We start from the raw sequence: 142,569 nt of genomic DNA, 5'->3' as shown, positions 1-142,569 counted from the left end.
AGTGTAGTATAGTGAATAGTATAGTATAGAATAAGTATAGTGTAGTATAGTGAATAGTATATAGTGTAGTATAAGTATAGTGTAGTATAGTGAATAGTATAAGTATAGTGTAGTATAGTGAATAGTATATAGTATAGAAAAAGTATAGTGTAGTATAGTGAATAGTATATAGTGTAGTATAAGTATAGTGTAGTATAGTGAATAGTATAGTATAGAATAAGTATAGTGTAGTATAGTGAATAGTATATAGTATAGTGAATAGTATAAGTATAGTGAATAGTATAGTATAGAATAAGTATAGTGTAGTATAGTGAATAGTATATAGTATAAGTATAGTGTAGTATAGTGAATAGTATATAGTATAGAATAAGTATAGTGTAGTATAGTGAATAGTATATAGTATAGTATAAGTATAGTGTAGTATAGTGAATAGTATAAGTATAGTGTAGTATAGTGAATAGTATATAGTATAGAATAAGTATAGTGTAGTATAGTGAATAGTATATAGTGTAGTATAAGTATAGTGTAGTATAGTGAATAGTATAGTATAGAATAAGTATAGTGTAGTATAGTGAATAGTATATAGTATAGTATAAGTATAGTGTAGTATAGTGAATAGTATAAGTATAGTGTAGTATAGTGAATAGTATATAGTGTAGTATAAGTATAGTGTAGTATAGTGAATAGTATATAGTATAGAATAAGTATAGTGTAGTATAGTGAATAGTATATAACATAGAATAAGTATAGTGTAGTATAGTGAATAGTATATAGTGTAGTATAAGTATAGTGTAGTATAGTGAATAGTATATAGTATAGAATAAGTATAGTGTAGTATAGTGAATAGTATATAGTGTAGTATAAGTATAGTGTAGTATAGTGAATAGTATATAGTATAGAATAAGTATAGTGTAGTATAGTGAATAGTATATAGTGTAGTATAAGTATAGTGTAGTATAGTGAATAGTATAGTATAGAATAAGTATAGTGTAGTATAGTGAATAGTATATAGTGTAGTATAAGTATAGTGAATGGTATATAGTATAGAATAAGTATAGTGAATAGTATATAGTATAGTATAAGTATAGTGTAGAATAGTGTATAGAATAGTATAAGTATAGTGTAGTATAGTGAATAGTATATAGTATAGAATAAGTATAGTGTAGTATAGTGAATAGTATATAGAATAGTATACGTATAGTGTAGTATAGTGAATAGTATATAGAATAGTATAAGTATAGTGTAGTATAGTGAATAGTATATAGAATAGTATAAGTATAGTGTAGTATAGTGAATAGTATATAGAATAGTATAAGTATAGTGTAGTATAGTGAATAGTATATAGAATAGTATAAGTATAGTGAATAATATATAGTATAAGTATAGTGTAGTATAAGTATAGTGTAGTATAGTGAATAGTATATAGTATAGTATAAGTATAGTGTGGTATATAGTATAGTATATGTATAGTGTAGTATAGTGAATAGTATATAGTATAGTATAAGTATAGTGAATAGTATATAGTATAAGTATAGTGAATAGTATATAGTATATAGTATAGTATAAGTATAGTGTAGTATAGTGAATAGTATATAGTATAGTATAAGTATAGTGTGGTATATAGTATAGTATAAGTATAGTGTAGTATAGTGAATAGTATATAGTATAGTATAAGTATAGTATAGTGTATAGTATATAGTATAGTATAAGTATAGTGAATAGTATATAGTATAAGTATATTGTAGTATAGTGAATAGTATATAGTATAGTATAAGTATAGTGTAGTATAGTGAACAGTATTTAGTATAGTATAAGTATAGTGAATAGTATAGTGTATAGTATAAGTATTGTGTAGTATAGTGAATAATATAGTATATAGTATAGTATAAGTATAGTGAATAGTATGGTATAAGTATAGTGTAGTATAGTGAATAGTATATAGTATAAGTATAGTATATAGTAAAGTATATAATTATAGTATATTATAGTATAAGTATAGTATAGTATATAGTAAAGTGTATAAGAATAGTATAGTATAAGTATAGTATATAATATATATTATAATATAGTTTAAGTATAGTATAGTGTATAGTATAGTATATTAAATTATAGTATAAGTATAGTATATAATATATAGTATAAGAATAGTATTGTAGGGTAGTATAAGTATAGTATATAGTATAGTATATTATAAGTATAGTGTATAGTATATAATAGTACAGTATGTACTACTTATAGAGCAATGCAGTTTTGGGGGTATATACGTCTTACATTATAATGTTGTCTTTATTATTTATTGAATTTGCACAATGTCAGTGTTATTTTCAGAGTATTTCCCCCCTCCTACAGCTGTTTGTTCTGAGCTGAGTTTGTTCGCTCTTTATTTTTGTTGTTGTTTGTGTTATATTACAGGAAGCTGTTGTAGAAGATCACATAGTTTGCTCAAGTGTTGTAACGTACATTAAGGGACCCAACACTGAAGTTGTTTACCCCGTTCAGAATAGCTTAATCTATGAGCTGTTCTGACAGTAAACAATTATTTTTAGGAATGATCTGGAGCATGACATAAATATCTAATTTTTTCAACTGGTTCTTTTAAGTTAACATGTTAAAACTCCAATGCGATATATTGTCTAAACTTAAGCAATATTTTTGTAAGTTTAACTCTATTTTTGTATGTAGTTTAACACTTTCCCTACTTTCCTTGAACGAATGCTAGATTATAGAGATGCAAATATTCCACCTGGTGGCAGCAAAGTCCAAATAAGTGGTGTCTATCTTGATTTCTATATTTCTATTTTAAGGGGTATATTTTGATTGTATGGTTGAATGTTTTATATACTATACTAACTATTATACAAGGTAGTTTTTTATAGTTTTTATTTTGTAGTTTTATATAGGTGTCACTCTGAAGAAATAACAACATCCACAAGGTGGCAGTAACGTTTTAAAATACGTAGATTCTTACAGCCTTCTGCATCAAAACCACATGATTCTCTGTAAGAATGTCATATGAGCCCATTATAGTTATCTAAATTACTTTAATTCAAAAGAAAAATCAATTATTTTCATGACAGGGGCAGAGCCAGGAATGTTTCACAGGGGTGGCCGGGCAGGGGCCAGCATTCAGTCTGTGGTGGCACAGACATTTTCGGGCAGTATTTTCAGATCGTCGTATCATCAGGATGTAGAAAGCAGAGGCATGAGCATAGAAAAATGGAGGGGAGTGGATACAGTGTTGCAGTTGTACAGAGACGGTTCCACCATTGTGCCCAAGACAAAAAATGACCAAAATGGCTATTGTGAGTGAAGTGGCCAATAGGGTGGTCACGCTTCCATCCATGGTAGCCACGGTAACCCCTGGCCACCCCCTAGCTCAGAAACTACATTACAGCAATGGCACACTCTGAAATGGCGAACCCAACAGGAGGCGGGAAGTATAACGGCAGAATATTAGGCAGAATACCTAACGAACGAAAGGCCTATATTAATGCAGCCTTCACATGCTAACGGAATTATCATAAATAGAGATTCCCACTCTGAAGTTGCACATGAATGAAACCAGAATGAAACTGGGGTATCAAATTCATCTCAGAGTTTCTCAGTTGTAATTATGACAGTTTTTCTAAATACAGCTAATTGTTAGCGCTTGCCATTTTGGTTTTTTCATTTATGTATATCATCAACCATTCTATGCATGTTGTACATTTTAACACGGTGAAAAAATAATTAATCAACAGCAAGCTACAATTATCATTATCGTCAGCAAACTAACAGAGTAATATGTATTATAGTGTCAAAATAAAAGCTCCTCGAGAAATATGAACTAATGGACCTGGCGTCGTCCATGTTTCCTGTTCTTTCCGACAACAAAGCACTTGAACGCTACGCACTCGTAACTACCACTTCACAAGTGGAAAGTTGGATAATTCCGATAGCACATGAAGGCAGCATGATGCTAACGAACCACGTTCAGTGTGTTGTATGTTCTGAGGTGTTTGGAAATTACAGTTTAAAACATGTGAAACTAATAAGGCACTTATAAACCAACACCCGACTTTCAAACATAACCAATTGTTGGGGCTAGACGGGCTGGTTTGAGTATTTCTGGGATTTTCACACACAACAGTCTCTAGAATTTACTCTGAATGGTGTCGAAAACAAAAAACATCCAGTGACAGCCGCGCCTCCTCGGACGGAATGGCCCACCGCGTTTTTGGTGGACGGTAGGGGTCTGCGCCGCCCCTGGCAGTGGTAACCGCTCCAGATGGTTGGTTGGGAGCCCCTCCTCCTCTCGCAGTCGGCGGCCGTTCCTCCGCTTCCAGTCGGCCGGGCTCCTCCGTCCTCCGGCGGATGGGCTCCGTTGGGGTGGATGGTAGTGCAGAAGACTCTACTACGGCACATCCCTCCTCCTTCCCAGATTTCGGCACCAGTGTAAAGGGATCAATGGAAAGAAGGATGCGAGAACTGGCTTGACAATATAAATAATAGTTTAATATAAAACTGAAACAAAAAACAAACACACAAAGGTGTCGGACAGCTGTCTGTAAATCTCTCTCTCTGTCCCACTGCAGTCTCCAGTTGGCCTTTATCCCTCTCTGAGGCTTGATTAGCCTGATTAGGGGCAGGGTGTGTGGAATCACGACCCGGCCCCGCCCTCTGACCTGCAACAATATAGTATATGTATATTAGATTTGTATATGAAGTAATACAAATCAACAACTAATCCTTGCTATGTAACAATGGTATCGTTGTGCTATTGACAGCTTGTTGTGTGTCTGTTCTAAGCTTGTGGTTTTATGTACGTCACAGGCTCGTGTAATGTTTACTGTAATTCAATATGTGGCAGCTGGCTCCTTTCCATGAAAACCCCCAGCTTCCCTTCCCTTGTTTAGAACATACACACTGCATGCATGAAAGACTGTGAGGGAGGGGAGTTTCTGATGGTTAAAAACTGATCCTGGTACTTGCAGTTTGATTTTCTTGGAATTTGTATTTTGTCTTGTACAGTATTGTTTCCTGAGTTGCAGTAGTACAGTATGTCTAAATGTGACGTGTAAGTGAATGCACCATTCTTTGAAGAGAGATCTGAAGTAACACAGTCAATATTTGTAGAGGAAAGGGTCTTTGGAAAGAGCACATGAAGACTGTAGACCTCTGACACAGGATGCGGTTTGGAAAGTGAAATAGTGACAGACCAAGATTAAGATGTGAAACTGCTATTGATGTGTCAGTGTAATTACAGAGATGCAGATTCACCTGTACCTCTAACAACTTCTTCATTTTTCATTTCACAACATGAGCTGACATGAATTGGCTGTTATACAATGAGGAACTCATTTGAAAGGAAACAAGGAGGTCTTAAAATGAGGAACTAGCACATCATTCAAAAGCAAAAAAATCCAACACCAAACCCATCTTCCAAATCACTACAAACTATGACGCTTGCTTTTCGTAAACATTGGAAAGGCTGAAAATTATTCAGACATCTACCTCCAAACCACCCAAACCAAACAGAACTCCACATAACGGCAGTTCAAGTCCTTCCTTGAACTGCCGTTATCAACAAACATCAATTGGGTTTAATGGATGTTCTGGATACAGTCTCCCTGGGGAAGTTGAAATGTGTCTGTGTCAGAGGCAGGGTCTGTTGTCCGTGATACGGATGATACTTAAAGGGATAGTTCACCCAAAAAGAAATATCCTATCAATTACTGAATGTCAAGTTTTTCCGAACTCTCTTCGGCAGAACACAGAAGGAGCTGTTAGTTGAACTATCCCTTTAATAAAGGATGCAAAATGATCTGATCATGTGATGCTGTTATCACACAGTATGCAAACACAATACTGTTGGAACAGATGGGAGATAATGTTGTACATCCGGGATCTGTGTTTGGCAAACATGACTCAACAAACCAGAGACGCAAAACTGGAGGGAAAGCCCCATTCTCTCTGCTGTACTTTCAAAAACACAAGCATGTTTAGTCAATTTGAATCTTAATGGTGAGCAGAAAACAAATGATAGAATCAAGGTATATTTGTGAAAGACAAAAGATCAAATCATGAAGTCACATGGAACCAGTGGGATTTAAGGATTGGATGGATGTCCACGCCTATCTGAAAAATAACAAGTCAAATACATAACAGTGACAATGCTCGATATATTGCACACACATTACATTTCTCAGAATAAATGTAATTGCACTTTTGGAAAGAATATTATCTCTCTGATCAACAGGAAATGGTGGCCTACCGCAGCTATAGCAGCTATTTGCTAATTGTATTTTAATAGCAACAAAAAAAAGCAGGGCAGATTGGTGGATCTGTTCAGAGATTTCTTCTCACATAATAGTTTCAACACAAATCAATATTTCATGCCCATTATTTATTTATTTTATTAGCAGCCATATAGGAAGCGGGATAATGTACAGTCAGCTGGTTGTTATCGCAAAATAAATCCCTTCAAGTTGATACAAGACTCGATCACCCTGTCTGGGTTTAATTTGCGAAAACCGTCTGATTGCACATTATCCCTCACTTATAACACACTCTGTTGGGACTGCAACATAGAATAGAATCCTTTATTTTTGTCACACATTATACACAGTTTTTTGCATATATATATACACAGTGAAATGTATTAGTTTTCACATATCTGGGGTCAGAGTGCAGGGTCAGCCATGATACAGCATCCCTGGAGCAGATAGGCTTAAGGGCCTTGCTCAAAGGCCCAACAGTGGCATCTTGGTGGTGCTGGGGCTTGAACCCCTGACCTTCTGGTCAGTAACCCTGAGCCTCAACCACTGAGTCACCACTGCCCCATAATTTTCACATATCCCAACTAAGCTGGCGTCAGAGCGCAGGGTCAGCCATGGTACGGCACCGCTGGAGCAGAGGGGGTAAAGGGCCTAACTCAAGGGCCCAACAGTGGCATCATGGCAGTGTTGGGGCTTGAACCCCTTGACCTTCAGGTCAGCCTTGACCACCAAGCCACCACTGCCCCTTAACCCATATTTGCAGTACACACCTCTGGTGTCATTAAACTGCATTTGAACAGCCTAAACGGCTTCAAATGACATCAGGAGTTAGCAGTGAAACAATGATTGTGTTTACATGCACCCCAATATGCTGAAATCTAGCAAAAATCGAAATATAAAAAAATCAGACCACACAAGAAAACTGCATTGATATGAGACTTGAAATCATCAGATTATTCTCTTATTCTACATTCATGCACACAACACTTGCAAACGTTGGATAAGTCAGTAAGTACTCTGGTAAAGGTGTCAACGTGCAACGTGGAATCGGGGAAATTGGCAAAACTTTTGTGTGTCGATTGGTTTATGCTTAATCCGTTTATGACATTACCCAGATAAAAGAACACCGTTTTAGCCATTTACATGAGCACATGTCATGACGTTTATAACCGCCGTTCTTACCGGCGTATCCAATGTCTGCAAGTGTTGTGCGCATGATAGTTTACTTATTGACGTCAAAAGCACATTATAATCTGATGATATCAAGTCTTCACCATTATCTGATTTTTTGAATAAAGAGATTTTTGCTTGTTTTTGCTGTATTGGTGTGAATGTAAACATGCTCAATCACTCAAAAAATATATATTTTTGCTACTTGTTCAATTTACTTAATTAAAGCATCACAATTCCAAAACATTATGTCAACTTAATTTAGCAATTTCATTGCAATCTATCATTTCAATTTGTAAAATGGAAGTTTACTGAATCCATTTGAGTTTTTGTGTTGTTAATGTAGCATTGATTTAACTGGGAAGGGGATCTCAGTTTCCCATCATGCTTTGCAGGGGTCTCGATAGTGAGATTAAATGCAAAAATGAAGTGTTATTTTATGCGTTTTTGTGCAAGATTAATATAAAGGGGAGTGGAGCTTGAGGTAAGTATGAAAACAGGTTTTTGATTCATAAATATGTTGAACGTTTACTATGTAAAGAAATGACTTAGCATGGCCATTTCATTATGTGATGAAGTGTTTCAACCGACATGTAATTAGCAAGCTAACAATGATTTTCACTAATTGATATGTGAAGATAAGTAATCATCTACTTTGATAGATTTACACACATCAGCTAGGATCTTTCTACACAATGTGTCTGTGTTCAGATTATGCAGTCATTTTAAGAAAACAAATTTCAACGTGTAACCACTGTACATGACTTTAACGCTATAGACGTAGCCATGCTTAATAGAGTTACAGCTAAATCAGATCAGAATGTTCTCTGAAGAACAACTTGTGGACGTTGATGTACATGCTACTTTGAGAGAATGAAGCAATTTGCTAATTATATTGAAGATCTGGTGAATCACTTTGCATTTTTAAAATACCCTCTACAAATTAATTTCAATGTATTGGTGACTATAGATTATACAACAATATCTTAATACAGTAAGTTATGCTACAAGGACAACAGCATGCCATGTGCATTTGGTTTTGTACATTGTTCTGTTTGATCTACCAGTAAGGGTGTAGATTTGGCTTCAACTTTGGGGAGTAGCATTAAGCATTCTCCCCTCTGGAATCTACGCCCCATCTACATGATGCAAAAGGTTTGTATCTCGACAGGAAGTTGAGGTCACTCAAAACCCGATGTGACAGACAGTCTTGTGGCAGGTGCTTCAGCCAAAGTGACCTAATTTAAGCTCATGGCCATGCTGCAGTCCGAATTAGCACAAATGGCAACTTTCTGCCCCGAAACATGTTACACTTGTCAAAACCGTGAGAACTTGTGCGTTTTTCTTCTCTGTTTCCATTACAATGTGATTATCATAGTGATCTCTGATGGCTGAGTCAGATCATTGGCCTCAAACTGCTTCGGTTTTTCTAGCAGAAAGGAAGAGAAGAGGAAGGGGCTTTGGTTTTAGAGAAAAGAAGAAAACCACAGTGATTAGACTGTAAAATGGTTAATCATTTCAAGTCCCATTGTGGTGACTGCACTCACATTAGAACTACAGATGATATCGCATACATTGGAGGAAATGGCAAAATAATACATTAAACAAGCTGTTCACTTTAATAATCATTTAATTGTTATTTAGGTTTGGGCAGGATGACGTTCTGCACCAAAGTGTGGTTAACCAGTAGGTGAATTTATAATGCAGAATGTAGGTGGATGAGGCACTTCTCATATTGCTCACATGAGCCCCACAACCTCACCTTCATACCAGTATTCTACACTTTAAGCTTCAAATGGTCTTTCAAATAAAGTCAAAAATACTTATTTTATAAAAAGCATTGACTATTGTCTCTACACCACATTTATAAAGACCATCCTTCATAACGTTGATATGCAGTTTCTAAAACAGAGGATTTGGCATGATGCAGAAAACAAGATTTAAAATAAACTTCTATCAGGAAGACTCACAAATTTGAGTAAAGTTTTAGATTACACTTATTTGATGAATATAAAACAGGAATGTAATGTCTCTCTTTGGCGTAACGTTTTGGCCCCGTCTGGCGGTGTGAAGAAGTTGTATTCAGAACTGTCAAATCCTGCCGGAGATAAATGGTCTGCACTTATTTAACCGTAACGGTATTCAAAGCGCTTTACACTGTGACCCATTCACCCATTCACACACCCCAATGGCAGCAGAGCTGCATGCAAGGTGCTAGCCTGCCATTGGGAGCAACTTGGGGTTCAGTATCTTGCCCAAGGACACTTCGGCATGTGGAGTCATGTGAGCCAGGAATCGAACCGCCAACCTTGGGATTTGTGGCTGACCCGCTCTACCACCTGAGCCACAGCTGCCCCAATAAGAGGCTGGGGCGAGGAGCCGGACGGGACTCAACCAGTGGTGGTGGGGTGGAGGAGGTTGCCGTGTTAGCACACTGAAACAGCAACGTGATAGATTGTGAGCAGACTTACATGTGATTGGCTAGGAGTTACCTAGCTAATGGTGCGATGATGTACAGCTGCTAGTCTTCCTGCTAGAACTACGCTGCGCTTACATTTCACAATGAAGCATTATAAAACTCAAGTCTAAAAGGGGAAACAAGAATAGGTTTATGTCTGCACAAAGAGTAAATATCAAAAAAGATCGCAAGACGTAGTGAGAACTTTAAGTGTAGAACTGCTTCAATATAAGAAACCTCAAACAAGGATAGGAAGATGTGGCGAGATTTGTTGTTATGCAGATATTAACAAGGAGAAAGATATGTTGATTATCAATACTGACATATTTAGAGGGTCTGGGTATCTCAGCGAGTATTGACGCTGATTACCACCCCTGGAGTCACGAGTTGGAATCCAGGGTGTGCTGAGTGACTCCAGCCAGGTCTCCTTAGCAACCAAATTGGTCTGGTTGCTAGGGAGGGTAGAGTCACATGGGGTAACCTCATCGTGGTCGTGATTAGTGGTTCTCACTCTCAATGGGGCGTGGGGTAAGTTGTGCGTGGATCGTGGAGAGTAGCATGAGCCTCCACATGCTGTGAGTCTCCGTGGTGTCATGCATGTGAGTCACGTGATAAGATGCGCAGATTGACGGTCTCAGAAGTGGAGGCAACCGAGACTTGTCCTCCGCCAACCGGACTGAGGTGAGGAACCGCACCACTACTAAGTAGTGGGAATTTGGGCATTCTGAATTGGGGAGAAAATGGGATAAAAATTATAATTTTGCATTTGGGCAATTCCATGAAAATGTCAATTTTCCAACACCATGGGAAAATGGCGATTTCAATACATCATGCAGCCTTGATGGGTATTAGAGCATAATATAATATATCCCAGAGGCCGAAGTCTGCAGATTTCAAAGCGTTTTGGATTATTTTCCCTCATGATGTCAGTGCTGCTTTAACAACCATACACCTCCGTAACAGCAGTTTTTCCCCATTTATGCAAAAATGACAATTAACATGTCCTTAAGTCTGTGGTTATTATTATTTCTGGATTGTGCATTTCAATTCACAGAGCTTTTACGAAGTGTGCGGTCTCCCAACAACTCAATTTTTATCACATCCGTAATGCAAACTCATTTCCCAATGTCCACATGGAAAAAACAAACACAGACTGAAATTATTCTGATGTCTGGACTCTATCAGTTGGGGTCTTTGATTATACATACAATTTGTTTGATATACTGGTAATGAGTACTTTATATATATGAAGTAAAATGTCACATTTGCACTGAAAATGCCCATTTGTTATCATTAAATGACACTGGTGTATTTTAGAAAGTACCATTATAGGGCGGGTCTCTTTCGTTTAGATCTGCTGTGTACTGCAAACACTGGCAGCCTCATCGGAAATAGTTTTTAAGAAAGAACCATTTAATGAATTAATTTGGACTATTTCTTGGAGTCGATGAATATCGTTTGGATTCGAGATGTATTTGATCCGGATTCAAATGTAGTATTGCACTTTTGTTGGTCGGATACACCCATATAGTCGGACTCTTCCCACCATTATGTGGAGTTTAATTATCTTTGCGTCAAAATGTTGAGGAATACTATCAGCAAAACAACGTTCTTATCTCTCTTTCTGTTGGTCATTAAGGGTAGGTGATGTGTTTTATCGTGTACCTTCTGTTTCCTAAAACATGAAGAGGTTCATTCTTGGGGTTATTCTCGGTTTGGGACACTGCTCGTGCTTCTGAAGCCGACAAATACTATTCAAATATTAATATGTCACGTTTAAAAGTGTGAACAGACTTAAACCATTTAAACACAATATATGACATATTTGAGCAATGTAGAGCATTTGTATGGGGTGTAGATGTAATTGGGAATCTGTTTAGATATTGAGAAGTGTAGCCTATTATCAATTATTAATACTTCTTTAATGTTGAACAACCACATATATTTGTCTCTTGGTTAGTTATAAACAAGATCTCAAGGAGTTCAAAGGAACAGTTTTCTCCATAGTAACATAATTAACACTAAACAGAACTAATTATAATGATACTAAATAACAATTATTAACATTTCCATTAAACCCCATAATGGACTGCAATAATGCGATGGCCATTCACCTTTAGTGTAATGCACATCTGCAGATATTAACATACATTCATGTAGGCTATTGGTTTTATAAAAATGTATATAGAAGTTTTTTCCGCCTGTATTATCAGTAAACACGTAATGAATTACTCTGTCTAAATAACTGTTCTTAAACGTTGTTTTTAGGTGTGTTTGGTGATGATGGATTTAAGTCGGTGTTAGTGATGGAGGGAGATTCTGTCACTCTACACACTGATGTTACTGAAATACAGATAAAGGATCAGATATTGTGGATGTTTGGACCTCAAGAGACTCGTATAGCTGAAATCTATAAGCAGAACATTGATATGTTTGATAGTAATGAGACATTTGGAGACAGACTGCAGCTGGACAGACAGACTGGATCTCTCACCATCAGAAACATCCAAATCACAAACTCTGGACTTTATAAAGTAATGATCATCAGTGGAGAAACTTCATACAAGAGACTCAATCTTACTGTCTATGGTGAGTTTAAAATCACTGTCACACACGGTTTGTTTTTTTGGTTCACTCTCGACAGATTTCCAGAATTCTTCTTGTCAGATTTTTATTTCTCTTTCTTTGGAGCAAGAAAACATTGTTGTAAGATTGCAACACACACCAACACACTCTCGTGGCGAAATCGGTGGGATTCGTACAACTTTTCTAAATTTGGCTAATCCATATAATATCGTGCGACTGCACTCGTTTGAATTCCTACGACCTTCACCACAGCCAATGACGTCGATGGACATCGTTTCCATCTTATACACGACAATGACTTTCTTCCGTCACACTCAACAGCTTCCTGTCACGTTTACACACTCTACTGATTGTTTAAGTTTAGATACGGGGTTTGGGTAAGGGCATAATATTAATAAGCATGTCCTTAACGCCTCATGCGCAGAACTCACACTTCTGAATTAGACATCCGGGCATTTGTATGTCATGAAGTCGTGCAAGACGATACAAAACAGCCATTTTCATGAGATCGATGTGTCAGATACTGTATAAAATGTGTGATCTGTTGTGAAACTACATTTGTTGAAGTCCCATAACTGTATGTTTTTGAATAAATAATAACAAAGCACAAATGTAAATAGAGGAGTGAAGATCAGGACCTTCGACATCAACCTTTGACCCTGTTTGTATCATCACACATACTTGAGCCATCTTTAATCAACTGATATGATCAGATATATGACCAATACGTTTAAAAACTTCTCGTTTATGTGCTATTTTGAACATAGACATGTGTACTCTGATTTCACAAGCAAAAAATATTATGCACCATAAAACTCCTTTATGTATGTGATTTATTATCTTGTGTTTTGCAGCTCGTCTCCCGATTCCCGTCATCATCAGAGACTCTTCTCAATGTTCTTCAAGCTGTAAATGTGTGTTGGTGTGTTCAGTGGTGAATGTGACACACGTGACTCTCTCCTGGTACAAAGGAAACAGTTTATTGTCCTCCATCAGTGTGTCTGATCTCAACAGCAGTCTCTCTCTACCTCTGGAGGTGGAATATCAGGAGAACAACATCTACAGTTGTGTAGTGTCCAATTCATTCACCAACCTGACCAAACCTCTCAACATTACTGAAGTCTTTCCGACGTGTTCAGGTATAGCATCAGCACTTCTCTGTTTTATCAAATATAAAAAGCAATAAACTGTACAATGTTTATTATGAGCACGTTGCCAAATGTAATCTGTATGCACGAAACTCCTCCACATTGTCTTTCAAAACCAAAACACAGTAATTACGTAAAAAAATATATATATATATATTTGTTTTTATTCATTCCAAATGTTGAGTAATTAATAACAGGTGCAATAAAGTCATGGCATGAGCCATTTTTATTTTTGTTGCTTTATGTTTAATTCGCCATTCTGACTTAAATAACCAATGCTATCATAATTGTAGTTACTGCATTTAGCTTTTGCAGGGCACTACTGTAGAGCAGAGTGACAATGTGGGCATACTGTATATTCAGTGTTTAATATGTTGGGTTTTTCCAGGGTGTAAAATATTTAAAAGCATTCAGGGAGACTTTCAAATTCATTATAGTTTATTCTTTACATTGGAAGATAATATAAAGAATCATTTATATTTGTTGTACGTGGCAGTTCAAAAGTCACATGTATTCAATATTATTTCTATTCTTCTTGGTCTATTGTCAGGCCAATGGTAATTGCTGTTGTTATTTATTTATTTATTTATTCAAATTAGATGCTTCCAGTTTGTACAAACTCCTTTCAGCAATTATACCCGCAGTAGTTCTGGCTGTACTCGCAGGTGTGATGTACTTTCTCTACAGGAAGTGCAAAAAATCTGAGCAAAAAGGCAAGTCTCACCTTCAGCTTATATAACAAACATAAATGTACTTGTGTTTTTGCAATTGATATTAATGCCATAGAAGGAAAAGTGTTTACTTTTGTTTTCCCTTTTCCTGAACATGACCCTTTAGTAAATGGTTTTAAACCAGGTGGGCATGCAGTGGAAACAGACCAGACAGAAGAGCAAGAATTGCATTACGCTGACACAAACTTTTGTAGACAATATATACAAAAAAAGGTAAGATTGTCATGAAAAACCTGCTATCAACATGTCCATCCTATCATCCTGCATTCAGAACTAAACCATTAAAATGTGTTCAGCTATTTAAACACATTCCATGCATGTGGAATAAAGATCTACAGCGATCTCCAATGAATAACAACAGGGCGTTACCAGAAGCTGTATCTGTATTTCTTAAAAAATGTTGATCTGTGATGCTATAGATAGAACTTTATATGCTATTAACCTTGCTTTACTGGTGAGTGTTTCCCAAAACCATCGTTTGCCAACTATGATCGCAAGTTCCATCGTTACCAACATAGTGCAACGATTTGGTGTTTGGGCGATTTGGCCGAAAACACAGTTCCAACAACGCATCATTGCAAGGCTGTTTGTGAATGTTTGTTGAAACTACAATTCTCCACCTGTGGTTAGAAGCATAGCTTATTCAGGGGGTTTGTAGAAACAGGCGTTATGAAACGTCACGTTAACGCGAAAGTGGCCGTTTAAGGAATTAAAAGCGCTTTAACACACGTGGTTTTGAAGAGTGCACATGTGCGTATGTGCTCAAGTATGATGTAGAGGAAACCCCACTATTATAGCAAAATGCATCTGTCTGAACAATTTTGTACCTTTGGGGAAAGAAGAGGCCACGGCTAGGCCAGCCGGTCTCTATTTTTGGCCAGTCGACTTGTCCCTGAGGTTCAGGGGACCGTACAACGATCGTAAGCGACACAACGTTGAGTGAGTGACAGATAGGGAACGTCCTGGTTACTTTCATAACCTCCATTCCCTGATGGAGGGAACGAGACGTTGTGTTCCTCCGGCCACAACACTGAACTTCCCGCTGATATGGCTGGGACCTTGTCTCGCCTCCTCTAGTGTCACTACATCGTCTCGTTCCCTCCATCAGGGAACGGAGATTATGAAAGTAACCTGGACGTTTCTGTGCATCGCCCCACAAATTTTTTTTCTTTGAAACCCACCTCCACCCCAGCTCCACTTTTCTAGATCTGATACACAGGGATATGTCTATTTGTGACATTCGTGACTTTCCGAGAGTTTTCATGACTGAAAAGTTTTATCCATCCATCCTTCCATCCATCTTCAACCGCTTATCCGAAGTCAGGTCGCGGGGGCAGCTGCTCCAGCAGGGGGCCCCAAACTTCCCTATCCCGAGCCACATTAACCAGCTCTGACTGGGGGACCCCGAGCCGTTCCCAGGCCAGTGTGGAGATGTAATCTCTCCACCTAATCCTGGGTCTTCCCCGAGGCCTCCTCCCAGCTGGACGTGCCTGAAACACCTCCCTAGGGAGGCGGCCAGGGGGCATCCTTACCAGATGCCCAAACCACCTCAACTGACTCCTTTCGACGCAAAGGAGCAGCGGCTCTACTCCGAGCTCCTCACGGATGACTGAGCTCCTCACTCTATCTCTAAGGGAGAAGCCCGCCACCTTTCTGAGGAAGCACATTTCGGTCGCTTGTACTCGCGACCTAGTTCTTTCGGTCATGACCCAACCTTCATGACCATAGGTGAGGGTAGGAACAAAAATTGACCGGTAGATCGAGAGCTTTGCCTTTCGGCTCAGCTCTCTTTTCGTGACAACGGTGCGATAGAGCGAATGCAATACCGCCCCCGCTGCCCCGATTCTCCGGCCAACCTCCTGCTCCATTGTCCCCTCACTTGTGAACAAGACCCCGAGGTACTTGAACTCCTTCACTTGGGGCAAAACCTCATTCCCTACCTGGAGTACGCACTCCATCAGTTTGCGTAAAGTTTTAATTTCTTAAAAAATAAAAAAACTTACACCTGTAATGTAAAGTAAGTAAGCGGCCCTTCTTTATCAGAATAGGGGGGTTAAGAACATTTCTTTGTTTATTGAGATGTTTAAAGAACCTGCTATTGTAGATCTTGTTTAAAGTTAGTTGAGAATCAGTTTTTTATTTGAGTCAGCATTCAGGGATATTTTGAACACCTGCTCTTATTTGATAGAGAGGTTTGTAATACATTTATAGGGATAGTTCACCAGGAAATGTATATTCTGTCACTGTTTGTGGTTGTCACAGAGATGTTCAGCAACTGAATGTTCAATTAAATCCTTTTAGTTTCTCATCTTCTTTATGTGTTGTCTTACAGAGCGCTAATGAGACAGAGGAAACAATATACTCCAGCGTCATCACACGAGACCCCGAACAAGCAAACGGCAGTGTCTAATTTCAGTAGAGTGCTTTTGTACACCTGCAAATTCTAGATGGGGCAAAATAATTCAATGTAGCTGGATATTTTTTGTTTTTGCTTTTATATTTAGGTTTTATTTTCTGCCACAAGAGTATAGGAGAGGACGTTTTTTATAGCTTTTGCATATTTAAATATCTCTCTGGCAAACAGACACATTTCCATGCAGACTCAACTGAAGTCATAGAATAAATGTTTGTTAAGCAACAAAAGTTGTTATAACAATAAGCTACAAAACCCCTCCCCTACCCATGCTATCTTTCCAGGTAGTCATTACTTGTCTGACCTGTGTATGAAAGCATGACATGCTGCATCTGTGGGAATTTGACACTCCTCTTGTCTGTATACCGTTTGCAGTATTGTTTTAAGCCAATGTGATACCTTTATGTACTTGAACCTTTTCTTTAATAAACCAAAGCTCATTGCAAAAAGTCTGCTTTATCTTCAAAACGTTATTGGTGGAACCCAAGATATTTATGTCATATTATACTGTATTCCTGCTGTATTTGTATAAGTGTGTGGCTTAAGCCATGTCTGTGTCTGATTCTAGTGTTTCTGATGTGCTCTTGAGTTTGATGCTGGATCTTTTTAAATGACAGCATTAATGGTACTTCAGTAAGCACGTATGAAAATGTTCATGTGGCCACCCAAAGTGGGTCTTGATGTGTTTTCAACTTTTACTGATCTCTCTGGAAATCTCTGGGAATGTAAATCTGAACTTTATAGTCTGCACTTGTGGAATATTATGTACAGTGTAACAATTGTTTCAAAATGACACATTTTCGGACACTTTCTGATCGCTTAGAGGGTTTTATTTAAACTGTGAACTGTCCATGAAACCAAAGTGGGAATTATTGAACAATTATGAGTTACTGCCTCCTTGTGTCCACATAAGAGAACAAATATCAGTGATGTTCTGACAGAGGACTGGCTATATATTTCATACAATAGTACACTAAATTGTTTCATGCATTGTTGTCACGTGTCCTCAAATTGGACAGAGTGATGGCCAGTTCTTAACTTGGAAATCAATTCAGAATTAATTCCATTAACAGTGCAAGTACTGTAGCAGTAGTATGAGTGGTATATTAGTGTGCCATTCTGAACGTAGCCGGTGTCTTCACCTCCTGTTGCACTCTTTTGGATCTTATGTAGTACACAAGTACACTGACAGCAGTCATGCCCAGCAGAGCATAAATCAATGAAGGGGTCACACTCTCAGAATGAATGACGACAGAGTCTGCAGAGGGGGGAAATCAGCATATGAGACTACATCCACGGTAATTCTGTGATTCAAACGTTTCCAAAAGCATGCTCAAACCACTAAGCGTTTAAAACGCTTAAATCCCCATAATGTGCATGTGCAGTCTGAAAAGCAATTCAGCCAATCAGCAAATCCAAGGAAACCTCCATCGCCTTTGAAGGAATGCAATATCGTCACCTTCCTAAAATAATTGCCTAAGTCATTTTTTGACAAAAATGATTTTTTTGCATAAGTCATCTCCTCATGATGCTGGCCACCTTTGGTAAAATCGCCCACATCCTCAGTTGAACAGATCACGCAATTCTACCTTTTTGAGTGACATTATCAATAAATATCATATATTCAATTATTGGTTCAGTGTTTTGTGTTTTCTGAGAAAAGTGAAAAAATGACTTAGGCAATTATTTTAGGAAGGTGACGATATGAAGGTTCAGACCATAGACTGTAAAAAAAGATGGACGACGCCCCTTCGCTCTTTTCCATTGGTGAGAACTGAAGCCGCCAGTGTCCCGATATGGCGCGGACATCTTGGGGCTTGAGTCTGCGCAGTTGCGATTTCGGGACCAGACCTGCGCAGTAGTGAGCAGGAAGTAAAGCCGCGAAATCAAGGCCCCGCCCTCACTCTCGCTGAATCAATCGCAAGCACACGCCCCTGCACTTTTGACTTTTGACTTATGACGGTGTGAAATAATTAATTATAGAAATGTATATATTACATTTAAACCTCCAATCTCCACAGTCCTCCGAAGATCCTGAAAAAAAGTCAGTTGGTGCTTCAGTGACTACTTCGCTCAGAGAACCTGTCAATCACAGCTGTCAATCATGATGTCACAGCACCGTTTTTATAGCATCAAATAACTAAAAACAAACTTATTTTGAAAACAAACACTTGAAATGACATCAACGTGAGAGAAACGACAGTAAATGACAGAAACTATCTTTGGAAAAAAGATAAGTGAAGTTTAATTTAATTGTTTAGTTGGTCTCACGTCCTGTTGAATAACATGGGGAGGCGGGGTTTATGACCTATCACCGGGGGGCGATCGAGACGTTTTGGCTTCACTTTTGAGGGCTTGTGCAGCACACTTGGTTGTAACATTTATCTTTAACAGTGCTAGTGAAGGGAATAGCATGCACAACAACACGGCTAGAACTCAGGCGGCCATATTGCAGGTTTTGGGTTGAACGCGGTTGAATATCTCCCAGTCCACAGTACAACTCAAAAACAGCATTTTGAAAGTAATCAACTTGGTAGGGTGTTTTCGAAAGCTCCGTTTCGCTGGACAAAAACGCTATCTAGTATGGACGGAAGGCCAAAATTAAAAAATGTACCCAGAATAATATGGTCTGTTTGTTGGAACAATGGCAGACAGGGGGAGTATTTGGGAAAGCTGATTGAAAACAATCATTATTTTTGCAATCCTGTTTGGTGACCACTAGTGTCACCAAACAGGATTGCAAAAATAATTAACTTGGATGTTCTGATCCTCTGAATAAAAGCTTAGATATTAAATTAGATTGTGATGTTTGATGAAACAGATCCTCAGTAAATAACATTAACATTAATGCTTGTGTACCTGAGCAAAGTTGAGCAATGTTGAGATGTTTGGTCAGGTTGGTGAATGAATTGGACACTACACAACTGTAGATGTTGTTCTCCTGATATTCCACCTCCAGAGGTAGAGAGAGACTGCTGTTGAGATCAGACACACTGATGGAGGACAATAAACTGTTTCCTTTGTACCAGGAGAGAGTCACGTGTGTCACATTCACCACTGAACACACCAACACACATTTACAGCTTGAAGAACATTGAGAAGAGTCTCTGATGATGATGACGGGAATCGGGAGACGAGCTGCAAAACACAAGATAATAAATCACATACACACAGGAGTTTTATGGTGCATAATATTTTAATTTTGCTTGTGAAATCAGAGTACAAATGTCTATGTTCAAAATAGCACATAAACAAGAAGTTTTTAAACGTATTGGTCATATATCTGATCATATCAATTGATTAAAGACGGCTCAAGTATGTGTGATGATACAAACAGGGTCAAAGGTTGATATCGATGGTCCTGATCTTCACTCCTCTATTTACATTTGTGCTTTGCTATTATTTATTCAAAAACATACAGTTATGAGACTTCAACAAACGTAGTTTCACAACACATCACACATTTTATACAGTATCTGACACATCGATCTCATGAAAATGGCTGTTTTGTATCGTCTTGCATGACTTCATGACATACAAATGCCCGGATGTCTAATTCAGAAGTGTGAGTTCTGCACATGAGGCGTTAAGGACATGCTTATTAATATTATGCCCTTACCCAAACCCCGTATCTAAACTTAAACAATCAGTAGAGTGTGTAAACGTGACAGGAAGCTGTTGAGTGTGACAGAAGAAAGTCATTGTCGTGTATAAGATGGAAACGATGTCCATCGACGTCATTGGCTGTGGTGAAGGTCGTAGGAATTCAAACGAGTGCAGTCGCACGATATTATATGGATTAGCCAAATTTAGAAAAGTCGTACGAATCCCACCGATTTCGCCACGAGAGTGTGTTGGTGTGTGTTGCAATCTTACAACAATGTTTTCTTGCTCCGAAGACAGAGAAATACAAATCTGACAAGAAGAATTCTGGAAATCTGTCGAGAGTGAACCAGCAAAAACAAACTGTGTGTGACAGTGATTTTAAACTCACCATAGACAGTAAGATTGAGTCTCTTGTATGAAGTTTCTCCACTGATGATCATTACTTTATAAAGTCCAGAGTTTGTGATTTGGATGTTTCGGATGGTGAGAGATCCAGTCTGTCCGTCCAGCTGCAGTCTGTCTCCAAATATCTCATGACTATCAAACATATCAATGTTCTGCTTATAGATTTCAGCTATACGAGTCTCTTGAGGTCCAAACATCCACAATATCTGATCCTTTATCTGTATTTCAGTAACATCAGTGTGTAGAGTGACAGAATCTCCCTCCATCACTAACACCGACTTAAATCCATCATCACCAAACACACCTAGAAACAACATTAATAATAATATAAGCATCTTAGTTTGAACCTAAACTGTCAACCCATGCAAATCATGGAAACATTAAGATTTATGTTTCGTATAATTTATGCAATTGGCACAAAGTGCTAGGACAGGATGTGGTTTCTTTCAGTGTCTGCTTTTGTTGTTTTTGTCTCATTAACTTTTATAATGTTTAAAGTTGTTTACAGCGATTTAAAGTTAAAGTGTTGTCACAAATCCTTCAAGTAGTCAAACTGATATTAGATCAATTGAGCTAGTGACTATTAACGCTCATTAACAATGAAACCCTCTGAAAAGGTTGGAAAATTTCAACATTTGCCAATAACTCAAATAAAATAAAACATTTATCTAAGAAAAATAAAATGGTGCTAAATATCTTACCTTTCACACAGATAAGAAACCAGATGAAATGGCACTTGTGTGAGAGCATTTTAAAAGAGTGACTTGTGCTATTGCGTCAGTCCACAAACACAACCTGAGGCGAAGACTTGAAGACTTGTCAGTCGTTGCTGTTCTCAGGTTGGTGATGCTGTTTTTAAACATTGTGGGTGGTGATGACAGATGCCTGTTTAAGAGCGTTTCATCTGCTAAACATCTTAAAAATATCAGATTAACAAACAATCGAAATCATAAACATCTCAAAGACATCTGATAAATGTTTTATTGACATCCAAGAGGAAACGTCATATAGATGTAAACACAAACACAAAATCACATTCAAAATAACATCTGCTAAATATCTTAAAAAGATCTTTTTTAAAAGTTTATTTTTATTTTCTGCTCAGCAATACAATGATTGAATGAATGCAAAATTACATCACTCATAATAATATGTTAAAAAAACATTTAAAAGTACACAAAATTTACTCAAAAGTACCATTTAAAAAGAAAACACCACATCTTCTAAATAAAAGCTCTATTACCGCTACCACTTTATGTAAATGAGAAATTGTCAAAGCAAACAAAAGTAAAGTACGGAGTGCCAAAGGGATCAGTTTTAGGGCCTCTGCTTTTCTCTTTGTTTATGCTTCCCCTGGGAGATATTATCAGGAACTGTGGAATAAAGTTCCACTGTTATTCCGACAATACCCACCTTTATATTTCATCAAAATCTTTCGAAATTTCACAATTAGCAGAGTGTATCAAAGAAATCAAAGATTGGATAGCCAGTAATTTCCTTCTACTCAATTCCGACAAAACAGAGGTCCTAATTATTGGCCCAAAAACCTCTAAAATCCCAGAGTGGTGACTAGAACCAAGAAATAGGATCGTATTAGCCCCATTTTGTCATCGTAACTATGAATGGTCTAGCTCCAAAGTACTCAAGTGACATTCTACCACACTATAATCCATCACGTTCATTACGATCGCAAAATTCTGGCCTGATAATAGTTCCTAGAATATCAAAATCCACAAATGGAGGTTGATCCTTTTCATATTTGGCTCCTAAACTATGGAATAGTCTCCCTAACACTGTTCGGGACTCAGACACACTTACTCAGTTTAAGTTCTAGACTAAAGGTTAATCTATTTATACACCTAATTTATCCATTAACTCGCAATTAGGCTGTTTTAGTTGGGTCTGCCGGAACCAGAAACAGTGATCATGATCTAGAACTCTGCAAAAAATGAAATGGCTACGCTTATATTATTCTATTTGTTTCCCTGTCTCAACCTCGGGACTCCTATCCTGAGCTCACCAGAACCGGCTTGATCCAGCACCATTCCTGCTTCGTGTTGGACTCCACTGCTACGTGTCTCTGAGTGATGACTAAATGCAGCCTGTGCCAGCCAAACATCACTTCAATCTATTATAATGGACTTCAGAGGATGAACTGATGCCAACTCCAACCATAAGACAAGGGCACTTTGTATGCCATTGCCTGAACCTTGAACTTAGGATAGACCTCAACACAATTTGCTATCTGGTTCATTAAATGAATCTTAACATTGTCTTTGTGTTTGTTTTTGAGTTGCCACAGTATGCAATAGACTGGCATGTCTTAAGATCAATATTAGGTCAAAAATGGCAAAAAAGAAACAGCTTTCTCTAGAAACTCATCATGCGATGCTTGAAATTGCCCAAAAACTGAAGATTTCATATAAAGGTGTAACTACAGTCTTCAAAGATAAAGCACAACTGACTCTAACAAGGACAGAAAGAGATGTGGAAGACCAGATGTACAACTAAACAAGAGGATAAGTACATCAGAGTCTCTAGTTTGAGAAATAGACACCTCACATGTCCTCCGCTGACAGCTTCATTGAATTCTACCCGCTCAACACCAGTTTCATGTACAACAGTAAAGAGAAGACTCAGGAGGACTTATGGGAAGAACAGCAAAGAAAAAGCCACTTTTGAAACAGAAAAGAAAAAAGAAAAGTTTAGAGTGGACAAAGAAACACAGACATTGGACAACAGATAATTGGAAAAGAGTGTTACGGAAAGTGGAGATTTATAGTAATAAGAGGACTTTATCACCCACATCAATCATATCGCTTCTTAAGCTATGGATGTAACCACTCGAGTCATATGGATTACTTTTATGCTGCGTATATGTGCTATCGGAGCTTTAAAAGTTCTGGTCACCATTCATTTGCATTGTATGGACCTACAGAGCTGAGATATTCTCCTAAAAATCTGAATTTATGTTCTGCAGAAGAAAAAAAGTCAGGGGCTTGATCATATATTTACCATCAGTTTTAGTGGTATGTTCAAAAAGGGGGAGGAGCCAAAACATATAAAAGAGCTTGGTAGCCATTTTAAAAGAGGCAGAGTTGAATAGTAGTTGGTGTGAGGTGAGTTTGGAAAGATATTGGATTGTGTTTGTATTATTTGGGACTGTTTATTGGCATAGCCGAAGTACAACTGTATATATAGTGTACATATTTTTAGACATTTTGGTTGAACTCTTGCCACTGTATATATTTGTGCATACCACTGGAGAGCCACACTTTGCACCTTTGGAAATAAAGGGCAGTCTGAACTGTGCATTTTTGTCCCCTGTCACTTATTTACACCTCTGACCGCCGCCACATCCTAACAGTCATGTTCCACTTTTACATGCTCCTTTGCACAAAATGAGGTTCATTATGCCTTAAGCACATATGTTGGATCTTTAGTGACCCAGGACCTCATTCCACACACTTAACATCATTAATTTTGGGGGGATTTTGGCCCACACCTCTTTATTCCTCAGTCTCTCTCTTATAAATAGTGTAACACACACACACACACACACACACACACACACACACACACACACACACACACACACACACACACCCAAATGCCAAAATAGCAACAACAACAACATTTATGAATTAAGTAGCAAAAGTGCATAGGATTACTAGATACACTAGGTATAAAAAGTGTCACGTTTTTATTTTAGCACTTTAATAAATTATATTAGTATGATTATTTCATATCTATATTAGTTTACTAATACAAGATATCTATTTCCTTGAGCCAGATCGATCCAGATCTACAGAAATGAATAGACTAGCCAAACCCGCTAATTAAAAGAGGGTGTATACATAGACTACTTATGGCCATTTAAATAGGCTACAGTAGACTATGTGATGTTAAACTTCGAAACGTGTACGAAACTACTAATTTAATTACTATCGGAGCTTGATTCCACACGTGATCTGTGACGTCCGAAGCTTCATTGGGATAAAAACCATGTGACTTTTTTAAATGTCAGCCGACTAACAAGGTGCGCTTCATTGCTTGACCAGCAGATGGCGGTAACTTGAAGCGTGCACTGTTGCTACGCATGAACCCATTGTCAACACACGTGTAGTGAAAGCCTCAGTGCTTTCTGGAAGTTTTATTTTCCCATCACAACTGAATACTGCGCACGAACTGAATGTTAGTGGGTCATTCTTCAGTTGCAGGAGCTAATGAGGCTCTTTACTTTGCAACAATGGAAATCAATTTTAAATACCAATGTCAAATACTTATCCTGGGATGTAATTACAACAATTAAAGTTTTTCAACACAAATAAAGTGGTTATATTACGAAAATATATTTAATTTAACATGTGTTTTTTTAATTTGATTGTTTAAAAATGTATGTATTTTGTAATATTTTGAGAAAGTTCATGTCTTTGGTGTTACAATGGAAATCGTCCCTTTAAGAAAATAGGAAATTCTATTTGGACTACTTCCTGTGTATCTTCCTTTTGGTTATTGTTGGGGATAGTTGGTGCATGGTGAGTTCATTCTTTCTTATTACATTTAATATATGTTTACGTTTAATATTTACAACATTTTTAGATTTTAAATTTGTCTGTGGTGTTACTGTCTTTCATGGTAACAACACAGACTCTGTAGTAACTGCACAGACAACATTCTGTGGACAGAAACATGGGTGTAAAATAAGACCCAGTTTACACCTGGTATTATGAAGATGCATTTCAGGTGATCCGAGCACATGTGGTCAGCTCAAAACGTTTTAGAACACATATGGGTGGGGTCAAAAACACATGTGACTACATCACATTTGAGGTGTAAATGCTGTATCCCTAAAGTTGCGTTTACCTACTCGTTTTAGAACAACCCAGAACTTTACTTCTAATACCAGTAACCTCACAGCCATAAACGGTTGTGTTACCAGTATTTTATTTAAATGATTTATAAACCGAAATGTCTTTAAGTGTCAATTTTACTGGATAAAGCATAATAAACTATTTTTAAAGAATAGCAATAATGTGTGTTATTAAATAAATATGAAGCATTTTTACAAATTCTGCCTCTCCTTTGGCACTCCAATTAACGAATGACCCTTGGAAAAACCTGATGTGATAAAAGAGTACACCGACAGCGGTAATGCCCGCCAGAGCATAAATAAGTGAGGGGTCACACTCTCATAAATGTAGTCTGTGGTCATCTCCGCTCGGTAGCTGGGAGACTGCCATGCTTTGAGACTGCCTAATCTCATCCCTGCCCATAAAACATCTGACTCCGTTCCCTTAGTAGAGCTGTCTTCCCGGCCACTGGACCACGTTCGCTTCCTATATCCATCTCTGCCCCCTTCTCGCTCCAGTGCCGACCGACCTCCTGCCCACCCTCTCCACTACAACTCCCATGGAGGTGCCCTCACTTTTCCCATCCTGTCCAGTGCTAACTGCCAGGAGGCACCTGTTCTGTCCAGTACTGACTGTCAAGAGCCACGGACAAGGTCTTCCTGTTGACTCCTGGCAATCAGCAGCTGTTGTTTGTCCTCTCCCTAGAGGCCGCCGCCAACCCTGTCCTTTCCAAAGCTGCCGCCACCATGTCAGTCCCTTCCCATGTGGATGCCATCAACCATGTTCTCATCCCAGTCCTGGGGATGCCTGACCTTTTTCCTGCTCCGAGGCTGCCTGACCTTATCCCTACTCTGAGACTGCCTAATTTCAGAGAGCTGTCTACCCAGCCGTTGGACCCCGTTCCCTTCCTGGATCTGCCTCCCCGGCCCTCCGACCCTGCTTCTACCTTGGAGCCACCTCATTTTTTCCCTCCACCCCTATGGTTGGTACTGCCTGGACTCCTTGGTCTGTTTCCAGTGTTCCCAGTCGCACCCTGGACAAATTTGACACTATTTGTGCATTTTGTAGACCCATTTGTGAGAGAGTGAGTGGCGGGTCTTTCAAGAATATGTAAGAGTGTTTGGTGACATTCCCATGCATTTAAGGGTTAAATGGTTTACTGAATCTGGTGTGGAAGAACCTGACTGGCTGTTAAAAGATAAGACCTGATCCAAATTGAACACCTTTGGGATAAATTGTTACACCAACAGCAAGCCAGGTCTACAGAAATGAATGGAATAGCCTACTCAGCAGTCACAAGTAGGACCTTGTCCTCTCCTCAGCAGCCACCACCAACCCTGTCCTCTCTCCAGCTGCCGCCACGGTCTCAGACCCTTCCCATGTGGCCAGCTGTCCTCATCCCTCTCCTGGTTATGCCTGACCTTATTCCTGTTCTGGGGATGTCTGACCTGCCCATAAAACACCTGACTCCGTTCCCTGACTCCGTTCCCTTAGTAGAGCTCTCTTCCCGGCCACTGGACCACGTTCCCTTCCTATATCCATCTCTGGTCCTGCCGGCTTGACCCTGGTGGCATCCCTTTGAGTTTTGTCTCTTCTTTTGTTTCTGAGCACATGGCTTTTTTTTTTTTTACTTGCCATGTGCTCCTATGTCAGTGCTGCCTTGAGTGATAACCCTGCTATCTTGTTTGCCTTGTTATAAGTTCATCAGTTAAACCTGACTTCCCACATTACCCTTTTTGTTTGCTTCCCTATTTAATCTCCCTGTGTGCGCTGTCTTGTACCAGTTTGTTGTGATTTCCCCCCTGTCTAGGTGTCCTATTTGTTGTGTCTGTCAGTTCCTGTTTATGAGCTTTGCTCTGGAGCACGCAGCCTGTGAGGCTGTTCTACTCCTTGGATTGTGTTTTTACTCTTCAGGGGTCCTTTTCTGTTTTTTGCCTTACACATTTATTTTTGTACATCTCTGCATTTGAGTCCTCACCCCTTTCTCTTACTTGACAACTTGATTTTTTGTGGATGTCCCAATGTGGATACAGATTTGCACTTTTCAGAGAGCACAAAAATATTTAAATGATATTTAATTGCATTTTTAATGTAATAAACGTACTCAATTGTGTAAAATAGGAACGTAATATCGCTCACAGGCCCCCTGAATCAAATCAATAGAAATTGCAAAGAGGAGGACTTTTGAGGTTGTGACAGGGCGGAGGACGGGGCCGGGTTGTGATTCCGCACACCCGGCCTTATCCTGATTGATTCATCGTATTGTGATGAAACTTGTGATATACACCCCTAATGTAAACAAGGTCTCAAGTCTTTTAAAATGAAGTATATCAATGGAATGGAATAGATAGAAGCCTCATGGAAGTCAAATGATGTCTACATAAAAAAAAATGAACAACAAAATATGCTTCTAACCACAGGTAGAGAGCTGTAGTTCCCCCCACACAACTTTGCAATGCTGTTTGCTAATGTTCGTTGCAACTATGGTTGTGGGGAAACATAACATTGTTGAACTATGCTGGTAACAATGGAACTTATTTGGTTAATGATGGTTTGGAAACGCATTCCTCTTTGTTTGAGTCTCCCAACCAGCCAGACACAGCAACATTGACTCCAATGTCGAAAGTTTGTGAGCAGGGCTTTCTGTTTGTTGGACCAATGGAAGATGGGGGGATGGTATTTGGGAAAGCTGTTTGAAAACAATTATTTTTGCTGTTCTTTTCGGTGACGTGAGTGGCACATAAATTACACTCTTAATCTTTACAACTTGAGTGGTCTGAAGTTGAGTACATTTCTAAAATATAAGGTATACACTTAATTTTGGGAGTTTTTATACATTTATTGTTTCTTTGTTTTCTAAAAGACATCATTAGTAAGGTAAAAAACTTGTGTAGAATGTGTTCAGTCTGAGCTCTCCCTTTGTGGCGCTGCATCTAGCAGCCCTGAAATGTTTAGTTGAACAATAAGTAATTATTAAGAAAAATAAGTAATACACTTTCAAATACATTTATGGTCTGAAATATCTTGTATGTCATAACTTACCCTATGATATTTTGAATCACGGTCACAGCAAATGGTGTTAAATAACCATCAGACTTACTTTTGTGGTTAAGCTAAACAACAATGAGGGATGGTTTTAGCATTGTGGGCAGTTAGCATTGTGGGCAGAAGAACATTCATGAGAGGTCGATGTGTGTCTGAGAGGCTGAACAACATTTCCAACACTGTGGTTAGATGTTTCTCATCTGCCTTCTGACCACAAAGTAAGCAATCAGACATTAGACAGACTTAAGTAGTCTTTAAATTGTACTTAAATATGATCTGTCTTGGTCTTAAGATGGTGCTTGCAGATAAAATAATTGCTTTAAAATTGCAAATAATAATTTTATACAAACTTTAGTTGTGTTTGTTCTGGCACAGAGTTACTTTTTCACACCTTTGGTAGCCACGACTTCCGTCTAATCTCTGAGGCATGTGAATGTTTGCTATAGTGTGTTTTATGTGTTATAGTGTAAGCTTCGTTTGCAGTTGCAACCACACTGCAAAGTGCTTTCAATTCCTGTGAGAATTAAAATGTTCACACTGTAGCTCGCCTTGTTGCCTACTGAAGCTAAGCAGGGTTGATCCTGGCGAGTACCTGGATAGAAGACCTCCTTGGGAAAACTACGGTGACTGCTGGAAGAAGTGTTAGGGGATGTTCACCCGGTGGTCTATGTGGGTCCTTACGCCACTGTATAGTGACAGGGATGCTATACTGTAATAAAGCAACATCTTTCGAGGAGATGTTAAGCTGAGGTCCTGACATACTATGTCATTAAATATCCCAAGCCATTTTTTCGAAAAGAGTAGGGGTGTAAACATGGTGTTTATGGCTTCCTAATAATCCCTAATAAAAGTGTTTTAGAGTAATATGAGGTAAACATTCGGTTGAGTGAAACGCGGTTGATTCATACACACTGCATTAAAAAAAACAGGAAATGCTTTTAGGCAGAGGGATTGTAAGAATAGTCTTCCACTGGCCACGACACGATACACGGGGTGAAATACTCAATTCACTGACTTACGCAACTGAACTGCTCCGTGTTACAGCTCCCCTGTAATTGGAAGAATAAGATAAGAAAAGCTGACTCTGGATCAGTGGCTCCGAGCAACGTTCTACATCGATTATGAATGCAGAGAAAATGTCAGAATTTTATCCTGACTTCTAAAGAACATCTCCAGATGACTCCGGTATTGTTGATGGGTGCCATATATGATGATAGATATGATGCAGGTTCAGGTGTTGGACTTTGCTGCTTTAGGTTAGACAGTGTTTAATCTTCATTAATCATATTGGCTGCCATGTTGATGGAAAAACAAATCATGCATTTTCATGTTATTGATTCTTTATTATAAATATGGTTTGAAGACCTACTTTCTAAATATCTCTTGGTTTAGTTTGTTGTTTTGACATGAGTGTTGTACAGTAGCTAGCATGACCTGTCATGTCTCATATGGAATACATGGCTTATTTTTATGGAATGCGTAGCATTGTCAGAGTGCGAGCGAGACAAAGAGACCCAAGAGCAGAGGAACCGTTCAAAGTATTTATTAACAATACATATTCACTTCAACTGTGCTGGCGAAGACTGAGGATCCCGACACCGCCTGCAGTAGTGGGGAGAAGTTTGTGGATGCGTGTGCACCATGGCAAATCCGTGAAAAGTGTGTTTGTAGGTGAGTGTGTGCATCGTGTAAGTCAAGAGAAGATTTGTAGGAATCCTCTGTTGAAGCGTAGTGAGGTGCAGAGAACAGCGTCCAGCTGACTGGAAGGCAATCACATTTCCAACATGCATGCAGAGACGAGGAATCCTCTGTTGAATATTTGTGAGTGCAGAGAACAAGCATAAAGCAAACTGGAAGGCAACCACACTCCCGACATACGGGCAGGGACAGGCAACCAATCAGATACATGAGACAGGACCAACTAGGCACAGAGAGTGAGGTAAGTTACTTCACACCAAACAACAATCTATAATGATAACGCAACAATCACTTCAGACTACATTCAACAATCCATCCCACGAAAATGACACAACAAAGGCTTTAAATGGATGGGGGAATCAGCGGTGAGACAGGTGCTGCTAGTATGTTAATTAGCAGCATGATCGGCATTCCCATGGGAACAATCAGTGTTCCCATGTAAACACCAATCACGCACACCAGCAGCGTGAGAGACACATGAGGGAGAGAAAGAACAAACAAACAGAACATGGAGCATTAGTATCCAAAGCCCCTCACAGACCGAAACCAAACCATACAGGAAGTCAGGATCCAGACACCATGCACCAGACACGACACCATGCACCAGACAGGAACAAGACCGACCGAAGAGCGCACGGCGGTAACTCGCAACGGGACTCATGCGCTCAGACAAAGAATGTACACAAGACAGACAGGGTACAATGATGTCATGGTCCCATCAGACAAAATTCCAACAATGACAGGATCGTGACATCACCAAAGAGCGCACGGCAGTAACTCGTACAATGCGCTCACACAAAGACAGGAATATCAAACAAAAGACAAGACAAACCAAATGACCACTAACATAGAATAGAAAACACAACAGAAAGCGAGGGAAACCAGGGAGGGAGTTTAATGATAAGAGGTGTGGTCTGGAGGCCTGGGAGGAGGCCTCAGTGCAGAGGAGACCGAGTACTGGGTGGTGGCCGCTGGACAGGGGTCAGAGGACTGGGCAGCCTCTCCAGTAACCCGAGCGGTCGCAGCGATAGTGAAACGGCCTCCTTGGCCGTGAGCCCGGACAGAGACTGGGGAATGGCCTCCTTGGCCGTGAACCCGGACAGAGACTGGGGAACGGCCTCCTTGGCCGTGAACCCGGACAGAGACTGGGGAACGGCCTCCTTGGCCGTGAGCCCGGACAGAGACTGGGGAACAGCCTCCTTGGCCGTGAGCCCCGACAGAGACTGGGGCCGTGAGCCTGTAGTATATTTTTATCAAGTTAAGTATACATTAATCAGGTGTAATCAATGTAAACATTGTTGATTTGTACCACAGTTATTTCTGATGGGAAAACATGCAGTTTACTGTTAGGGGTATAACAGTTGTGACCCGGACCAGATATGGAGAAAGAAAACCAGGAGTCGAGAAATTCAATTAAAGAATCAAAATTTACTGAAGAATAGTTTGCAGTGAAATTGGTAGAGCCAGCGGCAAAGTCTCAACGAGGAGATCGAAAGCCAACTCCTCCCTACACAAAATTTTACATCAATTATACCATTTGCAAGGACGTATATTCTATTATTTAACTCCTGATTGGCTAACAGAGCATAAAGTCACAACATATAGATAGCTATAGCACATCAACATTAATCAGCGCAATTGTCGTCCTGGCTCGAGATTTACATCTGAAGTGACCTCGCAGATGGTCTCGGGCGTCTTCGAGTCTGCCTGCTGTGTCTCCCTGGGTTCAAAACCTGGGTAGAAGGTCAATACGCACACACGAAACACTGACGAACGACAGTTTTTCTCTGCGCACAAGGGAACCAGAGCACACATTTATCAGGTCATTTTAACCAAAACAGTGAGATAAGAAATATTCACCCCTCAGGCAAAGGAGAGGAAAGAAATAATAAGAGAAAATTTACACTTCTACTTATTCAAGTGCTATCACATAGGATTTTAAATCATATAATTAGTCATGGACAGGTAAAAATCAACCACAGAATACATCTGGAACATATGTTTAACATTCTCCCTGCCCCTCTCATCACAGCTAAGCTTATCCCCAAAGGACCTTCAGACTACGGGCAGGACAGAGAGAGACTCTCTGGAATGTTCCTTGAAAGACACTAGTTAACATTCCAACACACATATGATTCAAAGTATATTTCAGTTATGCATAAGAAAATAGAATTGATTATGTGATCATGCATATAGTTAATTCATCACTTTATTAAGGAAGTTAAGCAACAGAATATAGATAGATATTGATATAAAAGGATATATATATATATATATATATATATATATATGTATTGATATATCTGAAGAGACAAGGGATTTCGACCCTCACCCTTCATTACTGTGTGTGTGTAATGGCCTGTGGTCATGATGGAATTTGTGCTCAACATATGTGTGACTATTTGAAGGTATGTGCAGGAACAGGAATAGCCTCATATATGTGCTCTCATGACTGCTGAGAAAATATATGTTGAGGCAGGTGTCTCCTGTCCACTTCTCAAAATAAGCTGACCAGGGTTAAAGCATAGGAATAGCCCCACCTTGTTAGAGGACTGTATTTAAGTGAACCAAAAACCCAGAGATGCTTTAGTTGTTATTGTGGTTGTTCTGCAGGCAACTCGGCTTTATGGTATGATAATAAAGTCTATTCTTCTGAAATCAAAATCCCAAAGATGTAAAGTGATTTTTCACAAAATTGGCAGAAACTACTACAAGCCCCGACAGAGACTGGGGAACAGCCTCATTGGCAGTGAGCCCCGACAGAGATTGGGGAATGGCCATGAGCACCGTCAGAGATTGGGGAACGACCTCCGTGGCAATGAGCACCGACAAGGACAGGGAAACTGCCTCCATTGCCGTGAGCACAGGCAGGGAAGGGGAAACAACCTCTGTGGTCGTAAGCAAAGGCAGGAAAGGGGAAATGGACTCCATGGCCGTGAGCACAGACAGTGACAGGGAAACAACCTCCATAGTTGTGGGCTCTGGCAGTGACCGGGGAATGACCTCCATGGTCGTGGGCACAAGCAGGAACAGGTCAACAGCTTCCGTGGCTGTGGGCACAGACAATTACAGGGAATGACCTCCATGGTCGTGAGCACAGGCAGGGATGGGGAAACAGTCTCCATGGCCGTGGGCACAGACAGCAACAGGGGAACAGCTTCTGTAGCTGAAATGGCCTTCGTAAAGTAATGCAAGAGTAAAGTAATGCTTTCCTTTCCATAAAAAATACAACTTTTTAATTAATAGGTTACATTTTTAAGAAGTAATGCAATATTCTAACGAGTTACTTTTAAACATTATTTTACCCAACACTGTCCACCACAGCTGGTGTGTGGTGGGCATTCTGGTGCTCTGTTGCTACTATTGCATCATCTAGGTGGATGCTGCACACTGTTGGTGGTTTAGGAGATTCCCCCAAAACTATGTAAACCACAGTAAGTGCCTATAAAAGTAAAACCCATTGTAAGGAACAACTATGGCATTAAATATCACTTGAGTTCAGTCCAGAAACGGGCCAAACTGTTTTTTCATTTATTTATAGTTCTAGCAAAAAAACACAGCACAGACAAAGCTACCATTTTATTGAACCGAAACTGCCCCTTGATGCCTTCCTCAGCCTCAGAGGACAGAATGTTTCAGGTTTTAGCTACTGTTTTTTAGAGTTACATTTCAGATAAAAATGTTCTGGTGGACTTTGATGTCCATGCAACTTTTGAAGTTATTGATCAGTTTATTTACATAAGATCTGGTGAATCACTTTCTTTAAATATATTTGCATTTTTTAAATCCTACAAATGACTTGCAATGTATTGATCACTATTAAGTTGTGAATCTCTAACATAAAACTATAACGAATTAATGCAAAAAGGACAACAGCATGTAATGTGCATTTGGTTTTTAGCATTTTTCATTTTGCTCTACCAGATGTAAAAGGTTTGCATCTCAACAGGAAGTGGAGGTCACTCAGTACTCAGAATGTGACAAACAGTGTGGTGGCAGATGCTTCAGCCAATGTGACCTAATTAAGTTCACGAGTATGCTGAACATTTTTGTATAAATTGGACCCCACTGATATGAACTTTTAGCCCACATTACACCTTTGCATCTCTCTTCTCAGCTTGCTTCACAAAGTGAACATTATAGTGATCTCTGATGGTTTAATCAGCATCAAACTGCTTCGTTTTTTATAGTAGAGAGGCAAACAAGAGGAAGTACAAAGGGAGTACATAGTGAGATAAAACATATGTAAAGTGGCAATGTTATTAAGCAGATTCTAAAACATCATGGCGAATATACTCTTCAAGCTTATATTCTGTATGCTAAATCTGCATAAAAAATCACAAACAAATAAATAAATAAAATATGAAGTAGTTCAACCAAACACGATTTTTTAAAGAAGGTAAAACGTGAGATCAAAGTGTATCATTGGTGCAATCACAAGGACAGTATAGTTAAAATGATTCTTAATAGCCCACTTATGCAAAAGTTGATTAATTAGGTACAAACATGCGTTTATATATAAGCAACCGCAAACAAGTATAATTATAATAAAGGGCGGGACTGAGGCTTGTTATGAGTATCATTTGATTGCTGCTACTGCAGACACTGTGAGATTGTTTTCATAATGATCGATTTGACTTCGGAGTCGATATCGTTTTGATATAAATTTGTAGTAATTTCTGTATTTTGTCCATCGGAAACAATAGCACGAGTCCGACCTCTCTCGGAAAGACCATTATGTTCAGTTTAATCATCTTTGCGCCAAAATGATGAGGTACAATATCAGCAAAAACACTTTCTCGTGTATCATCCTGTTGGTCATTAAAGGTAAGTAATATGTTTGTTCTTGTTTATTCGCCATTGTTGGTAAACGCTGTTCGTGTTGTTGAGTCCGTCACTATCATACTGCAGTTTAATATGGTATTTATAGGAATATATATTTTCTTCTGATAACTTTACTTGAAAAAACTGAACTTATCATTAAAATAGATAATTATAAATAATTATAACCGACATTTCCAAAAAGCACCTCTTACACAAACCTATCTAATTAACTATTCTGTTACAATTAATGTTACTACCCTAAAGCATAATGTACAGCAGCAGACATTAACATGCATTTTTAATATGGTTTTCTTTATGTTAATGTATAATCATGAGAATAAATATTTCTGCACAATGTCCTTTTCTGATGGAAGTTGTGATCTTTATTTCAGGTGTGTTTGGTGATGATGGATTGAAGTCGGTGTCAGTGATGGAGGGAGATTCTGTCACTCTACACACTGATGTTACTGAAATACAGACAGAGGATCAGATATTGTGGCTGTTTGGACCTCAAGAGACTCGTATAGCTCACATCTACAATCAGATCATTGGTATGTTTGATAGCAATAAGACATTTGGAGACAGACTGCAGCTGGACAGACAGACTGGATCTCTCACCATCAGAAACATCCAAATCACAAACTCTGGACTTTATAAACTTCAGATACTCAGCAAAACAACCACATACAAGAGATTCAATGTCACTGTCTGTGGTGAGTTAAATATCACTCTCTAATCGTCACAATTTTCTGAGCATTTCCTTTCATACTTCTAGACTCCTAAACTTTAGCCGCTGTATGATTAGTGTAATTTCACATTTGTGAGGGCAGCATGTATAAAGGTAAATCCTCAAATACAAAAAGAGAAGGGTGAAGGTCACGACTACACAATGAAGACTTGTAAAAGAAAACATAAATCATCCCTCTTGTTTCATTCTTGAAATTAATGTAATTCATTAGTGATCTTGTAATTAATTGGTTTTCATCAGTTATATTTTTGTGTACTGAATGTTTGATTTTATGTCTGAATCAGCCAAATGTGAGAAAGTACCTCCTGGATGGATTCATCTTGATTAATATTGATACATCATACAGTATTGTGCTTTATTCTTTCCATTGTGAATACATCTTTATAAGATATTTATTCTCTCATGTTTTCCAGCTCATTTGCACACTCCTAAAATTACAAGAGACTGTCCACAAAAACTTTCAGAACCACAAAGATCAGACCCAAAGTGTGTCTTGCAATGTTCGTTAATGAATGTGACACACTGTGGCAATCTGACTCTCTCCTGGTACAAAGGAAACAGTTTATTGTCCTCCATCAGTGTGTCTGATCTCAACAGCAGTCTCTCTCTACCTCTGGAGGTGGAATATCTGGAGAACAACATCTACAGTTGTGTAGTGTCCAATTCATTCACCAACCTGACCAAACATCTCAACATTGCTGATTCATGTCAGCCATGTTCTGGTAAGATAGCAGTAGGAATTTCCTCATCTGAGTTGCTCTCTTTTATCAAATATATTCATAGATTAAATAGTAGGCTCTTTATTTTAAAAGGTGGTGTTAAAGTGTACTTTTAAGAGCTCTGTGATAACTGCCAAAAGTGATCAGTTTTTATACTCCGTTGCGTTCAGTATTTACTGTATTTGAAACCGTTTGTGACAATCACACCAAAACATGCCGTTTTTATTCTATATATGGTGGTGTAGGGTGAAAACACTTTATTGCATATTTTTTGTTTATTTCGTTATTTTTATTATTTTGTTTAGAAAGAATGTGCAATGTAAACATTCACTGTTATGATTGGTTAATACAGCCATATATATTTAAAACTCATTCTGAAAAGAATGAACCAGCTCCACAACAAATACAAATACATTTCAGGGTTTACGCATAACATGATGCATCTGAATATATCAAACTGATATAAGCACAGTAACACCCTAAACTATAAATATCAATCAGATGAAACATTCATGAATGAACACTGATATGAGCTAAAAACACACTCAAATGTGCTCAAACACACTAAATAAAATATACGGTGAAACACACACATAATCCTGCAATGATGCGATCAAGAACTGTTCAACTTTAACTGCTTTTTCCTAATGTTGGGATTTCAACAGAGGCGCTGGTCTTCAGTACATCTCACATCTTCTGTGTCTGTTTACATAGCCTCTCTCGCAGCCATTTTTAGAAGTTGAACTTGTTTCACTCTTAAAACGTGGCACACATCTCCAAAAATGCAACCAAATGGACATAATATTCCTTCTAGTGCATGTTTATATAGACTAACTATTAAAAATAGCACAGATGGGTGCAACAACACATCCAGGATGTGCAAAAGTTACCTCTTTAATAGCAGCGCAAGATGCATGACAACGGTCGAAGATGTCTGTCTAGTGCATGTTTTTATAGAAAATATAATAAAGTATAGTCCAGATGGGTACAAGAAGGTGTCTGCATAAGTCCCCTTTGGTCTGCAGGAATAGTGGGCCTATCTGTCCTGCTTTCTTTTTGTGGGTCAAGGGTGTGCTGATGTAAAAGTAGACATTTATCACTTGCTGTGGAGTTGGTTATGCATTAATGAAGTGCCCCATAGAAAAGTTGCAGAAGTAGAGAATGAACCGTTTTCACAGCTTGGTGTCAATTAATGCTCTTTGTGGACTAGGGGGGAAGTTGTGAGTTCTGTAACATACATTATGTTTTTATAGTACAATAAACTCTTATATGTCAAAAGATCTATGTAAATTTGATTCCTCATTATATGACTCCTTTAAAAACATTGTTTTAGTAAATCCATTATTGGACTAATGTCTACCGTAAAGGTTTCACTTGTTTGTGAGATATTTATTTTTCACCTTGCAGTTCAAATAAGTGTCATTTGTTATTCCATAAATAATATTTCTGCATTATTTGGTGGTGCAGTTGATGTCAGGCCAATGTTTACTGTTGTTTATATTCTTTCCATTTTAGATTCCTCTTCTACCAATCATCGAAGATTTTTTGCTGTATTTATTCCTGCTGTACTTCTTGCTGTACTTGCATGTGTGATGTGCATCCTCTACAGGAAACACAGAAGAACAGGTCAAAAAGGCTAGTCTTGTGTCTTATATTAATAAGTCTTTATGTTGATATATATTGATGATCGATTCTGGAAAAATGTTTCTTGTGTTTTTCTCTGGCTGTAGGAGATAGGTTTGATGCTTCTCAGCATGTAGTTGAAACAGTTCGGATGGAGAAGGAAGAAGTGCTTTACACCGAAACTACGTTTTGTAAAAAAGTACCAAAAAAGGTAAGATTTTATCAACATGCTTATGCTTACACTGTATAAAAAGGCAAACATTGGACGCTTGTTTAAAGCAGCAGACTTCACTGTTTTACTAAAATTCCTTGTTTCTGTGTGTAGAACAAACAGTGTCAGAGACAACAGTATCCACTTCTCTAAGATTGTCCCAAAAAACACTAGAGTATCTAATCAGAAAACGATATGCTTCACTGTCTTGTGGTTTCATCGTATTTCAGTGCGGTCATGCCAAGAACTGGGTTTCTACGTAACAAAATGCCAATGCCTTTGCTCATGAATAATTAAAAAATAACAGAGGAAACAGTTCAAGGATTTATTAACAACAGCAAATGTCAATGGGATAAGTAAAGGAAGGCAAACCCAGCAACGGCTGCAATGGCTAGAGAAGCCCTAGGTGTATGGTAGCTATGCAGTGGGCTAAGGGAGGAGTGTGTTCATTGGATGACTGTGTGCTTTGTGGAATTCAGGCTTTGTGGCAAGGAAAGGTGTATGGCGAACTAGAAGTTAACCACACTTCCTGACACAGAGACAGGCAACCAACAGACACTCAAGAGAGCCACGAATTAACAGAGAGAGCAAGGTTAACGCTTAACAGGTCAAACAATAAACTAGTGAAGATGGAAAGGACACACAAGGAATAAATAGGGAGTACAATTAGAGTGGAACAGGTGTAGTAAGCACATCAACCAGTGGCATGATCAGCACCTTCCCAGGAACGATTCCCATGGAAACACTGATTATGTGAGCTGGATCCACCTGTGAGACACAAGGGAGAGTGAAAAACAAAACAACAGAATAAACCGGCAAACTCTCCGGGGCCATGACAGTACCCCTCCCCTTAGGGACACCTCCTGGCGTCCCAAGCTGATTTGCCTTGCTGAGGTGAAACTTATCGACAAGGGCATGGTCCAGGATGTCCCGAGCCGGGACACAGCACCTCTACTCAGGTCCATAACCCTCCCAGTTGACCAGATATTGGTACCCTCTGCCCCTCCACCTAGTGTCGATCATTCTCCTGACCGTATATGCCGGAGTGCCCTCAACCAGATGCAGGGTGGGAGAGTGACATTGTGCAAATTAGAAAAAAAAAGGGCTTTACTTTGGAGACTTGGAAGATGGGGGTGAATATGTCAGAGCTGAGGTGGACTGCCACCGGACTAATGACCTTGGCGATGGAAAATGGCCCGATAAACTTGGGACCTAGCTGAGGGGAATTGGAGTGGAATGTCCTTGGATGACAACCAAACCTTTTGCCTGCACACATAAGCTGTGGGCTTGGACCAGTGTCGAGCGCCAGTCCGTAAGAGGGGGGGAACAGAGGGGGCTGGTAGCCGAGGCTACACTGGAAGGGTGATAACCTCATAGATGATGACAGCAAGGAGTTGTGGGCATACTTGACCCAGACTTAACTGTCGCTCCGAGAAGATGAGTTATGGGAGGCCATACATAGCAGGGTTTTTCCAGTTCTTGATTAGTCTGCTCCCCTTGCCTATTAGTCTGGGGGTGGAACCCAGAGGACAAACTGACTGTAGCACCCAGCTGTCGACAAAACTCTGCCCAAAAATATGTCACAAACTGAGGGCCTCTGTCAGAAACCACATGACCGGGAGGCCATGAATGCAGAAGATGTGATTAATAACTGCTACCGCTGTCTCCATCGCTGAGGGGAATTTGGGGAGGGGGATGAAATGAGCCACTTCGAGAAGGGGTCCACTACAGTCAAAACAACTGTGTTACCATGGGAGGGGGGGAGACCAGTTACGAAATCCATGGCTATGTGCGACCAGGGTCTCGATGGGACAGACAGCGGTTGGAGGAGACTGGCTGGGGGATTACAGGAGGTCTTATTTGTCACGCAAACAGGACAAGCGGCAACAAACTGGCAAATGTCCTGCACAAGTGATGGCCACCAGAAACACTGTCTAATGAGCGTCTGGGTGGGGATAGCCCCTGGGTGGCAAGCAGCATTGGACGAGTGACCCCACTGTAGGACTTGCATCTGAAATGATCACGGAACAGATAATCTGCTTGCTGAGCATGTGGTGGAGGGGTGCGGTGTTTCATAGCACAGCACAGATTGTAGCCTCCACCTCCCAGGATACCATGCCCACCACTCAAGAGGTGGGGAGGATGGTATCCGATGGGACGATGGAGGTCTCTATTTCAAAACAACCACGGAGACCAGCAAAAGTCAGTGCGAGTGGAGGTGAGATCCATCAAATGCGTGGCGAGTTGGCTGTAATTTCAAATGAACCTCTGATAAAAATGATCAAACCACAGAAACCTCTGCAATGCCTTGCAAGAATGTGGTGTTGGCCAATCGGAGATGGCTTTAACCTTAGCATGGTCCATATGCACTCTTTGGAGGAAACGACGAACCCCAGGAACGGAACCAACTGTGCGTGAAAAGCACACTTTGCCTTGATGAACAGCCAATTCTCTAGCAGTCGCTGAAGCACCTCCCTGACGTGCCTCACATGGTCCTAGATATTCTGGGAGAAGATCAGAATATCATCAAGATAAACAAACATAAATCGATCAACCACATCTCTAATCACATCATTTATGAGCCCCTGGAAGACAGCTGGGGCATTGACCAATCTGAAAGGCATAACCAATATTCGAAGTGCAGCCTGTGGGTGATAAAGGCTGTCTTCCACTCATCCCCCTTCCTGATACTGACCAGGTGATAAGCATTGCGTAGGTCCAACTTGGTAAAGACAGATGCACCCTGCAACAGTTTGAAGGCTGAGGACTTTATCTGCAAAGGATAATGATTCTTCACCGTGATGTCATTCAGCCTTCGATAATCTATGCAGGGTCTAAGCGAGCCATCCTTCCTCTCCACGAAGAAGAACCTCACCCCTGCGGGTGATGAGGAAGTACAGAAAACCATTAATATACCTGTTTGTAGCCTCCCTCTCTGGAGCCGAGAGTGAATACAGCTGTCCCTGAGGAGGAGAGGTGCCAGGAAGCAGTTCAATAGCACAGTCGTACGGGCGATGAGGAGGGAGAGTCGCGGTGCAGAACCGGTTGAACACCACCCTGAAGTCACGGTATGCCGATGGCACTCCTCACAAATTTGATGGTCCATCCAAGTCTGGACAGGGGAGACATAAGACAGTATGATTAAAAATAAGCGGGCAACCAACACTGTTCTTGCTTGGAGCAATCTATGTGTGGGTTGTGCTTAAACAAGCAAGGATGCCCCAACACTACTGGGGTCGATGGGGACTGGATGAGATAAAAGGACAATTGTTCTGAATGATTACCGGAGACGAGGGTGACTGGCTTGGTGGAATGGGTGATGACTGACAGGGTTGTGCCATTGAGAGTGTGAGCGGTGATGGGCTGTCCAATCAACCTGGGAAGTCACCATTTGGAAGCCATGTCAATGAAGCTCCCTTCGGCACTGGAATCCACCAAAGCTGAATCCATATAACTGTCAGCTCCATACTGCAGATGGGCCGGGAGAAGTGTATGATGTCCGTGGGCTTTGTCCAATGTTGTTGTTCTTGCCAGTAACCCCCTTACTACTGATGAGCTTTGTCTTTTAACGGGTCGGTAGCAGAGAAGTGGCCCGACCGGGCACAAGAAAAGCATAGTCCTTTAACAAGTCATCGCTGCTTCTCCTTACGTGATATTGGAGTTCTGCCGACTTGCATGGGCTCGATGTCTGGGCAAGATTCAGGTGACCTGGTTGAAGAAGTGGGTCGTAGGGAATGGTCAGCCACCCGAGAGGGTGAAGAGCGGCATTGGATGTGATCATGGCACAGAGTCAGGTGTTGATCGACTCTGATTGCCAGGTCCACCAAGTAATCAAAATGAGGGGGAAGATCCAAAGGATAAATCTCACCCTGGACATTGTCAGAGGGCCTATGCAAAAACAGGTCCCACATAGTGTGAACGTTCTACTCGCAGGAAACGGCCTGGATGCGAAACTCAATCACATAGTCAGTGACTCCTTGATCTCCTTGGGACAGTCCATATAAAACCCTCCCAGCCTCTGACCTTGAGTCGGGAAATGAAACACTCAGTGAAGTTCAGAGGGTGAACCTGTCACCGGCTGCAGTGGCTAGAGAAGTCCTAGGTGTGTGGTAGCCACGCAGTGAGCTAAGGGAGGAGTGTGTTCGTAGGATGAGTGTGTGAGTTGTGGAAGTCAGGAGAAGATCTGTAGAAATTGTCCGTTGAAGCTTGGTGTGGTGCATTTCCCGACACGTGGGCAGAGACAAGGAATCCTCCTCTGGCGATTCATAGGTGGCGAGGACAGCCGTACGGTGAACTGGAAGGTAACCACACTTCCCGACACACGGACAGAGACCGGCAACCTTGCTCTCTCAGTTTAGTACCAACTAAACCTTGACAGGTTAAACATTAAACTAGTGAAGATAGAGAGGACACACAAGGAATGGTAAATGGTTTGCACTTGTATAGCGCTTTTTTTAACCTTAGAGGTTACCAAAGCGCTTTACACCAATCACCCATTCACACGCTCACTCATACACCAATGGCAGCAGAGCTGCCATGCAAGGTGCTAGCCTGCCATTGGGAGCAACTTTGGGTTCAGTGTCTTGCCCAAGGACACTTTGGCATGTTGAGTCATGTGGGCCGGGATTCGAACCACCAACCCTGTGATAAGCAGCTGACCCGCTCTACCATCACAGCCGCCCCTAGCATGAATTCCCAAACTGGTTCGTGCTGGCAATGCTGGTCTTTTCAACATGAATGTGTTGCCCTATAATATGTTTTCACCTGAAGAATTAACACCATCCTTTTGGTCTCTGTTTTTATTGTCTTACAGAAGCCTACTCGGACAGAAGAGACCATATATGCCAGCGTTGTCTGAGACTGAGACATGAGACCCATTGTTTTGATTATTTGATTTTGGGGGGGTTATCCACAAGGATAATTAATAATGTAAACAACATTCTTTCTTGTACAAGTGATGACACCCTTGATTTTGAATTCTTTACCCGAATGGCGATGGGGAAAAAACATTAGTTTTAACGGTTAAATTACATTAGGCACAGTGCCCACAATTATAATTGCCAAATGGTATAGATGACAAAAAATGTATGGGATGGTCCATAGGCAAATCAGCTCTCATGACAAGATTATGAATGTTAGGGAGACGTTTATATACAAATCTAGGTGACTCTTTGAAAACATCACAAAGAACGAGATCTGAATTTAAATGTACTAGTGTTTGTTGACAATCGTCTTTAAGTCTGTACAAATAGAGGAGGATTGGAAGAAGCAAACAACTTTGTTAGCATACGTCCTGATTTTTATTTGGACTGTATCCAGTTTTCGTTATAACCTCTCTCTCTCTCAATCTTTTCGCTAAGTCAGTGCTTTGGTGTGCGTAAGACTTGTTAGAGCAAATACACACATACGATTGAATTGACTAATAGTAAACTTCTCTTCACAGGGGTAGGATGATAACATTGTCACAGCATTTTCACATGAGATTGCTGGATCTCATTTCACCACCATAGTTTTGTATAAAGTTGTTTGAGCTTTCACTTTAATGGACTACTCGTCAGTTCAGAGGGACTTTTAGAATTTGACTGAATTTGTTTTTTGTTTTTGCATATATATTTGCATTCACAGCGAGATTCAGGGTGAGCACAAAAGCACAATGTAGAAGTATTATAGGAACCATACAAATAAATTTTTGCTGTCTTGAAAAACATTTTACTGTTCATTTTATGTTCCATTTCACCTTTTCAAATTCAGATTTTCTTTTTTTAATTGTTGGAGAACTAGAGTCTAATGCCTCAAGCTCTAAACCCGAGGTCACATTGTATCATGTTACACTCAGTCACACTATGCTGCATCTGCTGAAGTTTGAATTTGACTGGCTTTTTGTACTGTTGGTAGATATTTTATTCAACTATGTTCATATTCGTGTCCATATTCTCAAACTCATGCTTTGTCCACATCATTTCATGTTTGCTGCTTGTGGAGAAAGTCTGAATTTATATTTGTGCTGTAGCACTTTGAGTGTGAGAAAGGTGCTTTAGAAAGTAAATGTATTATTATTATTATTTTATATGCATGGTCTTGTTCAAATGATACCGTTACCTGTAACATTGCTTGTAAGTATTAAGATGAATTCCTGTAACTGTTGTATTTTACATCAGTGGATTAATGCGTCCTGATATGCACTGAGTTCCTGAATCTTTTACTGTAAAGTCATTGTAAGTGATGAGTGACGAGTAGGTCTCCTTTTCTATTTGATGTGTAAAATAAATAAAAAAAATGCTGTCTCTATTTTGAAAATTTCAAGGAATTGCCTTTGCAGTGATTACTATGGGCTACGCTGTAAATTGTGACAACATAAAAGCTATTTTTTGTATACTATTATATACATACTATTTATTTTCTGTGATGTATTGATTGGTCAGAAATAGTAAGAGTAGTAACCTATGGTATAATGCTATTTCAAACGTAATGCACGGCACTCTAGAATACTCCATTCTGATTGGTCGATCGCGCCAATAAGCGGTCTGATATTTCTATATAATGACCACACATCTGGGGATAAAGTGATATCAGATCGGTTATGGCGAGTCATATTTCCAGCTTCTCATTTCCAGCTTCTGTGATCTCTACAGGAAAACACGGAGTGGTTGTGGTGTAGTGGTCTAAAGCACTAAACTGTTAAGCAGAAGGTTGCTGGTTCGATCCCCACAGCCACCACCATTGTGTCCTTGAGCAAGGCACTTAACTCCAGGTTGCTCCGGGGGGATTGTCCCTGTAATAAGGGCTCTGGCTCTTGCATCTGCCAAATGCATAAATGTAAATGTAAATATTTCATGAAGGGGGAGGGGGAATGCATGCACATCCAACACTCCTACAACAGGTGCTGGATCAAGGCAAAAAGCATTGAAATAAAACTAAAGAGGATACGCACACTGTTTAATTATTCCCTTTTATTAATTTAAAAACCACGGCAACATTTCAATCAGAATGATCTTCTGAAAAATGAAAGAAAATCACTCTAAATGTAAGCTCAATCAATATTTGATGACCATTTATTTATTTGGATGGTAAAAGCGGGATAATGAGTAAACCCGTCTGGGTTTATGTAATGGAAGATGACATCTGCTGACTGTTTACTATCCCTGATATAGCCCATGAAATGAAAGTGTGACCTATTGAAAAGTATTGGCCAATTGTACACAGGTGCCCATTGTAGGCAGCAGCTGTGCCAACACACGCCCACACTAATCCTAACCATATCAGTTTCAGCTGATATCATATCAGCTGAGCACCCTACCACAACCTGAGAGCACCTTTCTCCCACCTTTCTACCATTTGCTGCCTCATAGTGTGCACAGAAGAGAATTACAGCTTGCAATGAAATGCCTTTTTAAAAGTGGTCCCAGTCCATAAAGGTCTGAGTTATTATAGTATTTTCATATACATTTTCTTTCATAGTTTCTGAATGTATTTTTATCTCATTATTTACACACACATACACACACACACATACTGTGTATCCTCCTATATATATATATATATATATATATATATATATAAATTAAGATATACTGTATGTTGCTGAGGAATGGTGGCATGGTTAGTTTTGTTTATTAGTCACAAAATACTGTACATTCTTGTTATACTGTATAACCATTTGTACAAACATTTCATATTTACATCAAAATAAAAAACAGTGAGCCTCTACGTACATATAAGAGGCTTGATCTTCAGTCCTATGGGTCTGTTTTTAATTCTTTAAACTCTTCCCTCCAGAGAAGATAACTTGGATTGGCAGCTGAGGTTGTCTGCGTCAGTCTTCAAGGTTAGTTGACAGCAGTTATGTTCATATTCCTGCAAGATTTTCACCACTTCTGTGTGTCCGAACTGCATGGCGTCATCCCGAGGTATGTTTCCCCACCTAAATTAAGACCTAGAAAGTTACGTAAGATCAAACGAATGAAGCTTAAGGCAAAGGTTTGGGAAAAAACATCCTCATACCGGTCTTTTACAAAAGGGTTGACACTGCAGACCTGTGTCAGAAATACCACAACATCCATGTGACCTGAAACAAAGCAGATACACAGAAGATGGGATTTATAACCAAACAAACCACATTTGTCCGTGAAAAATGCTTAAAAGACTCTTCTACCCTCTGCAGCAGCTACATGGAGAGGCGTACGAGAGTCATAGTCCTTCAGCTCCATATTCATGGATGAGAGAGCAAACCTAAGAAGAAGAAAAAAGAGGTAAAGCTAATGAAGATCAAATATCGGAAGCACTCAAGAAGAATCTGAAGCCAGAGAAAAGACATTTTAAATCGTATGAAATGACCTCCTTAGGGCAGAGACGTCGCCACTGTGGGCTGCAAACATCAGATTCACCACAGACTTATTCTAAAACACCAAAGAAGCAGATTGAGTTTGATTGACATTATTTCTGTATATACTTGGTTTAAAAGGCTTTTGGTGCACATGTGTATGCAATAAAAACAACTAAAATCATGCCATAACACAAATGAAGCTATATAAATCATATTTTCTGGTTTGTTGTTACCCTGTCATCCCCAAACTGTCTACGAGGGTCCTGCTTCTTTACAAAGTGCCGTAGATTGTCATAATTGTGGAAGTTGAACAAAGACACCAGTTCCTAATTAAAGAAGGGTTACAAATTTAAAAAAAAATATCCTGGTGTGGAATTACAAATATAGGGTAATAATTAAAATGGGAGTATAGTTACCTGGCAAAAGCTGATTCCACGGACGCTGTTTCCGACTTTGTCCAGAGGGGGCGACCAACACATGACACCCATCACATTCGGCACCACCAGCAGCACGGCACCGGACACACCTGACTTAGCAGGTAACCCCACCTGAAACATTCAGAGATGCAGAGATACATGAAGACAAAAATTTTACTAAAGAGCTAGTTTAATAGTTGTTGATTTTCAAAGCTACTGTACATCTGGCCCAGTTGAACATTTTAATGTAAATTAAACATGTAAATGATAATTATAATGACTAAGGCTGTCGATTTAAATGTTAATTCACTGTGATTAATGTCCCCAGACCGTACGTATATTCTGTAATAAGGGATTTTTCTATAATTTGCGAGTCTCAGTCAGCAGGGGGCATTAAGTAGGTAAGCACATCTCCAGCCGTATAGACAAACATACTGACAGATGTTCGAAGACAGCTGGGTGGAGCTGAATGCAGGGGTCTGTAGATTCAAGTTTCAAACTACATTGAACTTGACAGCATGCTAAATATGTGGAGAGATGCTGAAAACCAGTAAAACGCGATGCAACCCCAGTGAGGCGCTCCACAAGCGACAGCAATTGACAGCCATAATAAAATCATTAAATTGCCCAAAATCAGACCTACTGTAGGTTCCTTTACTCACATGGAAAGCAAACTGTCCCGAGTAGTCGTACATCCCGCAGGAGTGCATCATACTGAGCGTGTTCCGTACGGCCTCCGCGCTCAAAACCCTCATTCCTGTGATCGGACAGATGCCTCCGTTAGCCAGTGTAGCCGCCATCACACTGCCAGACTCGCAGGTGACTTCTATGGAGCACAGCTATGGGATTATGAGAATTATTTAAGATTTAAATATCATGAAATCACAATCAGTTTATGTCTGTTAGCGCTAAGGCTAATCTATTTATCTACACTAGCATGCACTTCTAAAAGTTGGCAAAACTTTTAGCTTTTAAAAAAATGAACAGTCCAATTATAACAAAAATATAAACATTTCCAATCAAATGCTCTCTATTATAAAAATGTCCCTCTCCCTAATACTACCTGCCTAGCAAGTAAGTAGCGATAGCAAGTAGCTAATCATGGCTGACAGCTGTGCTGCACACTTAAGTCTATTAGCCATTTAAAAATAAGGACACACCCTTTGATATTTTCTGCCTCAACTTCCTTTTCAGAAGGAAATACGTCAACACAGGAAAGAAAACTGCACTTGTTCAGCCATGTCATGATGTCTTTAATGTCTTATGAAACACATGAATTGTCAAATGGACCAACCTGGAAGTAAAAGTCCAGCGCATCTATCATTTCAGCTCCAGTAGGAAAACACTGCAAAGAGGAACATCACAATCACTCAGGTGAGCTCTGCTACATTATTTTCTTAAAATATTTAGTACATTTGGGTTCAATATGGGTTTGATACAAACATAGTGATAAAATGTATCTTGAAAAACTAAATTGCTTTGTTGATTAATTTGCTAAATTAATAAATGTAATAAAATGTAGATACAAAGTAGTGAGAATATACTAGAAAAAACAGTAATATATTTTGATAAAATATTGTGTATAACTTGATATTAAAAGATGGCCAAAATATATCACTACAAATGAATAACTATTATATATATTGAAAAATACATATTTTAGATTCTATATTAGCAGTATATACTCGGACGCTTCACTGTATGTGTGTCACTCCGCTTGTGTTCGTTCTTTTCTAAACTAAAGTGTAAGAGCAGTGCAGATGCGTTAAGAGCTACTGTTTGTCTTTTTTTTTTACATTACATATGTTAGCCAGCAGGTGGCGGCAAAAGATAATTTTCTGTGTAATATGAGCCAGTTAGGTGACGTGAAGTGAATCCGCATCAGCCGTTTACACACAACAGCTCTTCGTGATCGCTTGTGTTACTACTACACTACTAAAGCTAGGAAATAGCTTTAAACGGCTTTAAATGAACAACTTCAGCATTACGGCTCATCACAGCTGAGAGACACAACCGACTGATTAATTACACAATGGGTGCTGTTTAAAATGGTAGTGGACATTGCGGTTTCTATAGCGTTCGACTCTTGCGCACCGGCTAACGCGAAATAGGCAGAAATACCCCCGTTTGGATGCTATTTTTCCACTGAGAAAGCTGATCTTCAGAAAGCTGACAGCATCTCTGCTTGGGAGTGGCAAAAGGTGATCGCACACGCTCCAGCTCTCTCTCTCTCTCTCTCTCTCTCTCTCTCTCGTCACACACACACACACACAAATCCTTGTTTATCCAATAACTTGTTCGAAACAGCACAAGCCATGATACTATTTCTGAAGTGACGGAGGCTTGGACGCATCATTTTGGTTTGAAACAGCAATGGCAGATTCTGATCGGTCGTGTAATAAAATATTTCCATGCACAAATACGTTTTTATGACTGTACTCAGTTTTTCCTAATTTATTTAAATGTACTTGTTCATTAAATTGTTGTTTATAAGCAATATCACACTCGCAATCACGCTATATGTCCCTAAATCAGCACTGCTGTGATTACCTACGACACTCGGCCTGCGGCCGAATCACAACATATATATATATATATATCATTTTATTTATTTATTTTATTTGTATTTTTTTAAATACAAGTCATGTCAGAAAATATAGATTTTTGCTCTATGGGATGAAAAATATTTTTAATGAATAGCAAAAAAAATATATCTATTTTTTTATTCGAAGTGATGTTTCACTTAAGAACAAACCTTTTTTTCTTTTAGGTAGTATCCTATGGCAAAGTTTCTGTCTCCTGTTTCCTTCTCCGACTGGAACCTGTTAAACAACGATCATACGAAAATGAATGCCAATGAAACTGAGTGCAAAACTAGTGTAAGTTGTCAAAACACAAGACTCACGTTGCGTTACTGAAACCCACATACTCGTTGCCCGTCATTTTCTTCACAAATTCCATCACCTTGAAAAAGACCAACAAAATGATGGAAGGCATTACAAAACAGTCAAAGTGTCTGAGATCACACCTGGTCCTGTCTAGATGATAGTCAAAACCAAAATGCATTGGATCGTTTTTGGTACTGTAGCATTGTTTCAGTGACACCAACAAGAATGGATAATATACATTTTAAGGGTGTGTACCACAGAGCAACGAGGAGGGATATTTAGCCTAAATATACAAGTAGGTATAGTTGCAGGCCAGAGACCTGTAAATGGGGGTGAAATCTCCAAAGGAGGGCGGGGTTACTCCAGAAAGGGGTGTGGTTAGTCCAATAGGAGGTAGCACTAATTTCAAAAGGGTCCGTCACTTCCAGTCATGGTTAAGGTTAGGGAAAGGTTAGGCCTCCCTATATCTTTAATGGCAGTTTGGAGCTCCTGCCTCTTTTTGCATAACTGCCTCCAGCTATATCCTTCTCAGAATTCAGCGAAAACTGGACCCGCCCATCTGAAACTCTCACTTTGCCGTAAATTCCCCATTAAAATCAATGGGTTCACAGCATTGTTTAACATACCGTAAGCACTTTAAAGGCTACAGTATACGTTTTCCATGTGCTGTTACATTATATATATATATGGGCTTCCACAGAAGGGTGGCGGGCTTCTCCCTTAGAGATAGGGTGAGGAGCTCAGTCATCCGTGAGGAGCTCGGAGTAGAGCCGCTGCTCCTTTGCGTCGAAAGGAGTCAGTTGAGGTGGTTTGGGCATCTGGTAAGGATGCCCCCTGGGCGCCTCCCTAGGGAGGTGTTTCAGGCACGTCCAGCTGGGAGGAGGCCTCGGGGAAGACCCAGGATTAGGTGGAGAGATTACATCTCCACACTGGCCTGGGAACGCCTCGGGGTCCCCCAGTCAGAGCTGGTTAATGTGGCTCGGGATAGGAAAGTTTGGGGCCCCCTGCTGGAGCGGCTGCCCCCGCGACCCGACTTTGGATAAGCGGATGAAGATGGATGGATGGATGTTACATTATATGCACCATTGAGAACTCTAGCCTTTCAAAGTATACTCTTTTGACCACGAGCCCTTGCGGATGTGTTCCCGGATAGTCCGCACATACTGTGATGAATAAAAAATTTCCGCACGCAGAAAACCGAAGTATATTCTGGACTTTAGTCTTTACAACGACAACATTCAGCAGCTTATAACTTACATAGTCAAACTTCTCCGCCTTGTTGGCACCAGGCTGTATAAAAAGAGAGAACACAATCTTACTTTAATACTTCAAAGTATACTAATGTATGACATTGATTAGGTGACTTTTATGTGTTCAAGCATGTACTGTAGAACTGTAGGAACTTTGCGAGCACAGACCAAGCTAGATTCTGATTGGACTAGTTCAACTATCTGGTTCTAAAAACACCTATTATATATGATGCTTTGAATTGTCTGGTATCACTCCAAGCCACTAATACTCCAGTTCATAGCTTAAGAACCAAGGTCAGGCTAAACCAAATGGTGCATGCAAAGTTTATAAACTGACCTGAATTCTTGACCCAATCTGCACATCAATACATGTGCGTATACCACTGTTTGTTTTGGACTTGAGCAAGGAGTTTGAGCTGATCTTTATCATTTTAACAAACAAATATACACTGGCGGCCAATAGTTTGGAATAATGTACAGATTTTGCTCTTAAGGAAAGAAATTGGTACTTTTATTCACCAAAGTGGCATTCAACTGATCACAATGTATAATCAGGACATTAATAACTTGAAAAATTACTATTACAATTTGTAAAACTAAAACTATTTCAAAGAGTTCTCATCAAAAAAATCCTCCATGTCCAGCAATGACAGCTTTGCAGATCCTTGTTATTCTAGCGGTCAGTTTGTCCAGATACTCAGGTGACCTTTCACCCCACACTTCCTATAGCACTTGACCTTTCACCCCACACTTCCTGTAGCACTTGCCATATATGTGGCTGACTTGTCGGGCACTTCTCACGCACCTTACAGTCTAGCTGATCCCACAAAAGCTCAAAGGGGTTAAGATCCATAACACTCTTTTCCAATGATCTGTTGTCCAATATCTGTGTTTCTTTGCCCACTCGAACCTTTTATTTTTGTGTTTCTGTTTCAAAAGTGTCTTTTTCTTTGCAATTCTTCCCATAAGGCCTCCTGAGTCTTCTCTTTACTGTTGTACATGAAACTGGTGTTGAGCGGGTAGAATTCAATGAAGCTGTCAGCGGAGGACATGTGAGGCGTCTATTTCTCAAACTAGAGACTCTGATGTACTTATCCTCTTGTTTAGTTGCACATCTGGTCTTCCACATCTCTTTCTGTCCTTGTTAGAGACAGTTGTGCTTTGTCTTTGAAGACTGTAGTGACACCTTTGTATGAAATCTTCAGTTTTTTGGCAATTTCAAGCATTTTATAGCCTTCATTCGTCAAAACAATGATTGACTGATGAGTTTATAGAGAAAGCTGTTTCTCTTTTGCCATTTTTTTACCTAATATTGACCTTAAGACATGCCAGTCTATTACATACTGTGGCAACTCAAAAACAACACAAAGACAACGTTAAGCTTCATTTAACAAACCAAATAGCTTTCAACTGTGTTTGATATAATGGCAAGTGATTTTCTAGTAACAAATAATCAATTTATCATGATTACTCAAGGATAAGGTGTTGGAGTGATGCTGCTGTCTAGATTTGATCAAAAATGACTTTTTTCAAATAGTGATGGTGCCGTATTTTACATCAGTAATGTCCCGACTATACTTTATTATCAGCTGAATGCAACTTTGGTGAATTAAAGTAAAAATTTCCTTCCGAAACAGCAAAACCTGTTCATTATTCCAAACTTTTGGCCACCTGTGTATACAATCCTACAATGTTCTTGCCATTATATAATGCAAATGCTTCATAAATACATATATATAAATTGAGTTAGAGTTGCAGTTTTAGTGTCTCTTTGAATCTTGCCAACTGATGAACCGAGGTGTCACTAAATCAGTGGTAACGTACAATGGTTTCAACCAATGGTTGTTTGTTTACCTTAATAAGTGAACTGATGACAATCGCTCCAGCATTGACCATGGGGTTGTGAGGTTTATCTAAGGATAGAAAAATGGCATCAACTTGCATAGAAACTTCTGATTATTACGCGTTTGTGCGTGAACATCTATCAGTTGGTTTGTCACACAAAGTTATTGTATGGCTTTGAAAGTCTTGGACTAATTTAATGGTACTTTTATGCGACTTCTTGGGGTTTAACAGCCCCACAAACAAAGTCATATGGGTTTGGAATCACATGAGGGTTAATTTTTGGGTGAACTTTTCCATTTTAAGTACATCTGCTCAATATTTTCTCACCCACCGTCCTCGCCCAGAGACAGTTTGTTGAATGTGAATCCGCTCGGCTCCTTTCCCACATAACGGTGCACCTGTTCCGTACCGTGTTCGTGCACGGCGATGGCGTATTCCAGCGGCTTCACACACGACTGCAAGCAAAACGGCACCTTTGTGTCTCCAACTGAGTGCCTTAAACAAGTCAGTAAAAGGAATAGTAGCAATATTACATTCCATAACTTCAAATTAGAAAACCATTGTTTTCCATAATGTGTACATCGCATAAAACCAATTTACCTTTGACCATCCACTGTGCAGAGAGAGACGGCCCAAAGATCAGGACTAAACTTGGTAAGATGAGGAATGTATTTTGCAACCTAATAAAAAAGACAAAAACTGATTCTAGAGACTCCAAGCTTACAAATAAGTGAAGATCCACTGGAGGATTTAAAGACGTACCTGCCCTTTGTTTTGCTGCTTTGATCTTAGGTAAATTTGGTCGATGATTCTCGCAAATGCTTCAAATTCAGGAATGATAAACTTCCGCCTGAAAGCGAGACTCAGTAGAACAATGTTGCCACCAGCACACCTGTCATGACATCAATCAAGATTGTCCAGTGAGAACACGTATATCTTACTCAACTAGTCAAACATAACCTAGCTAAATATTTGCTGGAAAACCCAAGTATGTATAGCTGCAGGCTGGTTATCTCCAAAAGAAGGTGGGGTTACTCCATAAAGGGGTTAAGGGGGCGTCACTTCCACACACGGTTAGGGTTAGGGAAAGGGTTAGGTTAACCCTTATCAGTTATACAGGTGAAACTCGAAAAATTAGAATATCGTGCAAAAGTTCATTAATTTCAGTAATTCAACTTAAAAGGTGAAACTAATATATTATATAGACTCATTACAAGCAAAGTAAGATATTTCAAGCCTTTATTTGATATAATTTTGATGATTATGGCTTACAGCTTATGAAAACCCCAAATTCAGAATCTCAGAAAATTAGAATATTACATGAAATCAATAAAAAAAAGGATTTTAAATACAGAAATGTCGGCCCTCTGAAAAGTATAATCATGCATATGTACTCAGTACTTGGTTTGGGCCCCTTTACGTTAATTACTGCCTCAATGCGGCGTGGCATGGATGCTATCAGCCTGTGGCACTGCTGAGGTGTTATGGAAGACCAAGATGCTTCAATAGCGGCCTTCAGCTCTTCTGCATTGTTTGGTCTCATGTCTCTCATCTTTCTCTTGGCAATGCCCCATAGATTCTCTATGGGGTTCAGGTCAGGCGAGTTTGCTGGCCAATCAAGCACAGTAATACCATGGTCATTGAACCAGGTTTTGATACTTTTGGCAGTGTGGGCAGGTGCCAAGTCCTGCTGGAAAATGAAGTCAGCATCTCCATAAAGCTTGTCTGCTGAAGGAAGCATGAAGTGCTCTAAAATGTCCCGGTAGATGGCTGCGTTGACTCTGGACTTAATAAAGCACAGTGGACCAACACCAGCCGATGACATGGCTCCCCAAACCAGCACAGACTGTGGAAACTTCACACTGGACTTCAAGCATCTTGGATTGTGTGCCTCTCCATTCTTCCTCCAGACTCTGGGACCTTGGTTTCCAAATGAGATGCAAAATTTGCTCTCATCAGAAAAGAGGACTTTGGACCACTGAGCTACAGACCAGTTCTTTTTTCTTTAGCCCAGGTAAGACGTTTGACATTTGAAGCCCATGTCCAGGACCCGTCTGTGTGTGGTGGCTCTTGATGCAGTAACTCCAGCCTCAGTCCACTCCTTGTGAAGCTCCCCACACATTTGAATGGCCTTTTCCTGACAATCCTCTCCAGGCTCACGGTCATCCCTGCTGCTTGTGCACCTTTTTCTTCCACACTTTTCCCTTCCACTTAACTTTCTATTAATGTGCTTTGATACAGCACTTTGAGAACATCCAACTTCTTTTGCAATTACCTTTTGAGGCTTTCCCTCCTTGTGGAGGGTGTCAATGATGGTTTTCTGCACAACTGTCAGGTCAGCAGTCTTCCCCATGATTGTGAATTCAACTGAACCAGACTGAGAGACCATTTAAAGGCTCAGGAACCCTTTGCAGGTGTTTAGCTGATTAGAGTGTGACACTTTGAGCCTACAATACTGAACCTTTTCACAATATTCTAATTTTCTGAGATTCTGAATTTGGGGTTTTCATAAGCTGTAAGCCATAATCATCAAAATTATATCAAATAAAAGGCTTGAAATATCTTACTTTGCTTGTAATGAGTCTATATAATATATTAGTTTCACCTTTTAAGTTGAATTACTGAAATTAATGAACTTTTGCACGATATTCTAATTTTTCGAGTTTCACCTGTATATGAGAAACTCACTTTTGGAACAGCTTGCGATCCATCATGACTTCACTGTCCGATTCCCGGACGGCTTGACGAATCTTCTCCATGCACTCGTGCAGTCTAGGGTCAGAGGTCAGAAGCCCAGTGCTTCTCAAAGCCTGTAAGATAGAAAGTCAGTATACTGTTTATTTAGCCTTTTCGCAGTCAACATTCTGCGCATTTATTGGCTGGCCTTGCATTTATTGCACAGTCTAATTTAATCAAACATTAATACACACTCACTAAGCACTTTATTAGGAACACCTGTACATAACAGCCAATCATGTGGCAGTGCAATGCATGAAATCATGCAGATATGGCGGGTCAGGAGCTTCAGTTAATGAAGCCATTAGAATGGGGGGAAAATGTGATCTCAGTGATTTGGACAGTGGCATGATTGTTGGTGCCAGACGGACTGGTTTGAGTATTTCTGGGATTTTCACGCACAACAGTCTCTAAAATTTACTCCGAATGGTGCCAAAAACCAAAAACATCCAGTGAGAGGCAGTTCTGTGGACGGAAACACTTTGTTGATGAGATAGGTCAATGGAGAATGGCCAGACTTGTTCGAGCTGACAGAAAGGCTGTGGTAACTCATATAACCGCTCTAAACAATTGCAGTGAGCAGATAGCATCTCAGAATGCAACGCGTCGAACCTTGAGGCAGATGGGCTACAACAGCAGAAGACCACATCGGGCAATTCATAAGTAACGTAGTTGTGGCAGGGCGGAGGGCAGGGCCGGGTCGTGATACTACACACCCGGTCTCGTATTAGGCTAATTATGCCTCCGTGAGGTTTAAGGGCTGACTGCAGAGGGCCGCGCGGGAGAGAGATCGTTAGCGGACATGTCTTCTTTTAAGTTTACCATTAAACCATTATTTATATTGAAAAGCCGGTTCTCGCCTCCTCCTTTCCATTGATCCCTTTACACTGGTGCCGAAGCCCGAGAAGGAGGAGGGATACGCCGTAGTAGAGTTCTCGCCACTACCGTCCACCCCAACGGAGCAGCCGCGGCCATCTGCCAGGGGACGAGGAGCCCAGCCGCCTGAACGAGGACGATGGCCGACAACCGCGAGGGGAGAAGGGGCTCCTAGCCGACCGCCTGGAGCTGTCAGGGCCGCTGCCAGGGGCGCAGGAGTTGCCTACCGGCCGCTGAAACGCGGCAGGGTTTAAGACCGCCGACCGCGAGCGGGGAGGGGCTCACTGGCGACCGCCTGGAGCGAGAGGACCGCTGCCAGGGGTGGGGGAGACCCCTTCTGTTCCCCGAGAACGCGGCGGGGTGTTCCGTCCGCCAGGGGCTGGAGGACTGCCTCGGATCCGCCCGGAGAGGCGCGGCTATCGTCCGATAAAGGGTGGAGGAGTGGCCGAGGAACAAGCTGCGGCGTATCGGAGAACTGGCGAGTAAGAGGTTTTTTGTTTTTTTTTCATCTCTCTCTCCTTTCTCTCTCACTGTCGCTCTGTGTTGGCCTTTATCCTCTTTTAAATTTGACAGTTTTTTGGGGGGTACTACACTGTTACAGGAAGTACCCCCCATTTTAATTATTTCTGTTTCCCTCCCCTTGTCCCCTCCCTCGTCCAGGTAGATGGGGATGACCTGCCGGCAGACAGCGTGGAAGGCGCGCCCTCCCCCAGGGAAAGAGGGGGGGGGATGTACGTCAGGCCGGGGGCTCCCCAGCCTGAGAGAACGAGGGAGGAATGTGGCAGGGCGGAGGGCGGGGCCGGGTTGTGATACTACACACCCGGTCTCGTATTAGGCTAATTATGCCTCCGTGAGGTTTAAGGGCTGACTGCAGAGGGCCGTGCAGGAGAGAGATCGTTAGCGGACATGTCTTCTTTTAAGTTTACCATTAAACCATTATTTATATTGAAAAGCCTCCTTTCCATTGATCCCTTTACAGTAGTGTTCCTATTAAAGTGCTCAGTAAGTATATAAATGTCAACCAATCAATGACCTTAAATATGCAATGATGAAACATAAATGCCTCCTAGCAAACTATCTAAGAATTTGACTTATATCAAGTTATTTCTGATTGCCATTTATACCATACAAGGGTTGTTTATCGACCTAACGTATAAATGATTACACCAACGGTAGAGTACCACCAAGTCTGGAGCAGCATGTGTATGTTTTGCATGTGCTAATGCAATATGTGTGACTAATATCAAGCAATCTAAAGTACAAGGACACGTGCCCCAGTCCACACATGGCCAAATCAGATATCAGAAGGACACGTGTGGGGTTAAAAGGGGTTTAAGCCCTTAGTCTGTGATTGCAATAAATGTGTCGCCTCTCAGCTGTTCTCTCTACATAGTGATACTGTTCAGTTTGTAGACTGTAAAAATGAGAGCTGTTCTGTATCTAGTCCAGAAATGTTTTGGATTAAGACCTAAAACCAAGAGTCAGCACAACATGAGAGATATATATATATATATATATATATACATATACAGGTTGAGTCGGCTATTCAACATGTTCAGTCTTCCTATTATTACATGTACTTCCAGAAGAATCTAAAACTTTATTTGTAAAAACTGTATGTCAATGAAAAACTCACAGAAATGAAATGAGACACAGGAACTTTCTCCTCTCCTTCAGTTATTGTGTAGAAAAGCATGTCCTCCAGTCCAGAGAACAGATCTCTGTTTTTCATATTTCTAATGTTGTCGGAATACACATAGTAACATATAAACACATGCTTCCTCAAGATATTTGCTTGTGGAGTGGAAGATTAAAACACTGTACACCAAACCAATGCAAAGAAATGTAATGGATTATATCTTTAAATCACAGCTTGTTTTACTGTTCATTATTAATGACTTACGGATCTACGGCTGTAGGTGCGATAAACTCGCAACTGGCGACGTGAATCCGTGATACACCGAACGACGTCCTCGAGGCTCTGTTTTTCGGATGAACTGCGCTACTCTTTATGAAGTCTTTTGTGAGTAATTCGACAAGTCCAACATTAGACAGTCGTAGGGTCCTGCTAAAGAACATTTCCAGTGTCTTGGAGAAATAGACTTGAGGTTTGGAGAGGAAAAATGGGAATGAACAAATCCGTGTGGCAGATTACGGTCCACAGAGTCGTGTGAACAGGTGCGCTTGGAATCTGATGAGCGCGTGAGACACTTGGCCAACGGTGACATTGAAAGTTCAAGTTCAGTGTGTCACTGGGTATTTAAACTTTCACTGTCACAACTGTCATGTCATGGGCTTGAGACAACACTTTGTGTGAGGTTTAATATTTACAAGGGACTGGATTCATAAAGCAGTATTAACAGTGTTCAAAACTAAGAGGCACCTAACGGGAGTTTAAATTGGCAAAAATAAAACGTATTAATGGAGTGTTATTTTAAGGAAGTGTAATGATATGTGTGGTGTTGAATCGCGATGTCGCAGTACAACATTCCCTGCATTGTAAACCCTAATGTTGTCATTTCTGGGAAAAATCAAGTAGTCTAAATGTCAAGTGTTGGGCTCATAACTCAAATATCACTGTTCCTTGAAGTTATAATTCTTAAAAATCCATAGACTTAAGATTTTAAGTGTAAATAACACAGAATTGAGGCCATGTGGCATGTTTTATTGGTCAAAGGGAACCTATTAAATAGTTGTTATTAAGACTTCATGGAGGTTTGAGCTCTTTTGTAGTATTATTTGTGTTGCTTTGCTGCAAATAGTTGTTTAGGGAGGTAATCTGTGTGACCTTTGGTCAAATTGGACCTTGTCAACACTTTGTCAAGCGGTTTAGGCTCTGGTTTACTGACCAAAAGGTCGGGGGTTCATGCCCTAGCACCGCCAAGATGCCACTGTTGGGCCCTTGAGCATGACCCTTGACCCTATATGCTCCAGGGGCACCATAGCATGGCTGACCCTGCCTCTGACCCCAGCTTAGCTGGAATATGTGAAAACAAACACATTTCACTATATATATGCAAACATGTATGTATAATGTGTGACCAAAATAAAGGCTTCTATTCTATACATGTCTGTGGATAAATACGTTTATTTAATAATTATGCTAATTATACTAAATATTTATGTGGTATTGTAAGTCCATTCAATTAAAATCATTAAATTGAAACAAACACATTTAAATAGCCAATATGAGTTAAGTCTACTTGCATCTAGTTACCTTAACTTAAAAAGGTAAGTTTGTTCTATATGATCACCAAGTTAAGTGAACTTAATTGCACAATTTTTGGAGATGCCATCACTCAATGGATGAGTGAATGAGTTTACTCAATCAGTTGAGTAAAATCAACTTATTAAGGTTTACAGTGTATCCATCCATCCATCTTCAACCGCTTATCCGAAGTCGGGTCGCGGGGGCAGCTGCTCCAGCAGGGGGCCCCAAACTTCCCTATCCCGAGCCACATTAACCAGCTCTGACTGGGCGACCCCGAGGCGTTCCCAGGCCAGTGTGGAGATGTAATCTCTCCACCTAGTCCTGGGTCTTCCCGAGGCCTCCTCCCAGCTGGGCGTGCCTGAAACACCTCCCTAGGGAGGCGGCCAGGGGCATCCTTACCAGATGCCCAAACCACCTCAACTGACTCCTTTCAGCGCAAAGGAGCAGCGGCTCTACTCCGAGCTCCTCACGGGATGACTGAGCTCCTCACCCTATCTCTAAGGGAGAAGCCCGCCACCCTTCTGAGGAAGCCCATTTAGGCCGCTTGTACTTTCGCGACCTAGTTCTTTCGGTCATGACCCAACCTTCATGACCATAGGTGAGGGTAGGAACGAAAATTGACCCGGTAGATCGAGAGCTTTGCCTTTCGGCTCAGCTCTCTTTTACGTGACAACGGTCGCGATAAGCGAGTGCAATACCGCCCCTGCTGCCCGATTCTCCGGCCAACCTCCTGCTCCATTGTCCCCTCACTCGTGAACAAGACCCGAGGTACTTGAACTCCTTCACTTGGGGCAAAACCTCATTCCCTACCTGGAGTACGCACTCCATCGGTTTCCTGCTGAGAACCATGGCCTCAGATTTAGAGGTGCTAATCCTCATCCCAGCTGCTTCACACTTTCGACTGCCAAGCGATCCAGTGAGAGCTGAAGGTCACGGACCGATGATGACATGAAGACAACATCATCTGCAAAAAGCAGCGATGAGATCCCCAGCCCACCGAACCGCACACCTTCCCCACCCGACTACGCCTCGATATCCTGTCCATGAATATCACAAACAGGATTGGTGACAAAGCGCAGCCTTGGCGGAGACCAACCCCACATGGAATGAACTTCGACTTTGTGCGAGGACCGGACACAGCCCTCGCTTTGGGCGTACAGGGATTGGATAAGCCCTAAGAAGGGACCCCCCACCCCGTACTCCGCAGCACCTCCCACAGTCTCTCCGGGGGACCCGGTCATACGCCTTCTCCAGATCCACAAAACACATGTAGAGCCGGATGGGCATACTCCCAGGCCCCCTCCAGGATCCTTGCGAGAGTAAAGATCTGGTCCGTCGTTCCACGACCAGGGCGAAAACCGCATTGTTCCTCTTCAATCTGAGGGTTCGACAATCGGCCGAACCCTCCTCTCCAGCACCTTGGAGTAAACTTTACCAGGAGGCTGAGAAGTGTGATACCCCTGTAGTTGGCACACACTCTCTGATCCCCCTTTTGAAGAGGGAACCACCACCCGTTCTGCCACTCCTTAGGTACTGTCCCAGATTTCCACGCCAATGTTGAAGAGCGTGTCATCCATGACACCCCCTCCACATCCAGAGCTTTCAGCATTTCTGGTGGGATCTCATCAATTCCGGGGCTTTGCCACTCGCGGAGTTGTTTGACTACCTCAGTGACCTCCCCAGGGAAATAGAATCTGATCCCCATCATCCTCCGGCTCTGCCTCTACCATAGAGGGCGTGTTGGGATTTAGGAGTTCTTCAAAGTGTTCCTTCCACGCCCAATAACCTCCTCGGTTGAGGTCAACAGCGTCCCATCTTTGCTGTATACAGCTTGAATGGTTCCCGTTTCCCCCTCCTAAGGTGGCGGGCGGTTTTCAGAAGCACTTTGGTGCGGACCGAAGAGTCCTTCTCCATGGCTTCTCCGAACTTTTCCCACACCCACTGCTTTGCCTCCCTCACGGCCGAGGCGCAGCACTTCGGGCCCTGTCGGTACCTTGCAACTGCCTCCGGAGACCTCCGGGACAACAAATCCGGAAGGCCTCTTTCTTCAGTCGGACGGCTTCCTGACCACCAGTGTCCACCACGGTGTTCGAGGGTTACCACCCCTTGCGGCACCTAAAACCTTGAGGCCGCAGCTCTCCACAGCGGCTCGGCAATGGAAGCTTTGAACATTGCCCACTCCGGTTCAATGTCCCCAACCTCCGCGGGGATGCCTGAAAAGCTCCGCCGGAGGTGTGAGTTGAAGATCTCACGGACAGGGACCTCCTCCAAGCGTTCCCAGTTCACCGCACTACTCGCTTGGGCTTCCCAGGTCTGTCAGAGTCTTTCCCCACCCCTGACCCAACTCACCACCAGATGGTGATCGGTTGACAGCTCTGCCCCTCTCTTTACCCGAGTGTCCAAAACATATGGCCTCAGATCCGGCGACACGATTACAAAATCGATCATCGACCTTCGGCCTAGGGTGCTCTGGTACCACGTACACTTATGAGCATCCTTATGTTCGAACATGGTGTTTGTTATAGATAATCCATGACTAGCACAGAAATCTAATAACAAACATCCACTTGAGTTCAGATCAGGGAGGCCGTTCCTCCCAATCACGCCTTTCCAGGTGTCCCTGTCATTTCCACGTGTGCGTTGAAGTCACCCAGCATCACTATGGAGTCCCCTACTGGGGCCCTATTCAGGACTCCATTCAGGGTCTCCAAGAAGGCCGAATACTCTGAACTGCTGTTCGGTGCATATGCACAGACAACAGTCAGAGTTTTCCCCACAACCCGTAGGCGTAGGGAGGCGACCCTCTCATCCACGGGGTAAACTCCAGCGTAGTGGCGCTCAGCCGGGGACTCGTGAGTATCCCCACACCGCCCGTCGCCTCACACCCTGGGAAACTCCAGAGAAGAATAGAGTCCATCCCTATCCAGGAGTACGGATCCAGAGCCAAAACTGTGCGTCGATGTAAGCCCCACCAGATCCAACTGGTAGCGCTCCACCTCCCTCACTAGTTCCGGCTCCTTCCCCCAGTGAGGTGACATTCCACGTCCCCAGAGCAAGCCTTTGCTGCCCGGGTCTGGTCCGTCGAGGCCCACGGCCTTCACTGCCGCCCATATGGCAGCGCACCCGACTCCTGCGGTTCCTCCAATGGGTGGTGGGCCCAAGGGATGTAGAGGGGGGTTCCACGTTGCTTCTTCGGGCTGTGCCCGGCCGGGCTCGGTTTACAGTGTAGCACAAGCTAATTGAATCAAAGAGATTCAAATCATCCAGTAAAGAAACGTTCTGTGACTTATGCAACATTTACCTAATTTTCTCAATTTTTGGAAGCCCAATTCCCAATGCGCTCTAAGTCCTTGTTGTGGCGTAGAGACTCAGTTGCCTCCAAGTCTGAGACCGCCAATCCTTGCATCTGATCACGTGGCTTGTTGAGCACGTTACCGCGGAGACTTAGTGCGTGTGGAGGCTTCATGCTATTCTCCGCGGCATCCACGCACAACTCACCACACGCCCCACCGAGAGCGAGAACCACATTATAGTGACCACAAGGAGGTTATCCCATGTGACTCTACCCTCCCTAGCAACCGGGCCAATTTGGTTGCTTAAGAGACCTGACTGGAGTCACTCAGCATGCCCTGGATTCAAACTCACGACTCCAGGTGTGGTAGTCAGCATCAATACTCGCAGAGATACCCAGACCCCCTTCAACATTTACCTAATTAACTTTGGTAACACCAAAATAAAAATGTGATTAACAAAATAATGATATCTCAAAAATTTTTGTGAGAGGTGCCATTGCACTGATGCCAAAAGCTAGTAACAGATGAGCCAAAAAGTACATTACTGTTCATTGAATAATGTTTATGTGAACTCCGTTTGCCAAGAAATATTTCCATTAAAAATATCCATAAGGTGGCAAGTCCAGCAATGTACAGTAGATAACAAACAGGCACAAATTGGTGACAGAATAAGTGACATATTTTTGGTTTGTTCAGACCTAAGGCAATCTCTAAGGGTTTTAAAATGCACTTGTAAGGCATGTGAAGATGATCGAAATGATCTGCAGATCAGGAAATACAAATGCAGTATGTAAACTTACATTCAAAATGATTAGTAGTGTCCATTTTAACAGTGCTTACAAATATCTTTGCAATCTCTTGAAAACACTTCAGCACCCACAAACCTAATTCAACAAATCCAAAACTTGTGGGCCACATGCTCCTGAAACAGAACATCATCCAGTTTCATGAGAAGAAAACAAAAGCCAAAAGTAACGAATGGAATATAAATCTGTTACAGGAATCAAGTCTAAAATTACTTTAACAACAGTCTAACTCTATACGCCTTTGGCCGGCTTTGGCATCACCAGCTTTAGTGCAATGTCAACAAAGCAAGCGGGCATATAAGAGAGGGGGATCCATAAGAGCTTGGCATCCCAGCCTGCACTGTAGCGTGTTCTTGGGTGGACGGCCAGCAGGGCGTGCTCCATGCAGTTGGTCACTTTGCTGAGGTCAGAGTCGCATATGGCATTCATGATCAGTCTCTGGATGTTGATGTCTGGAAAGACAGAGTATTTGAGGAGAACAATTAATACTGGATGCCTTCATTTTTGGCCAATGAGTGAATATTGGGAATTGCTTTGGAAAAGTAATCTCTGAAAACTTCGAGATGTGTAATAATGGTTATTTAATGCAAATGCAGAAATTTCTATAGGCGTAAAAACATACATTTATCCAGATATTTATCTCCATAACTCTCCTTCACTTCAGGAGTCAGCTGTTTCCAGAGGCGGTGCAGTTCCCTTTCAATGGGATCCAGACTGGTCACCTGGGTCTTGAAGAATCCTGGTTCGATTATACAGACATTGACCCCAAAATATTGGATATCCCTCCTAAAATGACAAAGAGTTCAAAATTAAGATGTTTCTTTCAAAGACTGCAGGAAGGACTGAGGAAGTTGAACTAAAGTTGCAGCTATATTTCATTTCGTTCCTTTCATTGCACAATGATACGGTACCTGAGACAGTCGGAGAAACTCTCCACCCCAAACTTTGAGATGCAGTAGCCTCCGCCGTTAGCTGCTACTCTGCCCAGCACGGAGGCCACGTTAACCACTCGACCACGGGCCTTTTTGACAAGAGGCAGGAAGTTCATGGTGGTCTCGATCACACCGATCATATTGACTTTTAGGGTGCTTTGGAAGTCCTCGATTTTCATCCACTCAGAGGGACCCATGGGAAGAGAACGTCCAGCATTGTTCACCAGACCCCAGAGTCCTGGAATGTTAGGAAAATATGAAAGTCAACATGCGGAACCCCGTGCTAATTTCTTTTCGCTGTCTGACTGGGGGGGGTTGGAGGTCGCCTTTGGTAATTTCAGAAGTTTCTGGGGGGTTGCGGGGGGGGGGCAGGCAATGTTTCTTTCTAATAATTGTTTTAGCATGCTTTTTTAGAGGGACCCATGGGAAGAGAACATCCAGCATTGTTCACAAGACCCCCAAAGTCCTGGAAAGTTTTTAAGATGTCAAAGTCAACATGCAGAACCCTTGGTCATTAAATTTTGCCATCCGACCAGGGGTAGGGGGGAGTCCGCCTGGGTTGCTTCAGGAGTTTCTGTAGGGGAACAAGGAAAATATTTGGGGGCATTGTCCCCCAGCTCCCTCTTGGATTGACAATGCTTTGAATTGACTTTTCTTTATGGAAGTAGTCAAATTGGTTGCGTATGCCATATTATGAGGACATTAGCAAGGGTCACAAATTTTGCTATTCAGTTTCTTTCTATTAATTGTTTTAACATGCTTTGGAAGTCTTTGATATTCATCCCATGGGAAGAGAAAGTCCGGTATTTTCCACAAGATCCCAAAGTCCTGGAATGTTTGAAAGGTATCAAAGTCAACATGGACATTTAGTTTCGCCATCCAACTGGGGATAGGGGCAGTCACCCATGCTCGTTTCAGAAATATATGGGGGGCACTAGTAAAATCTAGGGGGCGATGCACCCTCAACCAGGGCTGGACTGGGAAGAGCAATCGGCCCAGGATTTTACATGCCAACTGGCCCAAAAGTTGTTTGGCCGGTGGGGAGTGGTTTGGGTTCGCTGTCCTTTTCTGCATATCGCGGCACCGTTTTGTGCACCATTCTGCATAACATGGCGGCTCATTTTTGCTTATCGTGGCCCATTAGGCACGTTTCCACTCGGTTCTCCTACTGGCCTGTACGCCCCTGATTGGCCCCAAAGTGCATCGGCCCACCGGGAAAATGCAGGTATGCCAGATTGCCAGTCCAGCCCTGCCCTCAACCCTCCCTTAGATCAGGCCTTGCTCTCGAATGGACTTTTCTTTATGGATGTAGTCAAATTAATTCAATGACGACTTTAACAGGGGTTACCCTTGTTTTAAAAATGTCACCATTAAGTTTCTTTCTAATAATTATTTTAACATCCGGCATATAGGAAGGTGTGACAAGGAGGAGCGCCAGGCGTCCATCCTTACGGCCCAGCCATGCCCTCCTCCTCATCACAGAAGGAAACTTTTTTTTTTGGAATACATCCATTTTGTCATCACTGGAAAATACCATTTTGATTAACACCCTAAACCTACCTTTATCTCCAACTTCCTTTTTGGTCCATTCCACAGCTTTCTCAATGCTGGCAGTGCTGGACACGTCCAGTATGCAGGTCTTCAGGAACGGTCCCGTCACCCTTTTCAGATCATCCGCCCCCTTTTCCGTGAGACACCCGGCTAGGACGCGGAAACCGCGCTTGTCGAGACATTTGCAAAGTAGGTGTCCGAAACCAGAGTCACAACCGGTCACAAAGACGTGTTTCTCCGTGACCTTGTTGACCTCCAGATTGTCCCGGTAGAACCAAATCAGAGCCCACAGCAGCACAAATGCACCCAAGCCATACGTCAATGTGGAATCGTTACTGTGAGCACAAGAACAGAATAAATACACGATTGTAACATATTTTTGATTGTTTTCTTGAGTTTATTTGCTTGCTTTAACTCACAAGTTCTTACCTTAGTAAATCGTACATCGTTACCCCCTCCGTGACTGGCTTTCCGAAGATGTTTTGTAAACAGTTGATTTTTGGTAGAATGTCAGGCAGATAAAAAGAGCAGGTTTAATTGGCGCAGGAAGTTTAAAGAGCATTAGGGTTTAGGATAGGGTTATGGTTTAATGGTATAATGAATGCTCACCATTATTTTTTAAAGATCAGTTAAAAAAGATTCATTGATCAGTTTGATGAAATAACAAGAAGTAAACCTACATGTTAAATTAAAGCAACTTGGACTTTAACATTGTTGACCCATGTGCACGGCTTGTCAATGGTCTTGGATTATGTAGTCACAGGGCGCTAACATAACTTTTCTAAGCACATGAAAATCTTGAGCTAAGGCTCTTATGAAACAAAGAGGGACACGTAGAGGTTTAGAGAATGAGTTACGAAAAATGTCAAATCCAGTTCAAGAGAGGCACTTTAAGCTTCTCACCGCTTCAAACCCTATTAGTTCCAGGGACTAATTAGTAAAGAAAAAGGGAGAGGATTCATCTAAACAACCAAGAGCACAAAACCTATTAATTATCAAACAAACGGCACTATTCAAATTTCATGTTCAATTATTTTATAAGAATTGATCATATTAGTTATAATTGTGCATTCCAATATTAAATGCTAACACGCTTACACTGGCGGACAAAAGTTTGGAATAATGAACAGGTTTTGCTGTTTCGGATGAAAATTTTTACTTTAATTCACCAAAGTTGCCTTCAGCTGATCACAAAGTCTAGTCGGGACATTACTGATGTAAAATACAGCACCATCACTATTTAAAAAAAGTCATCTTTGATCAAATCTAGGCAGCAGCATCACTCCAACACCTTATCCTTGAGTAATCATGACAAATTGAATATTTGGTGCTAGAAAATCACTTGCCATTATATCAAACACAGTTGAAAGCTGTTTGGTTTGTTAAATGAAGCTTAACGTTGTCTTTGTGTTGTTTTTGAGTTGCACAGTGTGCAATAGACTGGCATGCCTTAAGGTCAATATGAGGTCAAAAATGGCAAAAAAGAAACTCATCAGTCAATCATTGTTTTGAGGAATGAAGGTGATACAATGCTTGAAATTGCCAAGAAACTGAAGATTTCATATAAAGGTGTAACTACAGTCTTCAAAGACAAAGCACAACTGTCTCTAACAAGGACAGAAAGAGATGTGGAAGACCAGATGTGCAACTAAACAAGAGGATAAGTACATCAGAGTCTCTAGTTTGAGAAATAGACGCCTCACATGTCCTCCGCTGACAGCTTCATTGAATTCTACCCGCTCAACACCAGTTTCATGTACAACAGTAAAGAGAAGACTCAGGAGGCCTTATGGGAAGAATTGCAAAGAAAAAGACACTTTTGAAACAGAAAACAAAAATAAAAGGTTCGAGTGGGAAAAGAAACACAGATATTGGACAACAGATAATTGGAAAAGAGTGTTATTGATCTTAACCCCATTGAGCTTTTGTGGGATCAGTTACACTGTAAGGTGCGTAAGAAGTGCCCGACAAGACAGTCACATCTATGGCAAGTGCTACAGGAAGTGTGGGGTGAAAGGTCAAGTGCTATAGGAAGTGTGGGGTGAAAGGTCACCTGAGTATCTGGACAAACTGACCGCTAGAATAACAAAGATCTGCAAAGCTGTCATTGCTGGACGTGGAGGATTTTTTGATGTGAACTCTTTGAAGTAGTTTAGTTTTTGAACATTATTTTCAAATTGTAATTTTTCAAGTTATTAATGTCCTGATTATACATTGTGATCAGTTGAATGCCACTTTGGTGAATAAAAGTACCAATTTTTTTCCATAAGAGCAAAATCTGTACGTTATTCCAAACTTTTGGCCACCAGTGTATAATATACAAGGATTCCTCAAATGTGACATAAACTGAGATTCTTTAGTTCTTTTTTCAATAAAACTACTAATCAATCACACCAAAGACTAAAATTTTATTTCCAAGAATGTAATAATTAAATTTCTCAGCATTGTCACTTATGAGGTCTTTAAAACTGCATCTATTAAAGAATTAATTTAGTTAAAAATGAAATTTTGTTTAGAGAAATTATAGCATGTCACTCCACAGGATGGTGCTGAAACGTCTTGAAATAATACATTTATATTTGACTGAAACTTAGTCATATTAATACTCTATTGCTAATTCGAAGAGAATGAATATCATTTGTTTGTTTCATTTTTTGTGTGGTAAAATATGTCATTCTGTCCATGTTAATAAAAATCTGACATGTCATTTCCAATTGAATATTTCAAATAGACTTAAAAAGATGCTATCTGAACATCAATTAAAGCAAATAATTATCAATCCTACCTTTTCCCTTCTTGGAATTGGAGCTGCAGGTTCTGAGTGTATTTGGCGAGTGATTTGGAGTGCGACTGCCTCCGAGATTTATCCCTAAAGCTGATCCTCTAAAACAGGACCACAATTTCTAATCTCCAATCTCAGTGTTTTGCAGTTTGTGCAAGTTTTTAATGGTTGTGTATGTGCAATCCTTAAATAGTTGGCAGGGAGGTCCCATGCAAAGGTGGGGCATATGGCAAGGTCTTATGAGGGACCCCTTATCGCCCGGGGGCGTGGGGTTGCAGGTACCAATGGATCGCTTTCCATTGGTATCGATTGTCTTCGTGGGGCGGGGGTCCACCCAAGGTGGCTATTAAGGACGGCTATGGAACATTTAAAGGAATATTCTGGGTTCAATACAAGTGAAGCTCAATCGACAGTATTTGTGGCATGATGTTGATTACCACAATAAATAATATCCAAAAGCAAATATCGAGGTTACAGTGAGGCACTTACAATGAAAGTGAACAAGCCCCATTTTTGGAGGGTTTAAATGCAGAAATGTGAAGCTTATATTCTTATAAAAGCATCTACATTAATTATTCTGTTACATTGTGTATTATTTGAGCTGTACATTCTTTTCAAATCACAGTTTTTAGCGGGATTGCATGGTTTACAGTGTTGCGTCCTCAACAGAATCATGTTAACATTCATATTGTTTACGTCTTGTGGCTATACTGTCATCAAATATCCTTTGGCCCAAATAAACAGCTGAATGACGGCCCAAATCTGGTACAGATATTTTTTGACCGAACTGAGCCAAAACAGTGCCATAACTCAACTAGTAGGGAGCCAAATTAGAAAGCTTGTGTGGCCCATACATGGGCCTATTATGTCATTCTTGTTTGGCTGAGTTCGGTTAAGGCCTGACGGCCCTTACGTGGCCCATATGTGGCTGATAGAGTGGATGCGACGACACCCGGGACGGAGAGGTTTGGCGACCTTGGTGTGTGCACATGTTAAGTTTGTACATTTGTACAGAGATGATTTCACCTCTCAAGAACTAAATCGTGGCAAAAAATGACCAACAAAATGACTAAAACAGCAATTGCGAGTGGGGTGGCCAATGGGGTGGCCAAGCTTTGGTCCATGGTGGCCATGGGCAACCTTGGCCACCCCCTAGCCCTGCCACTGGATGCGGCAGCTTTGAGAAGAGAAAAGAGTGGGAACGGTCCAGAATTTTGGTTTCACACCTCCACCAATAGGAATTGAAAGAAGATGCTACAACAGTGAGACCAACCAAGGTGTGGACTCCCACTCCTGCCTACACGTGTTTTACCAAGTATTAACCAAACGTGTTCCATGTCGTGCCATAGCCAAGCCACACATGCCTCTCAGCTATGTGTTGTCATCTGGGTCATATACCTCAATGCCAGTTGTGACCCAAGAGAAAATTCCCTCCAATTTTACATCTTTAGAAAAACATATATGGTGAAAGTTTGGTCCACATGTGTTTAGCCATGCCAGCTCTAGGCCAGATGTGACCGCTAAAAAACATTTTCTGGGGTGTGTCTTTTAACGTTTACGGATAGGCGTTGTAAGTGCCTTTCTGTAATCGCTATTAAGGGACTAGTCGAAATAATTTTTTTGTGGTTATCAACATTATGCCACAAATTCAAATTATTATGCATACATTTTTTGATGATCCTCATATTAATTGTAAGGCAGCAAAAAACATTTGTGGTTTTGAAAATTCATGTCACATCATCGCAAGACAATTTAAATGAAGTGCAAAAAAAAAGCTAAGAGATTTAAAACGTTATAAAAAACGTGCCGATTAATTTCACAATCTTATACATCCGTTGTCCCATGAAGTGCACCAGTCCCTCCTGCAGCAAAGCACCCCCACAACATGATGCTGCACCCCCATGCTTCACGGCTGGGATGGTGTTCTTCGGCTTGCAAGACTCAAACATAACGATGGTCATTAATGATGGCAGCATCATGACTTGACTTGACTTACGGCCAAACGGTTACATTTGTGTTTCATCAGACCAGAGGATATTTCCCAAAAAGTAAGATCTTTGTCCCCATGTGCACTTCCAACCTGTAGTCTGGCTTTTATATGGTGGTTTTGGAGCATCGGCTTCTTCCTTGCTGAGCAGCCTTTCAGGTTATGCCAATCAAGGACTCGTTTTGCTGTGGATATAGATACTCGTCTACCTGTTTCTTCTTTCTGGCTCGAGTTTTATGATTTGACACAATTTGAAAACAAAGTTAAATTAAAATCACCATTACATGAGTGAATTATTTGAAAACTTAACAGAAGTATCAAGACAGTATTTCGCACATCTTTTACCGTTTACATCTGGTCTTTACAATGTAGCCAATTAGGATCAGGCATCCCATTTCACTTACACCCATCACACTCTGCTCTATCCTTTCATGACCCCTTAAACATACATGTTTTTCCTTGTGTAAATGGGAGTAATCCTATATGATTTCAAAAGGATGAAGAATGTATGGATTATATAGCATCGCAGTGTGTGTGAACTTTAGGATTTAACATTGTTAAGTAAAAAAGAAATAGCACGGTTATAAAAGTGACCCACAAAGTCCTTGCATTAAAAAAATCTATTTTAGTACACGGTTACGTCTATGAAAGCTAGAAGGGACTAAAGCAAGACTGTAATCCTGGAGGGAACAATAGATCCATTAGTGAGTGACTAATGCCAAAAAATCCTAATGGTCCTAAAAATAGACTTGTTTCTCTTTTTCCAGTTTATTTTGGTGTGAACTATTACCTAGATTATATTTTTGATATTCAGACCTGAAATGCAATAAAACGCACCAATGCAGCATTTATAACATAACTTTATTTATTCTATAACCGAAATCATATGATAGAAAAACAGATATTTTCAGAAATAAACAGCTGCTGCAGCCGTTCTTTGCGGATACAAATCAGATGGAAATGTCTCCAATAAAAGTGTCCTTCTGTCCATATAGGACCATTCGCTTCGAGTGACGTCCATTTGCTCAGGAGGTGGAGGGCTGAACCGGGCCTTTGTGCAAATACTCAACAGCTGTCGCGATTGTCCTCATGTCCATCTCGATACTTCGCGCCCAGTTTTCCACGTCTCCAATTTCCTGAAAATTCAGACCAGCTTTCAGTGTCATAAAAAACAGTTCATAGTGATCAAGAATTAGTCTTTGCTTCCAACAAAAGAGTTTAGACTTATAATGCCTCTAGTTTACAAATCAAGCGTTCCATAGTGATGCTTGACCACAAATAACCCGGCTTAAATCCTGGCCTACCTTTAAGGCCTGGTTGAAGTTCTCCACCATGCTGATCCACTGGGCCGTCTGCTTGGAAAACTGACTGGCCTGCACCTGCAACGTCTTTACTTCATGGTCCAGCTTCCGTTGATTGACGTAGGCCTGCGCCACCCTAAAAGACAGGACAAACCATAATACATCAAAACAAACAAAATGCAAAATAACCATGCTTTAAACAGGTTTTCATTTTTACGTCCCACTTTAATACATTTGACTGTTGCGAGAACGGTGCTCTATTGCATCCGAATGTTGTGCTCTAAGCAGCTTTTGCAGAGTTTCATCATAACGTCTACACAAAGACCTGGATTATGACCACTTTGATCACATGAACGGATTGCCTTACAATCCTGGGAGTTTTATCACCTTTTAAATCATTAGAGACTCACCCGACATTGAGATGGTCCACCAAAGCCTCGGTTAAACATGTTGCAGCTGCTATGGCCTCTCGCCTCCGCCGCTCTGCACCCAATGAAACCATTTTATTACATTTAATGGCGTTGTCATCTTAACAATGGAAGACCAACCCGCATCTCAGAACAGCATTCAGATATGATTTTTGTTCTCACCACAATTGTACAGAGTGGTTATCTGAGTTACCGTAGACTTTATCAGTTCAAACCAGTCTGGCCATTCTCTGTTGACCTCTCACATCAACAAGGCGAAATACTCAAACTAGCCCATCTGGCACCAACAATCATGCCACTGTCCATATCGCTGAGATCACATTTTCCCCATTCTGATGGTTGATGTGAACAGTAACTGAAGCTCCTGACCCATATCTGCATGATTTTATACACTGCACTGCTGCCACACATTTAGCTGATTAGATAATTGCATGGATGATTGTTGGTGTCAGACGGGCTGGTTTGAGTATTTCTGGGATTTTCACGCACAACAGTCTCTAGAATTTACAACGGATGGTGCCAAAAACTAAAAACATCTAGTTAATGACAGTTCAACCTTGTTGATGTGTGTGTGTGTGTGTGTGTGTGTGTGTGTATATATATATATATATATATATATATATATATATATATATATAAAAAATACATAAATGGTCAAATGTATTATATCATAAAATCGAGTGCTTTATTAATTTAATTAATTATTATTAATACATGTACTCATTTTGTTATCATTTATAACATGTACTTTTTCCTACATTTACATCTGTATTTTTAATTTATAATTAAAATGTATTCTCTATAAATGTATTCATTATTTATGACGTATTATTAATAATAAATGTATTGATAGCATTATAATTATTATAATAATGATTGTATTTATTTTTTTAAATTGTCTTAAATTTGTTTGTTTTCGTATTTCCCCTCCATGATGTACACAAAAGCATTTTCAGTGACTATATGAAGGCAGAAAATAGGATAAAATGAAAATAAACTGCAGAATATATCATTAACATCAGTGATAAACTGAATTTCTTTCTAAATGCAGTATACAAACAAATAAAGATGTTAATTTAAAGTGCACGGGCCTGTAATCTACAGCAGCACATACCTTGTAACTCCTTCCTCTCGTTTTGTTTAGATTGGTGCTCCTTTAATAAACGGGACAGCATTTTGGCTGTGCAATAAAATATAAATGTTGATTTCGCCCTTAAGGACTAAATGTATCTTAAATGTTAATCCTCAACAGGACTCACATGACAATCGAGTCTGAAAACATACGGAGACCGGGAAGAGACAACCCTTTAATAGCGTTTCAAAATATATATTTCAAAATAAAAGTCCCTTGGCTTCGATTGAACGCAGGTGTCTCGACGCAATTTTAAAAGTTATTTTTATTCTAACACGCCGTCTTAAAACGTAACAATCCTGTCCAAGACGCTGACAAAAACTGATACGCTGTGCAGTGTTCAAAGATTTCGGTCTAGCTTTTTTCTATGTCTGTCATGTTGACAGAAACATTATTGAAAAACAGCTCAGACGGATACAAAACCCTTTAGGATGACAACAATATTAAGATATAGTGAAATTAAGTCTAATAAAATTATCTTGTGTTTCAAATAATGTGATGCTTTTTAAAAAAAAAACATAATTCATGATGCAGATATTTAATTCATGCTTTTAAAGTGGAGCTTTCCAAATTTCCTGATGCCTTTAAAATGAAGCACTCAAGCCATTAACTTGTATCATCTGTTATACTAAGAATATTTTGAATAATATAACCTATATAACCTTTAAATTTTTTTAAAGAGACTTTCACGTTTTGTTCTAGAATATAAATTACACAGTCATACCACAGTCAAGCGTTCATTTTGAAACAACTGTTTATTCAAAAACGCATGTTGCTATCACAATGCTAATTAAGGACTACAACTGCCATTAGCATGTGAGCTATGTGCTTTATTTAGCAGGGGTTAGTAACATGCAACTTCAGTTAGTTCATATTGAAGTGTGACTGTGCGTGATTTAACCCTTGTGCGACCTTCGGGACATTTTTGTCTTTTTCATTTTCATTTTTTCAATCATTTTGGTTGATCATCAGTTCCTAAAACACATCTATAATACACTGTTTACACAAAATAGTCACACTCAGGACCTTCAGGACAAAAATGTCCCCACTGAAACCCATTAAAACGATATTTGATCCCAGTGCCATTAAAGCATAAAATCATGAATCAAAATGTATAAGTTTAATATTTTCCACCAGATGGCGCCATTTTTCTCATGTTTAGCCTATGGAGCAAAAATGTTTAGCTATTTTTTGTTTGCTGTATTATAGAGCACTGCAGGACAACTGAATAAATGATGCAGCTAAAATTGTGTGTGTTTTGTGTGTGTGTGTGTGTGTGTGTGTGAGAGAGAGAGAGAGAGAGAGAGAGAGAGAGAGAGAGAGAGAGAGAGAGAGAGAGAAACAACATTGGCATTGTGTAAACAAACTGGCATTTAAAGGGATAAAATCCTGAAAATGAATGAATATTGAATAGTTATGATCAGGACTGATGTTGGTTAAAAAAAGTAATATAAATAAATGTAAAATAATAAGTGTAAAATAATACTAATATATAAACGGACATTGTTGTCCTCTAAGGACCACTGAGTAACTTTTTTAAATGGACGCACAAGGGTTAAGTTCTAAAACAAAACGTGAAAGTCTCTTCAAGTAATTTTCACAGCAGATCTTATTTTAATTGCAATTCGAAAATCCCTATTCGTAAAAACCACAGGATTTTTATCCTTCCTTGTTTGCGTGCAAATTTACGTAATGGCTAAACAGCTCTAAATATGATCTTTCTCACGCAAAAAATGTGAATTCTTCCAAATATTAAATTTTAGTTTCAAATACCAAAAACAAACATTTTAGCGTCATATGATAATCTTTATTTATACGTTTCAAAACGCCATTTTGAAAAGACTTTTATTTTGAATTTGAGTTTTCGAGACTGCGCCATTTCCTTGATCTGATAAACCTACAACTCCCAGAATGCTCCTCTCTCATATGAAAATAAGCCAGCTGATGTTGCACTACAACTCCCAGAATCCTTCTCTCTCAAATAAACACCGAGCCAGGTGATGCTACAGCTGCAGCTTCGGAGGCGAATCTGATGAAATGACACAGAAAAGAGTCCGTGATTTTGTTCCGCTTCAGGAGAACACACTCATTTAAATCTTTTGACATGAGTATATTAGACCGGACAGGCAGATTATTTTCATTAGTAATGAGTTTATACAGCTAACCTGGGCCTGAATGTGATGAAGTGGCCTTTGGAGTTAGCTGTCATGCTAAAGGAAAATCCACCAGCTGTTTATATTTATATGTAAATCAAATTATGTAGTTTTATTAGAACGAATAAAACCCCGGGAAAGGGACTCAAATTTGCGACAGGATGAATCTGAAAAACTCACAGAGTTTCGGAGCGTCTTCTCCATTGAATGGACTCGGAAAACAAGGTGTCTTAACCTTTATTAAAGTCTATATGTGCATGTAATAGTGTGTAATGTTTCTGTGTTAGATTTGTTTGTTGATATATTGAAGCTCATTTGAGTTTTACAGCTGTTCTGAAATATATATAAACGGTGTTGATGTGTCTAAAAGTAAAAATAAAATGTTATATTAAATATGCATGGTTGCAAAGATGCTGGAAATCTCTGTTTTTCCAATAACAAACGGCCTCAAATGTTTGAGATGTGACTATAAACAATCTTAATGTAGACTTAATGTCTCCATTGCCCGGTCTAAGGGGGGCCTGGGGGGCATTGCATCCTAGATTTTTGTTGTGCCCCCTAGATTCATGTAACCCCCCAAACCGGAGGTCCAATGAAGAAACAACCACACTTGCCCACCCTAAAGATCAATATGACCCCCCCCAAAAAAATGTTGCATCTTTGTACCCGGCCTGAATGTCCCTCTGGGAACCGCTGTTGCAATTGAAGTGAAAGATATTGGTCAACTTCTGTCTTTCCAACCAAGTTTTCTGATGAAAGACTCTTGTAATCTGGCTGACAGTACTGTTGGTTTATAGAGTCATATTCTGGTGCTTTGGTTCAATGCTGATTCTTGCAATCATGTCAACAGCTGCTGAGTCCAGACAGAAGCGAAAGACAGCGGAGATCGCACATGCTTTAAATAAGACACCCGTGGATGTGGCCACTCTGAGGCGTATGGCCATCAGTGAAGGAGGACTGTTTACCGATGAGATCCGTCGTCAAGTGTGGCCCAGACTGCTCAACGTGTCTGTAGACAGCATACCTGAGCAACTAGGTAAGACCAAGATACATTAAATGACACTCTAGCTGCAGTTTTCCTGACCAACCACTGGGTGGCGCCATGATGATTCTGATTGCCACTGGTTCTGATCTCTTTAAAAATCAATGTAAAACTACCGAACAAGTCATCCAGATCAGGACCACAATCATTTTAAGTGTTAGTTGGAGTAAAAATGAATTCAGGCACAACTTATGTAGTTTTTATCGCTTGCCCCTGTTATCGCTTGCCCCTGTTATCGCGTGAACCTTTTATCGCGTGACCCTGTTATCGCTTGACCCTGTTATCGCTTGACCCTGTTATCGCTTGACCCTGTTATCGCGTGACCCTGTTATCGCTTGACCCTGTTATCGCTTGACCCTGTTATCGCGTGACCCTGTTATCGCGTGACCCTGTTATCGCGTGACCCTGTTATCGCGTGACCCTGTTATCGCTTGACCCTGTTATCGCTTGACCCTGTTATCGCGTGACCCTGTTATCGCGTGACCCTGTTATCGCGTGACCCTGTTATCGCTTGACCCTGTTATCGCTTGACCCTGTTATCGCGTGACCCTGTTATCAGCGTGACCCTGTTATCGCTGTGACCCTGTTATCGCGTGACCCTGTTATCGCGTGACCCTGTTATCGCTTGACCCTGTTATCGCGTGACCCTGTTATCGCGTGACCCTGTTATCGCGTGACCCTGTTATCGCGTGACCCTGTTATCGCGTGACCCTGTTATCGCGTGACCCTGTTATCGCGTGACCCTGTTATCGCTTGACCCTGTTATCGCGTGACCCTGTTATCGCTTGACCCTGTTATCGCTTGACCCTGTTATCGCTGGTCGTTCTTAGCCTTTAAAGCTTTTATCGCTTGCTGCTATTTTCGGCTATTTTTATTGCTTACAATTTTTACCGCTTGCCACTTTTAGTCTTGTCAATGTTATCGTTTTTAGCTTTTAATGCTTGACGCTTTTAACATTTGACTCTTTTATCTCTTGCCGTTTTTGCCGCTTGCCATTTTTGCCACTTTTATCGCTTGACACTTTTGACGCTTGACAGTTTTAACGCTTGACATTTTAATCGCTTGACGCTTTTAATGCTTGACACTTTTATCGCTTGACGTTTTTAATCGCTTGACGTTTTTAATCGCTTGACGCTTTTATCGCTTGACGTTTTTAATCGCTTGACGTTTTTAATCGCTTGACGCTTTTAAACGCTTGACGTTTTTAATCGCTTGACGTTTTTAATCGCTTGACGTTTTTAATCGCTTGACGCTTTTAAACGCTTGACGTTTTTAATCGCTTGACGTTTTTAATCGCTTGACGCTTTTAAACGCTTGACGCTTTTATCGCTTGACGTTTTTATCGCTTGACGCTTTTATCGCTTGACGCTTTTATCGCTTGCCGCTTTTATCGCTTGACGCTTTTATCGCTTGACGCTTTTAGCGCCTGAAGTTTTTAGCGCTTGACGTTTTTATCGCTTGACACTTTTAGCGCCTGAAGTTTTTAGCGCCTGACGTTTTTATCGCTTGACGCTTTTATCGTTTGACGCTTTTAGCTTAAACTTGAACAATATTTTTTTTTCTTTTCCTGAAAACTGGTACCATTTTTGTTTATATTTTCTGCTCCTCAGAGAAGGTAGATCGAGAGAACAACAAAGATTTTAATCAGGTGCTTCTAGATGTTCAGAGGTCCTTGAGACGCTTCCCTCCAGGTGAGCAGAACAGACCTCCACACTTTTTTTAAGCTTCAGCTGATCTTGATCCACGCCTAAGATGCTTTCTGTTTGCCACGTGTAATGGATGCAGGAATGCCAGATGAGCAGCGTGAAGGCCTTCAGGAGGAGCTGATCGATATTATTCTACGGGTGCTTGTGAATAACCCTCAACTGCACTATTATCAGGGTTACCATGACATTGTGGTGACCTTCCTTCTGGTGCTGGGGGAACGACTCGCCACTGCCCTGGTGGAGAAACTCTCCACTCACCATCTCAGGTGGGCCATTAACAAGACATTTTGCTCTAACACAATGTTGAAAATATAAACCAAACAAACGTCAAAATGTCTTAATACATGTGGACTTTTGAACTGGAGACACATGGGGTCGCCAAATGTAATTTGTTCTGATTGACTGTGATTGTATCACCTTTCTTTTTCATTTCACACTTTACAGGGACTTTATGGACCCCACAATGGACAACACCAAACACATCCTGAACTACCTGATGCCCATTATAGAGAGAATCAACCCAGAGGTCTTTGACTTTATGCAACAGTGAGGATAAGCTCTTATTGTTTTGTTATGACTTTTTATTTTGCAAGGTTTAAAGCACAATGTGGTTGGGATTGATATTTTAAACATGAATGTCTATCCCGCACAGCCTCAATTGTCAATTGCGCAAAACATTTATTGTCTACCCTGACTTTGGTCTCTATAGATTGAGATAAATGTATGTCTGTATTTTGTGTGCAGAGCCGAGGTCGGCACCATCTTTGCCCTCAGTTGGCTCATCACCTGGTTTGGACACGTTTTGTCAGATTTCCGCCACGTCGTCCGGCTGTACGATTTCTTCCTGGCCTGCCATCCTCTCATGCCCATATACTTTGCTGCCGTGGTAAGATGTTTCCATTTTTTCCTCTTTGATATTTAGCAGAAGTAGGTCAGCTGTTTCACTGCCACTGCAGTAGCACGATTCAGGCCTAAATATAGCTGCTGTGTTGTTTATTCTGAATAAATAATTCAGATATTCTCTTGTGTCAGGAATACTTTGATTGTCGAACAATAAAGCAACGTGATTCACCACAATTGGAGGTGACAGGACGACTATTAATACCTCTACGTGGGTGAATCTCTGAAAACTGAAATATCCAGTTTATATTTTAAGTTGAAATCAAAAGAGAGAAAATAATAAATTATATAATTATATTATATATGTAGCCTAATTGTAGGACTATTAGGAATAATTTTCATGACAATTAAACACATTTTCCTTCCAAACTTTCTTTTCTGTAATGTGAAGAAAAAAATAATAATTCAAATGCTGTCATGAAAATAATGTTAAAAAAAAAAAAAAGGTAATTTTTTTTTAAAGCAAAATTTTTATTAAAAAAAATTTAATTATTTATTATAACATTTATTATAATTGGGGCTGTCAATCAATTCAAATGTACAAATTATATATATACATGATGTGTCGATTAATGAATCGCAATTATTCACATATTTTTGTGAAAAAGCAGCAAGCGATATGAAGGCTTTGCCTTCCGGCTCAGCTCTCTTTTCGTGACAACGGTGCAATAGAGCGAGTGCAATACCGCCCCCGCAGCCCCGATTCTCTGGCCAACCTCCCGCACCACTCGTGAACAAGACAGCTCCTTCCCTACCTGGAGTACGCACTCCCATCGGTTTCCTGCTTCCTGTTTTATATCTTGTATTGATTTTATTTCAATTCATCTTAGTTCATGTTAATTTCAACATGTACTAATAAATGTTTAAAATAAACATTATGTTTGGAACATCAGTTAATGCACTATGAACCAACAATGAACCAAAAATGAACTAATAATGAACCAACAATGAACCAACAATGAACTAATAATGAACCAACAATGAACTAATAATGAACCAACAATGAACCAACAATGAACTAATAATGAACTAATAATGAACCAACAATGAACTAACAATGAACCAACAATGAACCAACAATGAACCAACAATGAACTAATAATGAACCAACAATGAACCAACAATGAACTAATAATGAACCAACAATGAACCAACAATGAACTAATAATGAACCAACAATGAACTAATAATGAACCAACAATGAACCAACAATGAACTAATAATGAACCAACAATGAACCAACAATGAACTAATAATGAACCAACAATGAACCAATAATGAACCAACAATGAACCAACAATGAACTAATAATGAACTAATAATGAACCAACAATGAACCAACAATGAACCAACAATGAACCAACAATGAACCAACAATGAACTAATAATGAACCAACAATGAACCAATAATGAACCAACAATGAACCAACAATGAACTAATAATGAACCAACAATGAACCAATAATGAACTAATAATGAACTAATAATGAACCAACAATGAACCAACAATGAACCAATAATGAACCAACAATGAACCAACAATGAACTAATAATGAACCAACAATGAACCAATAATGAACCAATAATGAACCAACAATGAACCAACAATGAACTAATAATGAACTAATAATGAACCAACAATGAACTAATAATGAACCAACAATGAACCAACAATGAACTAATAATGAACCAACAATGAACTAATAATGAACCAACAATGAACTAATAATGAACCAACAATGAACTAATAATGAACCAACAATGAACCAACAATGAACCAACAATGAACTAATAATGAACCAACAATGAACTAATAATGAACCAACAATGAACCAACAATGAACTAATAATGAACCAACAATGAACTAATAATGAACCAACAATGAACTAATAATGAACCAACAATGAACTAATAATGAACAATAGTACTTTTATACACTAACATTAACCAAGTTCATGATATCTAATGCATTAACTAACGTTAACAAATGTAACCTTATTGTAAAGTGTTACCGATAATTCAAATACATTACATCATGTACATATATTGTGGCAGAAGACAAGTAAAACATTTAGTCAGTACGAAAAGTGGCTTAAAAGTCAAAATGTAGTTGTTTTATTTCCATTAAAGGTTGACCGAAAGTGGATTTCGCCAATACCAATAATTAAGGTGGTGGAAATGGTCGATAAACGATTAATCAACCATAGTTTTTCAGATCGATTTATTTAATTTATACAATTCTTCGACTTTCTTTACTAGGACCGTGCTCTCATTGGTTTGAGAAAGCGTGTTGCCTGTACAGCTGTGCTGGGTTGCGCTGACTGCCCCCTGCTGCATCAAATGCATTAAAACATCAAGGTTGTACTTGAAGCTTGAATTGGTCCGATGGCTGGAGCATTCCTTGATGATGAATAGTGTAAAAAAAATTATGCGTGATTTTTATATAATTAATTGCATTAAATTAATGTTGAATCGTCAGCCCTAATTATGATCTTAAAAAAATACATTAGAACATGTATAAAATGCCTTGTGAGATTTCAAACTAGCCAGGGCCTATCAGCAGAAATCCCAAAACAAAGTCCAGCTATGTGACTGATTTTCTAACCATCCATCTAGAGATACAGTCCAGTCCATCACAGTATTAGGAGAACTTAAAAGCACTGTTTGCTCAAATATGTTCTTCCCTTTAGCAGTAGCGTTAAATACCATCTCCTCTTTGCAGATCGTATTGTATCGAGAGGAGGAGGTGTTGGACTGTGAGTGTGATATGGCCATGATGCATCATCTGCTGTCTCGTATCCCAGAGGACCTGCCGTACGAGACTCTGATCAGTCGGGCCGGAGATCTGTTTGTTCAGTTTCCTCCGTCTGAGCTGGCCAGAGAAGCTGTCCAACAGCAGAGTCAACAGTGAGTGTCTACGTTCTTTATGGTTTGTTGGAAGCGTGTTTCTGCAATGCGCAACATCTCACCCTGTACAGAAGTATTTTACAAAATTGTATCTACGTATTTTAAGCAACAATTTGTTTTAAAGTAATTCGAGACTGAACCTCAGAATAATTCCACTTTCTTTACATATTAAACGGCCATATTCACATTTGTGGCATCTCATTACTCTCAAGAGAATGTCATTTTTGAAATGATTAGAAATTATATTTTGCTTAAAGAAACTGAAGTTTATTTTTTCGAAAATTTTGAAGGAAAATGTGCTTTATTGTGAAGTTAAGATGAGTGAAAATGATGCCACAGAGCAAAAAAACTTCTCTATTGGTTGAATCTTATTGTGTGAAAAATAATGTTAGTAAAGGTTTCTTGCACCAAAGACATAATTTAGTTTCATATGGCCATTTCCACCCTTAATTAAACTGAAATAAAAGTCTCTTTGCTACTGTACCTTTAAGTGGCTAGTCAGACCGATTCCGTTCATGCGTATAAAAAAGCAGCTAGAAACAGTGCAAAAAATATTAATAAATTAAATATTATGGAGCCACTAAGAGGAATGCGTAACTTATTGCAAGGGAACCCAAAACACCAGCAAAAGATGATGGGAGGGAACGCAAAAGTTGTTGCGAGGCAACGCAAAAGATATTGGGAGGGAATGCAAAAGATGTTGCGAGGAATGCAAAAGATGTTGAGAGCATAAAAGATGTTCGAGGAGCATAAAAGATGTTGGGAGGAATGCAAAAGATGTTGAGGAGCATAAAAGATGTTAGAGGAGCATAAAAGATGTTGGGAGGAGCATAAAAGATGTTGGGAGGAGCATAAAAGATGTTGGGAGGAGCATAAAAGATGTTGCGAGGAACAAAAGATGTTGGAGGAGCAAAAGATGTTGAGGAGCATAAAAGATGTTGGGAGGAGCATAAAAAGATGTTGGGAGGGAACGCAAAAGATGTTGGGAGGGAACGCAAAAGATGTTGGGAGGGAACGCAAAAGATGTTGCGAGGGAACGCAAAAGATGTTGGGAGGGAACGCAAAAGATGTTGGGAGGGAACGCAAAAGATGTTGGGAGGAGCATAAAAGATGTTGGGAGGAGCATAAAAGATATTGGGAGGAGCATAAAAGATGTTGGGAGGAGCATAAAAGATGTTGGGAGGAGCATAAAAGATGTTGCGAGGAGCATAAAAGATGTTGGGAGGAGCATAAAAGATGTTGCGAGGAGCATAAAAGTTGTTGCTGAGGAGCATAAAAGTTGTTGGGAGGAGCATAAAAGATGTTGCGAGGAACATAAAAGATATTGGGAGGAGCATAAAAGTTGTTGCTTGAGGAGCATAAAAGTTGTTGGGAGGAACATAAAAGATATTGGGAGGAGCATAAAAGATATTGCGAGGGAGCATAAAAGTTGTTGCGAGGAGCATAAAAAGATGTTGCGAGAGAGCATAAAAGATGTTCGTGAGGAGCATAAAAGATATTAGTGAGGAGCATAAAAGTTGTTGCTGAGGAGCATAAAAGTTGTTCTGAGGAGCATAAAAGTTGTTGGGAGGAATGCAAAAGATGTTGAGGGAGCATAAAAGATATTGGGAGGAGCATAAAAGATGTTGTGAGGAACGCATAAGCGTTGTTGGGAGGAGCATAAAAGTTGTTGGGAGGGAACGCAAAAGATGTTGCGAGGGAACGCAAAAGATGTTGCGAGGGAACGCAAAAGTTGTTGGGAGGGAACGCAAAAGTTGTTGGGAGGGAACGCAAAACATATTGCGAGGGAACCCAAAACTATCAGGAAATCCCACCCTGTCCTATAAGGGGCTCTGTAAAGTATAACCGAATTGGAGTTGTGAAGTGCATTTTTAAAAGTTGAAGTTATTTTTAACTTGACACGACATCTAAAAAAATGCTGAAGTCAAACGGTCAAAGGCGTCCATCCAGGAAATGTCTACATAGAAAACAGGGCAGAGGGATGCAAATGATCTATGATATGATTGTCTAATCCCAAATAACCTTTTGTGTTCTTTCTTTGCCATTATAGTGTTTACGTAGTAACTTAGGAACATCTAACAATGTTAACCAAACTGTCCTAACAGAGCTGTTTGATCCTCACCCAACCCCTAAACGACACAAAACATTCTTGCTTTTGTCTAGAACCGCCGCCTCCACCTTCAAAGACTTTGAGCTGGCGTCGACACAGCAGCATCCAGACATTGTTCTTCGGAAAAGAAGGAAAGAGCAACAGCAGATGCAACAACAACAACAGCGCCACCTGGAGGCCCAGCGAGGCACTGTAGCTGTGGTCCGGCCCACCGCGCGGCGCATTGTGAAACTGGCGGTTATGGGTTTGACTGTGGCGTTGGGGGCCGCAGCTTTGGCTGTGGTGAACTCTGCACTGGAATGGGCACCGAAACTGGACTTACTCTTTCCTTGAAGGAGCCAATTAACAGCACAGAACAACAGCATCTCATTTTGAAGAGTTTATTTGAGAGGACTTGTGAATATTTCATTTTTTTCAACTTTGAAGTCGGATTAATGGAGATTATAATTAAAAAAGATGTTTGTCACAATGGTTGAGGCGTAGAATCAGAAATATTCCCGAAAAGAGGACGATGCAATGGAAATTTGTAAATATGTCACATTTTATTCAATGCAACAACCTATTTAACAACGTGCCTCATTCATGAAACCCAGGTAAAACAAATGTCTGTGGAAATTGTTTTAAAACATTGGATCTCACTTATGTAACGTAGGTTAAACGAATTTCTGTGTAAAAGTCGTTAAGAAAAAATATTGGATCTCATTCATGAAAAGCAAGCAGAACAAATTTTTGACATTTTACATCATGTTTATTGTTTGTTAAACCATTTTTATGTTAATTGTCACATTAAATGCAACACAAAAATTCGTTCAGCTTGCACTTCGTGATCGAGGCCCCATGTGTTTTATTACCCTCTACTACCTGATAGCCCCAGAATATTAAGACCAAAATACTTTTGGAGACACATTTATAGAGATTGCCATTTAATTACATTTTTTAGGACACCTTGATATGTGTACACAACATTTTAGTTGTAAAGCAACACTGAACACAATCTTTTTACTAAGCTCATAATTTGTACGTTTATGTTTTTTACACTACATTTCCTTTCTCCAGATCAGTTTAATCGCAGTATTTTATTTAACAATAAGTGCTCGTTTCCACTAAACATCTCCTAAGCTTGGAGTAAAACATCCAAGTGGTCAATTATTCTTCATATTTTAATTAACCAACGTTGATCTACTGTATATGAATGCATAATTACTGCTGCTTTTATTTTGCACTAAAGAAGACGCTTCTTGATAATTTTTTTGCACTTTGAGAATTTCTTTCGGATTCGCTCGAGTTAGTGTGTCACAATGAACATGTTGCTAATTATGTTTCAATAAAAAATACAATTATCCATGTTTAAGACATTTTATTACATAAAGTCATTTAAAAATGATGTGCATTAACTCTCCATTCACAAGATATTGTAAACACCCTCTTGACGACAGTAACAGAATATGAAAATATTTCTTATTTTTTTTCATGGTACAATTTATGGATTCAAAACAATTCAAAAATCCCTTTTACAGACATCAAGGTTTTCTAGAGCCCTGATAATTAATTTCACAGTACAGTCATTATTCTGGTAATGCTCACATCTCGGTACATTATCCATTACTTCACAAGCCCAAAGTGACATTTTGAATGGAAATTGTAGTGATTGATAAGACTTATTAGTTTAATGCATCTTTCAATAATGTTGCGTATACTTTAAGCTCAGATAGCTGAATTGTTGTTAGCACTTTGGCGCAGTCAGAAGTCGCCGCTAGAGCATTTCCAATTGTTCACTTTCTAGTATAGCTCAATCGTTTTCAAACCCTGTTCTACTGATGTCACCCAATTTTATACACTAGTCAGTGGTGGTGGGGTGGAGGGGGGTTCCCCTTTTTCACCCAATTGCACCAATTTTCAGTGTCTCGCCTCAATCCGGGTGTCGGAGGATGAACCCCGCTGCCTCCGCATCTTATCACGTGGCTTGTTGAGAGTGTTGCCATAGAGACGGCACGTGTGGAGGCTTCATGCCATCCACCACGGCATCCACGCACCCAACCGAGAGCGAGAACTACATTATAGCGACCACGAGGAGGTTACCCCATGTGACTCAACCCTCCCTAGCAACCGGGCCAATTTGGTTGCTTAGGAGATCTGTCTGGAGTCACTCAGCACGCCCTGAATTCACACTCGGGCCTTCAGGGCAGCCAATGGAACTGCAGCCTCTTCAATTCACTTCTCCAGGTCTATGCTCCAACTCGCTCTTTGCGGTTAATGAACGAGCGGCACCTGGTTGTCCCATCGCAAAGAGGCTTAAAGTCTGTTTCACAGTCGTTCACTTTCTCTGTCCCTCTGTGATGGAATGAGCTGCCAACGTTCCCACGATCAGCTGATACCATCTCAACATTCAAGAACCAGCTGAAAATGCATCTGTTCCACAAGCACTTAACCAAACCACCCCAATTGTACTTACTATCGAACTTAACTTGCACTTACTGTACCCACAGAATTTTTTTTAATCTGTCTCTTCTGCTCTAGCACATGCACTACTTCCGCCATCTTGAGAGCTTGGCAGTAAAACACTGTAGACGTTGTTGAACTTTGTATGGAAAATTGCTTGCTACGTTCCTAATTTGTAAATCGCTTTGGATAAAAGTGTCTGCTCAATGACGAAATGTAAATATCCCGTTAACTTTACATCCAATCTGGTTCAAAGGTGTAGTCCTCGATTCACAAATACCCTGAACCCTCTCGAGAAAGGAATTGAGTGATGTAACAAGGAAGAGAAGATTTTGAAGCTTTCTCAAACAGGTTGTGATTGTTGGGAAGTGTTGTGTTGATGTAGCGCTGGTTTCTGCATGTTGAAGGAGCATCATGAAGCAATCAGTGGCAGTTCTGGCACATCGGATGGCAGAGGACTCCATTGACTCGACATCTGCAACCACCCGATGTGTCTCCAGCACCCTGACAAAACAAAGTTTACATTATCCATCAGATATTTGTGTCACTATAATTAGACTAAACAGTATAATATTATCTATAACTTAAAATACAGCACAGAAATATATGTATATATCTATAAATTAATAAATAATACATTTTTATAAATCTATAAAAGTAAATTACAGTGTCTGCAAACAACTACAACTTTTCTGAACTAATGATTGATCTACTGAATTACTGAAATACTTCTGATTATTAAATTACTGAACCATGGAATTTCTTAAAAACAACTGAATTGCTGAACTACTCAACCAGTGATTTACTTAAATCCTACTGAAATATTAAACTACAGAAACACTGAATTTCTTAAATACTACCGAATTATTGGATAATTTAAATACTACTGGATTACTGAACCACTTATTTACTTGAATATGACTGAATTGCTAAAATACTGAACCACTAAATTTATTAAAATCTACAAACAAACTGATTTACTTAAAAACTACTGAATTACTGAACCACTGAATTACACAAATACTTCTGAATTACTGGGTTACTTAAATATTAATGAAACACTGAATGAATTAAACACTGTAAATAAAATTACTGAACTAGTGAAACACTGATTTACTTAAATACTTCTGAATTACTGAACCACTGAATTACTTAAATACTACTGAATTACACAAATACTACTGAATTACTGGGTTACTTAAATACTACTGAATCACACAAATACTACTGAATTACTGGGTTACTTAAATACTACTGAATTACACAAATACTACTGAATTACTGGGTTACTTAAATACTACTGAATTACACAAATACTACTGAATCACACAAATACTAATGAATTACTGGGTTATTTTAATACTACTGAATTACTTAAATACTACTGAATTACACAAATACTACTGAATTACTTAAATACTACTGAATTACACAAATACTACTGAATTACTTAAATACTACTGAATTACTTAACTACTACTGAATTACACAAATACTACTGAATTACTTAAATACTACTGAATTACACAAATACTACTGAATTACTTAAATACTACTGAATTACACAAATACTACTGAATTACTTAAATACTACTGAATTACTTAACTACTACTGAATTACACAAATACTACTGAATTACTTAAATACTACTGAATTACACAAATACTACTGAATTACTTAAATACTACTGACTTGCTGGGTTACTTTAATACTACTTAATTACTGTATTACACAAATACTACTGAATTACTGAACCACTGAATTACTTAAATACTACTGAATTACTGGGTTATTTAAATACTACTGAACCACTGGAAACTGAACCACTGATTTTCTTAAATACTTCTGAACATCTGAATTACTTTCATGCTAATAAATTACTGCTGAATTAACAGAATTACTATGAATTAACAACTGAACAACTGATTTACTTAAATACTACTGAAACACTGAATTATTTAAATACTACCAACATACTGACATACTTAAATGCAGAACTGCCAAACAACTAAACTACATAATTACTGAACTGAACTCCTGAATCGGGTAGATTTATCTCTGACCTTTGGTCCCCATCGAGCCTGTTTGGTCACCCAGCAGATCTCTGTCTTACACATCATACAACAGATCCAGTCACAGCCGTCTTTCTTCTGAACAATCACTTTACATTTAGGGCACTCCATTGCCTCGCCACTCTCCAGGAGTTGCTGCAATAGACACAGGTCAGCGGTTCACAAAGGTTTTAATGACGACAAATATAAAACTTAAAGTGTCTGTGATTTTGTGGGCACAATAAAAAGTAAATTAAAAAAAGCTTTGAATTTATGAATTTCCTGCCCACCTCGAGCATCTCTGTTGTCTGTCGGGCTGCAGCGTCATTCTGAGCTCTTAAATGAAGGTCATCCTGATATTCTTTGCAGTTCATTCCCTTGTGGATAGCCTTGTCAAGAAAGCAAAATTAATAAGCGTATCAACTTCTAAAAGGAATGAAAAAATGCTTTCTATAGCTGTTGTCGTCAACGTGAAATGTGCATCTAATTTTGCCGCAAATTCGTCACTTAGAAACTTGCCAAATTTGACATGCTCTTATATTCAAAACCCACAAACGAAAATACACAATGTAAAAAAAAAATGCAACGTTTACCTTGCAGAGGAGACAGTTCGTCTCGTTGCAGTTATTACATATAAACTCATTCACGTTGTCTTCGAAGATGCACCAGCCGGGACAATCGGCCGTCTTGCAGTGGTAGCTGTTCTCAGCGCGGGATTCTGCGATGCTCAGCCTCAGTTCTAGAAACTTCTGATACTCATCCTGAGACAGAAGCTGGCAGAAAATAACAGCGTCTGTGATAACGTGTTCTCTGATATGTTCACCATATTCACTGAGCAGGTAAATCACATTAAATAAAAGCCTATAGGCTTCATAGTTTTATAATGCCATGCTAATGAAATACAACACAAACTACAGTATAACCAGTGGCGTAGCATTGGCATTTTGGATCACATACATGCAAGAAAATACATGCAAAGCATTTATGATCTTACTGATTTGATTTCTCTGTCTTGAAGTTTGCAGTTACAGGAATACTCCTGATCTACAAAAGGACACGACACTTCGGCATCTGCGCAGTTCAGTACAGTTCCTTTGAGACATTCTCTGAACAACACATGCAAAAGCAGTATTTTAGTGATTTCAATAGTACTTCCTGTTTAAAGTTTCAATATAATGAGTGGTTTTCTATCAAACACTACCTGCAAAAGCTATGCAGACACTCTCTTAGAACAGCACCGTCTCCGGGCATGATGGTGCAAAAGCAGATTGCGCAGTCCATCTCATCCGCATTCTCCACCAGGCTGTGGGAATCCATTTCCAGGAGTTCTTGGAAATTCCTCTTCCGTTCCTCCAGAAGAGACTACACCAATGCGAGGAGACAAATACATGTGTTATACTTCTGTATTAGACTCGGTGCATCTCTGGGTTTCACTTTAGTCGCTCCGCTAACCTCCTGGTACTGCATACTAGCGAGTTCCTCCTGTTGAAGTCTTCTGCTTTCTTCCTCATCTGGGTGGTACACATCTGGTACTTTGTAATTCTCAGGTCTCGCTGTGCTGCACATCTCACATCCAGGACGTGTCGGTTTATTCAGGAAGGTGCACTCTGGACATGACCAACCAGGCTATAACAAAACAAATATCTATTTTATTAGAATTATTAGCATTCGGTTTCATCTATAGTATTTGATCCTGGTTGCTGACAGACTGACCTGAGGTTTGGGAGAAAGAAGAGGATGAGGAAGAGCGTTTCCTCTGGCAACCAGAACCGGAGAGCGTGGGGCTGGACACTCTGTGATATCCATGTTCTCAATTATACCTTCAGAAATAAGTGAACTGATTTTGACTGGATTGAGTTACATGATTTAGAAAAAATGTGTCCCAAGGCATCTGTTGCACTGCAGCTAGCTTAATTATTTTCCCTTTTCTCCCCAAATTGGAAAGGCCAATTCCCAATGTGCTCTAAGTCCTCGTGGTGGCATCTCGTCGCGTGGCTTGTTGAGCGCGTTACTGTGGAGACGTAGCACGTGTGGATGCTTCACGCTATTCTCCGCGGCATCCACGCACAACTCACCACACCGAGAGCGAGAACCACATTATAGCGACCACGAGGAGGTTACCCCATGTGACTCTACCCTCCGTAGCAACGGGGCCAATTTGGTTGCTTAGGAGACCTGGATGGAGTCACTCAGCATGCACTGGATTCGAATTCGAGGCTCCAGGGGTGATAGTCAGTGTCAATACTCACTGTCCCTTTTTCGACACTGTGTCAAGTTAAAAGAACTTCAACTTTAAAAACGTGTCCCGGGACACCTGCATTATGTCCTATCTGTTGCATTGAAGCTAGCTTTTTAAATACTAAAAACATGTTTTTGCATCTACATTGTTTTTCAATGTAAACACATTCTAGACAGACATCTTTGACCGTTGCACCACAACTAGCTGTTTTTTAATTGTCTTGACCAGGAATGTCATTTTTTTTTAGACACTGTATCAAATTAAAAAGAACTTAAACATTTAAACACACATCTTGAGAGACCTACAGTTTGTCTAATTTTATTTTGCTGCGTCTAGCTTTTTTTAACACGAAAAACATGTTTTTGCATCCGTCTGCATTGTTTTTAAAGTTGTAAACATTCGCTAGACAGACGTTTTTGGCCATTGAGCCTTTACAAATACATCATTCCCAGAATGCATTGCAACAAGTAAAAAAATGTTTATCCATGATGGCAGACAAATCGATTATAAATATACTTGTTTATGATTTAATACTAAAAAGTATTGATAAAAATAGTTCAGAGTATAGCGGTGTTAGCTTAGCAACATGCTAATGTCAAACTGTAAAGTCGAATATCCAGTGCACTTCACATGAGGAGTGCTATTTGTGTTGTAATGCCAATGTAGAGCACACTAAATGTGACACTTCTGAGGTTTCATATCAGTTAGTGTGCTTCCTTCGAAGGTAGCTGCCTATGTAGACAGCAGACTAGGTTTAGAAACAAAAGCTGATGTGCCTCAAGACATCTGTGCAGACTACAAAGTGAAGAGTGGTTTGTTACCATCCATCCGTTTATCCTGTTTCTCTTTTCTTTCCTGCTCACGGCTCAGATGGGCGGCCCGGGCCGTAAGGATGAACAAAAAGGCAGAGTCGTCATGGTTTCTGATCCCATAATAGAACAGGGTCTCTTTTTCCTGGGCGAGGCGCTTCCCGATCACCCAACGTTGGACGGCCGGGTGGAATCCGTAGTCTTGATTGATCTAAGAGACAAATAACGAAGTACAATGACCAATGGGTTGCAATGTTAACAAAAACATATCTTTGTCATTTCACAAAGTGAAGGTTAAAAAAAAAACACATTTACATAAATAACTACTTTAAAGTTCAAGCTAAAATCAAAAATCATAAAATTTTGCAGAAACTATGTCTATAATTTTTGTTTACATTTTTATAAAGAATTTTCATTTTAATGCATCACTGTTACTTTAATAAGATAAAAAAAAATTACAAATTAAAAATGTTCTGCTAAACATGTCTATAGTTTTTGTTTACATGTTTATAAAGAATTAAAATGTCAATGCATTTCTATTATTTTCATAAGATAAACTAAAATGTGTTTTATACCATTTTAAATTTCCTGCTAAATAAGTCTATATTTTTTTGTTTAAATTTTAAAGATGATTTTTCATTTTGGTGCATCATAATTACTTTAATAAGATAAACAAAAACAAATTATCGATACAATTTTACGTTTTCTGCTAAATGTGTCAAAAACGTTCATTTTAGTGCATTACTATTCTTTAAATAATATTAAAAAAAATTAAAAAAAATATTTAATGTAAATTTTCTGCTCAGTGTGTCCAGAGTTTTTTTTGTTAAAATTTTAACAAATAATTTTCATTTTGATGCATAGGCGTCATTTTGGGCTGGAATGGGTGGGACTTTTTGAAATGGCTTTCGTCAGATAAATGTCTAATGCAGAAGAAAAATCTCCAGTTCTTGAGCAGAAGTTTCCATTTCATTCTTCAGTGTTTTAAAGTGTCGGTCCAGCGCTGAAGTTTGCTCGAGTTTCCAGTTAAATCGCAAAGCAAAGCCCAAACAGATTTGTACAGATGCGATCGCTGTTTATTCAATTAAACAGTTGTATTAGGGCGGATTCGAATCTGGAACGCCTTAACTTTACCATGAGGCCAAGCGGTCATTGTAGCTAAAGCTCACGTATCCACTGACGAACAAAACCCCAGAGCTTTAAGTGAATTATCAAATAATGATGTGTAATATATTATTGGTGCACTTGAATTGGCTATCAAGAATGACTCTATTAAAACAGTCAAGTTTATTTGACATTATCTGCACATAACCTAATTAATATTCATGACTTTCACCACCAAACTGTCCCCACCACTTTTTGAGACAAACTGACGCCTATGATTTCTTTAAGATAAGCAAATAGGAATCATCTATTTACCTTTTCTTTCAGCTCTGATATAGTCATGTAAACAGGTACCATTATTATTATTAGGCTGTAGGCATCTGACATGACGTCCGCCACCCCTACTCTCAACCTGCAATCAGAGTCAAAGCAAAAAGATGATCAGGTTATGGATCCTCAACTACAAGCGTTTCTCGACACACTGAACCAGTCCGGCCGCATACCTGATGTTGTCTTGCGAGTACGCTTCTGGGCTTATTTTAACACACACAGGGATTTTCAGATCCAAAAGTCGATCCAGGCATTTTCTTGCATCCTCTTTATCTCTCAAACTGATTGCTTCGCTCAGGAGTCGAGCTGCGTCCTCCGCTGAGACAACAAAGATGTGACGTTGATACACATTGCAATGAGAGAATGTCATTTGCAATGTACCCTGACAGCACACGTATCACCCAGACGCCTATTTGATATGTTTGTTTACATCTCAAAGAGACGTTTACATTGTTTGCCCATCTGCAATGCATCTATTAGATATTTCTGGGATGTCATTAAGACATTCAACAGATGTCTTTGAGATGTTTAGGATGTAGTATGTATTTAAATCTGATCTTTATAAGATGTATAACAGATGTTAATTAGATTGTGATGCTTTCCAGATGAAACACTGGGCTATCTGGGTTGATGCATTGCATAGTTTATTTTGTAACATTGACAACAGAAATCAAAACAATAAACTTTCTGTCTATAAAAGGGAAATAGACATTATTATCTTTCAACCAATAAACACTCACCTTCTGTTATATTGCAAGAGGCATCAAGGGACGCCATACTTTGATCCTAAAAAGAACAAACAAGATTAGGCAGCAATATTGTTTATATTATATTATACCCATTCAGTTGTTTTTAAAATATCCTTTTATGTGCACTCGAAAAAAATATATATTTTTAAGATTTACGCAATTCATTTTTTTAAACTAAATTAAATTAATAAAACGTATTAAAAAATATTTTTTGTTACACTCAAAATCTATGTTGAACCCTTAGACCTTTGACAAGATGTATAATTTGTTAACATTCATTAAATTTATAGACGGTAAATTAATATATTAAACGTAAGCAAAGTGACGTCACTACCGCTTGCGGGGAATTGCGTATCAACAGGTTAATAAAACTTAACCGTATTCAAGTTTTATTCATTTAATTTTGTTTAAAAATTACTTTTACAATTTTTATACAATTTTTATAAAATGTAAACTGTGTAAATCTTACAAACAGGCTAAAATATATATTTTTTAAATGTGTGTTAAATAGCATTAATTATGAATAGCAGTTCATACTCTTGCAACAATGCACAGATGGTGATACCATGGTATTTTTAAATACATTTATGTATTTTTAAATACCAAGGTAAAAATTGTAACCATATTTATGTAGCTACGATGTTATTATCATAAACGTTTGTCGTCACTTTTTCGAGTGTGCTTCATATTTAAACATGTCTATATGTTATGTCAGTGAACATAAATATGCTACAAATTATTTTGCGAACATTGTAGGTATAAAAGCGTGTATTTTTAATAATTTTCTCTGTATGTAAACAAAGAATACCTAGCCTACTTTAAACAGCTAAACAAACAAACATATTGACAGCGAAGAACACGTGTCCATATATAAACTTACCACAGGGAACAGATTTTATTCCACACTCTCTCTGTGTTTCAGTCTTTTTCGCTCCGTCTTTTAACTTTTGAACTCTTTTCTTCTCAAGCTGAAGGAACTGTAAAGAAATGAATAGTGAAAGAAGTACAGTTTCAGGAAGTTCCGTGAGTATCCGGCCGGCTTCTATTAGAGCAGTTATTACGCAACTCTTCGTCGAACAGGCTGCCGTCGTCCGTTTAAAGAAACTGGTCTCAGAACAGTTTGAAACTCTGTTTATTTTCATTCAACCTCCATATACATTGGTTGCTAGCCGCAACCAAAGACACGGAAGAGACGCACATGATCATTCTCTGTAGTTCAGTTCTTCTGTTTGATGTAGGGAAATGCTGTAAATATATCCTGTGTAATGCAATAAAAATATTGATGATAATAATAATAATACAAATAACTATTATTATTATAATAATAAATGAATGAATGAATAAATATTATATTGTTTTTTTATTATAATAAATAAATATTTATACATACATAATATTGTAATGTGTGTGTGTGTGTGTGTGTGTGTGTGTGTGTGTGTGTATATATATATATATATATATATATATATATATATATATATATATATATATATATATATATATATAATAATGACAATAATAATAATTACAATAATTATTATGAATTAATGAATGAATAAATAAAATGTTATTGTTGTTATAATAAATAAATAAATGTAAATATATGTGTAATACATTAATAATAATAATAATGTATATTATTATTATTATTATTGAAGGTGAATAAATAAATAAATACTTTTATTTTTGTTTTTATTATTATAAACAAAATAATACATAAATATATATATATATATATATATATATATATATATATATATATATATATATATATATATATATATATATATATATATATATACTACTTTGTTATTATTATTTTATAAATAAATGAATTACAAAAATAAGTTTACAGGCAGAAAAACCTTAACTGAACAGGCAAAAAAAAGTAAATACAACAAACTTTGAAAATTATCTTCACACAGATTGTTTTTATTTCCGTCGGAGCGATTGTGAAAAAAAATTGTTTGTTTTTTTTTAGCATTTTTTCTGTCATAATTTCGTGAAAAGGACCTAAATAAAAATAAAAATAAAGTCATTTAAATGTAATTAATTGTTTTCTGGTTGAGCGAGCTGTTCTCGCGAGATTTGAGAGCGCGAGTAGCGCATCATGGCGCTTCCCTTTTTCATGCAGCATGTGAAGGACGCACATAGACAGTAACATCAGTAGCTCTGTAAGTTTATCAGTTTTTTCTTTCTTTCTGTCTTTTTTTTTTTTTTTTTACCTCTAAACATTGTCAATTACATAAAATGTTTATATATGTTACTAATTAGTTGCTGGCAAGTCTCATCGTCCGTTGTTTGACTGTTTGTTTAGCTACAGCTAATGCACACCTTACATTCGAGTTGCAGAACATGGTGCTTCCCAAAAGTGTGCTTTAACTTCCATAATGTACAGTTGTTTTACCATTGCACAGTGATGTATCAGACGGTTATAGCATGGGTCTTTGAACTATATCATATTATTGGATGATTACCATAATCATGTATTTACATTGTACACACATTTACATAAACATGGTATTACCGTGGTACATTTTTGGTTGTGAAAAAAACCCAAAATGGATAAAATACATTTTTTATATTGTTTTTTTATTTTTATTAGAGAAGCTAAAGAAACTATACAGGAACGTTAAATATTTGTGACAGTTACATCAGTTTTTTTTAAGTTGCATGCATAAATTAACTTGATTTTATATGTAATCAACACTAAATAAATGTTATTTATTTGCCTTCCCTCAAACAGATTGATGACATCCTTCAGTGACTAGAGTACTATGGATGAACTCTCAACCTTCGAGCGACATGTGTACAAAAATGCTTCAGTTTACCATTATATGAAGATATCTTTGTAAGTGTCATGAGACGGGTCAGTTTTGACCTGGATAATATTTCCAACAAGCTGATTATTATATAAGACATGTCTGGCATCTTTAACTGCCGCACTCTGGAATATTAAATATGTGATCCTTCATTAAAGAGATCATCATGTCGTGTTATTCTGTATGTTTTTATTGGATCTCTTTGTCTCCTCAGAGTTTTTGAGAATGGAAGCAGAAGTCTTACTGCCGCACAGTTCAAACAATTGATCATCTCTGGACTTAAAGATTTGTACGGAGAGGTATGACGATATCGTGTCTCAATTGTGATAGAACAATAATTCTGCAATTTTAACAGAAGAATAATGTAAGTGCTTTTGATAAAATTGTAAGCTTCACATTGACTTTTAAACCCTCCAAAAATTGTCCCCATTCATTTCCATTGTAAGCGCCTCAATGTAGCCTCTCTATTTCTATTTATTTATTTAATACATTTTTTGTGGTAATCAACATTGTGCCACAAATGCTGTCGGTTGAGCTTAACTTGTATTAAAATGATTCCATATGTGATGCATCATGAAAATAAAATTTGCCACTTTCATAATTGGTTTCGAAACGAATGTAACTAGGAGAAAAAAAATCTATTTACAACCAGTAGTAGATCTAGATCTATTTTTAAATTATACTTTGGTTAAGAATTGTATTTGAGTGGGCCTGGGTATCTCAGCGAGTATTGACGCTGACTATCACATCTGGAGTCGCGAGTTGGAATCCAGGGCGTGCTGAGCGACTCCAGCCTGGTCTCCTTAGCAACCAAATTGGGCCGGTTGCTAGGGAGGGTGGAGTCACATGGGGTAACCTCCTTGTGGTCACGATTAGTGGTGCTTGCTCTCAATGGGGCGTGTGGTGAGTTGTGTGTGGTGAGTGGAGAGTAGCATGAGCCTCCACATGCTGCGAGTCTCCGCGGTGTCATGCACAACGAGTCACGTGATAAGATGCGCAGATTGACAGTCTCAGAAGCGGAGGCAACTGAGACTCGTCCTCTGCCACCCGGATTGAGGTGAGTAACTGCGGAACCACTGAAATGCAGTGAGTATTAATAAAGCAATCATGCATTGCATATTTAAACCTTTAAATGGTTTACTTCTAAGGTTTTATACACAAATAATATTTAGATAAAACCGTAAACGCACAAATCCATTTTACTCCTTTTTTTTTTTTTAATCTGGTTAATTTCTGAAGTGATCTTCTCTATAGACTCTTTTGACTCTCTCGTGACTCTTTAAGTGCAGTGTAATGAAAGATTCTTGTGTATGGCAGGTTGGAGCCGCTTTTCCATTCGATCTGCTGAAGTTTGATCAGAGCGCACTAACAGCAATTCTACGTGTGTATAACAGGCAAGTCATGCTTCCACAAATCCTGCAAGTATACGACAAAGTGCTTTGACAAGTTCTTTCTGAAAGTAGAGCTGTTTACAAACATAGTGAAACTTGGGTGTCCCGCAAGGCTCAAGATTAGGACCTTTTTTGTTGTCAAATTCTGTCAAATTGGTGCATTTGATGCACATTTTTTCAAAATGAACAGACACAACCACTGTGTCATTATAGATTTGACTAGCACAGTTGTTTATGTGCTAATATACGTTCTTAATATTCTGCTGTTTCCTGCACACAGGGGGCTGGTGAAACTGTGGAGCGCATTAACATTGCTGGGATCGTATCAGAATAAGGCGTGTGCGTTTAGAGTTACACAGGTATGTTTTTTCCAGCATTGCATTTAAGGCTTTTCTGTTCGTTAAAATCTGAATGTCCTTGTTTGTTTGATGTATTGATGCAATGCATTTGATGTAGCAATAATTTGCTCTGACCTTGTATTCTTATGATTAACACTAGATGTCAGCAAAGAGCTTTTGAATCATTTGTACCCTTGCCTAGGAATGGCTCATATTGGCAATATGTCAGCCAACTTAATTTGTTTTGTTGCAATATGCATCAGATTGCAGATGGGCTGTTATGGTGGTGGCAGTTAATCTTGTTTCAAATGCTGAACCACACTGAATTTATCCAAGTCACAGACATTTATGTTGACTCGCAAAGTCTTTAAGTGTCTAATTTGTTTTTGTTTATTTATTATTGTAGGTGTCACCGTTTTTGCTAGCTCTGTCCGGGAATAGTCGCGAACTGCAGTTTGGAGAGGATTTAACTTTGTAAGAAGAGACTACACGTGCCATACCTTGTAAAAATGACGTATATTCTTAGAAGATATATTTTCAGCAAAGTCAATTCAGCATTTGCTGGGGCACTAACAGTTCCGGCTCACCTCACGGTAGGGCGCAGGTTGCTCTACGTTGGGGAACGAGCATCGCTAACAAAAACATTCAGTGCCAAAGATGTTGTGCTTTTTGCTGAGCTGACGGGGGACACTAACCCGCTCCACCTTGACCCCGAATATGCCAAAACGACCTCTTTTGAGTCCCCCATTGTTCACGGAGTGCTGATTAACGGTCTGATCTCAGCAGTTTTGGGGACGAAGTTGCCCGGTAATGGCTGCATTTTTCTCTATCAGGAAATACGTTTTCCTGCGCCGCTCTACATCGGAGAGGAAGTGGTGGCGGAAGCGGAGGTCAAGAAGATCAAAATGTCCTTCTCTTTCATTTCTGTTTCCTGCGCTGTCAAAGACAAAGTGGTGATGGAGGGAGAGGTCATTGTTATGATGCCAGCGAACACACAGGGATCATGAGAATCTGCTCTCATTTTGAGTCGATGTTGTTGTTGTTATTCAGTTTCTTGTGTTTATGTACCACATGTGCTGCCAGGATCAAATATTCTCTCTAGATTATTTGTGTTCTTTTGATGCTTTGGGAAAATTAAATGGATTCACACAGTGATTTGATTTTCATAATATTTTGTTTTCTGAAGTGCAGTTTAAATAAACTTTGCATGCAAAAATAAGTAAATTATGGCTTTATTATAAACCGTTCAAATACAGGCAGACAGCGAAGGTACATAAATGTTGTTTTAGACATCAATAGTGTAAATGTTCAAGCTAAGAATGATCACTTCATCATTTAAATGAAAATGTTACATGTAAAACATTTTGATTGTTTTTGTTTACAGACTTTTTTTTAGTATTCATCAAAAGTTCTATAAACATTTCTTTCATAAACACTGTAGAGAGGCTTTCATGTGGCATATTTGCATTTGTGAATGTTAAAAAATATATTATGAAATAAAATGTAATTACATGTAAAACTTATTTAAAATGTAATTTGAAAATAAATAATAAATCTATAAGGAAACATGCATCATCAATAAGATGATTATTAACATAATGGCAAAACAGAATATACCTATAAGATAAACATTTGTAGAATATTGTGGACAACAAAGACATTAAAATCTGTCCAAAGCAACCCAATTCGTGTAGTTCTTTGGTGTAAGTTAGTGTTAGTTAGTAAACCCCAAGTTAACTCTGTATTACTTACCTTAACAAGAAAACATGTAAGATTACTATATAATAAAAACTAGTAAAATAGTTACAAATTAAAGTGTCTTTTTATATATAAATATTATAATATATTGTATATACACACACAAATTATATGTATAATAAATACAATTATATTGAAATGACATCTTATGTGCAGTGTTTGGAATATATTTTTGATTTATTTATATGTTTTTATGTATTATTTTTATGTATTCTTTGAGACACGTCACATCGACTGGTCACGTGATTTTCCCTCCAGTCTTTAGCTTCCGTGCTAGCAGATTTGCAAATATTCAAAGCTGGTTTTGCGAATTTAAAACGACAAATCACAACAACGAGCACATAGGTGTAGTAAAAACAGCTTTAATTATAACCTTGTCAAGTATTGTTTAATATGAAGCCTCATAAAAAAAGATATGACTAAGTTTATCTCTGAGCCCAACGCGATTTCCTGTTTGTATACTTACTAAAACGTCTATTTATTTCCTCTTCTTTCTGCCATCTTTGCCATGGTTAATAAAACACAACACAAATTACATTATAAACACTGGGTTACATATGATGTATTTATACAATTAATTAAATTAAATGTGCTTCAGAAAGTATACAATACTAAATAGTAATAATAATATATATAATAAAATTTTTATTTCGCAATTAAAAAAAAATATCTTTAGAGCCCAGAGTCATATGAGCGGTTAACAGAAATTGTGGCGTCTCACTTTTACTATAAACAACCCGAGTGTGCACTACCGAGTCTGCACTACAGAGTATCCAAACTCTCTCGTGGTAAAACATCTTCAATGAGATTTTACTGGTAGTTTCTGATCCGTGTTTCCCACGTTGTCACCAAGCGAAGGAGTACCGTCACGTCTCTGTACCGACCGGGGCGGGCTCTCGGTTATACCGAACCCTGTGCTGTCGAACCGGGGCTGTTTGGTGTTGTTTTGATCCGTGATGGCGTTCATGGAGCAGCAGAAGCCGCCAATGTCGGGCAGGAAGCCGCCGCTGGACGACACCGTGCCGCTGAGCGCCGTGATCGAGGCCAGCCAGAGTTTACAGTCGCACACGGTAATCGGAACCACCGGAACCACCGGAACCGCGCTTATCGGGTGTTTATGTTAGTGCTCAGACCCGGGGGGTGTCGTTTAAACGGATGTGGGTCCTTAAAACAGTAAATATATACATTTAATAATCCGAAAGGGTTTTTAAAGTCAAACTTTACATTGATAATATCGATATTGACATTAAACCTGATAGATAATTCGACGATTAATATCAAAACAAACGGTCAGATTGGCATATTTAGTGTCCGTTTTAGATAACATTATGATACTTTTTGTTTTAACGTTTATGCGAATTGTCAATAACGACTATATAGACGTTATTTAATGTAAACAAACATTATTAGATGTTAATTGCTCAATTTAAACATTACCTTTAAAGTATAGTAAAAGTATATCAATTTGGAATGAAGTGATCATTAAATATCAGCGTTAAAAATGAAATAATTTCGAATTTAAAGATTAATTTAGAGTAAACAAGTTGATAAATGTAGGAAGTGTAAGCATTTATAAACATTTTTTTAAAAGGTTTCCTCTATACATGAAATAATAGACATCTAATGTGACTTATAACCCAGTCTGGATCCGTCTTGTGGCTTCATGGTCAGCTATGAAACATTATAATTTGCATTATAACTGAAAAACATTTCCTTGTGTTGTGAAACCGAAGCCACATGAAAGGTTTTCCTTGTGTTTTACTAATCAGTTTCGGTTTCATTTATCTAAAAGTGCAGTATAGGAACCACATTTAGCACTCAGTGATGTGAACCTTCCCTCCATCTTTCTTTAAGTAGACTTTCAACATGCTACAATACTCAATCATAGAACGGATGTCACATAAAATGCTTGTGCGCTTGCCATGCATGATGGGAACCGTTAATGCAATGATCCGTTTGCTCTTGTGTTAGTTTAAAGGCAAGAATCAGGTGACATTTTGAAGGAAAGTCAAACATTAATGGGATAAGCTACAAAAGGTCACCATTAATGACAGGGTCACCATGAGGGTAATGCAGGTTTTTAGACATATATGGGTCTAAAAGAATTTGGACGTCTTGTATCATCTTTCCTCACATTTCTGTTGTTAAATCCACATATCTGTGGTCACTTAAATGGGCAAAGAATATATTAAAATGCAAAAACTGCATGGCAGGACTCGTGAAAGTTGGCAGTTATTTACCAGAAATACTACTCATTGAGTGGTTTATTTATTTGTTTGGATTCGTACATTTTTGTGTTTTTTCTTTGTTAACAGGAGTACATCATTCGCGTTCAAAGGGGTGTTTCTACAGAAAACAGTTGGACGGTGAGTAAGGTCAAAATTTGTGGTAGACCGATATATCGGTTTTATCGGTGCCGATAGTTGCTTTTTGAAGCTATCGGTTATCAGCAAATATCTATGCCGATAATTGTCGTTATTTCAAAATAAGAGTCCCCGGTGTGTTTCTGGCTTGTTTATATTTAAAAGACCCATGTTGTGTACCAAATCGTTATTTTTGTTCTGGTTACTGTTGCGATTTTGGTTAAACATAAAAACTGCATTTGGTATTTGAGTCATTTTGGACTCTTTGTCTTTGCCCGCAATAGTAAAGAGGGAATTTAGTATTTTGTTTTACATTTATTTATCGATTTTTAAAAACTATCCGCCAGTTAATCGGTTATCTGCCTTTCCCACCACCTTAGTTATCGGTATCGGCAAAATCCACTATCGGTTTTTAATTGTTTTCTAAGCACTAGATGGACATTTTTGACCGTTGCGCCACTTCTCGCTGTTATTTCAGCGTCTCTCATGCAGGAGTGCCGAAGTTAAAAGTAGTTAAACTTTTAAAAATGTGTCTAAAGCAACTGCGTTCTCGTCCATTTGTTGCATTGCGTTTAACTTTTTTAATGATATAATAACATTACACTTGTCCTTATCAAGGCATTTTCAAGGTGAAATGTCCACTAGGTGGCGCTAAAAGCAAGTTAAAAAAAATCCGACGCTGATGAGGTTTTTAGATTAATACTCAATTAAGTTTTAAATCAACAAATCCAACCTCCCTACCCTAAACCTTAAACCTTAAACCTAACCGATAGTGTCAGAAATGGCAAATGTGAGATGAAAAACGCAAATGCTAAAGCAACCGTCATTTTTTCATAATTGGGATTTTGGTAAAAAAAAAAAAATGGCATCTGGGATTTTAGTAATTTTTTACTCTTTGCCTGCCACAGTTTTTTTTTACATTCTATAAATCGATTTGAAAAACTATGGCCGATTAATCGGTTATCGGCCTTTCACACCATATTAGTTATCGGAATCGGCAAAATCCACTATTGTTCGGCCTCTAGTCAAAATACACGTAATGGGGCAGTTTTTGCATTCGTTTGCACTGTTTTTAATTGCTTTCTATGTGAACATGCACTAGATGGACATTTTTGCCCATTGCGCCACGTCTCGCTATTATTTCAGTGTCTCATGCAGGAGTGCCGAAGTTAAAAGTAGTTAAACTTTTATAAATGTGTCTTAAGACACCTGCATTCGGTTCCATTTGTTGCATTACATTTTTTATAATGCTAGAATGCGTCGGTATAATAGGTAAGCTCACTATGAGACTATGTGACAACACTTTTGCAAAATAATATTACATGGGTCCTTATTGTGGTGGTTTCCAGGTGAACTGTCCACTTGGTGGCGCTAAAAGCAAATTTAGATTTTCTCCCAAACTGATGTAGTTTTTAAGGTTCATGCTCTATCAAGTTTTAAATCAACAAAACCAACCACCCTACCCTTATCCTTAAACCTAAACCTAACCGATGGTGTCAGAAAACGCAAATGTGAGATGAAAAACGCAAATGTCATTTTGTGGTGCTTCAATGACTGTGTCCTCCGGGACATGTACCCCGGTCTTTTGCATTGTAAGTGCAGCGCTCTGGCAGTCGAGCTACCACGCGATTTCATCACACTCGAACAATATAAATGTAGTTGTTATGTAATGCAAATGTTAAAATGAGTAATGCGCTATAGTAAAAGTGTTCAGATACCATAAGATAGGAATATGGCGAAACATTTTAGTGAACTGATAATGCCGTTATACTTGTAAATATGTGCGAAAGTGAATAAAAGTTATTTTTGTTGTAGTGCCTCTAGTGGTCATTTCACCAGGAAACTGTAACTTTATATATTGATTTTTTTTGCAGGTTATCCGACGATACAGTGACTTTGACATGCTGAATAATAGTTTACTGGTAAGTGCAGTATTTTAACAAGCTATCCATTCTCGTAAAGGAGTTTTAACTGTTGCCGTTTCCACATAATTTAAAGTGTTGTGACATCACAATGGCTGAATCCTCCAAAATGCACATGCCAGAAAATGTTAACTTTGCAAAGTAGAAAGTAATTCTCTCTCTCCCCTCCATTTTTGTAGATCTCTGGCCTAAACTTACCACTTCCTCCTAAGAAGCTTATAGGAAATATGGACCGAGAGTTTATAGCGGGGCGTCAAAAGGGTCTTCAGGCTTATCTGAACTACATCACGCGACACCACATCCTGTCCAGCTGTGAGCTGGTCAAAAAGTTTCTCGATACTAACAATTACTCCGCCAACTACACAGGTAACTGAACCAGGGCGTGTTAATCTAGATTACTAATGATTAATGGTCACAAGATTGTTTTACAACTAAATTATACCTGTAACGATATCTTTTTCCAGAAATAGCCCTACAGCAGGTGTCCATGTTCTTTAGATCTGACCCAAAATGGGAGGTTGTTGAGCCATTAAAAGATATCGGTGAGTAAAGCTGTTCAGTTATTTTCCAATAAGCCAAAACGTTTCATCAAAAGTATATGTGTATATATATATATATATACACACACACACAGTATATACACTGATGAGCCAAAACATTATGAACACCTGCCTAATATGCTGTTGATCCTCTGCGTGCTGCCAAAACAGCACCAACCCGCCGAGGCATGGACTCTACAAGTCCCCTGAAGGTGTCCTGTTGTATCTGGCACCAAGACATTAGCAGCAGATCCTTCAAATCCTGTAAGTTGTAGGTGGAGCCGCTGTGGATCGGACTTGTTGGTCCAGCACATCCCAGAGATGCTCAATCGAATTGAGATCTGGGGAATTTGGAGGGCAGAGCAACACCTTGAACTCTTCATCATGTTCCTCAAACCATTCCTGAACAATGTGTGCAGTGTAACAGGGCGCATTATCCTGCTGAAAGAGGCAGGAATACCGTTGCCATGAAGGGGTGTACCTGGTCTGCAATGATGTTTAGGTAGGTGGCACAGCAGAACATTGCCCAGAGCATCACACTCCCTCCACCGGCTTGTCGTCTTCCCGCAGTGCATCCTGGTGCCGTCACTTCTCCAGGTAAACGGTGCACACGTACATGGCTGTCCAAGTGATGTAAAAGAAAACGGGACTCATCGGACCAGGCGACCTTCTTCCACTGCTCCAAGGTCCAGTTCCAACACTTGAGGTGCCCATTGTAGGCGCTTTCGATGGTGGACAGGGGTCATCATGGGTAGTCTGACCGGTCTGTGGCTACGCAGCCCCATACGCAGCAGGGTGTGATGCTCTGTGTGTTGTGACACATTCCTCCTGTAACATCATTAAAATCTTCTGTGACTTGTGCCACAGTAGACCTTTTGTCAGTTCGGACCAGACGGGATTGCCTTTGTTGCCCTCACACATCGATGAGCCTTGGGTGCCCAACACCCTATCGCCAGATTGTGGTTTGTCCCTCCTTGGACCACTGTCAGTAGGTATCACCCCTGCTGACCGGGAGCACTCCACAAGCCATTTCAGAGATGCTCTGACCCAGTCGTCCAGCCAAAACAATTTAGCCCTTGTCAAAGTCGCTCAGGTCTTTACTCCTGCATTCAACATGTGCACGACCAAGAACTGATTGTTCACTTACCATCTAGCCCACCCAGACGTGACATGTGGCCTTGTTAGGAGATGATAAACGTTATTCGCTTCACCTGTGAGTGGTCATAATGTTTTGGATCATCGGTGTGAATAAGTCTTAGGACTGTCCTGGGACAGTTAAGACCATTATTAAATTGTCAAGTTCTCATTTTTTTGTATTTTATTTTGGGGGTAAAGTAAGACTGTGATATTTACCCAATCTGTTAATGTCTGTTTTTCGTCTTTTTTTTATTTTATAGGATGGCGATTACGAAAGAGGTACTGCTTGGTCAAAGAAAAAGATCAGCCCAAAGAGAAACAAGTATTAAGTTGGGTGAGTTCACACAAACTCACCGGTCACTGTTAATCCAGTTCTTTGACCCCAGTGTGATTAATTCTCATTATTATATAACCCTGATGAAGCAGATTGTGTTTTTGTACTCCGTACCGATTGGTTTGGCTGTGAAACATAAAACTAACCTAATCACTCTTATTTATATTCCTTTCGCTTTATAATTAGCCACAGTTTTGTTGCTTAAAGTGAGATTTAGTGGCATTGGTATCAGCTGTGATGCATTTCTTTTCCAATTATAGGTTGATTTTGGTCCAGACAAATTCCTGTCGGACAAAGATCTACAGTCTGCAATGAAGCTGATTCCTACATTGTCTGTAAGTGCTGAAGGGGTTATATTCTGTACTTTTGTAGCAGTATTTGTTCCCTGTAGAAGTCCATTTATAATGTTGGTTATAGGTTTGTACCAAAAATGGTTTCAATGGTCTAGTTGGACTGGGAAAGGAGCTTTATAATGCGTTGTTCACAATACATCCCCTTGAAGTTCAACTTCTTATTAGATTCATGGTCAGACTGACCTACTCATGCATTCCACATTAATGGCGTGCACTGGTTTGCTGTAATCTCTGGAATGCAGACATCGCAATCAGACATCCTCCTACATCTGACGGCTCAGGTCAACTGTGTTCCCGCAATAATTTGTCTTAAAGAAACCATTATTTAATGGAAGGTACGTCAATGCCGTGGGTTGGTTTCTTTTCGTGTGTCTAAATGTGAGTCCTTTGTGAGAGTGTGACGAGGACGAGGAGGAGGAGGAAGAGGAGGAGGGCGGGGCCGGGATGTGATTGTGCATGACCGGCCCCCAATTGGGCTAATCAGCCAGAGAGAGAGAGAGAGAGGTGGAGAGAGAGAGAGAGAGCTGCCATGTGACGATGAGGAGGGCGGGGCTGGGCCGTGATTGTGCTTGACCGGCCCCCAATTTGGCTAATCAACCAAGGAGGTGGAGAGAGAGAGAGAGGTGGAGGGAGAGAGAGAGAGAGAGAGAGAGAGAGAGAGAGAGAGGTGGAGAGAGGGAGAAAGAGAGAGAGGGAGAGTTTTTTGTTTCATTAAATATTGCTTTGACTGTTCTGCCGGTTCCCGCCGCCTCCTCAACCTTGTTACAGGAAACCTTGAAACCTTGTTGTTGGAAAACCAGGAAATCAAGAAAAACAAGAGCGCGTGACCGTGTATGATATTCGCATACAAAACATCCAAACATTTGTATCTGTACACTAAGACAAGCTTCTTCGGTTCCCTGCAGGATATTCTCAACTACTGGCATTTTAAATGGAAATGTATTAAACTGAATAGCGATGAAATTTTAATGAGCAAGATTTTATCTTTAGCTGCAAGTCATAGAGTTCGGTCAATAAAAACCTGGAATTATCAGGTAACTTTTGGCCGAGAAAAGTAATGGAAATTAATCAAATCTTAAAAGTAATGAAGATGGCATGGATATAGTGCTCTTCAAAATGTCCTAGGCAAGATATTATGAAGGGCTTGTGTAGAGTAAAACTTGCTTGCAAGCCATAGTTCCCATTTGTGAGCAAAATTGGTCTTTTGAGTCAGTCAAACTGATTCACAGTGATTACCCAGTGACCATTAATGACACAGTCTTAATTTGAATGACACTTAAAAATTCTTATCCAGGGTTCGACATTAAGCATTGTCATGCGATTGTAAATTGGTCATTCACTCACATTCACAAAGTTTCTTGTCCAGAGAGAAAAAAGGACATTTATGTTACATGCTCAAGAAACATGTCAAAGTGTATGTTGTATGTTTTCTAAAATGATGACCGATGCCCAACCTAATAGTGTACCGATGCAATCTACTCAATTCTATAGAATGAGATCGACTTTTTCATCATGTTATTGCAGCAAGATCTACCATGTACAATAAAGACTACACATTATCACAATACCAACATTTCAGGAGTCTGTAGAGATTTACTGGTCTTTACTGTATGATTATAATGCATTAATACTTTTTAAAGTTACCCCGTCAAGAGCAGTGAGGTTTTCTTGTTCTGGTTGTTTATTATGATGACACACTAGACGGCAGCAGGTCTATTAGCTTACATTTATACTTACAAGTCCGACATTTTAATACAAATCTGCTTTTTTCTCTGCTGTTTACCTTCACTTTAGACATCATTCTCTGTGTTTACATGAATACCTCACCAAGACTAGGAATTTTGAAATGTATTTGACCGTTCAGGCGCGCATTAGCACTAGCACTTTCGGAACGCACACGCATGTTCTGCACACACACACATGTTCAGCACACACACACACACACACATACATATGCCGCTGCTGTCACTAGATTGCTAACGAATTATACAATTATGAGCTCTGGATTTGTTGCAATAGCAGAATAAAAAATGAATAGCCTAGGCCTGTGTCACTTATTAAAAAGTTATCACAAATGTAGCCAGTTATTTTTTCGTTATTGACTTTTTAATCAGACGGCTTCTCCGGTTGGGCAAGTAAAATTCTATTTCACTTGCCCCTTCAAAAATCCACTTGTCCCGGACAAGCAGACAAGTGTTAATGTGGAGCCCTGTTATCCAGTAATCGCAAACAACTGGAAAGGTCATGGAAAAGTCGTGGAAATTCACCATTATCACCCGTTCACCATTAATTGTTCATCAGTGAATCAGTCGGAATATTTGACTTTTTAAAAATCCTTATCCAGTAATCACAAACATCTGGAAAGCTCATGGAAATTCATTGGCCAAAAAGCTTGGGAACCCTAAAGTCAAATGCTCTGTTTTTGTCCCTGATTTGGGTTGTTTTCAAAGCATGTGTTTATACTAAAGATCAAAGGCCAACAATGACTCGTAATGCAACTCGTGATATTCAGGATTCGTTTAGTCTGAAATGTGCGTATGTTTGTCGTCTTTGTAGCACCCAAACATCTCTCCTGTGAGTTTCACCACTACCAGTGAATCGTCTGCACTAGTCATTCGAGTTTTCAGCGAGAAAGGAACGCTGAGGGATCACATCTGCAAGGTCTGTTCCCTTTTTCTTGTCTCGAGTAAATATGTCAATATATTTTCTGTTTATTGGAAAGTAGATTTGTTTTAGTGCTCCCTTAAATGAAAATGTATTATATATATTTATAATAATGACAGAAATATCCCGTTCTCTTCTTTCAGGTGAAGCCAAAAGAGCCCTTTCTAAAGAAGTACTGCAATCCCAAAAAGATCGAGGGTCTGGAGCTGCAACAAATCAGATCTTACGGAAAGCAGATTCTGGAGGTCTGTTGTGGCATGAGGTTAAAATACTCGCAGGCTTAAATGTTTTTCATTTTATATGATAATTTTTGTGTTCTTTCAGGCACTGAAATTTCTGCATGACAAGGGTTTTCCATACGGTCATCTGCATGCATCTAATGTTCTTATAGAGGAGAACACGTGTAAACTGTTGGATATAGAGAATTCATTACTGGGACTGCCTTCATATTACCGGCCCTACGTTACGCAATTCAGGAAAATTAACGTAAGCTTCCTTTCATTATTGCTTTTACTACAAATTAGACATGAAAACTAGTTTTAGGTCATTTCAAGAGTAAATTAAATGTATGCATTTAATTATAATTAATTATGTAATTGATTGTTTTAACTTGGTAAAATAAAATGATTAAACATTAGTAACCTTTTAAATTGGCTATCGTCATTCACAACCAACCCAAAATGACATCAAAGTGATTTTTTTCCTTTGGTCAGACAACAGAAAGCATTGATGTGTACTCGTTTGGACACTTGCTTTATGAAATGATGTATGGCCGTCCACCAGATGCAGTTCCAGTGGATCAGTACCCTCCTGCCCCATTCTCATTCGTAGGTCAGTATTATCTTTTTTGTTTTATTACTTATATAAATATTTGCTCCATATGCAATCGCATGATTCCATCTTAAATCAATCATATTTCAGAAACTTCCTCGGCTGAAATGTTTGGTTTTGTTGATACGTTTTCTGTTATTTTGTTGAGGGCGGATCAAATTGACCGTTTCCACGTACATTTGGAGCAAAACTACTGGTCAAAAAAATAACCTTTGAAATGTAGAAGTGTTATTATTTTATTTGTACACAGAGATCGATAGTTATATTTTTAAAATCAGTTCACTTCAGCACCCATTGTTGCATTATATGCCAATGGTGGGAATCCAAAAATGGGACTCGCACCAAAAATTGTGTTGTTTTTCCAAAGTTGGAGCGCCTATAACTCCAGACGTTTTTAAGATATCTTAATATCCTCTTAGATTCTAGTTCAGAACAAACTTTTATTTTTGTATCTTCACTTTTAAGGCCCTATAATGTTAAATCCCAGAGTTACTGGGGTCTAAATGTGGCTCCATCCAACAAAAAAAAAAGTGGGTCAATGGTATGAAGCTAGTTTTTCTTGTCCAACAAAACAACATTATTGAAGTACAAATAATGTTGAAACTAGTAACGTACCTTTACTAATTCACATAAAAAACAATAATGATGAAAATGTTAATTTTCAAGAGTGTAAAAGTACACTTTTTAAGAATAAGCGACATTGTAAAGATGGATCCATGGCGTTTAATATTTCGCTTTCATGTTCATTTATTAGAGAAATCTCGAATCTTTGGGGGGAAATCTGCAAAATTGTGCTGAATGCATCTTAACATGGTAAATGTGTTAAATGAGATTACAATCAACTCAAAATGTTTGCAAGTGATGGGGGATGTGCACATATTTGTGAGCATCTGAGTTCAAATTCTTTTGCAATCTACAGAGCTTTCGTCGGACTTCTTTGGTGCCGATTGCATGATGTCAGTTGAGTATTTTGGCGAAGCAGTGATCGGATTACTGTCTGAATATGAACAGCATGGATGTTGTTGTATATAGAATAGTCTAAATCAATAAGCAGATTAGTTATAGTTTGAATTTGCCATTTCACGCTCCGACATCGGTTGTTTTACAGCGCTAAACTATGATTTGTTTTCCTACATCAGTCCCATGTAAAATCCCAGTAATCTGCTCCATGTGTTGGTCTGCATATGTTTTTGTCTGCTGGTTTTAAGAAATATGTGACTGATTGATTTCTTCTCTCCTGCAGTATCTGTACTTCAGTCAATCCTGTCCACGGAAGCTTGCAAAACGGGAATGCCAACCGTTTCCCAACTTCTACAAACACCGTGAGTTAACCACATTCAGACCTGATTCAGCTTTTGCTTTTATTAACATTTATTTTCCGCACATTTTCCCCCCAAAGTTCTCATTGTTGCAATGCATCCAGTTGTTTCACCTTTGAGATTTCTTAGTTTTTTAATGACATATTATTATATAACATATATAACATGAAGAATTAAGTGTTGAAAAAGTGTTGCTTAATGCAACGCTTGTCCTTTCAGCTTATTCAATGACGTGCTGCTGTATAACTTGGAGAAACCCCAATTTAAGGTAAACAAAGAGCAACTAAAGTGGAGAAATAAACCTGAGAACTCAATAAGTTGAATAATTGATTTTTATTTCCCCTGATTGTGAATTGCAGATGAGTTCTAAATTAAAGGAGGCTCTGAAAGCGTCTAAAGAGTGTTTAGAGAAGCGTCTGCTGGAGGAACAGAGGACGGTCAGTGTGTTGCTTTATTCACCGATGCGCTCTTGTGCAAGACGACGTTCATTTCAGCTCGCCTAAGAAACGTTCAATTCAATCTAGTAAAGTTTATTTGATGACATCATTATTAGAGTTATGTACCGTTCAGAATTACATTGAAATGGAATTGAAAGTGTCGTTTTTAAATTTTAAATTCTCAGGTTGAATTAATATAATACACACAAATGGAGTATTTCCTCAAACATTAGATATTCATAATAAATATTATTAATAAATATAAATGTTTGTGTGTATATGTGTGTGTGTGTGTATGTATGTATATGTATATATATATATATATTAATTAAATATTATTTAATTAATTCTCTTTTCTTTTATAAATCAACTTAACAGTCATTATATTGTGTTATATATATTATATGATTAAATTCCAAATTTGTATGTCAAAATACATTTATAATAAATTATCTGGAAACAGTACGGTGCACATTTTGTGGTCCTGTACGGTTAAATTAAAATATGTTTTGATGGCTGTGTTAATCTGACACTATTGAACGTAATTTAGATAAATGTCTAATCAGTTGAGGAAAAAATGCATTATATAAAACAAATAAATAAATCTGCTCAATTAGTCGTTATTTAATTATTCAATTTAGGACTTAATTAGTTGGAAAACTTGTTTTGGACTTTTTAATATATATATATATAATTTGTTCCCCCTTTTCTCCCAATTTGGAATGCCCAATTCCTCTTAGTAGGTCCTCGTGGTGGCGCGGTTACTCGCCTCAGTCCGGGTCACTGGAATTGTTATAGTCAATTAAAAGTGAAACAATCGGTCTGTAAACAATGTCCGGCACAAAGTAGATGTCCTAAACGGCTAATATGAAATCTGTGGAGTGGTTAAAAAATGAGTTTTAATGACTTCAACCTGAGTGTGTGTAAACTTCTGACTTTAACTGAAACTGTGTGTTTTCAGATCCACCAGCACAAAAGGTTGACGCGAGCACAATCACACCACGGCTCGGAGGAAGAGAAGAGGAAACGGAAGATCTTGGCCAGAAAGGTAAACGAGTTTGACCACTTTACCGTAATTAAGACTTACGTGTGTTTTCATGACCATGCCCGTACCTTGTGTTTTGTTTTATAAATTGCCTTTTTTGTTTACAGAAATCCAGACATTCAACTTTCGAAAATGAGGAGGATCTCTCTGTGAAATACAACAACAACTCTGGTATTTAGTTTTATTATTATTTTACATAATTTTACATTATTTTATTTTTTTATTTGATTTTATTAATATCAGATTTCTCCATAGGGAGAAAGCCAGAAGCCAAACCAAACATTACAACATTTGATTCGAAGCAAAAAACGGTTTGAACTACTTATCCCATGAAGCGGTTATTAATGTTATCAAATGTTGTGTTTTTTACATTATTTTTTTTTTCTCTGAGAGCATAACAGGTCAACAACCTATATTGACTAATGTATTAACAACTAAAGAGCTAGCAAGGTTATGTAGCTAGCCTTGGCTAGTCTGTAAAAACTCTGTAAAGATTTCTGTGATTTCTGTTTACATGGTAACAGCGACTTCTCTGATTGGTGGATCTCACTTTAGAATTGTGGGTAGTGCAGTACTTCACCATGAATTCAGCAATTCAATCACTGGTGGCCAAAAGTTGCTCTTATGGAAAGAAATTGGTACTTTTATTCACCAAAGTGGCATTTGACTGATCACAATGTATAGTCAGGACATTAATAATGTGTAAAATGACTATTACAATTTGAAAATAATATTCAGAACTTCTTAAAGTACTTCAAAATCCTCCATGTGCAGCAATGACAGCTTTGCAGTTCCTTGTTATTCTAGCGGTCAGTTTGTTCAGATACTCAGGTGACCTTTCACCCCACACTTCCTGTAGCACTTGACCTTTCACCCCACACTTCCTGTAGCACTTGCCATAGATGTGTCTGTCTTGTCGGGCACTCCTTACGCACCTTACAGTCTATCTGATCCCACAAAAGCTCAATGAGGTTTAGATCCATAACACTCTTTTCCAATGATCTGTTGTCCAATGTCTGTGTTTCTTTTGCCCACTCAAACCTTTTCTTTTTGTTTTTCTGTTTAAAAAGTGTCTTTTTCTTTGCAATTCTTCCCATAAGGCCTCCTGAGTCTCCTCTTTACTGTTGTACATGAAACTGGTGTTGAGCGGGTAGAATTCAATGAAGCTGTCAGCGGAGGACATGTGAGGCGTCTATTTCTCAAACTAGAGACTCTGATGTACTTATCCTCTTGTTTAGTTGTACATCTGGTCTTCCACATCTCTTTCTGTCCTTGTTAGAGACAGTTGTGCTTTGTCTTTGAAGACTGTAGTTACACCTTTATATGAAATCTTCAGTTTTTGGGCGATTTCAAGCATTGTATCGCCTTCATTCCTCCAAACAATGATTGATTGACGAGTTTCTAGAGAAAGCGGTTTCTTTTTTGGCATTTTTGACCTAATATTGACCATTTAATGAACCAAACAGCTTTCAACTGTGTTTGATATAATGGCAAGTGATTTTCTAGTAACAAATAATCAATTTAGCATGATTACTCCAGGATAAGGTGTTGGAGTGATGCTGCGGTATTGAAAATGACTTTGTTCAAATAGTGATGGTGCTGTATTTTACATCAGTAATGTCCTGACTAGACTTTGTGATCAGCTGAATGCAACTTTGGTGAATTAAAGTACCTATTTATTTCAGAAACAGCTAAATCTGTACATTATTCCAAACGTGTGTGTGTGTGTGTGTGTGTGTGTGTGTGTGTGTGTGTGGAATGTAATGTTTACTTATCCTGCAGTTGAGCGTTACTATTACCTGATTCTAGGTGCATCTCTGTGTGTAAAAACAGTAATGTTAGTAATATAATGATTATTCCTTCTCTTGTGTTCTAGTAGGTTCTGGGGCGAGTTCTCCTCCAACCTGCCCACCCTCGCCCACTCCTCTACCTGGATCAGGTACTTCCCATTTATAACTCCATCCATCCTACATCATAAATCAAACTGTCCTCATTCACAGTCAGTGTGCGTAAACAAATCAAACTGTTCTCAGTAGCACTTCATTCATACAGTTGTGTATTTGATATATCTGTTGGATGTGGTAAAATGTTATAGATTGTAACTTGTGTTTTACGGTGATGTTTTAACATGATCTTTTCTGTCTTTCAACTACAGATTAATCATGACATTCATTTCTAATCTATCTAAAAGGCATTTTTCCTGAATAGAGTACACATTATTGATCATTATTATGTTTTAAAGCTTTAGATGCATAAATGTTCCCATGTGAAATCTATTAGATATAGTAGACAAACAAAAAAAACATATGTAACGGGGCAAGAAGGCGAGGGGAACCGGTTGAACGGACAACATAACATTTAATAACATAAATGAACTCAAATGAACTTAGACACACACACACACACATACACACACAGCGGCCGCATGTGGCTCTCTCTCTCTTGTACTGGCGCTTCCAGCTCGTCTTTATCCCCTCCCAGCTGATTAGCCCGATATAGGGCCGGCTAATCCCCAGCATGACCTATCCCTCTACCTTCCTGGGCCTTCCCTGCCTTTCCGGGAGAGACAAGGGGAAAGAGGCTTGCTGGTCCCCAGACACGCCGTTCCCTAGTCCTCAGCCATTCCTCCGACCTCTAGTGGACGGCAGCGAGTCCTCCGGCTCCTGACAGACAGAACAGATGGAGGTTCCTCCATCCCCAGGCAGACGGCCACGGCTGCTCCCCTGTCAGGATGGCAGCAGCGAGGACTCCGCGACAGCGCATCCCTCCTCCTTCCCGGGTTTCGGCACCAATGTAATGGGTAAACATGGAAAGGAGGAGGCGGGAACCAGCAGAACAGTCAAAAGTAAAACTTTAATGATAGAAATTAACTTAAAACACATAGACACAAACAGCGGCCGCGTGTGAGTGTGTGTGTGTGTGTGTCTCTCCGGCTCGTCTTCATCCCCCTCCCGGCTGATTAGCCCGATTCAGCCTAGCATTAAAAGTAGCAAGTTTCAGATACATTAAATATCTGTATCCCCCCTCATTATTTTCACTTAATCTGTTGAATTGAAAATAAATGTATATACAAAACATAAAATATTAGCTGTAATTATTTTGTGTGCAACCATGTTACAAAAGCCTGTTAACCATGATGTAAAATGATTAAACATTTGTCTTTAATTAATGGGAAAAATAAGGTTACCAATGACTACAAACCAACATTTGGTCCCAAACAAGCTAGCTGCTAATAAGTGATGGCTTAATGTATGCTAAATCTGTTACTTTTAACCCTATTCTATTTAGACATGTCCAAAATGATGGTAACATCAATGCAAAAAATGCAAACAGAAAATGACTTTATTTAAGAGGTGCAGTGCCTGTTTTGTAAACTATTCATTGAAAGTGCCCTAATGTTCAAGGTTAATCAATTGATTACAGATTCCTCTTGACATGGGGTAAAATCTTCATCTAACCAGATCATAATCATCTCTTCCAGTACAGTGTGTCGTCTCATTCTGAAATGATCAGTAACTTGTGTCTGCCTCTCTCTTTTTCTCTCTCTTATGCTGTCATCAAAACTAGAGCATGCACCTTTTTGAACGTGTGGGGTAAAGTAATTCAATAATAATCTATGTCCACCCTAAAGTTGCAGTTCACCCTCCCTCAGTAGTAGATTCCAATTCCCCATGACAAATCTGTTACTCATCAATATTAATGAATGCAAATTCATGCTAACGAGGTCTATCAAGGCTGCTGAGAAGGGTTAATGCAACTTTAAAATGTCACAATCTGCAATTGTCTGTTCTGGTGCAAAAATGTGTTCAATCTGGTATTTTAGGGCTTGTTTCAGAGGGTCAATTCACTTTGGCAGCAAACTGTCATGGCACTTTGATAGGGGTGTTGTGGATTGTGATGGTTGTGGTTTATAAATGATTTTATGTATGTAATATTATTTTAGTAAATGATAGTCAATAAGAAAATATGATGGTAAAACTGAGCACAACTAGTATGCAGAGATGATGATGCACTGAATGCTAAATAGGGCATGAGTCACGCCCTCCGTCATTCGTTTGTAAGAAGGTGATTGGTCAGTAAATGTACTTTGCATCGACAAATCCGCTCTAAGCTGTCTTTGATAATTGAAGTCAACATGAAATGGCCATCACAACTCATTTTACTTCTATAATGTGACGTATTTCTGAGCATAACAGCGCAAACTTTAAAAACTGGGTTTTCACAACACATTTTTCATGATATTTATTGTATTGCATTGTAGTTGCCGAAAACCAGCCAAAGCAAATATGTTTTTTTGGCATATGTGTCGCAGTATTAATTGTATTGCAGGATAGTTGCCGATAACTTGCCTAAGCAAATGGGCGTTTCGCGACAAACGTTTCACGATGTTTATTGTATTGCATTGTAGTTGCCGAAAACCAGCCCAAGAAAATGTTGTTTTCCCATCGTACGTTTCATAATATTTATTGTACTGCAAGCTAGTTTGCCGATAACTAGCATAAACAAATGGGATTTTCGCACCATACACATTAAATATTGTACTGCATGCAAATGGGGTTTTCGCAACATATTTTTCACGATATGTATTGTTTTGCTAGGTAGTTGACGATAACTAGCCTAGCCAAAAAAATTTCGCTACAAACATTTCACAATATTTATTGTATTGCATTGTAGTTGCCGAAAACTAGCCTAAACAAATGGGGTTTTCGCACCATATGTTTCACAATGTTTATTGTATTTTATGGTAGTTGCCGAAAACCAGCCCCAGAAAATTGGGTTTTTGCGACATACATTTCGCAATATTTATTGTATTGTATGCTAGTTGCCAATAACTAGCCTAAGCAAATGCAGTTTTTGCAACAAACGTTTAGCTATATTTATGTATTGCAAAGTAGTTGCCGTTAGCCATCCCAAGCAAATGGGGGTTTCACAACATATGTTTTGCGATATTTATTGTATTGCTAGGTAGTTGACGATAACTAGCCTAACCAAAATGTTTTTCGTGACAAAAGTTTCACGCTACTTATTGTATTTTATTGTAGTTGCCGAAAACCAGCCCAAGGAATTTGGGTTTTCGCACCATACATTTTGCAATATTTATTGTATTGCAAGCTAGTTGCCGATAACTAGCACAAGCAAATGGGATTTTTGTGACATACGTTTTGCGATATTAATTGTATTTTATGGTAGCTGCCAATAACCAGCACAAGCAAATGCGATGTTTGCTAAACAAATGTTTGATGCTATTTATTGTATTGCAAGGTAGTTGACGATAACTAGCCTAATGATAACTGCTTTTCGTGATAAGTTTCACAATATTTATTGTATTGCTAGCTAGTTTCCGATAACCAGCATGAGCAAATAGGATTTTCGCAACATTTGTTATGCAATATTTATTGTTTGCGAAGTAATTGCCGACAGGCAGCCCAAGCAAATGGAGTTTACACAACGTTTGTTTTGCGATAATTATTGTTTTGCTAGGTAGGGAATGATAGCCAGCCCAAGCAAGTGTTGACTTTATATGATGGTACTTATGGTAAGTGTATCACTTTGAAAGGCACCGGTACTGTTAACATAATCTACAGGACTCTAAATGTATAAAAGTATACACTTGATGTGAGCTCATAGAGATACTTTTAATACATACAGTAAATACTACAACCACTTAGCACAGTCAACACCAGGCGGATGCTATTTAGAAATATTAGGCTGCAAGCGGACTGTCCTTGCCTATTGTGCTGATAACTAAATGTGAGTCACGTACACTTTGTGCTAGATAAACTGTCATGCGGAAAACTGAAGTATGCTTTGGCCAAAGTAGCAAGTAGGTGCTTATGTTGTTGAAATGCAAATGATCATAATTGACTGATATAACATACTGACTGTTCTCTGATTCTCACAGGTGCACCTCCAGCGCCTCCTCTTCCTCCCCCTGCTGCTCCTCCTCCTCCACCACCACCTCCGCCTCTTCCAGGGCTCGATCCCAGCCCTCCACCCTTCACACCTCCCAGTGTCAACGGCGTGGGCAGGGGTGCCCTCCTCAGCTCCATCCAGTCGTTCAACAAAGGCAAACTGAAAAAAGCAGAGACCGTTGACCTCAAAGACCCACGTTTGTGAAAAAAATTACGGCAGCGAAACTGTGACCGGTTACTCCTTGTTTTAGGGCAATTCGTCCATTTGAACTTTTTCATAGCTTTTAGCTACTTCAGTCTGACAGCGAAGAGTGACTGTTTATTTTCGAACTTCAACTAAGGTTGTTTATTTTATTCAGTTTTCTGGACTAATTTGGATTTGCATTTTTTTTTTTTATGCTGTTTGATGTGACCTAAACCGTTCTGCTTGAACCAGATCTGAGGAAAAGTTACAATAGCGAAATTGAAAACTTTTTCATGGCTTTTAGCTTCTTCCATTTATCGGCTAAGTGTGACCGTTTATATTTCAACTTCATGCTTATTTTATTACATTTCTGAAACAATTTGGACATTGAGCCTTGCAAAAAAAATATTTTCTTTGCTACTCAAAGTAACCTAAAACAACTTGACTAGCATTGTATTGTATTTAAACCTCAGACGGAAAAAATGACGACAGCAAAATTTCTCGAAGAGTTTCTCTTCGTTTTAGTGCAATTTATTAATTGCGACCTCTTTCATTGCTCTTTTAGCTTCTTCCATCTTGCCGTAAAGAGTTACTGTTTATATTTGAACTTCAACGATGTTTGTTTTATTTACATTACGTAACAATGGGAGCTCTGCTGGGTTTTTTTGGTGGTTTTTTTCATGCTGCTAGACGTATCCTAATCAATTTCACTTGGACCAGATATCATATTTAATCGGACATTGAAAAAAATGTTTTTGTTTTTTTTATTTTAGCGTACTGACTCCTAAATATGAGGGCACAAGCTGAAAGGAAAAAATAACGGCACATTTATTATGGATAAAAATGTAACTGGATTTTATTGTTGGTTCATACGGAGTACTGCTGAGAGTATTTTAATGCTTTCATTGTGGTGGATTGATTCTGACATTTTAATTCAAAATTTTGCAATATTTAGCGTTTCTTTTGTTTTTGTTTACCTGGTTGTGGTTAATTTGGGGGGCTTGGGTGGGATGATGCATTTCATTGTTTGCCACATTTACCATTGTGCCTACAAAAGCTGAGAGCTTTCACCGTTCTCAGTTATTTCCTGCGGAAATTTGTACCTATATTGTATGTATTTTCACTCAGAACAGAGTAATATTTGTATTCCTGTACCGCAAGATCACAATCATTATGTTACACAAATTGTAACATTTAGACATTACGTTTAACACTATGCCCCTTAGAGTTACAATGGCTTTTATTCACCACTGACATTATTTTATAATGCTCATTGTGATGTCACTTGTACTATCCAATTCTATTGGTTGTTAGCAACCTGTTAAGAGATTTTCATCCAATTAGGGATGACCAGGGGGTGAGAATGCTGGAAGTAATTCCTTATTTTGCACACCTATTGGGAGAAAATAACTTCTGTTATTCATGTTTATTCAAGTTTGTCTTGAAAACTGAAGAGATCTGGTTATATGATGTACAATAGTGCGCGAGTTCACCTTAAAGGTCATCTTTTGCCCTTGTAACCGTCAACCCATTTGTAAATACATTCATGCAGACATTGAAAACATTGCTGTTAAATAATGTAATACATGTACCGTAATTCTCTGCTTTGTTATTTTTATCATGGGGGGAAAATGTATTTTCGCTACAGCACTTTACCGTTGACTATTTAGCAGTGGTCTTGAAAAGAAAAATGGTATAAAGTTTACACAGAGATTTATGTATGTCAAAGAACAGCAGAGAAGACAATGTTAGTTTCGGAATAAATGTTTGATAATGAAGAAAATTGCAGATGAACAGTTGCCACATTTGATGTTAAAAGCACTGGAGGTGAACATCCTCAAACTGCTCCAAAAAAATGTGTTATAAAACTTGTATTGAAATATTTTAAAAGAAATGGTTTTGTGCTTTTAGCTGTGAACATTTAAGTAAAGACAATGAAACTGATGCCATGTGGTTTGATTGTCTCTTCCAATGTGTTTAATGATTGAATAAATTGTTTATGTTTGAAAATGAAAAGTAAGGTGTACCAAAGACTCTCTAGCAAGTCAGTCCACTGTCGGTCATCTCTGGAACGCTCTCGGGGGACTATTTCCTGTCATGGTAGTGCAGCTGTAATCTACTTGAATGGGGAAACACCGAAATCTAAAAAACGGTTGGTCAACATTAAGATCAAATAACATATTTCAAATCGGCAGTAAAATCTGACTACATTGGTATCATAAATTGTGCTCTTAACTTCAGATTATGCTAAAAAAAAAAAACATTTATTGGCTTGTGTAGCTAATACGCATGCGCGTTCTCGAGTTGATTGACAGGCAATGTCTGAATCTAAAAGGTGATTGGCGCTTTTACGTGGAAGGCGGGACTTCATCCGTTGGCCGTTCCAATTTCTCCCATAGAAGTGGCCCGTCTCTTCTAAAATTTGTAAAACCTGGACATAATTATGAATTTTAAAACTGATTTTCTTTATCGGATACGACATGGAAATGTATAAAATATATATATATATATATATAAAATGTTTAGTGAATCCTAGTAGAATCAAACCTATTTTTAAATCATGTTTTGGGTTTCTATAAAAAGATTTTTCTCTTGCCCTTGGACACCCAATGACAGTCTGTGGACAACTTCCGTCTCTATCACGACACAGCAGTCCTGATTGGCTGCTGTCGCTAAGATCCCTGTTCTGATTTTACACCTCGCTCTCTGATTGGACGCTGCCGCTGTCAATAAAGCCTCGTCTACAGACAGAGGACAGAGAAAGATGGCGTCACTGAGGAGCATACTGCGCTCGGGGAAGGTATTTGCGAGAAAATAAAGAATATTAGTGAAATATAACTGGTGTGTTTGTGAGGAAACCGTCTGAGGAATGATGTCTTTCTGTCTGTCAGAATGTCGTTTCAGTGGTATTGCGGAGGGAGTTTCACAGGACGCGGCCGGCTGCAGTGCAGGTCTCACCTTCAAAAGATGCTGCATAAATATAAACACACAAATAAGCACAATTCAAGCTGCATATATGTTAAACAGTGATTATATTTGATAAGTCAAACTTATGTTGATTGTCACTGTGGTATTATGTTTTGGACACGTATCATGGTAATACCGCTGTATTTTAAAATTGACTATGCTTTTTAGATATGTACCATGGTAATACCACGTTTTTTGAGATGTTACAACAGTAATGACACGTTTTTGAGACATGTTAAATGTTACAATGGTAATGACACATTTTTGAGACGTTACAAATGTAATGACATGTTGTTTGAGACATGTTAGAATGATAATGACATTTTGAGACACACATTACAACAGTAATGACACGTTTTTGAGACATGTTAAATGTTACAATGGTAATGACATGTTTTTGAGACATGTTAAATGTTACAATGGTAATACCATGTTTTTTGAGATGGTACAAAGTAATGACAAATATTTTGAGACATGTTAGAATGATAATGACATTTTTAGACACATTACAATGGTAATGACAGGTTTTTTTAGACATGTTAAATGTTACAACAGTAATGATGAATTTTTTGAGACATGTTAAATGTTATAATGGCAATGACACATTTTTTGAGACATGTTAGACTGATAATGACATTTTGAGACATGTCTCCAAAAACATGTAATTACTTTTGTAACGTCTCAAAATACGTGTCATTACCATTCTAACGTTACAAAAGTAATGTCATGTTTTTTGAGACATGTTACAACGGTAATGACACGTTTTTTGAGACATGTTACAACGGGATTGACACGTTTTTTGAGACATGTTACAATGGTATTGACACGTTTTTTGAGACATGTTACAACGGGATTGACACGTTTTTTGAGACATGTTACAACGGGATTGACACGTTTTTTGAGACATGTTACAATGGTATTGACACGTTTTTTGAGACATGTTACAACGGTAATGACACGTTTTTAGAGACATGTTACAACGGTAATGACACTTTTTAGAGACATGTTACAACGGTAATGACACATTTTTTGAGACATGTTACAACGGTAATGACACGTTTTTTGAGACATGTTACAACGGGATTGACACGTTTTTTGAGACATGTTACAACGGGATTGACACGTTTTTTGAGACATGTTACAACGGTATTGACACGTTTTTTGAGACATGTTACAACGGTATTGACACGTTTTTTGAGACATGTTACAACGGTAATGACACGTTTTTTGAGACATGTTACAACGGTAATGACACGTTTTTTGAGACATGTTACAACGGTAATGACACGTTTTTTGAGACATGTTACAACGGTAATGACACGTTTTTGAGACATGTTACAACGGTATTGACACGTTTTTTGAGACATGTTACAACGGTATTGACACTTTTTTGAGACATGTTACAACGGTAATGACACATTTTTTGAGACATGTTACAACGGTAATGACACGTTTTTTGAGACATGTTACAACGGTAATGACACGTTTTTTGAGACGTTACAACGGGATTGACACGTTTTTTGAGACATGTTACAACGGGATTGACACGTTTTTTGAGACATGTTACAACGGGATTGACACGTTTTTTGAGACATGTTACAACGGTAATGACACGTTTTTTGAGACATGTTACAACGGTATTGACACGTTTTTTTGAGACATGTTACAACGGTATTGACACGTTTTTTGAGACATGTTACAACGGTAATGACACGTTTTTTGAGACATGTTACAACGGTATTGACACGTTTTTTGTGACATGTTACAACGGTATTGACACGTTTTTTGAGACATGTTACAACGGTAATGACACGTTTTTTGAGACATGTTACAACGGTATTGACACGTTTTTTGAGACATGTTACAACGGGATTGACACGTTTTTTGAGACATGTTACAACGGTAATGACACGTTTTTTGAGACATGTTACAACGGTATTGACACGTTTTTTGAGACATGTTACAACGGTAATGACACGTTTTTTGAGACATGTTACAACGGTATTGACACGTTTTTTGAGACGTTACAACGGTATTGACACGTTTTTTGAGACATGTTACAACGGTAATGACATGTTTTTTGAGACATGTTACAACGGTATTGACACGTTTTTTGAGACATGTTACAACGGTATTGACACGTTTTTTGAGACATGTTACAACGGTGATGACACGTTTTTTGAGACATGTTACAACGGTAATGACGCGTTTTTTGAGACATGTTACAACAGGATTGACACGTTTTTTTGAGACATGTTACAACGGTATTGACATGTTTTTTGAGACATGTTCCCCAAGTGAAGGAGTTCAAGTACCGGGGTCTTGTTCACGAGTGAGGGGAAAATGGAGCGGGAGGTTGGCCGGACAATCGGGGCAGCGGGGGCGGTATTGCACTCACTCTATCGCACCGTTGTTACGAAAAGAGAGCTGAGCCGAAAGGCAAAGCTCTCGATCTACCGGTCAATTTTTGTTCCTACCCTCACCTATGGTCATGAAGGCTGGGTCATGACCGAAAGAACTAGGTCGCGAGTACAAGCGGCCGAAATGGGCTTCCTCAGAAGGGTGGCGGGCTTCTCCCTTAGAGATAGGGTGAGGAGCTCAGTCATCCGTGAGGAGCTCGGAGTAGAGCCGCTGCTCCTTTGCGTCGAAAGGAGTCAGTTGAGGTGGTTTGGGCATCTGGTAAGGATGCCCCCTGGGCGCCTCCCTAGGGAGGTGTTTCAGGCACGTCCAGCTGGGAGGAGGCCTCGGGGAAGACCCAGGATTAGGTGGAGAGATTACATCTCCACACTGGCCTGGGAACGCCTCGGGGTCCCCCAGTCAGAGCTGGTTAATGTGGCTCGGGATAGAGAAGTTTGGGGCCCCCTTGAAGATGGATGGATGGATGGATGGTTAAATGTTACAATGGTAATGACACGTTTTTTTGAGACATTCAAATTTTTTGAGACGTGTTACAATGGCAATGCCATTTTTTTTACAATTTTAATGCCGTGGTATTCACATGGGACGTGCTTTTTTAAAAATGAAAATACAGTGGTGTTTTGGACATTTACCACTGTAATATGGTTGTATTTTGCTCATGTGTTTTGTTTTTTGACCCTTGGAAATATGAAGTTTTTAGACAAGTTACCAAGGTGTTTTAGACATGTATCATGTTTTTAAAAATATATACATTGTAGCACCATGTTGTTTGGACATATGTTACCATTTTAGTGGACAATACCATGGTGTTTTGAACACGTGCCATTGAAGTACCTTGGAGTACTATGGTATTACCAGTAGTTGCCATCACTAGACCATAGTACCATCACGTTTTTGTAAGAGTGTGAATAGATTGATATGATATGATTGGTAGATGTTGTGATATTAACCGGCTCTGGATTATTATAGGTAACAGTCAGAGATGCTCTTAACCAGGCCATGGATGAAGAGCTGGAGAGAGATGAACGGGTTTTCCTGCTTGGAGAGGAAGTCGCACAGTACGATGGAGCATACAAGGTCAGTAGTGTAATCTGGGGATGGCCATTAGATGTTTAACTACATTTTCTGTGGTTTATTAGCGTTACGATAAAGAATGCAACAAGATCTTTTAAGTTAGCTTGTAACGTGTTGGGTTGCAGATTAGCAGAGGCCTTTGGAAAAAGTATGGAGACAAACGCATCATTGACACACCCATTACAGAGGTTAGTAAGGATATTCCTGTGCAGAATAATGGCATTTCGACATTTATAATCATGACATTTGTGTTCTAATATATTAATAATATGTCTTTAATTACCACTTGCACTTAAAGTTTGCTTTACATTTTCATTTGTGCAGATGGGCTTTGCTGGTATTGCTGTTGGTGCAGCTATGGTGAGCTTTAATTGTTTATTTGATTTTATTACAATGATAATAGAGAGCAACAGTTCCCTCCCACTTTTTGTTAGCCATTTTGGTTCCAGTAGTATTTTTACCATGGGGATTTCTAAAAAAAAATCCTTCATTATCCACATTGTAAGTCGACTATTGCACTCAATAGAATCCAAAACTCCACCTGTTCAACCTTTTCATCCTAACCCATTTCATCCTGTTTCAGGCCGGTTTGAGGCCCATCTGTGAGTTCATGACCTTCAACTTCTCCATGCAAGCCATCGATCAGGTCATCAACTCAGCCGCAAAGACCTACTACATGTCTGCTGGCTTTCAGTCCGTTCCCATTGTGTTCCGAGGGCCTAACGGCGCCTCGGCTGGCGTAGCAGCTCAGCATTCCCAGTGCTTCGCGGCTTGGTACGGACACTGTCCTGGACTGAAGGTGGTCAGTCCCTGGAGCGCTGAAGATGCTAAAGGTCTTCTGAAATCAGCCATCCGCGACGACAACCCTGGTGAGTGCCATACCGAGCCTACCGGATAAGGCTGATGGAAGTAAACTGTGTTCTAATTGTTGTTGTTTATTTTGCAGTGGTGTTTTTGGAGAACGAGTTGATGTACGGTGTCCCATTCGAGATGTCAGAGGAGGCTCAATCAAAAGATTTTCTCATACCCATCGGAAAGGCAAAGGTTGAAAGACAGGGTGAGCAATAGTTCTGCCGCCATTATTGAATAATCATTTGAGCACAATTATTAGCCAAATTTAATAATTGTGATAGTCCTGAAACAGACATTTAATCGTCATTATCGCAAGTATTAGTTCGACAATTAATCGTCATAATCGCAATTATACATTTGACAACAAATCTTCAGCCAAATTTTATAATCTTGAAAGCCCTAAAACAGACAATAAATTGTCATTATCACAATTACTAGTTTAACAATTAATTGTCAGCCAAATTTCATAATTGTTATAGCCGTAAAACAGGGAATGTATCACCATAATCGTAAGTATTCGTTGGACGATTAATCTTGAATTAATCGTCATAATCGCAATTATCTGTTTGACAATCGTCAGCCAAATGTAATAATTGTGAAAGCCCTAAAACAGACAATTAATCACCATAATCGTAAGTATTCGGTTGATAATTAATCGTGAATTAATCTTCATAAGCCTAATTATTCGTTTGACAATTAATCATCAATTAATCATCGTAATCACAATTATAAGTTTGACAATTAATCATCAGCCAAGTTTCATAATTGTGACAAACCTAAAACAGACAATTAATCGTCATAATCGCAATTATACATTTGACAATTAATCTTAAGCCAAATTTCTAAATCGTGAAAGCCCTAAAACAGTCAAATAATTGTCATAATCTTAATTATAAGTTTGACAATTCAGCTTAAGCCAAATTGTTTAATCGTGGAAGCCCTAAAGCAGACAAATAATGGTCATAATCGCAATTATTTGTTTGACATTTAATCTTCAGCAAATGTAATAATTGTGAAAGCCCTAAAATAGACAATTAATCTTCGTAATGGCAATAATTCATTTGAAAGTCATCAATTATTCATCACGATCACAGTTATTTGTTTGACTATTAATCATCGTAATTTATAATCGTGACAACAATAGTGAGACAACATGCTACAGCATAAATGTATGAGTGTCTATAAACCACAGGCAAACAAATGTTTCATTTAGAAAACATTTATTTATTTAAAAGTCTTTAATTATTTGATTACTTAATTGTAACCATTTGAGATAACCACAATTATTGCATACTTTAATTCAAGTAACTTATTGCCATCCAAATTTTATATAAAATAAATGTTAAATGATTAAATGCCGTAAATCACCGTATTGTGCATTATGAATGTTACACTACGTATTCACTTCATTTATATCATTTTTGGCCGTTACAGACATCATTTCTATAGATGAGGAGTATATTAAAAAACTGGAAAGGATTAATAATAATTTATTGTTGTACTGTTAGTATTCTTAATAATAATAATGTGATTTAAATGCGAATAGAAGCAGAACCACAGGAGAAATATTATTAAAATATTTAAGATATTATTATTAATGTCATTATACCACGTGAAACATCTGTAACTGATATGCGCAATAAAGACAATTTAATCTCAATTATTTGTATAACAATTAATCACCAGCCTGAATGTCATAATCGTGACAGCCCTTACGCAACTGTGGACTATGGAAACTGCTTTTATAAATAAAATGGCTGTTTAGCAAACCTTTAAAATATAAAGAGTTTTGATTTGTGTCATTGTGTTGAATTAAATTGATAAGTGCTAATTAATTATTGGTGGTGTGCTGTAGGAAATCACATCACGCTGGCGTCTCATTCCCGAATGGTCACTCTGTGTCTCGATGCTGCTGCTGTTTTGGCCAAGGAGGGTATTGAATGCGAGGTACTGTGTCCTCCTTATCTCGGCTTCTTTGAAATGCTTTATTCTGATTTAGTTTCGTTTCACCTCTCACTGTGTTTTTGTCTGTAGGTCATCAATATGCGCACAATCCGGCCACTCGACACAGAAACCATTGAAACGAGCATTATGAAAACAAACCATCTCGTCACTGTAGAGGGCGGCTGGCCTCAGTTTGGCGTGGGGGCAGAGATTCTTGCCAAAATTATGGAGGGTAAATCATTAAAAAAAAAATGTATTTCACTTATTTTTCCATGTCAAGTAATTTTTATTTGTATAGCAATTTTCACAACACGCAGCTTTACAGAAGATCAGGCATTAACAGAAAATGAAACCGTAATGTCTATAAAGTCTTGGAGTCATCACTGTGTAGTTTGATTAAATACGATTGTGAACTGTGTATAAAATAAATAATTAAATAATAATTGTATTAATAACCCCAGTGAGCAAGCTGTAGGCGACTGTGGCAAGGAACACAAAACTCCATAAGATGTAGATTAATGGAGAAAAATAACCTTGGAGAAACCAGACTCACTGTGGGGGCCAGTTCCCCTCTGACTAACATCATGAAAATAATGCCAATATTACTTATGCATAGTGCAAGTCATGGTTTAAAATGATTAAACTAAGTAAGTGTTAAGGGTCAGTGTTTAAACAAAGATTTTGTAAGAACTGTAAGATTAATGACTAATATCTTTGAAGTCCATCCTTGGATTAACTGCAGAAGTTCACACTGATGCATTGTCCTTTGTTAGTTGGCTGATGAAGGCTTCTGTTGGCAATTAATTGATAGTCTATGTATTCCATTTCAAGAGTGTAGTCCATCATTAGACCGAGGTGATGCAGGCAGAGATCAGTGATGTGCATTGCGGTTCAACCGGCTGGTCATTTCAGTGAGGTCAACCCAAAATCCAAGGTTCAGGCAGTGGCATACGAAGTGCCCATGTCTTATGGTTGGAGTTGGCACCAGTCCACCCTCTGAAGTCCATCATAATACGCTGGCTGCTGCATTTAGAACCAATTTATGTTTATTTATCGAACATGCTGGACTTCCTCCCAGTAATGCATTACAATTATCACGTCTTGGAAGTCATGAACGTATTAATTAGTTTTTTGGCATCAGTAACAGGGAGCATGTGTCGTAACTTAGCAATATTTCTGAGGTGGAAGAATGCTGTTCTACAAACATTGGTAATTTGGTTTTCAAAGGACAGATTGGTATAAAATATAACACCGAAGTTCTTCACTGTTGAAGATGATGTAACCGTACATCCGTCGAGAGTCAAATTATATTTTAGCTGTTTATTTTCAGAGGTTTTTGGTCCAATAATTAGCACCTCTGTTATGTCGGAATTTAAATTAAATTGAAATTCCTTCTATTAAATAGAAGGACATTTCTGGCCATCCAATCTTTGATTTCATTGATACACTCTAATTTGGAGAATTGTGAAATTTCATTGGGTTTTTATGAAATATAAAGTTGGGTATCATCGGCATAACGGGAAACTTATTCCACGATTCCTGATAATATCTCCCAGGAGAAGCATATTTAAGGAAAAAAGCAGAGGCCCTAAAACTGATCCCTGTGGCACTCAATACTTGACTTTTGTTTGATTTGACAATTCCTTGTTTACACAGACAAAATGGTAGCGTCTGATAAATAGGACCTAAACTAAGCTAAAGCAAGTCCACAATTGCCAACATAATTCTCCAGCCTATTCAAGAGAATGTTGTGATCTATCATGTCGAATGCAGCACTAAGATCTAAAAGCACTAGAAGAGAAATGCAGCTGCGATCAGATGATAAGAGCAAGTCATTTGTAACTCTTGTTAAAAGCAGTCTCTATACAATGATGAGGCCTAAATCCTGACTGAAATTCTTCATATATACCATTTCTCTGTAGAAATTAACATAGTTGGGAGGACACTTCCTTTTCTAGTGTTTTCGATATAAACAGCATATTTGAAATCGGTCTTAAATTAGCCAATTCGCCAAGATCAAGTGGTGGCTTCTTCTGTGGCTTAAAGTTTCTTGTGACACCTCTTTTATGAGTTTAGTTGGTATTGGATCTAACATACATGTTGTAGCTTTTGATGTTTCAATAAGTTTTGTTAGCTCTTCATGACCTATGACAGCGAAGGATTGAAGATGCTCATGAGGAAAATTATGAGACACTGTTTTCTGAGGTAATGTGAGAGACAATTGCATTATTTCAATTTTATCAGTAAAGAAATTCATGAAGTCGTTACTCTTGTGCTGCGACAGAATATCTGGTTCGGCTAATGCTTTATAACCAATTAAGCCACAGGACTGAATAAACTCCTAGGATAGTTGTGGTTATTTTCCATGAGTTTGCTAAAATATGCTGACATAGCTACAGACACTATCTTTCCATGCACCGCAAAATACCTCTAATTTTGTATTCTTCCTCTTGCGCTCCATTTTCCGAGCTGCTCTCTTGAGAGCATAAGTGTGATCATTGTACCATGGTGCAGGGCTTATTTCTTTAATTCTTTAAATAAGGAGATAGATCTGGAAGATTAATAGTGAAGCCATCTTTAGTGGTCGAAAGAATAGTTCTACCTGAACGATAACGTGGTGTGGATTGAGTAACATTATTGATCGCAGCATACAAGCGACGAGGTAATGATCTGAGATGTCATCACTCTGCGGCAGAATTTCTATAGTATCAACATCAACTCCGTATGACACAATTCAATCTAGCATATGATGCCAATGAGTTAACAAATACTAACTAATTTGAGTAAACTTTGTTTAAAGTTCCCAAGTAATTTGTCAAGATGAGTCAGTCAATGTAGATAATATATTTTCTTTTTAATTCAAGGTCCAGCGTTCAATTACCTTGATGCCCCTGCAGTCCGAGTCACTGGTGTGGATATCCCAATGCCGTACGCCAAGATTTTGGAGGACAACAGCATACCGCAAATCAAGGACATCATCTTCTCTGTCAAAAAGACATTGAACATGTAACATATTCTCTCCCGAAAGATGGTCCATTTCACCACCTCTATCAGGACACAATATTTAACGAATCTTCATGGTCATTTCTGCATCAATATTCAGAGAATATCTAAATTTCTTTCTGTTACATGGTCTTACATCTTCCTTCATTGGTGGTATCACAGTATATTAAAGTTCTCATTTTGACTGGAAAATGAGGGGTTGTCATGACAACTACTTTAAATGTGGCTATGAACAACAAACCATATGTATTATTATGATGTGAATTATACTGTAATCAAAAACTAAACTTTTATCACAACAGGTTGGAAGACTTACTGTGATTTAAAAAAAAATATATATCATTATGGATAAACTTGTAATATATAATCTGCATTATAGAAATGCATATTACTATCCTTTTTAAAAGTCAAGAAAAGTGTGTAGGGTCATGAAGGACAGAGATAATGTCCAGTTTGCCCATATAAAGAAACAAATGGTAAGTTGCATAATGTTGTGGGTTTCTCACTGTTGAATTTTTTACATTATGGCAAAATTAAAAACCACCAAAGTCCATTTGTTGCTTGAAGGCATCTCCAACAACTTCACCAGATGAAATAAACACATGATGGATACCAGAGACTTTCAAGTGTTATTTACCTGTGGGACAATGCGACCACCATCAGGGGGTGTCTCTTAGGGTGTATTTGGTGGAGTACATCTCCAAGCAAGGTTACCCGATTTGAAACCCGCAGGTACTCCATATGAGCGAACGCGCTAATGAGAAAACGGTGGAGCACCATTGGACTCTGTAGAGTCGCTCAGAAGTTTGAGGACTGATTCACTGCACTTTCTGTTTCGTTTCCTGTAAATGGAGATAATTTCCAAGGTAACCAATAGATTGAGTAATTGATGCCACATCCACACTAATCCGTTTTCAGTTTTCTAACGTAATTTTTTTTCCAAGTGTGCGTTAATGGAGAGTGTTTTTGCAAAGACTTTAAGTTTTTGGTGGCGGAAAACTGGTTGAGAGGCGTAAACGTAGCTTAATCAATGCGTTTTCAAATGAAATCGTATTGGTGTGGACGTGGCCTAAAGCAAAATCTAAAAAAATAGAAAAGTGCAAGACTGTACTTAAATTCGATTATGTGGTAAAGAACTACAATTCCCATGAAGCATTGCGAAAGACATAATCCAATCAGAAATGCTACAATATAAAATGTTTTAAATATACAATACTTTTGATGTACGAATAGATAAGTTGTTTGAGAGCAGTGCTGGGTGTAATGGGATTACAAAGTAATTAGTTACTGTAATGTAGTTACTTTTAGACACAAAAAGTACTGTAACTCATTACATTTTAAATTCTTGTAATAAGTACAGTTACTGACTTTAAATGAAAGTAATAACTTTTAAGTACATTACTTGGGTTACAGATATTTAAAAACAAAATTATTTATATGTAATACAATAAAAATGAGAATTCATGTTTATATAGTACATATGTTTCTGTGACAGAGAACGGAGAAAATAGACATTTTGAATTTGGTGAGTGGAAAAACTGTTTTAGAAAGTAACTTAAGAGTAAAGTATTTATGAAAATGATTACTTTTCAATGAAATAATCTGTAAAGTAATCTGATTATACTTTTAGAGTAGTTACTCATTTGTAGTGGATTACCTCTTTTTAGTAATTTACCCAAAACTGTTTGAGAGTGTAGCTATACTTATTTGATTTCTTCTCTTAAAGACATTATTATAGCTATAATCAGTTGCACAATGGAGAAACCGAAACAGTATGGAGTGGACAAAAGGAACCTGGAGGCTTTGTGTTTTTCCTTTCCACGATACTAAAGTGTTATTTACCTCATTCTGGAAAAGTGGCTGCTTCCTGCAATGTCATGTTTTCAAATCTGTATATGTTTAGATATACATTTAGATACAGTACATGAAAGATTATTTGTAATTCGCATGTTGCATAATACCTGAAAAATTAGTAATGATTCAAATCAGAATCTGGATCAAGCACATCTCTGACCTGTGTTTTTCAGTTAACTCTGGGGTCTTCCCAGAAATCGAATCCACAACAGATAGTAATGTCTGAGATTGCAACGCTTTTTTTGTTCACAGCCCTCCTCATTTATTTGTACTTAATAAATAAATGCATTTATTTTATTTTTTTTTTACAAATGTTTGTCGATTACAGTAACTAAAGCTTCACCTTTATTAAGGATTTAGAGGTTTTAGATACTTGCCGGTTCAATTACTGCCTGCTGGCATTCCAATAATGTAAAAGAAAAAAAGAGAGAGGGAGAGTGAGAGAGAATTAAATCAATAAATCCAAGCCCAGACTGATCAAAATGGACACTGTAGTAGCAGCATCAGGTATGTTCATCATCTTAATGAACTCCTTTCCTTAATTTTTAATTAAAGTTTGGAATAATGTACAGATTTTGCTGTTTCAGAAGAAAATTGGTACTTTAATTCACCAAAGTGGCATTCAACTGACTCAATGCAAGGATGGATTACCGACCGTGCCAATGGGGCCAGTACCCAGGGGCCCTTGACTACCAGGGTGCCCTTGACTGCCCGGGGGTGCCCTTGGCTTTAAGGCTGCGCAATCTAGTTTGGTGATCCCCCCCCCGCTTGAAAACCCTTTTGGGCAAGAACAACGAACCCCCCATGAGTAATCATGATAAATTGATCATTTGATACTAGAAAATAACTTGCCATTATATCTGTCACGATTCGCTATTGTCTGCCCAGTGTTTCTCCCTTGCCATCTGTCCCGGACTACACTTCCCATAATTCCCTGCCCTCATCACTACCAGCTGTCCCTCATTGTTCCTTATCTGTGTTTAATGTTCTCATTTAGTTTTTGTGTATTTAATGCCCTGATTTCTGTTCAGCATTGTTAAATGTAATGTATGTTCTTGAATGTGTTCCTGCCCCGTGCACTTCTCTTGTTTATATTTTGGTTTTCCCATCGTGGATGTTTTATTTGTTCTCTGTATCTTTTGTTATTCACAGAGTTACCCTGTTCACCTTTTGATTTTCCATTAAAGCTGCATTTAGATCTCACTCCTCGTCTGCCTCATTACAATATCAAACACCGCTGAAAGCTGTTTGGTTCATTAAATGAAGCTTAACATTGTCTTTGTTTTTGAGTTGCCACAGTATGCAATAGACTGGCATGTCTTAAGGTCAATATTATGTCAAAAATGACAAAAAAAGAAACAGATTTCTCTAGAAAATCATCTGAGTGGTGCTTGCCCATATAAAAGACACCCCCATTATGTTAGGGTGATTGCCACGGGCGTTGCAATGTGGTTTCTAAGGAGTTCTTGGTAACTGTGTTGCTATGCAGTTGCTAGGGTGTTCTAGGCGGTTGCTAGGTATTTGCTTACTGACCAACATCAAAAGAGCTGTGATGTCTGTATGCTATTCTAATCTTATGACATGGCTCGAGTCGAGACGTAAGTCTAGGGGATTTCCTTGCCTGTTTTATTATCCACCAAGTGGAAATTGTAAGTCTTATCACTTATAAAAGTAATTGCACACCTTTTCGCAACAACCACTTGATGTTGAGGAGGTTGAATCTAAATAATCTGAGCTACTAACCAACTAATAATAGTTTCAGCAATGCATATAGCTAGTTGTATAATTACCAGGTTTGTCGATTTAACACGTTATTTTTGTGCACTCAATTATATAAATATATTACGTTAAATAAAATGAACACAATCATGTCCCACGAATGTTATAAGGCATATATTACCATCCGAGTAATTTAAGGTTGAATTAGCAAAAATGCATGCTAACTCTATTGGCAATGTGCAAGTGTACAGACAGCAAACTGCACACGGGCTTGCTTTTGAATTGTCTTATCAATGCTGTACTCCTCTGTGACAATAAAGTAGTGTATTACATTTATTATATATTCAGAATTATTCGGATTAACATTTTCTTATCGATTCATATAAATAACACTGAAAAGCAAAACAAATAAACACAGAATCGACAATTAACCCCCACTATTACCCCTCCCAATCCCCAACCCCACCCTGACCCTCAACAACATACCTGTTATATACAGTATATATAATAATCACACACATTTAAAACTAAACTTCTCTCTCCACTGCCCCTACCCAAGAGCCCTCCAAAAATGCCAAATAGCTGACCCATTCCCCATCAAACAAATCCCAATTCCCTAGCCTTCTACTTGACACTTCCTTGAAATCCGCCACATTTCCGTGCACCATTCTTGAAATGAGGGCGCTCCAGCCAGCTTCCATCCCCTAAAACAATTTGTCTGCCATTCATAACACTGGTTAGGACCCAATTTTTTATGTGTTTATCCTCTATATTGATGACCGCCCCATCCTCTAAAAAACAGAAACTGGGGCAAATTGAAATTTGAGTGCCCAATACATCACTTAAAACTCTGAACCTTCAACCAAAATGGTTGGAACCAACACAAAAAGAAACAAAAAGGCACCCAGCTTCCTCAGACAGTCAAGCGAATGTTCAGTTAGCCAGGCCCACAAGGCAGCAACATGAAAATCACCAAATGGCTTACTCACCCCATTGTCTCTATGAAAGACAATGCTTGCTGTGGGCATGTAAATATTTTGCGGCCATCCTTAGTATCTATTCTCAAGTTGGCTGGAAACATCAGCGACTTTCCGTTGATGTAAGAGTTTCTTGTATTCCTTGAATCTATCACGTTTCTCTCTTGTCGAATTTGCAAAGTCTGAGAACAAGAAAATGTTGTGGTTCTTCCAAGAAAGCCTTCCATTAATCCTCGCCTCGTGTAACACTAGATCTTTATCGGAGGATCTCAGAAATTTGGCCAGAATTGATCCATCTCCTTCTGCGGCTCTCTGAGCCAGGACTCTGTGAGCTCGCTCGATTTCCAGCTTATTCACCGCGCCATCCACACTCAACTCACCACGTACCCCACGAGAACTAACCACATTATAGGTTCCACGAGGAGGTTACCCCATGTGGCTCTACCCTCCCTAGCAACCGGGCCAATTTGGTTGCTTAGGAGACCTGGCTGGAGTCACTCAGCATGCCCTGGGATTCAAACTAGTGAGCTAGAGAACTCCAGGGGAGGTAGCCAGCGTCTTTTAACACTGAGCTACACAGGCCCCCACGTAAGTGTCTTTTAATATCTCCAGAGCCTGAGGATTTTTTATTTTCTATTTTTTGACATGTTGACTACATAGAACAGTTATGTAGCAGGGTGTATCGAATCTCACTGGTTTAAGACACAAAACGATTTAAAAACTAGCAAAGTGCACAGAGCTCGCCGTTCACACGTCCCACCACTGCATGGCGCCACGCAACTCCCTTTGTGTTTGTTTTTGAGTTGCTGCAGTATGCAATAGACTGCCATGTCTTAAGGTCAATATTAGGTCAAAAATGGCAAAAACATAAACATCTTTCTCTAGCAACCTGCCAGTTAATCATTGCTTTGAGGAAGGAAGGCTATACAATGCTTGAAATTGCCAATAAACTGAAGATTTCATATAAAGGTGTAACTACAGTCTTCAAAGACAAAGCACAACTGTCTATAACAAGGACAGAAAGAGATGTGGAAGACCAGATGTACAACTAAACAAGAGGATAAGTACATCAGAGTCTCTAGTTTGAGAAATAGACGTATCACATTTCCTCCGCTGACGGCTTCATTGAATTCTACCCGCTCAACACCAGTTTCATGTACAACAGGGGTGCAGGCCTTATGGGAAGTATTGCAAAGAAAACGCCACTTTTGAAACAGAAACACAAAAAGAAAAGGTTCGAGTGGGAAAAGAAACAGATATTGGACAACAGATAATTGGAAAAGAGTGTTATTGATCTTAACCCCATTGAGCTTTTGTGGGATCAGCTAGACTGTAAGGTGCGTAAGAAGTGCCCGACAAGACAGACACATCTATGGCAAGTGCTACAGGAAGTGTGGGGTGAAAGGTCACCTGAGAATCTGGACAAACTGACAGCTTGAATGCCAAGGATCTGCAAAGCTGTCATTGCTGCTCATGGAAGAGTTGTTTTGATGAGAACTCTTTGAAGTAGTTTAAAAAAAACTGTAATTGTAATGGTACATTTTCATGTTTTTAATGTCCTGACTATACATTGTGATCAGTTGAATGCCACTTTGGTGAATAAAAGTAGTAATTTCTTTCCATAAGATCAAAATCTGTACATTATTCCAAACATTTGGCTGCCAGTGTGTGTGTATATATATATATACCATTAAGAACAACAATGACATAAATATATATATCCTTATTAGCTTGTTTAAATATAAACAATTCTTAAATCCCAACTAGCTATATTCGCGATGGCTCCGCCCCTTCTCCCAGCCAGCCACTCCGAAACTCTCGCCCCGTGAAGCTCTGAGAGCCATTTTTGTTTCATGGCAGAGAGAGCGCGGTGGGTCTCGTTTCAATGCTCTCAGAAAGGACTCGGTAAAAGGTATTTAAAAAAATTATGTGTTTATTTGTCGGATGGAGCGCGGTGTTATAGAATTACATGTTGTTTACTTTAAGCAGCTTCGCCATAATAACACCGTGTTTGGCATTTGCTCAACTACATTTTTAGTCTGGCTTTTTGCGTATTAGTTTTTCCAAGTAGACACCTAAAGTAGGGTTGAAAAACGTCTGGTGTTTTAAAATCATTTCTATTCCGCAGAATTGCGAAGAAATATTCTTTTGGTAAGTATTAGACGGTATTTAACCTCCTTCTTTCGCCAACTGAAGGTTCCTCTATTGTATTGTGTTGCATCGCCATTTGAAATGTTACTGAATGTAATTCTTAATGATTAACGTTTAGCTGCTACAAACCTCGCGTTTTGTCGTATCACTTCGTGTTTTACGTCTCATTCGATGTGTTTAACCGCTTTGGTTGCTAAGGAAGGTTAATAGAACGGGTAAAGACCGGATCTGTGTATTTTTGTATGCGCTTGCTTACGTCACACGTCGTGAAGTATCGCAGTTAAAGGGCGCAGCGCGATTTAGCTACTATCTAGACGCGTGCTTGTGTTTATATGTGAATTGTTAGCATGCATTTCAATTGACATATTTTTTCTTTATAAATCAAGAAATGTAAGTCACATATTTTTTTCAAATAATAATTTGCGAAAATTGTTATAAAAGTGGGCATATTCCTTTATAAAACATAAATCTACGTTTTACGAGTTTAGGATAATGGTAGTTAATTTGCGAACAGTCATAACAATATGTCCTTATAAGTACACATACGTCAGCGAGATTACCACGGAGACGTAGCGCGTGTGGAGACTTAACGCTATTCTCAGCGGCAACTCGCCAGAACGAGAACCACATTATAGCGACCACGAGGAGGTTACCCCATGTGATTCTACCCTCCCTAGCAACCGGGCCAATTTGGTTGCTTAGGAGATCTGGAGTCACTCAGCACGCCCTGGATTCGGACTCACAACTCCCGGGGTGGTAGTCAGATTCACATATGTTTTAACTAGAGGTCGCCCGATAGTGGATTTTGCCGTTACCGATTTGGAGCATAGCGCAAAACATTTTAGCATAAACAAGCCCGAAACACACTGGGGCGGTACATTTTTGCATATAACCGATAGTTCCAAAAAGCAACTATCGGCACAGATTAACCGATATATCGGTCTACCAATATATCTATCTATTTTTAACTGTGCGTTAAAGTCATGCTGGTATTGCTGTAAGTACGATTTTAAGTACCTGCTTGTAAAAACCATTCACATCTTTGTTGAACTCATAATTAGCCTACTAGTTAGACCTTCACGATGTAATGTAAAAAGATTCAGCTCACGTGCATCTCATTTCATTTTCATTTATGCATTGGCTGACGCTTTTATCCAAAGCGACTTACAGTGCCCTTACTACAGGGACAATCCCCCCGGAGCAACCTAGGCAGTTAAGTGCCTTGCTCAAGGACACAATGGAGGTGACTGTGGGGTTCGAAATGGTGACCTTCTGATTACCAGTTCAGCGCTTTAGCCCACTATGCCACCACCACCACTCCCATCTCGGTGATGTCTGTTTAAGACCGTTTCATCTGGAAAGCATCACATGTAAACGTGCACCTCAAATAGACGTCTGGGTGTTGTTTGTGTGCTATCAGGGCAAATGGCAGCAGTTTTAACAATTAAAGGTAGTAAGGTTCCTTTACACTTTTTTAAATTAATATGCCACTTTGTTATAGCCAGTGTGAATGCCCGGAAGAATGCACAGCTGTGACATAATGTGGAACAAAATCTAGCCAGAATGTGTTTTTGAGTCACTGACGGGTAAGCGAAGAAATTGTTTATGCGACCCAAATAACGTATAATCACGCACGGATGTTAAGAAGACTAAACTGTGAAAACGTCCATGGGGACTTCCAAACGTTTGGAAATCCGATTCCCGCACCACCACCCAAGTGATTACATAACTACTTTGCTGAGTTTGATTGTCTAGCGAGAGGACGTTTTCCGGCACGCACCGCGAGTGAGAGAGGTAGTTAGCGCATGCGCGCTACGACTGCTATGAGACACCAGACATTCTCTTCAGGAGTTTAGACCCTTAAAGAAAGATGTCTTTATTTTTCTTCAGACTCCAGTTTTACAAATGCAGGTATGTCCAGACCTCTTGATGTGCACATCCACTGTTGTTGTTTTTACCTTCATCTCCTGATGTTTGATGGCAATTACATCATCTAGTGCCTCTCCGTGACAGCAACGGCTCAAATGTAAGTGTTGCCACCTTGTAGACCTACTAATTAGTGCAAATAACTCCAGGCGCATGTGCATTCTTTACGGTTAGCATCATGCTTCTTCTGAACAAAGAACACTTTAAACTTTACTCCCATTGGTCCACGTCGTCATTAGGTGTAACCTGGAGCTCCACTTACTTTGAGGCCATTCCGGTTGCGTTGTTTAGTCACTTGGATAAGTCTACATGAACATGGCATGCAGAGTTATTAGCGAGCTGGTGTAAACGTACTATCTGCATGATTGTTCGCATAGAGACGCAACGTAGTGAACTACTTGTTCTCCTAGTTTTTTGTGTAGTCTTAGAGAGGAATTAAATCTACTCAAATACTCTTTAAGTGCACCCCTCTTATACGTCTTTGCAGTAGTAATATTATAACAGAGAGTGTAACCAGCGAACGTTATGGATGTGTAGCATTAGCGCCATGAAATCCAATCGTGTAGCTGCAGTGCTTAAAACCATGCCAGATACGGGTCAGTAGCTTCAGTTCATTTCACATCAACCATCAGAATGGGGAAATTAAATGTGATCCCAGTGATTTGGAGCGTGGCATGATTGTTGGTGCCAGACGGACTGGTTTGAGTATTTCTGGGATTTTCACGCACAACAGTCTCTAGAATGGTGTCAAAAACAAAAAAAACATCCAGTGAGTGGCAGTTCTGTGGACGGAAACACTTTGTTGATGAGAGAGGTCAACGGAGAATGTCCAGACTGGTTCGAACTGACAGAAAGGCTGTGGTAACTCAGATGACCACTCTGTAGTGAGCAGATAGCATCTCAGAATGCACTACATGTCGAACCTTGAGGCGGATGGGCTACAACAGCAGAAGACCACTTCGGGTTCCACTTCTGTCATGTCCTGTGTAAATTGTCAATAGCATTGTTTTCTAAAAATGGAACATTATGTAGATTTGTTGATTTGTAGTGTCATTGCTACACCTGACAGAGGACCTTTTTAGCCATGTATGTAGAGCAAATACTCTAAATGTTAGATTAAAATCTCAATCTCTGTTTTAGATCTAATCCTGCATTCATGTTGTGTTGGAATTATTAATGACGGCAGTGATCGATCATGAAAACGGTAATTGTCGTACTTATTTTTCAACTTCATTACATTTCTCCAATAACAACTATGCGTTTATATAAACATTTGTGATTTGTTACAGTGTCATTTTAGGTGGTACTAAGTGGCCCAGTTGGTTGGGGTTAGGACAGCATTTTGTTTAAACACTGTACGCGGTGACTTGTAACGCTCTGTTTGGAAAGGATTATCTGAACCAACTGACTAAATAATATTCAGGTGCATCTCATTTTTAACATGACATGTCACTCAAATGCAGCGCTCGTGGCGCGCGATGCTGAAAGTAACTAAAAAGACCTGTTTTCCATTCGTTGTGCTCTGTGTTGCTTTTTTTAACA

At 39.1% G+C, this 142,569-nt stretch overlaps 12 protein-coding genes across 19 annotated transcripts in view; 7 read left to right on the top strand and 5 right to left on the bottom strand.

Annotated features, from left to right (window-relative positions):
• Positions 1–11,232: 11,232 nt before the first annotated feature.
• LOC127641144 (uncharacterized) lies at positions 11,233–17,203 on the top strand. Of its 2 annotated transcripts, none has more exons than XM_052123937.1 (6): positions 11,233–11,525; positions 12,154–12,474; positions 13,326–13,610; positions 14,219–14,332; positions 14,475–14,563; positions 16,683–17,203. In XM_052123937.1, the coding sequence occupies exons 1-6, from the start codon at positions 11,465–11,467 to the stop codon at positions 16,758–16,760; spliced, it is 948 nt and encodes a 315-aa protein (XP_051979897.1). In that variant the 5' UTR covers positions 11,233–11,464; the 3' UTR covers positions 16,761–17,203. The 2 variants fall into 2 exon arrangements, with proteins under 2 accessions (XP_051979897.1, XP_051979896.1); XM_052123936.1 differs by having other exon boundaries at positions 14,457–14,563.
• A 390-nt stretch (positions 17,204–17,593) lies between these two features.
• Positions 17,594–21,586, bottom strand: LOC127641146 (uncharacterized). The gene is made up of 4 exons (XM_052123940.1): positions 21,476–21,586; positions 20,758–21,078; positions 19,623–19,901; positions 17,594–18,021 (listed from the first exon to the last, which is right to left on the bottom strand). Exons 1-4 carry the CDS (start codon positions 21,522–21,524, stop codon positions 17,870–17,872), a joined length of 801 nt encoding a protein of 266 aa, XP_051979900.1. The 5' UTR covers positions 21,525–21,586; the 3' UTR covers positions 17,594–17,869.
• A 13,419-nt stretch (positions 21,587–35,005) lies between these two features.
• LOC127641145 (uncharacterized) lies at positions 35,006–44,583 on the top strand. Of its 2 annotated transcripts, none has more exons than XM_052123939.1 (6): positions 35,006–35,197; positions 35,587–35,907; positions 36,356–36,664; positions 38,177–38,287; positions 38,392–38,495; positions 43,309–44,583. In XM_052123939.1, the coding sequence occupies exons 1-6, from the start codon at positions 35,137–35,139 to the stop codon at positions 43,351–43,353; spliced, it is 951 nt and encodes a 316-aa protein (XP_051979899.1). In that variant the 5' UTR covers positions 35,006–35,136; the 3' UTR covers positions 43,354–44,583. The 2 variants fall into 2 exon arrangements, with proteins under 2 accessions (XP_051979899.1, XP_051979898.1); XM_052123938.1 differs by having other exon boundaries at positions 38,177–38,296.
• A 597-nt stretch (positions 44,584–45,180) lies between these two features.
• Positions 45,181–58,980, bottom strand: LOC127641143 (glutaminase kidney isoform, mitochondrial-like). Of its 2 annotated transcripts, XM_052123934.1 has the most exons (18): positions 58,733–58,980; positions 58,466–58,565; positions 55,906–56,027; positions 53,980–54,109; positions 53,818–53,897; positions 53,549–53,712; positions 53,227–53,285; positions 51,380–51,412; positions 50,140–50,198; positions 49,990–50,056; positions 48,529–48,579; positions 47,897–48,073; positions 47,235–47,366; positions 47,052–47,144; positions 46,830–46,891; positions 46,648–46,724; positions 46,497–46,560; positions 45,181–46,416 (listed from the first exon to the last, which is right to left on the bottom strand). In XM_052123934.1, the coding sequence occupies exons 1-18, from the start codon at positions 58,906–58,908 to the stop codon at positions 46,254–46,256; spliced, it is 1,809 nt and encodes a 602-aa protein (XP_051979894.1). In that variant the 5' UTR covers positions 58,909–58,980; the 3' UTR covers positions 45,181–46,253. The 2 variants fall into 2 exon arrangements, with proteins under 2 accessions (XP_051979894.1, XP_051979895.1); XM_052123935.1 differs by lacking the exon at positions 58,466–58,565 and having other exon boundaries at positions 58,733–58,826.
• Positions 58,981–63,387: 4,407 nt separating this feature from the next.
• Positions 63,388–69,541, bottom strand: rdh5 (retinol dehydrogenase 5 (11-cis/9-cis)). 2 transcript variants are annotated; one of them, XM_052124310.1, is made up of 6 exons: positions 69,408–69,541; positions 67,052–67,085; positions 66,632–66,957; positions 65,051–65,309; positions 64,762–64,925; positions 63,388–64,591 (listed from the first exon to the last, which is right to left on the bottom strand). In XM_052124310.1, exons 2-6 carry the CDS (start codon positions 67,066–67,068, stop codon positions 64,371–64,373), a joined length of 987 nt encoding a protein of 328 aa, XP_051980270.1. In that variant the 5' UTR covers positions 67,069–67,085; positions 69,408–69,541; the 3' UTR covers positions 63,388–64,370. The 2 variants fall into 2 exon arrangements, with proteins under 2 accessions (XP_051980270.1, XP_051980271.1); XM_052124311.1 differs by having other exon boundaries at positions 67,052–67,089; positions 69,408–69,438.
• A 2,694-nt stretch (positions 69,542–72,235) lies between these two features.
• Positions 72,236–74,413, bottom strand: bloc1s1 (biogenesis of lysosomal organelles complex-1, subunit 1). Its single transcript, XM_052124355.1, has 4 exons — positions 74,235–74,413; positions 73,103–73,175; positions 72,696–72,828; positions 72,236–72,527 (listed from the first exon to the last, which is right to left on the bottom strand). The coding sequence occupies exons 1-4, from the start codon at positions 74,293–74,295 to the stop codon at positions 72,417–72,419; spliced, it is 378 nt and encodes a 125-aa protein (XP_051980315.1). The 5' UTR covers positions 74,296–74,413; the 3' UTR covers positions 72,236–72,416.
• Positions 74,414–76,238: 1,825 nt separating this feature from the next.
• Positions 76,239–86,416, top strand: tbc1d20 (TBC1 domain family, member 20). The gene is made up of 8 exons (XM_052124067.1): positions 76,239–76,630; positions 77,256–77,441; positions 79,058–79,138; positions 79,233–79,419; positions 79,598–79,699; positions 79,898–80,039; positions 82,777–82,961; positions 85,125–86,416. Exons 1-8 carry the CDS (start codon positions 76,567–76,569, stop codon positions 85,402–85,404), a joined length of 1,227 nt encoding a protein of 408 aa, XP_051980027.1. The 5' UTR covers positions 76,239–76,566; the 3' UTR covers positions 85,405–86,416.
• Positions 86,417–86,419: 3 nt separating this feature from the next.
• On the bottom strand, positions 86,420–95,821 carry rbck1 (RanBP-type and C3HC4-type zinc finger containing 1). The gene is made up of 13 exons (XM_052124066.1): positions 95,674–95,821; positions 94,785–94,830; positions 94,218–94,362; positions 94,030–94,126; positions 92,623–92,821; positions 91,276–91,382; positions 91,015–91,188; positions 90,764–90,924; positions 90,557–90,668; positions 90,156–90,335; positions 89,853–89,951; positions 89,575–89,718; positions 86,420–88,014 (listed from the first exon to the last, which is right to left on the bottom strand). Exons 2-13 carry the CDS (start codon positions 94,819–94,821, stop codon positions 87,934–87,936), a joined length of 1,536 nt encoding a protein of 511 aa, XP_051980026.1. The 5' UTR covers positions 94,822–94,830; positions 95,674–95,821; the 3' UTR covers positions 86,420–87,933.
• A 1,067-nt stretch (positions 95,822–96,888) lies between these two features.
• rpp14 (ribonuclease P/MRP 14 subunit) lies at positions 96,889–101,136 on the top strand. Of its 2 annotated transcripts, XM_052124069.1 has the most exons (6): positions 96,889–96,967; positions 97,540–97,644; positions 97,830–97,914; positions 98,933–99,009; positions 99,287–99,365; positions 99,751–99,955. In XM_052124069.1, exons 2-6 carry the CDS (start codon positions 97,571–97,573, stop codon positions 99,820–99,822), a joined length of 387 nt encoding a protein of 128 aa, XP_051980029.1. In that variant the 5' UTR covers positions 96,889–96,967; positions 97,540–97,570; the 3' UTR covers positions 99,823–99,955. The 2 variants fall into 2 exon arrangements, with proteins under 2 accessions (XP_051980029.1, XP_051980028.1); XM_052124068.1 differs by lacking the exons at positions 96,889–96,967; positions 97,540–97,644; positions 97,830–97,914; positions 98,933–99,009 and having other exon boundaries at positions 99,288–99,365; positions 99,751–101,136.
• A 709-nt stretch (positions 101,137–101,845) lies between these two features.
• On the top strand, positions 101,846–122,134 carry LOC127641170 (PX domain-containing protein kinase-like protein). 3 transcript variants are annotated; one of them, XM_052123979.1, is made up of 19 exons: positions 101,846–102,172; positions 103,418–103,468; positions 105,340–105,387; positions 105,567–105,753; positions 105,852–105,929; positions 107,324–107,397; positions 107,658–107,732; positions 110,307–110,411; positions 110,558–110,659; positions 110,739–110,900; positions 111,128–111,245; positions 112,489–112,567; positions 112,784–112,832; positions 112,924–113,001; positions 113,963–114,049; positions 114,154–114,217; positions 115,923–115,985; positions 117,614–117,639; positions 119,949–120,079. In XM_052123979.1, exons 1-18 carry the CDS (start codon positions 102,059–102,061, stop codon positions 117,628–117,630), a joined length of 1,551 nt encoding a protein of 516 aa, XP_051979939.1. In that variant the 5' UTR covers positions 101,846–102,058; the 3' UTR covers positions 117,631–117,639; positions 119,949–120,079. The 3 variants fall into 3 exon arrangements, with proteins under 3 accessions (XP_051979939.1, XP_051979938.1, XP_051979937.1); XM_052123978.1 differs by lacking the exon at positions 117,614–117,639 and having other exon boundaries at positions 115,926–115,985; positions 119,949–122,134; XM_052123977.1 differs by lacking the exon at positions 117,614–117,639 and having other exon boundaries at positions 119,949–122,133.
• Positions 122,135–122,862: 728 nt separating this feature from the next.
• Positions 122,863–133,038, top strand: LOC127641476 (pyruvate dehydrogenase E1 component subunit beta, mitochondrial). The gene is made up of 10 exons (XM_052124505.1): positions 122,863–122,942; positions 123,034–123,093; positions 126,497–126,604; positions 126,727–126,789; positions 126,926–126,961; positions 127,185–127,470; positions 127,548–127,658; positions 129,309–129,400; positions 129,488–129,629; positions 132,262–133,038. Exons 1-10 carry the CDS (start codon positions 122,907–122,909, stop codon positions 132,405–132,407), a joined length of 1,080 nt encoding a protein of 359 aa, XP_051980465.1. The 5' UTR covers positions 122,863–122,906; the 3' UTR covers positions 132,408–133,038.
• A 5,762-nt stretch (positions 133,039–138,800) lies between these two features.
• Positions 138,801–142,569, top strand: part of LOC127641231 (coiled-coil domain-containing protein 71-like) — a 12,659-nt gene continuing 8,890 nt past the window's right edge. Inside the window, exon 1 of the mRNA XM_052124064.1 lies at positions 138,801–138,862. The gene's annotated coding sequence lies outside the window, so the exon portion shown is untranslated. The remainder of the gene's footprint in view (positions 138,863–142,569) is intronic.

The sequence above is a fragment of the Xyrauchen texanus genome, chromosome 50 (genome assembly GCF_025860055.1).
Source record: "Xyrauchen texanus isolate HMW12.3.18 chromosome 50, RBS_HiC_50CHRs, whole genome shotgun sequence".
Taxonomy (NCBI): Eukaryota; Metazoa; Chordata; class Actinopteri; order Cypriniformes; family Catostomidae; genus Xyrauchen; species Xyrauchen texanus.
The sequence above is the reverse complement of the archived record's forward strand: the minus strand, read 5'-3'. Positions and strand labels throughout refer to the sequence as shown.

Coding starts and splice junctions, on each gene's coding strand:
- LOC127641144 (XM_052123936.1), top strand. CDS start 11,465: ATGTTGAGGAATACTATCAGCAAAACAACGTTCTTATCTCTCTTTCTG. Junction 11,526..12,153: donor CTTTCTGTTGGTCATTAAGG/GTAGGTGATGTG, acceptor CGTTGTTTTTAG/GTGTGTTTGGTGATGATGGA. Junction 14,333..14,456: donor CAAAAAATCTGAGCAAAAAG/GCAAGTCTCACC, acceptor ATGACCCTTTAG/TAAATGGTTTTAAACCAGGT.
- LOC127641146 (XM_052123940.1), bottom strand. CDS start 21,524: ATGCTCTCACACAAGTGCCATTTCATCTGGTTTCTTATCTGTGTGAAA. Junction 19,902..20,757: donor ACTCAATCTTACTGTCTATG/GTGAGTTTAAAA, acceptor TGTGTTTTGCAG/CTCGTCTCCCGATTCCCGTC. Junction 18,022..19,622: donor CATTGCTCAACTTTGCTCAG/GTACACAAGCAT, acceptor CCCCCTCTGCAG/ACTCTGTCGTCATTCATTCT.
- LOC127641145 (XM_052123938.1), top strand. CDS start 35,137: ATGATGAGGTACAATATCAGCAAAAACACTTTCTCGTGTATCATCCTG. Junction 38,297..38,391: donor CAGAAGAACAGGTCAAAAAG/GCTAGTCTTGTG, acceptor CTCTGGCTGTAG/GAGATAGGTTTGATGCTTCT. Junction 38,496..43,308: donor GTAAAAAAGTACCAAAAAAG/GTAAGATTTTAT, acceptor ATTGTCTTACAG/AAGCCTACTCGGACAGAAGA.
- LOC127641143 (XM_052123934.1), bottom strand. CDS start 58,908: ATGTTCTTTAGCAGGACCCTACGACTGTCTAATGTTGGACTTGTCGAA. Junction 58,566..58,732: donor GCACCTACAGCCGTAGATCC/GTAAGTCATTAA, acceptor CGACAACATTAG/AAATATGAAAAACAGAGATC. Junction 46,725..46,829: donor GACGTCTCTGCCCTAAGGAG/GTCATTTCATAC, acceptor TCTTCTTCTTAG/GTTTGCTCTCTCATCCATGA.
- rdh5 (XM_052124310.1), bottom strand. Junction 64,926..65,050: donor AGTTTCTCCGACTGTCTCAG/GTACCGTATCAT, acceptor TTGTCATTTTAG/GAGGGATATCCAATATTTTG. Junction 64,592..64,761: donor AGATAAATATCTGGATAAAT/GTATGTTTTTAC, acceptor CTGTCTTTCCAG/ACATCAACATCCAGAGACTG.
- bloc1s1 (XM_052124355.1), bottom strand. CDS start 74,295: ATGCTGTCCCGTTTATTAAAGGAGCACCAATCTAAACAAAACGAGAGG. Junction 73,176..74,234: donor CGAGAGGAAGGAGTTACAAG/GTATGTGCTGCT, acceptor CATTGGGTGCAG/AGCGGCGGAGGCGAGAGGCC. Junction 72,829..73,102: donor GTGGACCATCTCAATGTCGG/GTGAGTCTCTAA, acceptor CCTGTCTTTTAG/GGTGGCGCAGGCCTACGTCA.
- tbc1d20 (XM_052124067.1), top strand. CDS start 76,567: ATGAATCTGAAAAACTCACAGAGTTTCGGAGCGTCTTCTCCATTGAAT. Junction 77,442..79,057: donor CAGCATACCTGAGCAACTAG/GTAAGACCAAGA, acceptor TCTGCTCCTCAG/AGAAGGTAGATCGAGAGAAC. Junction 79,139..79,232: donor CTTGAGACGCTTCCCTCCAG/GTGAGCAGAACA, acceptor TAATGGATGCAG/GAATGCCAGATGAGCAGCGT.
- rbck1 (XM_052124066.1), bottom strand. CDS start 94,821: ATGGCGTCCCTTGATGCCTCTTGCAATATAACAGAAG. Junction 91,189..91,275: donor TTCTTTCTCCCAAACCTCAG/GTCAGTCTGTCA, acceptor GTTTTGTTATAG/CCTGGTTGGTCATGTCCAGA. Junction 90,336..90,556: donor AAGACAGAGAAATCAAATCA/GTAAGATCATAA, acceptor ATTTTCTGCCAG/CTTCTGTCTCAGGATGAGTA.
- rpp14 (XM_052124068.1), top strand. CDS start 99,854: ATGACGTATATTCTTAGAAGATATATTTTCAGCAAAGTCAATTCAGCA.
- LOC127641170 (XM_052123977.1), top strand. CDS start 102,059: ATGGCGTTCATGGAGCAGCAGAAGCCGCCAATGTCGGGCAGGAAGCCG. Junction 110,660..110,738: donor ACGGAAAGCAGATTCTGGAG/GTCTGTTGTGGC, acceptor GTGTTCTTTCAG/GCACTGAAATTTCTGCATGA. Junction 110,901..111,127: donor CGCAATTCAGGAAAATTAAC/GTAAGCTTCCTT, acceptor TCCTTTGGTCAG/ACAACAGAAAGCATTGATGT.
- LOC127641476 (XM_052124505.1), top strand. CDS start 122,907: ATGGCGTCACTGAGGAGCATACTGCGCTCGGGGAAG. Junction 127,471..127,547: donor CATCCGCGACGACAACCCTG/GTGAGTGCCATA, acceptor TTTATTTTGCAG/TGGTGTTTTTGGAGAACGAG. Junction 129,630..132,261: donor TCTTGCCAAAATTATGGAGG/GTAAATCATTAA, acceptor TTTTAATTCAAG/GTCCAGCGTTCAATTACCTT.